Raw genomic sequence first — 144179 nt, 5'->3', positions numbered from 1 at the left:
TCTGGCCACTCAGTGTAGATTACTGTGCAATAAAAGCTTTAGAACTGGTGTGTACAGTCATTCTTGGGTTCTCAGTAAATTTCACTGGATGTAATATTGCCTGGAAAATATAAGTCAGTCTCTAAAGAAAATACATTCTAGCAATGCACAAAAGAAGAAAATGGTTGAAAAATCCTGTTTTTAGAACACATTATTTATAGATAAATTTTTTAAAAAAAAATTATAAAGGTTTCACAATGGATTCCTCTTCTATAATCATTCACCATTAATATTTGCCTTAATTATTTAAGTTTAGCTTATTGGGAGTCAATATTTAATTTAAAATCTAATTTTTATTAGGATTTTAATAAATAATAACATTTAATAACTACTATGACATCTCAGCATATAAAAACTTAGATCTTAACATAATTTTTAAATAAAACATAATGAGAACAATTAACACAACTTGACCAATTTTTAGTTCTAATTCTCATCCTGTTTTCCTGTATTGCACATATCTGTAGCTTTGCCTTTTTTCCTATCATTTCTTTATTGAGGTTTCAGTGAAAGAGGATGGATCACAATAAAGTGGGGGAAATTAATAGACTTAAGGAAAACAAACAACGTATACTTACTTTTAATGTACAGGAAGATATTAGAATGTTACAAGCATATTTGAGTTTGAACATTAAATTCCATTTTTCTGTAGCATGTGTTTAATTTTATTATGGTTTACCAAGTATTTAAAACATCTAGAATGCTGTCTATTCTGGCTTTCATGTTTCAGAAGAGGTTCTGGAATAAGCACATACACATGCACACACACATTTATATCTCCCTAAAACCACTGTGTTTGTTGGAATCTTCAGGAAACAGTCACTCAGCTAACCTCAAGTAATGTAAGTTTATTGTAAGGCCATGTTTCTCAAATGTAGGCCATACCTCAGAGAATCACATCAACCAGGAGTTATGGGAAGCAACTGGGAAAAAAAGTGATTATCTCCCTAAGTTGTTCACTTTAATGAAAGGATTAAACATTCATTTTTATACAAAAAAATTAGCACAGATCTCTTAACGAGGAAAATGCAAAATTTCTCATGCAATTTTAAAGATAAAAATAACATGAGACTGCAAAGAAATGCTGAACTTGTGATAAGCTGCTGAGCCAAGTCCCAGACTGCTAGTGGTACACATCCATTTCTTTACTTTGATTAAGAGGAAAAGTCAGAGAAGTATTGTATAGGACTCACGTAGAAATCAAGACAGTAAGTAGCAAGAGCCCCACAACAGTTATTGTTAGAGTGGAGTATTGTTCAGAGAACAGTTAGATAATGCGCCCAAGATGGCTCTGGCAAAGGAATGATCTTGCCATCACCTCAGCAGCTGATGTTTCATCCTCTGCCCTTAAGGTAACTCTGGCAAGGGTCCATGTGCTTCAACATGCTTACTCCCACCTGCCATCCACCCTACCTCTGCTCTGTATCTGTTGTTTTCTGCTGTGCTATAGCGTTTGCCTACTAATAATCTCAGGACACCCTGTGGTCTTTTGTAACCTCTACAGCCTACAGTACTTTCTTTCTGGGTATCTTTTGCTTCTGCTCCATCTTTCAAAAGCCCAAGCCAATTTTTGTATTAAATACAAAACTTTCCAAAGGAGGAAATATAATTCCTTCATTAGTCACCTTGATCCCTATTTTGACATAGATTTGTGCCAAGCTACCTTGTAGAGCGCCAGTCAGTCCATGTCTTGTTTGCCTTCCAGTTCAGTTCTCACTTCTGGTGAGGTTGGCTGTTGTGGTGTCAGTGGATTAAGATTTAAGGATTAAAATTGTGTCAGTTTAAGGATTCATCATGGTCGGGCATCCTCTGCAGAAAAAGTGTGCCATGGGCATTCTGACTTGCCTTCTCCTATAAAAGATGCCAGGAACGAATTCCTTTGGAAGGATATACAACAGATACAACCAGATAAATCTGAAATTTTTATTGAAACCGAAATTCTAGGGAAATTTATATAGAAATTATATCTAAAGAATTAATCTTTGTTTGAAGGGACCACCTATGTAATGCAAGTTTCCTCTCTTTTTTTAAAAAAAATATTTTTATTGATTTTTTACAGAGAGGAAGGGAGAGGGAGAGAGAGTCAGAAACATCAATGGGAGAGAAACATCGATCAGCTGTCTCCTACACATTCCCCACTGGGGATGTGCCTGCAACTAAGGTACATGCCGTTGACCGGAATCGAACCTGGGACCTTCCAGTCCACAGTCCGACGCTCTATCCACTGAGCCAAAACAGTTAGGGCTGCAGGTTTCCTCTCTTATTTGTTTTTCTTTTCCTTAAAAAAAAAAGTTGTGTGTTTCAGTTATAGAGGGTTGAGTTAAACACACTCCTTAGCTCCTAGCCCACCATTAGTATAGGTCTCAAGGCCTCCCTTGATTGACTTATTGCTTAATTTAAATCCTCTCCTCAATATCTCTGATGGATGTTTTAACCTACTTCGGAAGCTATCTCTAAAGAGAACAGCCTGTACCATATATAGAACCCTCTAATTCTTAGATAATTCTTTCTTACATTAAACCAAAAATAACTTTCCTATAACTTTGCCCCAATGTTCTCAGGTATTTCCTATGGAACCAGCTAGTTAGCCTTTCAATCCCACTTGAACCTTCACTTTTCTACGTAACACATAATGCTATTCCTGAATTAATTCTTCACATGATGTGGGCTTAAGACATTTTACTCCCTTGTCACCTTCCCTTGGACACACTCTAGTTTGACAATGAAGATTTTAAAAATTGTGACTTAAATATTTCAAACTAGATATGCTCTGCCAATGCAAAATATGATGGGTGTAACCTCGCCCCTTCCTTCCTTAATTTCAGTTTCTATTAATTCGTCATAAAATTTGTATTGGTTTCTTAAAAATAATACCACATTTTTGACTCTCAATGAACTTTAAATCTTTTTCAAGTGAACTGCTGTCAGTCCAGAGCTCTCCTACCTTGTATTTAAATAGTTGATTCTTTGAACTTTGATGCGGAACTTAACATTTAACCCTATTAAGTTATATATTATTAATTTACTTCTATCCTCCTTTGTCAAGGTCTTTTTCAAGTTTGATTATTTAATATGACTTACCAGCTTTTCCTCCAACTTTCAGTCATCTACAAATTTGATAGACAAAATTTATATTGGGTTTCACTGAATTCACTGATTCATATGTTTATGATTTCAGGATAGAGAACAGAGAACTTCAATGTGGTTCTCAAACTTGAATTAAAATAAAATTATCTGGGACATTTGTTAAACATGCAGATTTCTAGTTCTCATTTCAAAAAATTTTGATTCAGTAAGTGTGGGATGGTACTCCAGGGATGTGTTGTTGTTTTTTTTTAATATATTTTATTGATTTTTTTACAGAGAGGAAGGGAGAGGGATAGAGAGGTAGAAACATTGGTGAGAGAGAAACATTGATCAGCTGCCTCCTGCACACCCCCCACTGGGGATGTGCCCACAACTAAGGTACACGCCCTTGACCGGAATTGAACCCAGGACCTTTCAGTCCGCAGGCCGACGCTCTATCCACTGAGCCAAACCAGTTTCGGCAAGGGATGTGTATTTCTAACAAGCACATGTGATTCCGATGCTTTGGTCCTTGGTCACACTTTAGAAACAACTTTAGAAATGTCCTTTAAGTCTAAGTTGATAGTCATGTGTTCATTAATTCTAACACGATGATTGTCTAGCACAGTGGTGGACACATAATTAATACTGGATGAATGACTGAAAGGATAAAGAAATGAAGGGTGGGAAGGAAAGCTCAGCCAGTATCCTAGCTTATATTTCTCCATTTTAATCACATAGTCAATGTGATCAACTTTTTCAAATACTTTGTTGTAAGTGAATCATGCTATACCTTTAATGTTTCCTACTGGGAAAGGTGTAGTTTGCATGACCATCTTCATGAGCATCTGTGGTCTCCTGGTGATCATCACTTTTCTTTCTAAGTGCTATCTGATTAGTTACCCGATGCCAGGAAAGGACATGCCTAAATACCCCTGCAAGCGAGCGATGGATTTCAGATCCCAGCCCCTAGGACTACTGGAGGAGTCCTGAGAGGCAACAGGTTGCCTCACACCCTCTCCGATTGATTGCAGAGGTATGCACCCCTGATCCTCCACACGTAGCCCTTCTCTGTGACACAGAGATTCCTCTTAGCACACATAGTATCCTAGTGCTAGCATATCTATCGTATCTTCAAGATGCTTCCCTAAGCAAAGATGTAGAAAAACTTCCTGGAGATTGAGCATGGGAGGGGAATTGTTGTGATTATGTAAGCAAGACAGGTAAGAGCAACTGTAACTTGAATCCTTGTTCTTCCCTTGGGCTTTAGCCTTAACCAGGGAGTTCACTTCACCCTCTAAGCTGATTCCCAGGTTCAGTTTTCCTCTGGTGACACGATACACTTGCCACTCCCACTTTTGAGAAAGGAAAGAATAAGCAGGATACACACACACACACACACACACACACACACACACACACACACACACACCACTTACAAAAGGAGAGATAAAAGGGCTTCTCTTTCCTAAGAAAAGATCTAGTCCTTGTTCCTGACCTATTTGAGTACACATGCAGAGCTTGTACAATGTAGCTTAACCTCTTACTTACCATTTATGCAACCTACTCCCCTTTCAACAAGCTCTTCAAGATCTGACTTATTTAACCAGCTTCAGAAATCTGAAAGGTCAAAATAGCCACTTCTACAGGGAGACTGAAGGAACCTTCAAGACTACTGGTACAATTTACAGTTGGGAAATCATTCCATTCCTATGAGTTTTTTAGGCCAAATGAGTTTTTTAGGATGACTAACTGTCATGGTTTTCCTGGGGTTGAGAGGGTTCCAGACTGTGACACTCCTGTTGCTGAAACTGGGAGAGTTGATCACTCTATAATGACATTTATGATCCAGCATAGTTCTGTTACAGGAAACACCTGCCCCTCTGTTGTAGATCCCTTCTATTATCTCAAAAAAAAATATTTCTGTCATCATTACCCCAAAGTAGAAACAACGGAAGGAAATAAAGGAGAAACTAAAAACCACACAGGAATTCATAATGCAGAGATCTCTAATTAAGCCTTCTGATGCCTTCCGTGAGCATTTCTGTGTGCACACGTGTACATGTAGTTTACAACTAAAATGGTGCCGTACAGACAATTCTGTATCCTGATTTTCACGTAGCATGAGCATTCTCCCATTTCAATACATTCTTTTTTGAAAACAGCATTGCTAATGGTTGCATAATTTTCATTGAAGATACTTTACTTAACCGTTCCCATGTTGTTCTGCATTTAGGCTAATTTTCACTGTTAAGGATAATGTTGCTGTGAACATCCTTGGTTTCTAGTTATTTCCTTTGGAAAGCTTTCCAGGACTTTATTGGGAGAAAAGTTGTGGGCTTAGTTAGAGCTACTGTAACTTATCTCCAAAATGCCTCTGGAATAAGCTGTGCATCAGCAGTGTTTATGCCTGCCCCACTGAGCTCCTGTTGGCGCTGGGTATTTTTTCAACCTTCACCAATGGTATAGGTTTTTTTGTGTGTGTTTTTTAAGTGTAGTTTTTTAAAAAATCCTAAATAACCTGCAGTTCTTTGTTTACTTATGAAGTTTAAACCTCTTTCCTCACTTTCTCATTTGAACTCTCCTGTAAATTTTGTTCATATATTTTCCCAGCTTTCATATTTCATTTTAATATCTCCTCAATTTATATGCACTCTTTACAAACTATAATAATTTTTATGTCAAACTTTGTTTCAAAATAAGTTTTCTTATCTTCAAATACTTTTTGTGATCTATTGTTGTATACATGTTTTAAAAATACTGACTCTTAAAAAAATACTGACTTAAAAATCTTAGATATTTATCATCTTTATACAGTATGTTAAACTGTGCACACACACACAACTCCTGGTGGAGGCCTATACTTACCTTTAAAAGTCTTTTTTTTTTATCATAGCTTGTCAGACTTAAAATGATTCTGTACTATTTGAAAAGAATATGCATACCACTATGAAAAAAAAAAAGATAAAACAAAATCACCACCCAACCCAAGAACTGAAACATACCAAGTCCTCTGTGTTCCTCCCTGCAATGGCTAATTTTGTGTGCCACCCTGGGGGCCCAGAGTGAACAATATTTCTGAGTGTGTCTGTGAAGGTGTTTCTGGATGAGATTAGCATTTGAATTGGTGGACTCATTAAAGTAGACTGCCCTCCTCACTGTGGGTGGGCATCATCCAGTGTGTTGAAGGGCCGAATACAATACAAAGGCAGAAAGAAAAATTCACCCCTTTTGCTTCCTGCCTGCCTACTTGAGCTGGCACATTGGTCTTCTCCTGCCCTGGGACTGGGGTTTATGCCATCGGCTCCCTGGTTTTAGGACTGAATTACACAGTCCTCTGGGTCTTCTGGGTCTGCAGCTTGCAGATGGCAGGTCACAGGACTTCTCAGCCTCCACAATCGCATGAGCCAGTTCCTTACAATAAATCTCTTCCTACACATATGTCATTGGTTTTGTTTCTCTGCAGAACCCTGACTGATGCCTCCCCAGCCTCAGATCCCTGCCTTCTCAAGATATAGCTACCATCCTGCTTTTGCCATTATCGTTCCCTTGCTTTTTTAAAAAACAGTGTTATCATGTATATGTTTGTGCCTCTGAGCATATGTTTCATTTTTTTATATTTTTGAGCTTTACAAAAATAGATTCATCTTTTATCTCATCTTTTCAGCCTTGCTTTTTTTCATTAAGTACAATATATAAGATCTAGCCATATTTTATGTGAAGATATAACTCATTCATTTTCACCCCAGATAATATTTCATTTAATGAATGTGTGTGTGTGTATATATATATATATACACACTAGAGGCCTGGTGCATGGATTCATGCACCAGTGGGGTCCCTCAGCCTGGCCTGCACCCTCTTGCAATCTGGGACCCCTCAGGGGATGTCAGACTGCGAGTTTCCTGAGGGATGTAGTAGTGCACAAAGCATCAGGCAGCCAGGGAGGAGCCTGAGCCCAGGACAGCACAGTGTTATTCCCACTCCTCCCACTATACACACACACACACACACACACACACACACACACACACACACACACTAGGGGCCCAGTGCACAAATTCGTGCACCTTGAAAGGAACTGTGGGCTGCGAGGCTGCAGTGGGCACAGGAACGGGTCTTGGCCCATCCTCCGCACCCCTGCCCGGCTCTTCCTGCTGTGGCCCCTGGTCCCCTGTCTGCTGGCAGCCTCACTCCCACCACCACCGTTCCCATGTGCTGATGGCGCCGGCCCCACTCGCACCTGCTGATGGTGCGGAGCTATTGGGGCCAGCTCCAGCAGTGGGTGGGAGCAGGGCTGACGCTGGTTGTGGGTGCGAGTGGGACCGTCACCAGCAGCAGGTGCGAGAGGCGGCTGCCAGCCCCGATTGCCCCTCAGGAGCAGAGGGAGGTGGAGAAGCCCATTCGTCCATGGGGGTGGGGGGCAGCAGGCACCGCTCACACCTGCTGATGGTGCCAAATGATCAGGGCCAGCACTGGGCACCAGTGGCGGCTCTGGAACCAGCAGTGGGTGTGAGTGGGGCTGGCGCCAGCAGCAGGTGCAAGCGCCGCGCGGAACTGCGAAGCACAGGAACAAAGAATTTTTCAGTAACCACCAGAGGCTTGCCCCAATGACAGAGACTGGCACCCCCACTCACCAGCTCTACCATCCCACCGTGGCCAACACCTGCCATGTTCCACACTCTGCTGCCTGCTGCTGACACCTGCCATGTTTCACGCATACCCCCTGGTGGTCAGTGCACATCATAGTGATCGGTTGTTTGGTTATTCAATTGTTCCACTGTTCAGTCTATTTGCATATTAGGGTTTTATATATATAGACTAGAGGCCCAGTGCATGAAATTCGTCTACGGGGGTTGGGGGTGTATGTGCCCCTCAGCCCAGCCTGCACCCTCTACAATCTGGGACCCCTTGAGGGATGTCCGACTGCCCTCTCACAATCCAGGACAGCTGGCTCCCAACTGCTCACCTGCCTGCCTGCCTGCCTGATTGCCCTTAACTGCTTTTGCCTGCCAGCCTGATCATGCCCTAATCACTCCCCTGCTGGCCTGGTCACCCCTAACTGCCCTCCCTTGACAGCCTGGAAGCCCCTAATTGCCCTCCCCTGCCAGCCTGGTCACTCCTAACTGCCCTCCCTTGCACGCCTGGTCCCCGCCAACTGCCTTCCCCTGCAGGCCTGGTCCCCCAACTGCCCTCCCCTGCTGGCCTGGTCCCTCCCAACTGCCCTCCCCTGCTGGCCTGAGTCCCTCCCAACTGCCCTCCCCTGCTGGCCATCTTGTGTCCACATGGGGGCGGCCATCTTGTGTGTTGGAGTGATGGTCAATTTGCATATTACCCTTTTATTAGATAGGATGTGAATATTTACATACATAAAATATGTGGGAATAGAATTACTGGGTTGAACTACTTGTGCATGTTCAATTTTACAAGCTATTGCTAAATTGTTTTCCTGAGTGGTTGTACTAATTACATCCCCAATTGAAGAGTATAAGAGTTTTGTTGCTAGCCTTCCTTGCCAATACTTTGATATTCTCAAGTATTGAAATCTGGTAGTCATTTTTCACTTAGGAGATTCACACTAACTTTTGAGGCTTATTTGTCCAAGTTCTCAAAGACTGAAAAGCAATTCTCAAAAACAAATCGAACCTGTTTTGATTTGGGCTTGCAGTTTCTCCTTGAGGTCAGTCACCCTGGCATGGTGGCTTTCCAGTAAAGCACTTAACAAGCTATGCATAGTGTGTCCTGCTGAGCCTAACGCTCAGCTCTTCAAAGAAGAGGCCACATCAGCCTGGCCAAATGAGCAGCAGACTGCATTAGGAACTAGGAAGCTTGGGCAACACCCTGGTTCTGCAGCTTTGCAGGGCATGCATATAAGTCATGTCACCTCCCGGCATCCCATCTGCTCACTAGGCATAATAGAGCTGACCTTCCCCGCTGCCCTGCCGTGAGGATGGAATCCTGTTGTGGAGCACTTTGAAATCTTTGGATGAAAAGCACGGCAGAAGCGCCAAGTGTGATTGTTACCCATGCCAGCAACACTAGAAGACAGCATAAAATAGGAAGCAAAGAAAATTTCATTTTACAAAAGCTTCAGTGAGAAAATTGGCTGGTCAGAATGTCATTCCCTGTTTTTGGTTCACATAGATGTTGGCTTTTATAAAATTAAAAAAAAAAAAGTACACATTTTTGTCTTTGCCAGACAGAAAGCCTTTGATCATCACTATCCCTGTGACATTAGGGTGAGCCACTGATGCAGAAGGAAGATTAATACCTTAGGAGACTCTATGAAATCAGTTCTTTGCAGTTACCACCCACTCTTATTTATCATGACAAGGCACCAAAACCATAAAGTCTGGGGGCGGGGGATGTTATAGGTTGAGGGGTGGGCAGGGTCTAAGCCCCGACATTTTCACATCATAAAATCCAAGGCTCCTTCAGCTAAACTAGAGACCTGGCCTCACTCAGATGCCCTCTGATGCCCATCCTGCCTTTACTATGGGAACATGAGGAATGCAGATGTAAAATCTCATGGGGGCCCTTGCAACAACCGTTGATATATTAGGAACCTCGAAATAAAGTGAGTCATGTTGATTTATGTGAAGGTTCATCTAAAAATGACTTAGCCATAATTTGGGAAGCCTATGCCCATTTTGGTAGAATGCTGTAAGTGATTGTGATGAGCTGCAATCACCTTTACTTATGAACTGGATGTGCTGTGGAGACAGTTCCAAACCACAGAAAAGATGTTTGAAACCTGAATTTGACACCTGACACGACACTCAAAGAGTTCAGAATAGGAACTTTTGATTCTTTTGCCACGTCTTTACCACCTGAATTTTTTACACTGGAGTTTTAAAAAGTCAACCCTCTGCAGGGTGGTTTGGCTGTTGCGCCCCACTGAGGGGTTGAGAAAGTAAAAGGTAAGGAGGTGTAGCCATGGGAGTAAAGGGGGATGTGAGTGACAGGAGTCCACCCACAGCAACTGTTCCATGAAGTTATGAATCATATTATAATCGACTCCTAATTTCCACCCCAGGAAGGCAAAACTACTGAGCACTATTGAAATGTTTTGTTCTAAAGTTTGAGGGGGTTCTCACAGTGTTTTATGGAATAATTTGTATTCTAATTGGCATGATTAAAATATTGCTATAGAATGGGCACAGTGTGACTCCAGTAGGAATATTCTCCATCAGGAAATACTCTTTAGGAAAAAAATGTCCACTGTAGCACCCAGTCATGTGGCAATCTCTGTTTAATCTAGTCAGTGACCTCATGAGAAGGGTCATTCACCCTGGAATTTCTATTGCTTCACTGAAGAAATAAGTTGAAAAGTGAAAATACAACCTGCTGACAGTTTCTTTAGCTACCCATACCTAATGAATGGTTTGAATGATTTTGTCATTTAAATTGACTGATTATTTATGCTTCTGTGAATTGCAATGCTAAGGTCTCTGTTCCTTAAAAACAAAAATTGGAAGTTAGAATTTTCCATAGTCAGGCTAAAATTCTGTTCCCACCTTCAAAATTCTCATTTCTATAACACAAATTTTAATAATGCTGGGATAGTGGATTACTCTGTAGTCCTAAAATATCATGTTAAGACAACAAAGCACACTAGGGAAGTAATGGCATGTTAAGTGAAAAAGAATATCAAGTTATATCTATACCATGGTTTTAGTACATAAATTATGCATATACTAGTATGAGGACAGATCAGAAATGGAATATGGAAAATGGAAACATGGTTAAAATGGTGGGATTATGAGAATCCTCCCCATTTTTTTTCAGTTTTCCATGAACACTCTTACAATATTGCTGTGTAATAAGCATAGTTGTAAAGTATGTAATTAGGATCAGGAGAAGATACCCCATGGAAGTACTAATGGGTGAGCTGCAGGTCCTTCCCTTGCACCGGCCCTGTGCGTGCCTGATAGCTCAGAGTTGTAGCTCATTCCAGGTGGAGAGAGGAGCCCAGTTATAATGTGAAACATTCCTATGTCAGCATTTCTAGTAAATCACTTGAAGCAATCTCAGAGGAAAGGGACTAATTCTTCAGCACTCTTCTAACTTGTCATGATCTATTTTCTCATTCTAAGTAAATATTCATGGTCATGCCTAGTTTTATGTTTGTAAATCTGCATTCTTTTTATTAAAAAGGGTCTCCCATAATTGTGTAAGCTTCATACCTCATGAAGTCTAAAGATGCCGTTGATGCGGTGGGTCACAGAACACCAATTGAGTAATGTGAAGGGTGTAACCTACCACTGAATCCCATCCCTGATTTTTCCAGGAACTATTGCCTGTTACACAAACTGCTGTTGTTCTGGAGGTTTATTCACTCCTGGTTGCACCTCTGTCTCCTAATAAGCTGTTCTCAGTTCTTTTTTTAAAAAAATATATTTTATTGATCTTTTACAGGGAGGAAGGAAGAGGGAGAGAGAGTTAGAAACTTCGATGAGAGCGAAACATCAATCAGCTGCCTCCTGCACACCTCCTACTTGGGGATGTGCCCGCAACCAAGGTACATACCCTTGACCGGAATCAAACCTAGGACCCTTGAGTCCCCAGGCCTATGCTCCATCCACTGAGCCAAACCGGTTAGGGCTGTTCTCAGTTCTTAATCATGAGAAAAGCAGCTGGAAATACTAGTTCAGAAGCTCAGAGTTGTCAGGGACCTACCTAGGGTCATGGCCAGCCACTCCTCTTCTGCTTGGCTCTTCTCCTCAAGGCATCTGGGCCTGGGCTCCAGCTGTTGCCTGAGGCCACAAAGGACTTTCCTTGGGTGGAGTAAAAACCTGCCACTATCGGCTTGCTCTGTGCTAATGGCTCAGTACAAGCCTAACCTTTCATGTGATAGCTGCAGAGGCAAGTGAAAAAGAACCTGAGCTGTGCCTCCACTTGCTTCCTGGGGACGCTGAGGGACTTTAATCCAGCGTTTACTTTAATCTCACAGTAAAACCTCTGAGGTAGGTGCTGTTATCATTATCGAGCATCAACACATATAGCAAACAAACTAGAGAATGCCCTGTTAAATTTAAATTTCACACAAGACAAGTAATTTTAATATAAATGTGTCCCCCACCCCCAAATGCGAAGTGACCCTGTCTCTGGAGAAGAGCTGCTCCCTGGCAGCCCTGGATTATGCCCATCTGGGCGCTGAAGGAACCAGTGCTCAGAGCCTGGCAAGGAGCAGCGCTGGAATCCAAGCCCAGATCTGTAATTTAAAACTCTCCTACACCACATAATGCAATTTCATAATATCTCCCTCTAGACCAGTGGTTCTCAACCTTTCTAGTGCCTCGACCCTTTAATACAGTTCCTCATGTTATGGTGACCCCCAACCATAAAATTATTTTCATTGCTACTTCATAACTGTAATTTTGCTACTGCTATGAATCGTAATGTAAATATCTGTGTTTTCCGATGGTCTTAGGGTCTACAGCAGCGGTTCTCAACCTGTGGGTCGCCTAAGACCATTGGAAAACACAGATATTTACATTACGATTCATAACAGTAGCAAAATTATAGTTATGACGTAGCAACGAAAATAATTTTATGGTTGGGGGTCACCATAACATGAGGAACTGTATTAAAGGGTCGTGGCATTAGGAAGGTTGAGAACCACTGCTCTAGACCAAGCCAAACGTGGAGCTAATTTGTTCCTAGAGACAAACTACCGAAGTTATAAAACAAACAAAAACACAAATAAACAAAAATAACCCGAACATACGCTCAGCTAATAGAAAATGGTTAATTGGTAGACGCTCAACCAGGAAACTTCTGGTCCATTTGTTCCACATTGTAAGCAGAATTCCTGGTGAGAATGTCGCCTGGAGTGCACCCCGGAGGTGTGAGGTGACCCTGAGAAAAAAACTAGCACAGTGGGCTCAAAGCCCCTTCCCTTCAACAAGCTGTTCTCAAAGGCCGCCTTGGTCAGGGCAGTGATGGGAAAGGGGAGGCTGGGACCCTGATGCCGGCCTTGCCACCCGGGTGTCACTGGAACCTGATGTCCTAATCATATTTCCCTGTCACCTCTCAGCACTGATTTACTTTCTTCTCCCATTCCACATGCTGCAGACCTAATTGCCTGCCTAATTGCCAAAACTAATTGCTATGACATTCATTGTTCATTTGCTCTCTTCTCTGGCTGGAGCGAAGGCAGGTGGCTCCTGCGAAGGCAAGGATGGAATTGTTCCTGGGTTGCCGTGGGGACAGGGTGTTTCAGAGTGATGGCCAGCAATTGTTTCTCTTGTGGAGGTGGACCAAGGCACCAGCTTCTTCACTCCAGAGATGACAGTAACTCTTGGCAGATGTTCACCTTCTCCTGGCTGGAGGTGGGGTTTCTTGGACTGGTTTGGGGTCCTTTAAATTGTACTCCTCAGAAGTCGCTCTGTCCCATTCAGGGATGAGAATTAGACTGCTGACTAAACAACTGCGGCCCAGAGAGGTGCTCTGCTTCTCGCCGGCCGCAGAGCTCGTTAGTGGCAGAGCTGGATCGGGTGCTCTTTTTCCCAAATCACAGCAGGTGATTTCCACTGCGCTGCATGGCAGTGGCTGCAGTTGCACTAATTCCCCTTACATTTCTTTATAGATTTTTATTGTTGATAGTATTAGAGATATCTCTCATACCCACTTCTTTCCCCCCTCTTCCCAGGCCCCAGGTCTTCACTACCTTATTGCCCATATTCATGGGCTATACATATCGATACTAATAAAAGCCTAGGTCGCGTCTCACCCTCGCGTCATCACAAGATGGCCGCCCCATGTCATCACAAGATGGCCACCACAAGATGGCCACCACAAGATGGCCAGCAGGGGAGGACAATTAGGGGCAATCAGGCCTGCAGGGGAGGGCAGTTGGGGGCAAGCAGGACAGCAGGGGAGCAGTTAGGCATCAATCAGGCCAGCCAGGGAGCGGTAGGGGGGGGTGATCAGGCTGGCAGACAGGCAAGCGGTTAGGAGCCAGCAGTCCCAGATTATGAGAGGGATGTCCGACTGCCATTTTAGGCCCAATCTCACCTTGGTGACATGCTGCGACCTCTTGCCAGCTATCTGGAGACAGAGGTGATGGGGATGGAGGTGCGATGAGAATGTGAGGTGTCTGCTGAGCTCACTCTCACTCCCCTGCTACCCTCCGCTGGGACACCAGGGCTCATGTGCCGGGGTAGCCCCCATGCTCAGGTTCTGGGCACCCATGAGGAGCCCCCTCCGCACCCACATATCCTTTTCTGGGTGATCTGGGTCGTGGCCACCAGGACCACAGGGGCTGGTTGGGTTCCCCATGGGTTCCCACAGAAGCCAGTCTTTGAAGCTGGACGGGAGAGAGCATGCTGCCTGCCAGGCTTCCATGTGGAGCCACTGGGCAGCCCAGAGGCCCACACTGTACCCTGGCCCGCAGCATCTGGCCATGCTCACCACATCTCCCCATTGGGACTTGGGTGCCATGACTCAGGCAGAGGAAGATGCTCAGGGGCCTGAGGGACCAGGTGCTGCCCAGGGCCCAGAGGGCAGCTGTGACCTGCCCTTCCATGCCAGATGCTTGTGCTTTGATCGCCGGCCAGGCCTAGGGACCACACCCATGCACAAATTTTGTGCACTGGGCCTCTAGTCTTTAATATTTATTGAGTTATTACAACTGTCAAGCCCTTCCCATACCTCACCTCATTTAATCCTCAACAATGGCAGTGTGAGCAGGTGCTATCAGTATCCTTATTTTACATATGGGAAAACTGAGGCAGAGGGTGGGTAATAACTTGTCCAGGTTTGAAGCTAAAGCCCATCTTCTGGCCAATGCAAGGCCATGTACAGACAGCTTCTGAATTCTGATACATGAAAGAACTTCTGAAAATAGACTGGAAGTTGGAGTTGGAGCAACTTGAAACTAATCAACAAGGTTAGGAAATTATTATTATTTTAAAATATGTTTTCATTGATTTCAGAGAAAGAGGAAGGGAGAGGGATAGATAGAAACATCAATCGGCTGCCTCCTGCCCACCCCCTACTGGGGATCAAGCCTGCAACCAGGGCATGTGCCCTGTCCAGAATCGAACCAGTGACCTTTTGGTTCATTGGTAGATGCTCAATCACTAAGCCACACTGGTTGGACGAGGCAAATTATTATGCAAATTCATGTTGTTGAGCAAGGAGTCACTACATTCCCTTTCCTCCATACTGCTGTGATTAACACAGATGGACTGCAGTCCTCATGGAATTCAGGAGGAGTTCCTGGCACGTACCAGGCAGTGGAAAAGACAGCAAGTGCACTGGGAGCCGGAGGCCTGAGGCTGGGTTCTGGATCTGCCACTAACCAGCCCTGTGGCCGAGGCTGCCTCCGTTTCTTCTTCTGTGACGTGAAGGGATTAGACACTGTGCTCTTGAAGACAGCTGCCAGCCTCTGCATCTCAGATGATGTGTCCAAGATGAACATACACAGTGGCTGAGGCTTGTGGTGACCTTCAGGACTGCTCTGCAGTGACTGCAAATAAAAGTCTTATTGTCTAGTTCTTGATCTTTTCCCCCCTCTGTGACAGGAAGAATAATAAAAGCAATGGCACTATTGTGTGAAAGAAGAGTTTTTTCATCCAGAAGAAAACTATGACATACACAATAGGAAACCATTTGGAAGTGGAGAAAATAATTAATGGTAAAGTTATTAAACAGGATAAAAGTGAATTAAGGGAGAAGAACTAAGGGTTTATTTGTGGGGGGTTTTGTGTGTGTGTGTTTTAATCCTCACCGGAGGATGTATTTTTTTTTTCCCCATTGATTTACAGAATGGAAAGAAGGGAAAGAGAGAAAAAGAAACATTGATTGGTTGCCTCCCTCATATGCCCAGGGATGAAGCCTGCAACCGAGGTATGGGACCTTAACCGGAATTGAACCCTGGACCCTTCAGTCTGTGGGCCCATGCTCTCACCACTGAGCCAAACCAGCCAGGGCAGAACTAAAGGTCTTAAAATGGAGATTAAAAAAAGTTTTGGACTTTCATTTGCTAAAAAAGGGAGCACTGTATGGTAATTAATGTACAGAAAGAAAGAACTATTTCAAATTATTTTAAAAAGGAAGGCCCAGACATAATTCAAAGAACATGGGGGCTAGTGGGAGGAAATTTAATTTTATCTGAGGAATAAGTTATCTTCATGAAAAACAGAGATTGTGAAATACTGTCATTAAATACTTTTTTAATTCTTCTAGGTAATTTTATGATGCCTTTGTGAACTTTCAACTTCTAAATGCTTGTCTGGGGGAAGGGTGGTAAAGCATAAATAAATAAAAATTAATTTTCATGGTGTGGACTTTATAATGGAAACCTTCTTAGCAGGATGCACCACGGAAACCTCTGAGCTGGAGGATAAAATTTGGGCCCGATCTGCTCCTTCCTGCTGGGTGGCCTTGGGCAAGTCCCATCCCCTCTCAGGGTCCCAGGGTCCTCCTATCTGCATGAAATCAGTGGGATTGAATACTTGTGATGCCCTATTCTATATGTTTGCATTTCTAATTGTAGAGCATGGTAAAAAAAAATTATGGTCACTAGTCTATTGGCTACTAGATATTAGGGTAAAACCCAGAAAATCTATTTTTGAAATTATGAGTGTTGGGTTTAGTGAAGATGTTCATTAGGATAATTTTGACTTGTTCTCATGTCAGAAATTTGTCAGAACAAAGAAGTGAATGCAGGCTCTTCTTCCTCCTTCGTTTCCTATTTTGTTTTTGTTCATGGGCGTGTGCATGTTTCTATGAAAAACCGCAGTAGCAAGCCAGTGGAAAAAGCACCTGCATAATTCAGTGTGGCAATCACTATGTGTTTGTTTTTTTTTCCAGAGCCCCCTCCCTGCACTGCTCTGTGTTGGGGACACAGTGTGTTCGGGCACAGTCACCCTGAGCCAAGTTAGGGCTTCAGCTGCAGGCTGGGAGTGACACAGAGCAACTGGCTTGTGCTGAGATGCGAGCCTCTGCCTATCAAAAGGAGACACTTGTCAGGGAAGTTTTGCTGAAGCAGGAAAATAAAGGTTGAGGGCTCTGGGCTGTTTCACCACCAGCCTCCACCGTTATTCTAGGGCTTTTGGATGACAATGCCAGGAAGCAAAGCAAGAAAGCTTCAACTGTGAACACTGGCCTGCTGAGATAATGAGCCATTGAGATCGTTCTGAGGCAGAAGCCAGAGGGGCTAGGAGGCAGCGGTAGTCAGGGCACTGGGGGGATAGGAGAGGCTGGGCCCAATGGTCTGGTGCCCCCTCTCATTTCAAGTATCTGACCTAAGATCTGCATGTGTGTGGGAGGATGAGATGGGAGGGTGGAGTGCCTGGGCGTGTGTGACTGGAAGGGAAAGCACAGAGAAAGGGAGGGGAAAGAGAGCAATAAACCATGACAGGATAATAAGCATCTGAAATATTTAATTACTACAAAATATGCTGAGGCTTTGTCTATGGCCACATTTTTCAAACTGTAGGTTGTGGCTCAGCAGTTGGCTGTGAAATCAGTGTGGTCATGCAGGGTTCTTAACCTGGGGTCCATGTACACACCTCCCCTCCCCTCAGAGGCCTAGGAGTAGGACTGTATTTCAATATAATCTTATGCATTTTGTTTTATGCATTTAAAAACATAGAACTGTAATCCTGTGAATTTTGTGGTTTTTTTTTTAAATTTTGTTTTATTCATTTAAAAACATCACGCTAAGAGAGGATCCATAAGATTCACTGCATTGAATAGAAATGTCACATACATACACAAGGGTAATGCTGGTCATGACCTAGGATAACAAGCCCCAGGTCATCACCAGCATTTAAGAAAAGTTATTATAGATAAGATTAAAAAGAAATATTAAAAAATCGAGTGCCACATGTATTTTGTGAACCTTGTTTCAGACATACAACTATGTGTGTGCAGGTACATATATGTATATTTGTGTATGTATATACACTGAGTGGCCAGATTATTATGATTTCTGAACGCACAATAATCTGGCCACTCAGTGTATATCCTATATAATAAAAGGCTAACATGCAAATTGTCCCCTCTACCAGGAGTTCAACCAGCAGGCAGGCCGGCCAACCGCCCATGTCTCCACTCCCTGGCCAGGCTGGCCAGACCCCACCTATGCACGAATTCATGCACCAGGCCTCTAATCCTATCTAATAAAAGAGTAATATGCAAATTGACCATCACTCCAACACACAAGATGGCTGCCCCCATGTGGTCAAAGATGGCTGCTCCCATGTGGACACAAGATGGCTGCCACAAGATGGCTGGCAGGGGAGGGCAGTGGGGGAGACCAGGCCAGCAGGGGATGGCAGTTGGGAGAGACCAGGCTGGCAGGGGAGGGCAGTTGGGAGAGACCAGGCTGGCAGGGGAGGGCCATTGGGGGCAACCAGGCCTGCAGGGGAGGGCAGTTGGGGGGAGGGGGACCAAGCCTTCAGGGGAGGGCAGTTGTAGGGGACCAGGCCTGCAGGGGAGGGCAGTTGTGGGAGATCAGGCTGGCAGGGGAGGGCAGTTAGGGACAATCGGGCCAAAAGGGGAGCAGTTAGGCATCAATCAGGCTGGCAGGGGAGTGGTTAGGGGGTGATTAGGCTGGCAGGCAGAAGCGGTTAGGGGCAATCAGGCACCCAGGCAGGCTAGTGGTTGGGAGCCAGCAGTCCTGGATTGTGAGAGGGATGTCCGACTGGGATCGGGCCTAAGCGGGCAGTCGGACATCTCTCGAGGGGTCCCAGATTGGAGAGGGTGCAGGCTGGTCTGAGGGACACACACACACACACACACACACACACACACACACCTATGCACGAATTTCATGCACTGGGCCTCTAATATATATATATATATATATATATATATATATATATATATATCCCCCCCACACACACACACACACACATACACTGAGTGGCCAGATTATTATATGTTCATAGATCATAATAATCTGGCCACTCAGTGTATATTTATACATGCACATATTTATTTCTAACAGTAGATCTCTTGATAGTCTTCTAGACATTAGGGTAATAAATAAGAAAATCCATTAAAAATTATGGGTGTAGAATATGGTGAAATATTTCTCTTTTGAACTGGACCAGAGAGTTCTGCTTTTATGCCATTGGGCATTTCACAGAGCCAATTCCAGCCAGCCTCTCAAAGCATGCTGACCAGCTGGCCCTGACCACAGCAGTAATGATGGCTGCATCCCTCTCTGCCTGGTGGAGGCCTGAGTCAATTTAAAGTGAAGAAACCTTGAGAGACACATGCTGATGCCTATGGCCACAAGGCCCCAGAAAGTGTGAGAAGCAATGGTTTTGTTTCCTGAGAGGTGTGTCTTCCTGTTATCTCTGCCAGGAAGTGTGTTCTTTTCTGCCAGACAGCAAGGCTATGGGAAGAAACAGAGAGAGCCTCTCCCACTGAGGGTGACAGGGAAAGGGGAAACGCTAAATGACAAAAAGAGAAATGGAGCAGAGAGGTCGAGAGGTAGGAAATGTTTAGGAAAAGGGTAGATTCAGAAAGGAGAGAAAAAGGGTAGGTTCAGAAAGGAGAGAAAAATAGCAAGTGTATAAGGCAAGTGGCTGGGCCAGCTGAGCCGTGGCTGGAGGGAGAAGCTATCACTCTAGTTTGTTAGTCCCCTGCCGAATTCACAGCATCATGATGCTGAAACGAAAAGAAAGGCAGTTCGGCACGAAAGATCAACAAAAGGCAAAACCTGGGACAAGACCAAACTGCTATTAGAGTTGAAGGGAGCCAGAGAAATGGCCTCCCCTGTGAGCGAAGTGCTGCTAACTGAATGTTTTAAAAGTGAAGCTCATTCACTTAGTTAATTTAGAAACTGTAAGCTTCACTAGAGCAGGGACTTTGCCCACCTCATTTCCTAGGTCAGCACCTGTATCCTGGTAAGGGGGTGATGGAGATTTATAAAAGAATGTTAATTGATCAGCAGGTACTTGGTATTTAATATTACTTGGAATAATAATAGTGACACTTAAAAATTATGCAGTGCTTAATGGTTTAGAAATAAATTTCATGGCTATTATCTCATTTAATCCACACACTGTCCCATCAAGTATCATCATTAGCATCTTCTTTAAACATGAGGGCACTAGTTCAATGGCACGTGATGGTAAGTGCCTGGGATTTTAATCCAGGCTCTCTGATGCCCAAGTCAATATGGCACTTTGCCTCTTTCGAAATGTTGTACATATAGTGTGAATACTTTGTAAATATAGGCAGCCATATCTGAAACCGGAGGTCAACAAGTCCGGTGCTTGTGCTACCCAGATTAAAAGCAGAAACAGAGATAGGGTTATAAGTGTGGGTTTAACATCAGATGCTAGAAATCTGGGAAGGTGATGGTAAAAATCCTAACATCCACCTTCCCCTTAAGCTTGTTAGGACAAAGCTTATTTAGGAGAATCAGGGAAAAGGAATGTGGGTAGGGAGTACAAAAGGGGGATTCAGCTGATTTGCAGTCCTTCCTGGAATTTGAATCCCTGTGGGGTCTTGGGTCTTGATGAATGTCTTCATTACTGGTGCCAGGAACAGGATGGTCAGTGTTCTGAAACCTGTCAAGTGGTGATCTGCTGTGTGTCGTCCCAGTGTTTCTGAGAACGAATCGATCAGCCTCCACATTTCTGGTGGCCAGGCTGTAAGTTCAGGCTGGGTTAAAAGTCTCTTTGTCCTCATCTGGTCAATGGGGAACTGCTACAAAATCTTAGCCAGAATATAAGGTTAAACATATACAGTGACGAATCAATTACTTACACATTCTGTTAGTAAAAGAGAGGGGGGGGGAAGGAAGAGAAGAGGAAGGGAAATAAAAATAACATTTTTATTCTATCCTTGTACCGTATCATTATGGGTAGCAGTTTGGGTCCCACAGGAAGCGGACACTCTGATGGAGTGAGGAGTATGTGAAGAGGAGAACTACCACCTGTGAAACATTAAGGGAGAGGGAGCCGGTTGGGGCAGGGATGCTGATCTGGCATTTGTCAAAGGACAGGTGGAAAAGCAGAATCCAGCTGGGAGTGCCTCAGACCATGATGCAGATCTGATGAGGTTGTAACCAATACAGCCATGGGAGTCCCAGAGCAAAGATCACCTATGGTGGAGCCCTGCACTGGATGGAAGAGGCCAGGCTGTGACTCCCCACCATGCTCAGTCAGTGTCTGGGTCTGCCTAGCAAGCACCTGGCTTTGGCTTGAGAGTTGAGTTGAGTTCTGCAGGCACAGCAGCTGGACGCTGTCAGCTAACTGCTCTTCTTGCAGCTGAATGGCAAGCTCTTTCCTGAAGGGAGAAGCAAGTGGTGCACCCCATGGCTAGCACAGCATAGATTAAATTTTTCTCAGACATACTGTTTTCTCTACAATTCCAACCTAAGTACCCTAGCTGGATGTTGTTTTATTTAGCATACCCTGACTTTCTAGTTAGTATCCTCTAGCCAGTATAAAGAGTAAATACCCCAATCTGAAAATACAAAATTCCTACCAACGTGGTTGAGAGAAGAGAAGGGATGGCAGTCAGTTGAGTAATTAAAATCCGATACACTGGAAAAGGTCACAAAAACACAGGTGCCGCCACTCCCGTTTTTCACATTCAGGGCGAACGTGACCGATTGATCACAACACTCTTCCTCACCAGTTGTGTTGCCTGCCTCAAAATTATTCTCAGCATGGCGATCCAGACAGCCACTGCCAATCTGTCAATGTTGGCGCCTGAGATGAAACCAATTTATCATGCCAGCACTAGGTAATAGGGGTAAATATAGGTCTCTGAGCAGGTGTGTGTGCACAAATGAGAGTGTAGTGCTGGCAAAAGCATGGAGTTGAGAGAGATCTACCAAAAATGAACACTTGAACTTGTTTAGCACTTAGGGAGTTATGTTTCAAATTTTTTAAAATTCATAAGTCTGTTTGAGTCTGGAACACTCCCCACCCCCCCCCCCACAATATCCTATCTAATAAAAGGGTAATATGCAAATTAACCATCACTCCATCACAAAGATGGTGGCACCCATAGCCACAAGATGGGTCCCTACTCTCAGCCCCGCCTGAGTCCCCCAGTCCCAGGGGGACGGCCGTTGAGAGCGGGCAGAGTGAATGGCCTGGCAGAATGCTTGCTTCATCGCCAAGGTGACCAGGCAAGCGTTCTGTGCCCGGCCACCAATGAGCCTCTGGCCAGGCTGGGACACAGGCAAGGTCAAGTCCGGGCGGCCAGAGGGTGGAAGGTATGGAGGTCAGTGTGACAGGAGGAGCTGGTGGTGGAGGCACAGGGGTGAAAGCTGGCCAAGAAAGAGGAAGGAAGCCCTTTATCAGAGTTCCTGAGAGCAGGGACGAAGTTGTTTGCATTTCCCAGCTGCGGATGAGCCTCTGGCCAGGCCGGGGCCCGGAACACTTGGTCGTCACCCTGGTGATGAGGCAAGTGTTCCGTGCCTGGCCGTGGATGGGCCTCTGAGCCGCAGAGAGCCTCTGGGCAGCGGGTGCAGAGTGGCCAGGCCCCGCAGAGAGCTACTGGAGCACGGATTTGTGTGCAGGGCTACTAGTTATAAATAAGAACTACACATAAAAGTCAGTGCCTAAATCCTTACTTTCCCATACATTAGTATTAGTGAATATGCTTTCTTATTTCTTTATTTTTTTAATATTCTCTTTTATTGATTTTTAGAGAGAGAGAGAGGAAAGGAGAGGGAGAGAGAGAGAGAGAGAAACATTGATGTGAGAGTTAAACATTGATAGGTTGCCTCCTGTACACCACCTACTGGGGCTTGAGCCCACAACCTGGGCATGTGCCCTGACTGGGAATCCAACTGGCAACCTTTCAGTGCATGGCAACACCCAACCAACTGAACCATACTGGCCAGGGTGAAAACGCTTTTTTAAAAATTTATTTATTTATTTATTTATTTATTTATTTATTTATTGGTAAGTTTATTGCATTTATTGGGGTGACATTGGTTAATACAATTATATTAACCAGGTGTACAGTTCTATAATACATCATATTGTGTGTTCACCACCCCAAGTGAAAATGCTTTTGGATCTTAACAAAAAACTCAACCCTCAATGACCTCATCAAATAGGGTTTTATTTTTTCAGGCAACTGTCAGCAGAAGTTCAGGGTTTTATTATTTTTATTTTTTATTTATTTATTTTTTTAAATATATTTTATTGATTTTTTACAGAGAGGAAGAGAGAGGTATAGAGAGTTAGAAACATCGATCAGCTGCCTCTTGCACACCCCCCACTGGGGATGTGCCTGCAACCAAGGCACATGCCCTTGACCGGAATCGAACCTGGGACCCTTGAGTCCGCAGGCCGACGCTCTATCCACTGAGCCAAACCGGTTTCGGCAGAGGTTCGGGGTTTTAACAATGCATCCCGTGATCCTGTTGCTACTTTCCTCACAGTTATAGAATGGCTGTTGTTCCAGGCATGGCCTTCAATGTCAGAAGAATTTTGAAGTGGGAGTGTCCCTATTTATCCAAAAAGAACAAGCTCTTTAAGTCATCTCCCCCAGAAGACTTCCCTTTACTTCTCACAGTCCCGACAGGACCGCATTTTTCTAACTTCAAGAAAAATGGGGAAAACAGGTATTTTGCTTCCAGCCTCTACAGTGGGAGGCAGCAAGGCAGAAAGGACTGGGAGCAGCTCTTAGCTAACCATGCGTGAATGGCACTTACATGTAAAGGACAGTAATAATCATATTCTAGAGGTTAAAGCGACTCTCAGATGTTTTTGAGCAGAGGTGGAAAATACTCTGTTCACTCTTCTCTTACCACTTTTCAATTAAAAAGTTACTTGATAAAATTAAAATAATAAGTGTCTCGCCTTGGCCAGTTGGTTGGAGCATCATCTGATGCACCTAAAGATCACAGGTTCAATTTCCTGTCAGGGTGGGTATGGAGGCAACCAATTTAAGTTTTTCTCTCACATTGATGTTCTCTCTCTCTCTCTCTCTCTCTCTCTCTCTCTCTCTCTCTCTCTCTCTCTCTCTTCCTTCCTCCCTCTCTAAAATCAATTTTTTTTAAAGTGTCTCTGTGTAAGTACCTTTGCTGGGTGAAGGTGAATTCTGCATGTATGTGCTTTAGCAAAAAATAAATAAATAAATGCTTAATTTAAGCTTCAAAGGACCTATGTCTTAAAATATAATCATCAGATAATTTTGAGCCAAAATACTGTTGATACATTACTATTCACTATAGGATTAACCCAACAAACCACAGACTAAAGTGAGAATTAAAAAATTAATTTAAAAATTAGTTATAATTAAAAATAAGAGTGGCATAAGTTGAAATTTCCAGCCCACTCATGATAATGATCAAATTGTACAGTCTATTTACTAAAAATTACACAAGCTCCAAATTGCATGTCTTTAAGTAGGTCACATGCCAAAGTTGACCATCTTTTGGTGTTTTTCCATCTTCTTAGCAGAATATAGAATTAGATCCTTGATGAACTCTAATTAAGTGTTAATTTTAGATGGTAATACCATGTTTAGTAATACTTAGTAAGATACTGTGTAGGCTACTAGAAAATAACCCTCATCATGTGTAAAAAAGAAAATCTAAGACATCGAATGTCATTTGCTTCCAAGAACTGAAGGGAGAAAATGTGGGGGATCCGTTTTTGGTCAGTTTTTGGATAAGTTAGACCACATTTTAAGGAATTGTGATGTAGTAGAAGAGAGCACTGATTTGAAGTCAACAGCTGGATTCCACCTCTGACTACTTGGGGCATACCTCTTAACCTCTCCAAAGCTTACTTTCCTCATCAGTAGACTAAAAATAGTAATAAAGAAACTCTACTTACAATCAAGTTGTGAGTGAATCTATTTGTTGGAAAGTCCAAAGTGACTAAGCTTGCAGTCCCAAATGCTTTTCCAGGAATAGGAGCATGAATCAGCTTCTCAAACTTTTTACTAAGACTGGTGTTCTTGCTCATACATGTCCTACACCAGGCATGCCTAGCTGAGAGAATAATTTTGGGCACCTAGGAGGCATTGAATATACATATTTTTTTAATAAATGAGTGATCTCTTGTCCCCAAATCACCCTTGTTTGTGTCTACTGGAAGTCTGAGGAGGCAGATAATTGCCCTTCTTGGGGATGTCCAGGGCTGTTCCTTAGCAAATCGTCTCCATTTTCAGCACCCCACCTCTGTGTGGATGAAAGCCAAATTGGAAGAGGCTTTCTCTTTGTCAAAAGACTAGAGTTTCAGAAGCAGGGCCCCTCTGCTAATCCTTAAACATTTCCAATGCCTAGAATTAACATGAGGCTCCTACCTACCATGTGTCCAGCCGCACACTGAAAAATGTTTCTGTTGTGTGTCTCTTACATTCTGTTGCTGGTGCAGGCACAGCCTTTTGTATGTTACATGATTTGCTTTTTGTTTTTCAAAATTATTTCTACTCCTGAAAAATTAACTCTATATTCCATGAAACAGTCCTCTTTTTATCACCACTTTAAAGTTTTAAAAGTATCTTCTGTTTCCACAGTAATTGTATATGTTGACAAAGACTTTTAACACTCTCAGTGCTTTGGGATTTATTGGACCCAGTGTGGTTAATAATGCTTGAAAAAATCTTAAAATAAGCACAAAGCAAAATGCAGTGACAGGACAGTTTTAAAGTACAAAGGGCAGCAGCATATGTTCCATCATCATCCGCTGGACCATGTAGAGTGTTCTCATGGGGAAGCCTGTTTTCCTCTGTGAACACCCACAGGTTGAAAGTCAGTAAGCAGAAGAGTGACTGTAACTAACCCACCTTCTTCTGTGTTGTTGGGATAAAGTGAAAGTGAAACTGTAAAATGGTATTCAGATTTGTTATCATTTCCGTGAAACGTGCCCCATTTCCACACTTCTGTGTTGAAACACCAGGGACAGATCTTTGTGGGAGAAGGGTGGGAACTGTAAGCTTACTTCCTCCTTGTTCCAGGCATATGAGCACACGTGCACACATGCATGTGCGAGCGCGCGCGCGCGCGCACACACACACACACACACAGACAACTCAGCCAGGAGGAGGATGAGAGGTAGGGATCCTGGTTCTCAGAGTTCACAGCAGGGAGGGGCATCTAAATAAGACTCTCAGTTGCTGATTACTCCTGAACTCTCTTCATTTTCACAATGAAACAGTTCTTATTATTTGCTTAATAGAAGGAAGTAAATCACTTGATAAATCTGTAAAAAAGAACACAGATTGAGATTAGCGTTAGAGATTTTTATTACATCTGGAGCGCCTATATAAATCATGTTGTGGCCATGTTATGTTCAGTTGAGTTTTTCTAGCTAATAGACAGGAAACTCATTTACTGGCACTTCTGAAATGCTGTAAGAATGAGGAAGTACAGGTGCCAGCACATGTTTACATAATGTGATGAAATAATAAACGGCCAATGTTTATGTTGGATGTAGAAGCACAGTCATAAATAATTCACATAGAAGGAGGGTCATAGATATGACCTGTAAGGAAGACAATATAGATTTTTCCAGCCAAACTTATGTTGGCACACAACAACCTTAGACATGTCAGATTTTGTAAAGATAATTTTCCTGTCACACTTCCCTTTCGCTATCTAGAAACCAAGCTGAGGCATTTTCTTTGGTGAGTGGAACTTGTAAGGACTAGCTCCAGAGTAGTGTAGGCTTTAGGAAAAACTGTAATGTAGGGGTAAATTATTGCTGTAGCTGCATTTTGTTTCAATGTCTTGAGTCTAAACCCTAATCTCACCCCTGGGTACCCCAAATCTCTGCAGGTACAAAATCGTCCACAGAAGTGTCTCTCTGTTCTTTAAACAGTGCCAGAGCTTCATTTTCCTTTTGCAATCCATCTAAAATTTAGTAATTCTAATATTTATTTCCTAATGGCCCCAGTTTGCTGGGCGGGGGGGGGGGCAGGGGAGGGGGCATTTATCTGTGCTAATACCACAGTTCTTAAGATCTAAAAGTGTTATTCTTCTAAATAAGTGGTTTGCATAAATGCCTTAGTTCAAAAGAATGGCACCATGGGGTTGTTAAATTCCCACTTCCTCCAGCCTCACTCTGCCCCACAACTTAGAAGTTCCAGTAAGGCTCCCAGGAAAGTTTTCCTGTTATGGCATGCAGCATCCATTATTGTGATCACCTGTTTAACTGTACCTTGCTGGAGGAGGCCAACGACAGGATGTGACCCTTGATTGACCGCTAGCTGGACCTGGACAATCACGCTCACTCCTCACCCCTCATTTTTGGAATGTACATTCCATCCATTTTTCCTGCACAAGGAGCCTTATAAAGGACACAGCCCTGAGAGGGCAATGTGTTGTTGGGACCATGTAGATGAAATGCTGAAATATGTGACTGAATACCTTTAGGATCGCTATATAAAATCCTAAGATTCTGGTAGGTGGTTGCAATCTACTTGTCTGTAGCCACCCAGAACAAGTTTCATATGTAAGTTCTCTTGCTTCTTAAAACTGCCACCCAACAATCTGAAGTGGTCTGCCTCTTTCTTAGGTCTCTACTTGCCCTCCATGCATGGAGCCAATTTCAAATTATACCCGCTTCCAGTTGGACTGTGAGCTCTTCATGTGTATAGCATATATATATATATATATATATATATATATATATATATATATATACATACACACACATACACACACACACACACACACACACACACACACACATATATATATATATATATACATATATATATATATATCCTATCTAATAAAAGGGTAATATGCAAATTAACCATCACTCTGTCACAAAGATGGTGGTGGTGCCCAGTCCTCTCAGCCTCACTGGAGTCCCCCAGTCCTTGGGGGGCGGCCGCTGAGAGCGGGCAGCGTGAGTGGCCTGGTGGAATGCTTGCTTCGTTGCCGCGGCAACAAGGCAAGTGTTCCACCCCGGCCACAGAGGGCCTCTGGGCAGCGGGCACGGAGCAGCCAGGGGGGTGGGCATTCCACGCCCGGCTGCAGATGGACCTCTGGCCAGGCCGGGCAACAAGGCAAGCATTCTGAGCCCAGCCGCAGATGGGCCTCTGGGCTGCGGAGAGCCTCTGGGCAGCGGGCACGGAGCAGCCAGGCCCCGAAGAGAGCTACTGGCACACAGATTCGTGCACAGGGCTACTAGTATATGTACATATATATATACCATTGTGCTAATTCCCCCTACCCAGCTCTGTGATTGAATACTTGGAGGACCTCAATAAATACTTGTGGATTGAAGAATAAATAAGCAATTCTGATAATTTCAGGAGCTATAGAAAAGTGATGGGGTGAGGGAGAAGAAAGCAGTATTTGGAGGTCAGATGGCTTTCATTACTGCCTCCTATTTAGTTATTTTATAAGGCTAGAAAGCCCTTATAAATTTGATAATGCCACTTGAAGTTAAGATACAGATTGAAACATCACTTTAAATGCTTTAGAAACGTACTCAACATGGATACAAATAGTTAAGGAGTATGGCCATGACATACTACAGCCACATGAACCTTTACAGAAATTATACAGAAAATGCCATGGTATTCATGTTTCATTCAGTGAGGGAATCCATTGTTCAAGTTAAAACCAATATAGAAATTACTTCTTCCACCAACAGGAGCAGAGAATGAAAAGATTAACTAAAGTAAAATCTCCTCAGCTCTACAGTAGGACATAGAATGTTCAGATAAAAAAGAGAAAGGTGGCTTCAGGGAAACAAAAATAAAAAAAGAAGTATTTCAATAGTCTTCCAAATAAATAGTGGTTAGCATTTCGACTCAGTTACTAGAGTAAAAGACCCTCCTTAGCAATGCAGTGATAAGAGCTCTACTCGGAGGAAAGTGAAGTTGGAGCAAGTGAGTGAGAAAACACTAAGAACAGAGGTCAACCAGAGAACACAGCTTCTGGATGTGTGCAGGCACGGCTCGGCTTAGTTCATACAAGGAGGAAAGGAGAGTTTATCCCAGACCGAGACTGCTCTACTCATCTTTCCTGTGGGTCTCTTAAGTTCTTTTTTTTAAAAAATATATTTTATTGATTTTTTACAGAGAGGAAGAGAGAGGGATAGAGAGTTAGAAACATCGATGAGAGAGAAACATCGATTGGCTGCCTCCTGCACACCCCCCACTGGGGATGTGTCCGTAACCAAGGTACATGCCCTTGACCAGAATCGAACCTGGGACCCTTGAGTCTGCAGGCTGACGCTCTATCCACTGAGCCAAACCGGTCTCGGCAGTCTCTTAAGTTCTTAGTGAGGCAGAATGTAAGTTACATCAGAACTGCACTGATAACATGCAGTTTATCAATGCAACTGTGGCTGAATCAACTGTATGTAGTTCTTAGTAATAAGGCCTTCCACCATTTTCAATTCTCTTTCTTTTTTTATTTTTATTTTCTCTCTCTCTCTCTCTCTCTCTCTCTCTCTCTCTCTCTCTCTCTCTCAATCTTCCTTTGTTTTTATGATATTTCAAGTTAAAGAACCTCTTTTAATGTTGTTACAACAAAATATATGTGGACCAGAAGGACCAATAAATAAGTCAGCAAGTAAAAAATGACCAAATCCAGTAAAAGTATGTAACTTCTACAGGTCTATTTCAATTTGAATGTGTTACATGTTTACACACACACACACCACACACACACACATACATACACACACACACACAGTCTCATTTAATTCCCTCAACAGCTCTACACTATGATAATTATATGCCCATTTTTTGGCTGAGTAAACAAATTTAGGTAAGTTAAATAAGTTGGCCAATAACAAATAGAATGTGGATCATGAATTTAAAGCTAAATGGTCTGGCTCCAAAGCTTATACTTTTTTCCTTGCCTATCTTGGGAGATAATAGGTACAAAGTGGGATAAAAATCAATGTTGTAATTATGGTTTAGCTTAGATAAAGATGTCATATCCTCATTCATAATGGAGCACATTTCCCTGCTCTAGAAGAGGAGTTTCAAAGCTACCAGTTACAACTAAAGACTCAGAAGCTCTCCATGCACAAGTTTTAAAACCCAGCAGCTTCATGGTTTTCTCTCTCCCTTTGTCCTGGGCTGGTGGACACAGTGGCCATATTCCTAGCCTGGAGAGCACCTGAGGCTTCAAGGCTTTGGTGGCTTCCTCCAGGATCCTGTACCCCTATGCCCTTCCACCAGGTACCTACCCAGGTGAGTGGCAGGCCCATGGCACTAGTTTAGACTCTGTTGTTCCTACTTTCCCACATTTGACTTATAATATAAACGGGTACAGGATATTGGTATATTTAATTTGCTCATATGCCAAATCGCAGTGTTTATTTGCAATTCTGAGAACTGATAAGGAGAATAAATAGAGTTGGAATTCATATGTACAAGCACCTTGAAGTACTCTGAGATTCATTAAAAGGGGAGCTACAAAAACATTACATTAGAAATTGGTTAAGAGAAGCAAATGGAGAGAAGCCACATTTTGCTTTAAACACACACACATCACAAGCCCAAGCCCTTCATTATGAGCAGCACACAATTTAACAGGTGTGTGATTTATTCATTTATTCAGACTCATGGACTAACTATTCTATCACGGCACTATTGTCTATGGAGCAAAACACTTTTACAACAAACTATATCCACTTCTTAGTTGAAAAAGAAGGTTAATAATCACCAAAATGATGAACATGAATAAACTTTTCCCCAATAAAGTCCTTTCCATTCTTGGATTTCTGGGTCATCTATAACTAATACTTGATACAAAAAGGAAAAAATTAGTGTATTATTTCTATTGGAGAAATAATGAAATGTAATAGTTTCCTCATATGTACCTAGAATGGTCAGTGGCCCCTGGGAAAAGTGCTATAGCCCTGCCCTTTCTCACTTAACCTTGAGAGGAAGATGATTTTCCTGACAGGTGAGACTGGGGAAAGCATGCCACTACTTGGCCACAGTCCTTTACTGGGCAAAGTTAACTATTGATACGCCATTGCTCTTTTGCTCTTTTGTTCATAGATGCAGTGCACCTAAGAGCTGCATATATATGCCCATCTCAACTCTCCAAGTGGTTACTTGTCACCGGTGGGCCCAGCAAGGTCTCTTGCTCTTGCTTCTGCACTTGGAGCTGAGTAATCTGTCAGGGTTCAGTGGGTGTCCAGATGCAGACATGGAGCACAGAAGTAGTAGGTCAGCTTCTCCAGCACAATTAAACACAGCGCCCTGTGCTCTCTGGCCCATGACATCAAGCTGATACTGTGCTTGGATCGCACAGGGTTATCCAATCCAGCTTGACTGATGGTAAAGCCGATGCTGTGCTTTGATTCTCTCTCTGCTTGCTCCTTTTGCCAAGTTCTTAACGGTGTGGAATTGGAAAGTGATGATTGGATGAGTGATTGTTACCCTGCCCCCAAATTCCAATAGAAAGCAAGGGCAACAAAAGGAAGACTGGGGGTGGAGGCCTGGAATGAGAGTTGATTGTTGAAGTGTGCCTATGGGTGTGTGTGGAGAGACAGGTAGACAGGTACTTTTCACTTTCTGCCTGCCTTTAATACATTGCAATGCCCTAATTAAAAAAACACACCGAAACTAAAAGGCGAGGTTCAAAAATGATCCCAGGGACTATACTGCAGTTGGCACTGTTGGCACATGCAATCAATAAGTAAACAGAGCATGTCAGCCTGAAGACCTTTCAGAACAACATTTCTACTCAGGGGGAAAAAATTAAAGGTAGATTTAGTCTATTTAAATATTTCCCAAGATCTTTGTTAAATTTCAGGAAGTAATGTTCCTTTCTTTGAACAAGCAGTGTATGTTTGCCTTTGACTGAGAATAGTCTGGGCTAAAGATCATTTAATATTCAACCTGTGACTATTTTAGTACTGGGGCTGGACCCAAAGAAATTCATGCTCAATTGAATGATTTTCACTTACTGAGACAAATTCACTTTTTGCTTCCTTCAGCAATTCATCAATCTAATGGGAGAAATAGAAGCCATAGTAATAATGAGAACAGGGTTCTAGGAATATGAGCCAATATCAATACTTTAATAATGCAAAATCTATTGCTATTTATTTGGTCTCAGTCCAAATTTACTTTTAATTAAGTTTTCTTGCCTTTGCATGCTGTTCTCTCTCTCTTCACACATGTGATGCCTGTGCTTTTTTCATAACACACATATCACATTTGACCAGATCCTATTGTCACTGGAAACATTGATAATGATATTGATGGCACCACAATTACCATCATCATTATCATCATATCAGTGAACATTTTGCTATCAACTGTGTTTTGGATAAAGTAAATATTTCTTGTCTGACATGTTACATCTGCAAACAATACACTAAGAATACTGGAGAAGATATATATTTTAAAGTAATATATTAACATAATGTGTAAGTATGAAAATTTTATTCTGTGTCATGACTAAACGTTTATAACATAAGATACCATTAAACTCTTTAACTACAAGGACTATCAAATTCTGTTCTTTCATTGTTTATTTATAGAACAATTTTAAATATTTCTAGGGTAGTTGATTCTGGGCAGCAGGCATCATTCAAGAATATTATGAAATTCTGTGGCTTCTTCCATCCTGTTCCCCTACCTTTATTAAAATGCTCTGGGAAATCTGCAGTTAACAACTATGTCCCAGCCCCTAGCTTCCTGGTTTCTCCCCTGTTTTAGCCTATTTCCAGCTTGTTCCTGACTCTGCTTTATTGTCCCCTACTCTCTATCTCCCTTTTTTCCTTGGACCAGCTTTTGACTTTGGGCTCCCTTCAAGGACTCTGGGCTTGCTTTGCAGCTGGAGCCCACCTTAGCAGGCTTCAGATATAAATGCTGACCTGGTTTCTCTGGTGGGTAGATTTGGACAGAACAGTTTCAGACCATAGCTTGCTTGTTCCTTCATCCTTCTTTATCCAGTTACTAAGTGTTGGATTTCCTCAAGGCTTAGCCCTGGGTCCTAATGCAGCATGCCATTTCCTATTCCCAGCAGTATTATAAGGTGGGGAATATAATTGCCTCTATAGGTAGTAAAATTTTGTTTAGAGTATTTGAGTAATTTCCTCATGATTGCACAGCTAGGAAGTAACAAAGCTGGGCTGAAATTTAGGTAGTTTTACTCCAGGACCACTGCTCTATATGGCCATTGGTTTACATGGAATCTCTAGGTGATCATATTCACACTTGTGAGTTCAATTGCTATCAAAGCATTGATGACTCCCAAACTTCAGTTGCCTACTCAAGGTCTTTATTTGAATGTCTCAAAATATACACAACTTCAATCTAAACACATTCAAAGATTAATTCAATTATGTCCCCCTCCAAACCCAGTCCTCTGAAGTGTTCCCCCCATCACTTCCCCACAATCCTCTGTTTATCAATACAACCCAAACACATGGGCATCATCCTTGATAATCCCTCTCCGCTCCTTTAATCCTGGATACAATCCATTGTTAAATACTGCCACTGTGGTCTCTGAAATGTTTCAAAGCAATCCTCTTACCTCTACCTCCACAGCTCCACCTTCACCCAAGCCCCTGCTGTAATTCATCTGATCTAGTGCCTTAGACCCCTCACATCTAGCCTTGGCCCTTTTCATCTGCTCTCAACAATGCTGTCTTTTCAAAATGCAAATATGACCATATCATCCCCTGCCTAAGATCTTTCATGGTTCTCATTGTTGTCAGACAAAGAGTTATCTACTTAGCATGGCCAGCAAGGGCCTGCAAAGGCTGGCCTCTGCCTGAAGCTCCAGCCCAATATGGATCTTGTCTCCTTGCTCTCTGTACTCAGGACACGTGCCTTCTTTCATTTGGGCAACTTCAGCCTAATGCAGAGCCTTTGCACATGCTATTCCCTCAGTCTGAAATTCTCTCTCTTCCCTGACCACCCCCTCACCCTCTGCCCAAGTCTAGATAAATTTTACTCATTCTTTAGTTCTCAGATCACATGTCAAGTCTTCAGAGACACTTTCCTACCACTCACCCCAAGACTGTGGCAGGTTCTCCTGTAATATACTAACCTTATGACACAGTGAACTTCACTGTCATATGCTCAGTTTGTAATTATGCTTTTGTTTATGTGATTACTTATTCAATGACTCTCTTGCCCAGTGGAACAAAATATTCTCAACAAGGGCAGGGACCGAGTCAGTTTTTGCTGAATGTTGTATCTCCTGGGGGCATTGATAAATATTCATTGAATGATTAAGATGAATGACTCTAAAAACACAACAGAATTAATTTTATATGTAACAGATTAAATGGTAGAACTAAGTGTCTGTTGAGTGATAGGTCACATATTAAATTTGAAGATAGTTACATTTTTTGACTCAAAACTTCCCTCTTCTATTATAAGCTTCTTAACACATTCTGAATATCTCAATATATAATCATTTTAATTTTTTCAGTGGCATATAACCAAAGAATATAATCTGGTCTTAAAACCCATTCCTGGGTCTTGAAACTTGACCCCATTGTGGTGTGTGGTAGCCAGAACATGCTGCTGTGGGATATTCGCCTGGCTGTCCCCCTTCCCACCACACTCACCACACTCCATGCATCTCCAACCTTCTGGACTTCCCAGCTACCTTGCCTTCAAGTTGGAGCCTCCTGCTGGTTCTTGGTTGAGGTGACCCTTTAGGCTCTATTTTTTGTTTCACCGTTGGGTTTTGTGTCCTGACAGCTGTACTAGGAGTCGGTGCTGGGCATGGTAGTAGATGGAGGTGAGGGGGTAGTGGTTGTGATGCGGATGGCTGATCTAATTTATGGTCACTGCCAGGAGGGGAATTTGCAAATATCTGATCTGGAGTCTGAACTGCCTAGAAGAAAGAGCTGGGAGTTGCTTGATGAGATGCCAGTAGGATTCATTATTTTCCTTCATTTTGGGGAAATGATTAAGTCCCAGGACTATTAATTCTGAAACTCCAAAATGGGTGCAGAAATATGCTTTTTAATATGGAGCCTAAGTCATTTTGAAGCATGTACTAGTAGTTCTTGTATTACACTTTGAAAAAAAACACTGGCATAGAGACACCTTTTATTCAGAGGAATGTTAACACTTATTCTAAACACACACACCTATATTCTCGGCTCTATTGACTTGCTTTGAACAAGATACACAAATGTCACCACATGGGCTGACCCTCTGGTTCCTTTCATTAAAGTATACTAATGGGTATCATTGTGTTTTTATGCTAAGAACCCTAGAAGAGTAGTTACCTGTTTTTCTTTGTGAATCTCAGGAACAGCTGTTGCCTACCACCTGGAGTTCTCTATAACAGGTGCATGCTGGAGATAGCAATGGTGAAAAATCAGATGGCATTAGCCCAGATCCCTCTTGCCAAATGGGTCAGTTGAGATGGTAGCCAGAATTTGAGCAGATGTGTATTAATAATTTAGTGAAGTGTCACAATTTAAAAGAAAGAGTACACAGATATGGAATGCATCTTGTGGGGCAGGAGAGGCAGTTTTCAACTATCCAGGAATCTCAGTCTCTTTCTTCCCCCCTGTAAGATCTCATCCCCAAAGCATTCACTATTTCTAAAGACATTATGAAGGAGATGAAAGTTGTTCAAATAAAGGAAAGCAGTTGTGTAAATGGTGGAGACCTCAGTCGGAAGACCCTGAGATCGTCTGATTCACATCTATTATGTAGATGAGGAAATGGCGGCCCAGGGACATTATGCGATTAAGCCAGGAGATAGGATATATTATGGTCTGTCTATTCTGTCTAGAACCCAAAGCTCAGTTGGAGTCCAGGTGTCAGATGGAGTTCAATATTCTTCCCACACTACCACAGTGTGTTAACTCAGAGTTCTAAGCAAGAGAAATGGTCAATGATATTCTCTCTACTGTAGTGGAAGTTGTATGTCACAGGTACCTGTCTTGTTCTCTGCTATAACCTTGGTATTTAAAACAGTGCTAGACTTATTGTGAGTACTTGGTAAGTCTTAAGAAGGCCTGGAAGCTTCTATTTTTGTGTTTCTGGGAACTTTGAGCTGCCTGCAAGAAGTCCTACTACTCTGATGGAGGGATCCTGTGTCCAACAGGAACCTGCAAATGAGATCTTATTTGGAAACAGGGTCTTTGCAGATGTAATCAAGTTAAACTGATGTTATGCTAGATTAGTGGAGCCTAAAGCCAATGATTGGTGTCCTTAGAGAAGACCATGTGAACAAACAGCAGCACACAGAACGCCCTGTGGTGACAGGGGCAGACAGAGAGTTCAGTGATGCAGCTGCAAGCTAAGGAAGGTCCAGCATTCACAGTCCAGCAAAGCCCCCAGGTTACCACAGCCCTAGTTGTCATCACAAGGAATAGAAGAACCACCCACCTAACTGAGCCCACCAGATTGTGAGAAATAATAAAATGGTTGTTTTAACTACTATGTCTGGGGTTTGTTTTCTACATCGCAATGGATAACTAGAGCAATTTATGATCCCCACAAGCAGACTTGGAGGTTAGAAAGTGACTTATCAGATTATGTTCCCAGTAAAAACAAGTGGCATGGGGAATTGGGACAGCAAAGGCAAGACAACCAAGTAAGGATGTGGCAGCAAGCTAAGTCCCATGGAGGGTAAGTGTGACCTAATCCTGAAAGGAGATCTGGATACAGTGCAAGTCATAACTCACCATTGTCCCCATCAGGGTCATAGACATGGCGGAACCTATACTCCCTTAACCTCCAGTCATTGGTTAAGACTTCCAAGGGAGACGTCATCTCCCAGTCACCTCTGGCTCTCTGGGGAAGCAGGTGCAGCGGATATTAGCAGCAGCCCTCCAACAGGAGACACAAGTGCTGAAATTTGCGAGTGAGGGTGCACAGAGAAGCAGTACGGGTGAAATAGTAAAGTTAGGGTAACTAATTAATTCCAATTTGCCAGGGACTATTCATGTTTAAAATGGAAAATTCTCCATCCTGCGAAGCCCTTCAGTCTTAGGACAAACTGAACAGCTGGTCACCCTAGAAAGGGATCCCAGGGGACATGGGCAGAGCATGACAACATCTACTGCAGGGGATGCAGTACTATCCCCAAGCTGGAGAGAGTGGGGTCCATGGGACCCCGCAGAGGTGTCTCTGTAAGAGGCCAAGGATGCTGGAGTTCAACAAGCACACAATGACACTTTTAATATAAGAGCCTATGACCTGGGACAGTTATGAATGTTTTAAAACTGTTTCAAACACTGCAGAAGGGCTGAGGATGATGAAAGAGAAGAAGCATCTTTTAGTTCAGCAGTTAGAGGCACGGGTGAGAGAAAAGGGATAGAAAGCACATTGATTGGTAGGACTAGGAGCTGGGATGGAACACAGAACTCAACAATGAGTGCACAGCACAGAGTCATCCATGGAAGACTGGGAATTAGAGGGAGGAGAGGGACAAGAAGAGATGAATTTACTGTTAGGCAGAAATTTTGGAAAAAGGAAGTGTTCCAAAATGATCATTTTTTGATGTTTCTTGAGGGGAAAGGAGTTCATGGATAAAAATAAAGGTGAAAACTAGTCATGGGAGTGGAGAGGCTGGTGGCTGGTGATTCTAGTAGGGAAAGAACTGGAGTCTTAATTACCTTAATTACAAGCAAAGAAGCTGGTTTATGCCAGTAACAGAATGAAAAAAGAAATTTATTAGCAAAAATGAGAACTTCAGTGAGAAAAGGCAAAGATAATGGGGAGACTTCATTAATGCTTATAGATTAATGAATGGTTTGAGGACAATAAACATAAATATATTCATTTAATATCAGAATATTAGATGAAAGTGGAGTTTTGCAACCATGAGTGAAATGCCTATAGGATAAACAAAAAGGATGTTATTTCATTTACATTCCACAAGTATGTAAGTATATGAAGAGGTTGTGTTATAGAGTATAATCCTTTGGCTAAGTAGGTAAAGAGGTTGAAGACAGGTTTGGATAAATTAGTAAGCAAAAATCTATCAGACTAATAAGGAAAGGCATTTAAGATTTTCCTGTTCTTTTAAAATTTATATTTTATTTGATATAAATATTTAGAAAATATGAAAGGCCACACAGTGAAAACTTGCTGTCTTGCATCTGTCCCATGTCTGCCCAGTCCTTACCTCTCCAAACAGGTAATCGCTGTTGTGGATTTCCTGTGTATCTTTCTCCCATATTTTTACAAGTGCCTATTCAAGCAAGTAGGAATGCAGGGAGTTTAGTTAGCTACCATATCCTTGTGGAAAAGTGCCTCAGGCATAGAAAGTGTTCAATAAATATATATATACACACATTGAATGATTATAAAGTTAGTGTTTATTAACATACAGATCATTTTCAAAATTTTAAAGAATCTACAGAAATTAATCATTGTTTTGTCAATGCCTCTTTCAAACTGATGACTGTTCTGGTCCAGGCCTTGTTGATAATTTGAAGCAATGGAATCACAAACATCAAGAATCATTTTGTTCTATATTTATGTGCCCTAGTTCATTAACTGTTGCCGATTTTAAACTGTGAACTTTATCTTTTATGTATCACATAAAAAAATCTGCTGGATAGATTTTTGTTGTTGTTGTTCAAAGCTTAGTCTAGCTTCACCCATTATTTCAAATCAGTTAAACCTGAAAAGGAGTGAAAATTGAGTTATCAGCTGTTAAACGATGTATACATTTTGGGGGGACAAAAAATGTATGCACACTTTGAATAATTATAAAGGCAGTGTTTGTACTTCAACTGCATTTTCAAACTTCCCATATAATTTTAGGATAAATTTCCTTCGTTCAAAGCTTAGTGTTGCTGAAAATAAAAATATCAATTGAGCTATTAGCTGTTAAAGTGTGTATACATGTTTTTGGGACACCCTGTATATTAAGTAATTGAATATATTCAACCCCACAACTGTAAAACAAATAGTAGCATTCCATACACACTCATTTAAATGCATCTCACTTTATGTATTTCACAGTTCCCTTGAAACTTTCTTTATTGATACCTAAAGCCCTTCACCTTTTTTTTTTTCCAATTTGAGTTCTATTCCATTGTATGGATGTACCATAATTTATTCAACCAATCTCTTACTAATAGCCACTTAGCTTGTTCCCATATGTTTGCTATTACAAACATTACTGCAGTGAATAACCTTGTGGGTTTTTTGTATCTATAGGGTAAATTCTCAGAAGTGTAACACCAGTTTTTAAGAAGCCATGTCTTCTCCCACATGTCTCAGATTATGACAGAATTCTTGATTAGATGACAGAATTCTTGATTAGATTTCCCAGCATGACATTTCTTTTTTTAAATTTATCTTCATTGTTGAAAGTATTACAGATGTCTCCCCTTATTTCCCATTGACCCCTCCACTCAGCACCTGCCCCTCCCAGGCCTTCACCACACTATTGTCTGTGTCCATGATGACGTTTCTCGTGTTCTTTTTTTATTATTATTATCCTCACCAAAGGATATGTTTTCATTGAGAGAGAGAGAGAGAGAGAGAGAGAGAGAGAGAGAGAGAGAGAGAGATTGGTTGTTTCCCATGTTCGCCCAGACTAGGGATCCAACCTGCAACCTAGGTCTGTGTCCTGACTGGGAATCAAACTCGCAACTCTTTTGTGTAAGGGACAACCCTCCAACAAACCAACCAACGTTCCAACTTGGCCAGGACTCATGTTCATTTTAGTGGTCACTAGGGTTACTAATGACAGTTCTTTGGCCTGCTTTAAAAAAAGTGCAGAGAGATTTGCAGAATGAGAAACATTAGGCCGTGTTGGAAGCCATGAAATTGACACATAGATGCCCAAGGTCATGCCAAAAGATCACACTGGAATCAAATTTAAAATTCCAGCTCTTGTGTGACCACTGCTTGGATCTAAGCTGGTTTTAATCATTACTGTTTAATATTCACATCTGTGTTTTTTCATATTTTTCTAAGGACATTTGAGTGCTCAGGCCAATTCATAATGGCTTCTTTGCCTATCATCATAGCTTTTCATTTTCATTATAGCCTTAGGGCTTTGATCTTATTATTTTGGTCAGACGGTGACACGGGGGACATCAGGCTGAAATGACAGCATCCCAGTTGGTTTATCTCAGTGTTGTTTCTTACAGGCGAGGGCAAAGCCGAATCAGACATGGATGATGGTGCTAAAAGGAAACAGGCTCTGAATCCTTAACCCAGACATACATGGCCAGGCTTCCTCCCACTGCCATATTTCCATCTGAAACCTGCAGATAATGATACATGCCCTACACCCTTTGAGGTTGTGGTGGTGCATTTTAATGAGATAAGCTTCAAAATGCAGTTTGAGCTCTTCAGGTCTGAGGTTCTTGATAAAAAAAGAAGTTATAGAATTAGTGAGATAAAGGAGCACATTCCAACCATGACCATTTTTCATTATAGAGTACCTTGACAACTGCTCTAAGCCTCTTACTCCAATACAATGCCTGGGAACTTCCAGTACAGTGCTTGTCTGTTTAATATTCTGCTTTATCTTTCTATGCACTAAATGCCTAGAACCGTGGATAGTTTATCCAGTCACAGATATGTTTTAAATGTTAACTGGATTCTGATGGAGGTGTCAGCCTCAGAAAGAGCCCTGGGCTGCCGGCCAGGAGGTGGGCTTTTCTGACTCGACCCCACCTACCTGATGCCCTCCAGCAGCTCACTTCCCCTGAGCCCCAGCTTCTCTTTCACTGTACAGAGTAATGATTTCTACCCCGTCACCTCTGTGGATGAATGGGAAAGTGCAGTGAGAATGTATGTACAAACGTGTTCAGTAGAATAAGGCCGATTAAAGATTAATATGATCATTAATGTCGATACAGGGTACTTTCTCAAATTGTAAAGAAAATGGAGATATCAGGAAACAGGTCCACATACCCTAGGCCAGGACTTCCCTGTCTCAGCTGAACTATCCTATCTAATAAAAGAGTAATATGCAAATCGACCATCATTCCAACACACAAGATGGCCGTCTGCATGTGGTCAAAGATGGCCACCCCCATGTGGACACAAGATGGCTGCCACAAGATGGTCAGCAGGGGAGGGCAGTTGTGAGCGATCAGGCCAGCAGGGGAGGGTTGTTGGTGATGACCAGACCAGCAGGGGAGGGCAGTTAGGGGTGACCAGGCTGGCAGAGGAGGGCAGTTGGAGGCAATTGGGCTGGCAGGGGAGCAGTTCAGCGTTGATCAGGCTAGCAGGGGAGTGGTTAGGGGGTGATCAGGCTGGCAGGCAGAAGCGGTTAGGGGCAATCAGGCAGGCAAGCAGGCAAGTGGTTGGGAGCCAGCAGTCCTGGATTGTGAGAGGAATGTCTGACTGCCCGTTTAGGCCCGATCTCACCAGGATCGAGGCAGTCGAACATCCTTCGAGGGTCCCAGATTGGAGAAGGTGCAGGCTGGGCTGAGGGACACACACACACACCCAAATTTCGTGCACTGGGCCTCTAGTCTATATATATAAAGAGCCAGGGTCATAATATCCACAACGACTGGATGCTTGACCAATCACCAGGCTGCGCATGCAGCAGGCGAGCAGGCTGAACTGCTGACCTCTCAGAGAGAGAGAGAGGCAGGGCTGATCAGCAGTGCAGAAGCTGCTGGCGAGGCCAGAGTGATCCTGCTTCTCTCTCCCAGCCTCACCAGCAGCCAAGCCTCTCTCTCTCCCAGAGGTCAGCAGTTCAGCAGCTCACCAGCAGCCTGGGGTAGCTGCTGATCAGCCCTGCCTCTATGATCAGCCTGTAGATAGGCCCAGAGATGCTGACTGGCATAGAAACTGATCAATCAGAACCAAATCTGGGTGAACTGCGAAGTCAGAACCTAAGGTGGGGGCTGAGGAGGGGTTTTAAGGGCAACAGCTCTTTGGTGTAAGGTGTAAGAAGGTGATTCAATTTTTTAATGACTGGTTTGGCAGTATAGTGCATATGGCTGGCTATCAGTCTAGATATGGGGATTATGTGTTTTTGGCTGCCAAGAGCAATTCCTCCTGCTGAAAAAGGCTTTTCTCCCCCATTTAAGCAATCCTATCCTATATAATATATCTATACTAATAAAAGGGTAATTTGCTAATTAGACTGGGTCAACCAGCCATCTTTCAGATGTCCGACTTCCTTCCAGACAAAGCCATGGTGGTTGGGGCTGAGGCAGAGGCAGTTAGGGGTGATCAGGCCAGCATGGGGGCAAGGTAAGGGCGATCAGGCCAGCAGGGGGGAAAGGTAGGGGCAATCAAGCTGGCAGGCAGAGGGGTTAGGGGTGATGAGGCAGGCAGGTAGAGGGGTTAGGGGCAGTCAGGCAGGCAAGAAGGTGAGTGGTTAGGAGCCAGTCATTCTGAATTGCGAGAGGGATGTCCAACTGCCGGTTTAGGCCAGATCCCAAACCGGCAGTCGGACATCTCCCAAGGGGTCCCAGATTGGAGAGAGTGCAGTCCAGGCTGAGGAACCCCCTTCTTGCATGAATTTAGTGCACTGGGCCTCTAGTCTATATAATAAAAACCCAGTGGTTGTAATGTCATAATGACCAAAGACCGGTCACCAGGAGGTGACTTGACGCTATATCCCGCATTGCCGGTGGGACTTGATGCTGGGTCCCGCAGTGCTGGCGGGACTTGACCCTGGGTCCCGTGGCACACTGGGTCTCCTGTGATTTCACACGCTGGGCCCCTAGTAGATCAATAACAGATCTAAATTTCTCACTGTGATATTTCAAAGTCATATAGGCATATACATGTGTCAAATATGCTTATGGATATATTATAATATGCATACATGGGTATAAGATATAGACATAAACCTATATATATAAAAGCCTAAGTGACCGTTATGACCGGTTGACCAGTTGCTATGATGACACACTGACCAACAGGGGGCAGATGCTCAATGCAGGAGCTGCCCTCTGGTGGTCGGTACACTCCCACAGCCAACCTCCCATGGCCGGCCAACCTCTCACAGTCCCTCCCCTGGCTGGCCAGCCCAAATCGGCCTTGATTGGCCCTGATAGGCCCAGATTGACCCAATTGCCAGCCAGGCTGAGGGACCCCACCCGTGCACAAATTCCTGCACCAGGCCTTTAGTATTTCAATAAAAACAACAACAAAAATCTTCTTTTCAGGAGGCTCACATTGAACTGTCCTACAGGGGAGTTGGAAGACCTAGTATGTGTCAAAGGGGCCCAATGCCAAACTCACCATCCTGCCAGCTTGCGTTTCAGCCCTGGGAACTGCCCCGTGGCCTTTAGGTGGCATTAGGAGTCTGGAACAGATTCTATTCAAGAGCTCTGGACACTCATGGAGAGGAAATAAACCTGTTGATTTCTTTTTCCCCCTGAAAGTGGACAGCCAGTGGTTCCTGGAGGTGCTGGTACTTGTAGTGGTGATTAGAGTCTGGCAGGCAGCAAGAATTCACCAGTCTCTTCTTAAATATCTACTGGGCCAAGCAGGTAATGCAAAAGAGTGAAGCAGCCAAGATAAGTATTCTTATACTCCAGTGTCATCATAGTTAGCACTTAGAACAGCTACTGATGGCCTCATTTCAGGAATACAACCAGGAGTGTGGGGACTGAAGCACAAGGGAGAGCATACTCCACTGGATCTGACTGTCAAGATGGGAGATTAGGCTTTGTGTGGTGGCATTTTCTGATTCTAAGTTGAGGTTTAAATTTTCATTTTATGTAAAACTAGAGGCCTGGTGCATGAAATTTGTGCATGGGAGGGGGGTAGTCCCTCAACCTGGCCTGCACCCTCTCCAATCTGGGACCCCTTAGGGTATGTCCGACTGCTGGTTTAGGCCCGATCAACCAGCAGTGGGACATCCCTCTCACAATCCGGGACCACTGGCTCCTAACTGCTCGCCTGCGTGCCTGCCTGCCTGATTGCCCCTAACCACTTCTGCCTGCCAGCCTGATCGTCCCCTAACCACTCCCCTGCCAGCCTGATTGACACTTAACTACTCCCTGGCTGGCCTGATTGCCCCCAACTGCCCTCCCATGCTGGCTTGATCACCCACAACTGCCCTCCCCTGCCACGACTCACCTCCTCTGCCAGAACCCGCCTCCTCTGAGCCACATGGAGCCACTGGACCCCCAGGCCTCACCACATGGAGCAGCTGCCAGGCCCCTACTCCACTGTGCATGCGGCCATCTTATGGTGGCCATCTTGTGGTGGCCATCTTGTGGCAGCCATCTTGTGATGATGTTGCATGAGGGTGTGACGCCACCTAGGCTTTTATTATATAGGATTCCTCTCATTTTTGAGTGTTGGTGTGTCTATACACACACTCACACATACATGTACATATCATTATGTGCGACAAATTCTCCCTGGGGGTCCTTGGACCTCAGTTTGAGAGGAAAGGTTGGCACCAGGCAGGAGCAGGAGAAAATTATAACATAGCAAAGTGGCAACACTATCATGATATATCCTTCTGGAGCTCAGTCTGACCTCCAAAGTGGGGGCAGAGAGGCTTCTGGGCCATGACTTAAACATCTATCAATTTCCTAGGGACGGGCAGTTTAGGAAGACTACTTTGGAACTGTTTGTTTTAGATTCCCCATTTTGTTTGTTAAAGATCATGCTCCCCTCCATAAAGGAGTTAACATATAGACAATGGAACTAGACTTTGAAATCTGTGTGAGTTTCTAAGATAAACTGTATGAGTTATAATCATAAATATGGGCTTCTCTCTCCCTTCCTTCCTTCCTTCCTTCCTTCCTTCCTTCCTTCCTTCCTTCCTTCCTTCCTTCTTTCCTTCCTTTCTTTTCTTTTTAGCTTATAAACAAGAGAATTGTATTTCTCACAGTTCTGGAATCTGCAATTCCAAGATGAGAGTGCCAACATGGTCAGATGAGGGCTCTCTTTCAAGTAGCAGGTTTCTTATTATATCCTTAGTGGAAAGGATAAGGCAGCTTTTTGGGGTCTCTTTCTCTTTTTTCCTTTTTATAGAATTTATTGGGGTAACACTGGATTATAAGAAATTTATAAGAAAATTATATAGGAAATATTATAAGAAATTTATAAGAAAATTATATAAACCTATAAGAAATTTATATAGGTTTCAGGTGCACAATTCTACAACATATCTGTACACTGTTTTGTGTGTTTACCACCCCAAGTTAAGTCTTCATCCAACACTATTTATCATCCCTCTAGCCTCCTCCACCTCCTCTCATCCCTGCCTCCTCCCAGCAACCACCACACTGTTGTCCCTGTCCATGATTTCTTTCTCTTTTTTGCTCAATTTCCCCACTCACACACACACACAAAACCTCTCCCTGACAGCTGTCAGCCTACTCTCTATCTATGAGTCTGTCTCTAGTTTGCCTGTTAGTTCATTTTGTTCATTAGATTCCACATATGAGTGAAATCATATGGTATTTGTTCTTTGACTGGTTTACAGAATCTTACTTAGCATAATGCTCTCTAGGTCCATCCATGCTGTAGCAAAGGGTGAGATTTCCTTCTTTTTTATGGCTAATTACTATTTCATTGTATAAATATATCACTGCCTTTTTCTCTACTCATCTACTGATGGGCACTTGGACTGCTTCCAGATCTTGGTTATTATAAGTAACACTGCAATGAACATAGGGGTGCATATATTCTTTTGAATTAGTGTTTTGGGTTTCTATGAATATATTTCCAAAGTGTAATCGCTGGGTCATAAGGCAGTTCCATTTTTAATTTTTTGAGGAAACTTCATACTGTTTTCCATAGTGGCTGCACCAATCTGCATTCCCATCAACAAGAGTGCCCTTTTCTCCACATCCTCACCAATATTTGTTTGTTGATTTATTGATGATAGCTATTCTGACAAGTTTGATGTGATATCTCATTGTGTTTTTAATCTGCATTTCTCTGATGATTAGTGATGCTGAGCATCTTTGGAAAAGTGTTTATTCAGGTCCTTTGCCCATTTTTTAATTGGATTGTATGTTTTCTTGGTGTTGAGTTTTATAAGGTTTTTATAAATATTGGATTTAATTCCTTATCAGATGTATCATTGGCAAATATGTTCTCCCATTAAGTGGGCTGTCTTTTGATTCTCTTGGTTGTTTCCTTCACTGTGAAAAAACTTTAGTTTGATGCAATCCTATTTGTTTATTTTTCTTTTGTTTCCCTTGGGAGTATATCAGAAAAAAAAATTGCTACAAGAAATGTCCAAGATTTTACTGTCTATGTTTTCTTCCAGGATTTTTATGGTTTTAAGTCTAACATTTAAGTCTTTAATCCATTTTGAGCATAATCTTATGTAAAGAAGGTATAAGAAGGTGGTCTACTTTCATTGTTTTTGTATGTACCTGCCCAATATTTCCAACACCATTTATTGAACAGCCGGTCTTTAATCCATTGTATGTTCTTATTTCCTTTGTCAAATATTAATTGACTATAAATTTGTGGGTTTATTTCTGGGTTCTGTATTCTATTTCATTGATCTATGTGTCTGCTTTTACGCCAGGACCATTCTGTTTGATTACTATGGTCTCATATGTAGCATGATTCTTCCAACCTTGTTCTTCTTCCTCAAGAGCACTGTTGCTATTTGGGTCTTTTGTGATGTCATATACATTTTTGGAATATTTGTTCTATTTCTGTGAAAAATATGATTGGTATCTTGATAGGAATTATGTTGAATCTATGGATTGCGTTGGGTAGAATGCACATTTTAATTATATTAATTCTTCCTATATATGAACACGGTGTGTGCTTCCACTTACTTGTATCTTCTTCAATGTCATTCTTCAGTGTCTTATACTTTTCTGGGTTATAGGTCTTTTATATGCTTGGTCAAATGTATTCCTAGGTATTTAATTTTTTTAAGCACTTGTGAATGTGATTTTTTTAAAGCTTCCCTTTTTGATAGTTCATTATTGGTATATAGAAATGTAACTGATTTCTGTATATTTATTTTGCATCCTGCTACTTTACTGAATTCATTTATCAGTTTTAGTAGTTTTTTTATGGACTCTCTATGTTTCTTTATATATAATATTGTCATCTGCAAATGACAGTTTTACATCTTCCTTTCCAATTTGGATACATTTTATTTCTTCTTCTTGTCTGATTGCTGTGGCTAGGACTTCCTGTAGTATGTTGAATAAGAGTGATGAAAGCAAACATCTCTGTCTTGTTCCCAATCTTAAGGAAACACTTTTGGTTTCTGCTCATTGAGTATGATATTGGCTGCTGGTTTGTCATATATGGCCTTTATTACATTGAGGTATGTGCCCTCTATTCACACTGTGTTGAGAGTTTTATAACAAATGGGTCCTTGGTTGTATCAGATGCTTTTTCTACATCTAATTATATAATAATATGGTTTTTATCATTCATTTTGTTTATGTGGTGTATCATATTTATTGATTTGTGGATATTGTACCTGGAGTAAATCTCACTTGATCACATTGTACCCATCTATTTCTTTCTTTTTTTCTTTTCTTTTTTTAAAAATATATTTTATTGATTTTTTACAGAGAGGAAGGGAGAGGGATAGAGAGCTAGAAACATCGATGGGAGAGAAACATCGATCAGTTGCCTCCTGCACACCTCCCACTGGGGCTGTTCCCGCAACCAAGGTACATGCCCTTGACCAGAATCGAACCTGGGACCTTTCAGTCCATAGGCCGACGCTCTATCCACTGAGCCAAACCGGTCAGGGCAATCTATTTCTTTCTAATAAGGGAAAAGGTAACAGCCCACCATTCATCATTTTTGCACATGTATAATGGCAGTGCTGAAATATAATAGCTAAGCAATAGACCACCAATAAGGTGATTCTGGGGAACTGGTTTGCTCCAGCATTGGAAGGATAAGCACTACCACATGATTCAGTGTCTTGCTTCTTTCAAATCCCTGAAATTGTCCAAATGCTAAGCATCTGACAAGAAACAGTCTGCCAGGGTACAGACTACAACTACGACTTTGGAGTAGGTACTTTTCTTCAGTTGATTATTTCAATTTTCTCATCCATGACAAGGGGTAGCCAAAGAACACCTTTTCAATACACGTTGAAAACCAAAAGCTTGGTTCTTTCTTTTTCTTTCACTGTGAAGCTTGTCTGTAAAAATTGGCCATACCTAATTTAATCACAGCAGTTTCTATTTTGTTGTTGAACTCAAAGGACTTAGGAGCCAGGGGAGGGGGAGGGTGGCCAGCAGCCAGTGGTGCTGAGAATCAACATATGTGGAGCACCCAGCGGATGCAGTCATACATTATCCCATTTGACACACAACATCATCAGAGGGAGGAACCATTATCACCCTGTTACAACGCAGTGAGTTTTCTTTTTGAAGATGTTTTCCAATTACAGATCAAAGTAGAAAATAAAAGTTTTACATGGGAAATGAAGGAAAAAATGAAAAGAAAGGAAGATTGGAAGCTACATTCTTCTCACTTGCCTTTAACTTGTCTGATTAATCCTTCTTTCTTTCCTTTCTCTTCCTGGTCTTTAAGGGTAAGCATTTCCAATCCTTGGTCCTTTCCCAGTCTCTGTTTCTGAATGATCTTACCAACTGCAGGCTTGAGGTACAACCTCCTCGTAGATGGCTCCTATGTCTAGTCCAATTCTGTCCTACATTCCAGAACCATGCCAGCCTGGCCGGCTCCCAGCTTGCCACCTGTACACATAAATGAGTGGAGCTGCACTGCTTATGACCAATGGCTATGTGTTGGGCCAGAGTCACTTCAGTCCATTTCAGAATTCCAATGAAATTGGGACTAAGTAAAATTTGCCTAAACCAAGAGATCAGAAATCTGACAAAAAAACGGGGAGGGGCGCTTTTTGTCAGGGCCATGTAGTTTTCTTGTGCCCTGGATTTTGGATCCCTTTTAAGGTATGGTCCCTGCAGGTGGGATCCCATTCAGTATCTCTACCTACATCCTATTTCCTGGGAAGACCAGATGTTACTGCCATTCTGCACGACTTGGCATCATTACCTAGCCTAGCACGTGGTATCATATCAACTCTGCTCTGATCTCTGGCCGGCAGCCCCTGGACTGAAACTCCAGGATTGCTACGTCCTGATTCCAAGTTGGACTAAATCATGACATCCCTGAGCAGACTGTGTTTTGTCATTTTTGCTTCATCCAATAAGGAAATAGAAGCTAGGTCCATTTTCTTATATTCTATTTCAGTTTCTAGTCAGGTTCCTCCACTATCTTCATTACAAAATATCCCATATCAAATCTTGACTGCCAGTATTTGTGGCTATTTGAGTGTATCCACATGGATGTTTTGAACATGTTTCCAATTCAGCAGTTTAAATTAAATATGGTCTTTCTCTAGACCTTGAATCTCATTCCTTTTCTATGTGAATTAAGTAAGAAGGGTGAATGGCAGCAGGCTTAAAATCATGTAGATGTCATTCATAGTTACCAAAACTTCCTTGCCTTCTCTCCACTGATACCTCTCTGGAAAGTCATGACTGTCGTTCTCTCTTCCTCCCTTCCCCAGCTCCCTCTGTCCTTTCTGTGTGACAAGAATTTCTAGCTTTGCCACTAACTGATGACCTTGGTCAATTTTTTTCTTCAAGCTGTTGTGATGATTTAATACATATATTAACTTTCTTGCAAAATAGTAACTACTCAATAAAGGTATTTTACAATTTTTTAAATGATTATGTATACATTACATTATAACTTGATTTATTGTTGTGTTATTACATCATATATCTTTACTTTTCTCATATTGAAGGTTTTTGGTACAATGAGCTTAAATCCTGAGTCTACTGTTATATGGCCTTGGGCATGTTACTTAGCTCTTCTGGATCTCAGTTTCATATTTGTAAAATGGAAATGATATCTTTCCACTCAATGCAAAATAAAGTGTGATAATATAGAAAGAATGCTTAGCACAGTGCCTGGCACACACAGTGATAATGATCATTACCATTGTCTTTATGCCTTTGCTCATGTTAGTCCCGCTTCTTAGAATGTTGTTTGTCCTCTTTCCCATTTTTGCAAAGTTCTAGAAGACCTAGTTGAAATACCCTTTCCTCTCAGTAAATTCATGTTTCCTTAACTGTGTTCTACTGCATTCAGGCCTATTGTTATATTTTATTGTTTTGTGCATATTTGAATTACCACTCTTCCTGCTTGACTCTATTCTTGCATTCAAAATACTTCATGTTTTACCTGAGAAAGATGACATCTGCAGTATGGGAAAGTGACTCAGCACAGGGATCCTGGCAGCTGTCCCTTCAGCTCTCTCCTCAGAGCCACCAACCCCAGATTCTCCTCATGTGACTCTAGTTCACTCTGCCCTACCTCCATGGGAGCTAAGGGAAATGCTCCCAGGCTGCATACTTTTATTTAGAGGACAGTAGTTCCCTTTGAGTAATATCCACACCTCCACACTTACCTTTCCAATTTCAGATAATATTGGAGCAATTCCAATAAAGCACTTTCCAAAGCATGTTGTAGACTTACATGCAAGTAGTGACTTACAGGAAGAATTTGTGACACTGAAAGAGTTTTACCAGATGATCATGGTAAGGTTAAGCTTGCACAACTTGCTGAAAATGATAGCAAACTGCTTGATTACAGCAATGAAATCATGTTGAGCCCTAGCCAGTTTGGCCCAGTGGATAGAGCGTCGGCCTGCAGACTGAAGGGTTCCGGGTTCAATTCTGGCCAAGGGCACGTGCCTGGGTTGCGGGCTCAATCCCCAGTGGGGAGCATGCAGGAGACAGCCAATCAATGATTCTCTCTCATCATTGATGTTTCTATCTCTCTCTCCCTCTTCCTTCCTCTCTGAAATCGATAAAGAAATATTTTTTTTTTTAAAAAAGAAAGAAAGAATGTTGATAGTTACAACAGGCTTAAAGCTTATATTACTGCCAAGGCCCACTGAAATCCACAGCTGAAGTTTTGGAGAATAGTATGGGAGCACAATGTGGAAGTCATTGCCATGATCACAAATCTTGTGAGAAAGGAGAAAGGAAGGAGAATGTGACCATTTCTGGCCTGCCAATGGTAGTGAAGAGTATGGGAGCTTCCTGTCACTCAGTAGAGTGTTCAAATGCTTGCCTATTATACTGCGAGGAATTTTGCTCTAAGAAACACAAAGATAAAAAAGGGCTCCCAGAAAGGAAGACCCATTTGGTGCATGGTTACACGGTACCACTACACGCATGGCCTACATGAGAGTGCCAGAGTACTCTCGGCCAGTGCTGACCTCCGTGAGAAAGGCGTCCCATGCCACGCACCATGCTCCACGCGGCGGGGCCTGCTGTTGTCCACTGCAGTGCTGGAGTGGGAAGAACAGGCACACACACAGTGCTAGACGGTATGTTGCAGCAAATTCAACACAAAGGCACTGTCAACATATTTGCCTTTTAAAAACACATTTATTTGCAAATAAACTATTTGGTGCAAACTGAAAAACAGTATGTCTTCATTCATGAATCACTGGTTGAGGCCATACTTGGTAAAGAGACTGAGGTGCCAGACGGTCACATTCACGCCTATGTTAATGCTTCCTCATTCCTAGACCCACAGGCTAAACAAAGCTAGAGAAACAACTTGAGCTCCTGGGTCAAACACACAGCAGAGTGACTGTCCTACAGGTTCAAAGCAGTGACAGAACCTCTTCCATCATCCCTGTGGAAAGAGCAAGGGTGGGCATTTCATTCCTGGCTGGGCCTGACCACATCAATGCCTCCTATATCGTGGATAATTATGTACTTGAAGTGAGGCATTTTCAGTGTCCAAACCCAGAGAGCCCCATGAGGTAAAACTTTTGAACTTCTAAGTATTATCAAAGAAGAAGCTGCGGCAGGGACGGGCCCACGATCATTCACGATGACCATGGAGGAGTGACAGCAGGAAGTTTCTTTGCTCTGACAACCCATATGCACCAACTAGTAAAAGAAATTCCATGGATGTTTACCAGGTAGCAAGATGATGAACTGGATGAGGCCAGGAGTCTTTGCTGACATCGAGCAGCATCAGCTTCTCTGTGGCCTTGAGAGCACCAGGCAGGAAGAGATCCCATCCACCTTCTGGACAGCAATGGCGCAGCATGGCCAGATGGAAGCACAGCAGAGAGCTTCGAGTCTTTAGCTTAACACACAGAGAGAGGAAAGTCCATACCTGAGCCTTGCTTCCTCTTTCCAAGATTAGACTGGAAAATCAGTTCTGTGTTTATGTGTTGTTTTTCCCCCCACCGCCTGACAGTAACTTTCACGACATGGGATTCTGCTGCCAAACTTATATCATTAACAATGTGTGCCTTTTTGCAAAACTTATTGTAATTTACTTATTGTAATTCACTTATTGTTTTTAAACCAAAATGATTGAATTTACAGTATTTCTAAGAATGGAATTATGAGGGGTATTTTTTGTACTGATTTTAACAGAAATTTTCAATTTATAGGGATTAGGAATTCCCAAGAACAGAAAACAAGTTTGTTTTTAGTGTCAAATTTTCAGCTGTGTTTGTAGCAATCACCAGGTTTGCTGGAAACATAACTTTTAATACAGGAGACTGTAAAGAAAATACTGTCCCCCGTGATATCCAGCATTTTACAACTGCAGCATTCACCCAAAGTAGGACATAACCTGATATTTACTGTAAATACTGCTCTAGTGTCTCCATGGACCAAATTTAATTTAATAATTGTAGATTTTTATATTTTACTAATGAGTCAGTTTCTAGTTCTGTGTAATTGTTTAGTTTAATGATATAGCTCATTGTCTGGTCTTGCTCTATAAGTCTCCTGATAGTGTTTCATGTTGTCTCAGTGGTTAACTCTGTTTTAGCATGTAATTTAAACTCTTATGGGAAACAGAAATACTTTTTTTTTGAAAGAGGATGCTTTTATGGAAATAACACTTTACCCAACATTGTCTGGTTTATCCAAGGCATTGCAAAAGTAAATATAAATGTTGCCATAAAAACAACTACACTCCATAACACTTTCTCTTGACCACTGGACACCTGCACACCCTTCCCCATGACTGGGTTTGTGTCCTGTTTCCTTTTCCTCTGTCTGGAATGGCCTTTCCCATTTATTTTTCTTTTTATTTTTGCTACTGGAATCTTACTCATCCATGTATAAATTCTTCTGTTTAATCCAAGTCAGAATTATTTCTTCACCAAGCTTCAAAAACACTGCTTGTTCTCCATTATGAAGATACCATTATAACCTTTTATTTACACCACGTATCTTTCCCATCAGACTGTGAGCTCCTGGAGGGAAGGGTGATTATATCTTATTCATATTTGTTCCCCTCAGCACTTAATACTGTGCTCAAAATATAGTCGTTATCGATCAAATTTTTGTATTTGTCCTACAAAGATGTACTGATTTATAGCACCTTCTAAACCCAGAGGTCAGAAAAATTACTGAAGGTACCACTTCTGATTCAGCGGCACCTTTTGTAAAGCTCACGGGTTGCTGAGTGGTTTCCAAAAACCAAATGAATAGATGGTTTAAAGTTTATCACAATCTCTACGTGAAATAAAACATCCAGGCATGAACATAAGTATAGGCTAACATTTACCGACAAAGTCCAGGAAGCGTAAGAGAAATTGGGTCACATGCAGGGGAAATAGGTCAGTGAAATTTTTAAAAAATCAAATAAACTCTGGCTGTGATTTTTAGTCCCTGCATATTATGTAGAATTCTTATTGAAATTTATGGCTGTGGAAAACTGGCCAGTTTCTGTTTCAGCATGGCTGGCTCAGGGACATTTCCTATTATCAATAGGAAGCTGCTATACAATTAAATGGATCAATGATGCAGTGAACTGAATTAGTTGTTTTTTTATAGTCAAGTAATTGAACTAGCTGTGCATTCCACATTTTTTCAATCGTACAAGCATGACCTTTGAATCTACCGTGTAGGAAGATGCTTGGGCTGCTTTAGTCTATTGATTTGAGAAGCACTAAAAGGAACTGGGTTTAGTTAGGAAGACAGTCGAGTAACATCAATAAAATGGTGCAGGGGACACACATGAGACGCACTGAGTAGCTTAATGGAGACTTAACGATTTTGAGAACAATTTGGAAATCTGATGTAATTCAGTTAGTACCATAATAATCTACCATAAACTATGGTGGAACATTCCATTATATATTTAGTACATTTAGTTCTGGTCTCTGTTACATTATAATACATATGCAGGTAAACCAGCTCTCTGTTTTGTATTTGCTTTTTTTTTTTTAAACCCTAATTCTTAGTGGTTTCCTATTTTTATGGTGTAAATATTCCCATTATGGGCTGGTTTTAAGCTACCAACAGTTTAACTGCTCTCAAAGTTTCTAAATCTCTGACAATCAGCAATTAGGAACTGGTACTCCATTGAAGTTATTACAAACAGTGGAGAGCCTTCTAAAAATTTAAATCACACAGTTTTAGGACTGGAAGCATTCAAAATATTCTAGTCTTTTCCTAACTTTGCAGGAGAAAAATCTTGACACTGAGGATAAGTGCTGTCCTAAAAGTCATGCAGAAAGTTCCTAGCAGAGTTGGGAGGAATCAAGGTGTCTGGACTCCCCATGCACTATTCTATGCAAAAGCCTTTATACAGGGGTGGGGGGAAAATAGACATTGGACCTGACTGGAAACATGACTGTGTCATACTGCTTTGGGATGCAGATGGGACAAAGTGGATGACAGGTGTTGTGGACATGAAATTCCCACAGAACTGCTATAAACTTCACTGAGAACTACAGAGAACCGTGCGGTTTGTAACTTTGGTTTGTAAGTAAGCAGCCCAGCTAACCTTTTGGGGCAATTTCTATTGATTTTGTGTGTATCAGTTGTTAATATTAGCATGTCTCAAACTCTAGCATGTATTAAATAATCTAGGGCATTTATTAAAAATCGCCCCAGGTGGGGCTGTTTAGACAGTCTATGGGCCACACTTTAAGTAACACTAGTTTAGATCCTCTTTAAAGAACGTTTCAGATCTAAGATGCTATGTCTGTGTACTTATAACCAGAGAAAATTTCTAAAGGGGTAGGTCCTCAAAGGAATTCTTAGATTAGCTGGAGCAATCACCAGAGGAGCTTTTAAAAATTTCTGTCCCACTCAGAATCTCTTCAATAAAAATTGCGGGGGAAGAGTGCTGGGAAATTGGGTGTTGTTAAAAAATTTTTACTACTTGATTTTGATGCCCAACCAGAGTTAGGAACTTCCGAAGTTGCTAGCCTAGAGAATGCTTTCCACTAACTAGTTAACTACACTGACCCATAGAGAAAGGGCTATGTATGTATCTTTAAGCCTGTGGGACCATTTCTCAAGTTGAGGATGCGAAGGAGCAGGTGGTGGGCTGTAGGGTATGATCTGATTGTCAACTGGAGGTGTCCTTGTAGTATACTTAGTAGTGTAAGAGCAAGACATGGAGGGGACTAAGGGGACCCTGAAATAAGGCCCTGATGGTGCGTCGGCGAATCACAGATTTGAACTCTCCAAAGCTGTATTAAAAGCACACATTATGGAAAGCTGATGCTTGAGATATGTAACTTAGGAGACATTAAGATGAGCATGGTTCTTGCTCTTCTCTCTCCTGTAAAAAAAAAAAAATCTTGTAAAAAACCACCAATAATCTAGTGAATCCAAGTTTGTTTTTTACCCTTTAAAATGCCATTCCTCCTTTTTAAATATAAAAATTAAGGATTTATGACTTGGTTGTTGGTCACATTAGCTTTTCAAAAATATATAGCTATGACAATGCTAGCTGACCTCAAAATAGGGCAGTGCATTCTAACTACATTTAACTGCATTGTCATAATAAAGACTGCCTTCGAGAAAAAAAAAACACACACAATTTTTTGAGCTGGCATAGAAGTGTTTTAAGAAGAAAAACATTTGGCCATGAAATCCTAGGTTCTGTACAAAGTTTCCCAACCATTCAAGGATTACCGCCTGTTTGTTAACCAAGGCGGGTTATGAATGTGTGTCATGTGTCTCTTATCTTCCTAAGTAGGTCCGCTGGTTCTAATAAAAGGTTGGAAAATAATCTCAGATTTGTATACTGATTTTACACACTTATCTAAATCTGCATTCTCCATTGTTAAGAGTCTGTGGTTACCTATTTGTAAAAAAATAATGGAACTACATTTGCTGCTTGCAGATTCACAATGTAGGCGGGAAGACATGAAGAAAATGAAACTTGTACAGCATTTTTCAAATTTGCTGGTTACGGAAACTTTTGCTTTTGTGTAAAAGTCATGGTAAATGCTGACATAGATAAATTAAAGGGCAGTAGGGAAAAAAACTTCCTTAGAATTGTCAAAAAATTGTTTCTACTTGGTTTTATAATCAATGAATCAATGATTATAAAATTGTATGTTTAAGATGTATTAAATGGGCTATATAATTTTATTCAAAAAGTCATATTACTTCAAAAAGTTGATTATTTGAATCAGAGGGAGACTAACTTCTGTATATACTTTCTAAGAACCATTATTTTTTAAGATTTACATTTTGAAATAATTTCAGACTTACAAAATATTATTTTAAAATGTGCAATGGAGCCTGGCCAGTGTTGCTCAATGGTTGAGCATCAACCCATGAACTAGGAGGTCATGGTCCAATTCTCGGGCAGGGCATATGTCCAGGTTGCAGGCTAGCTCCCTGGTAGGGGGGAATGCAGGAGGCAGCTGATCAATTATTCTCTCTCATCAATTATTCTCTCTCCCTTTGATGTTTCTCTCTTGCCCTATCCCTTCCTCTCTCTGAAATCAACAAATAACATATTTTAAAAAATTATTTACATGTGCATGGATTTCTATATATTCTTCCTCCAGATTCCCAAAACATTAACAATTCACCACATTTTCTTTATCATTCTCCATTTCTCTATATACATGTGTTAAACACATACACACACACACACACACACACACACAAACACACACACACACACACACACACACACACACACACACACACATTTTTCCCTGAACCTTTTGGGAGTAAACTGCTGACACAATTCTACTTTGTTTCCAAATATTTTCTTACATGACTACAGTACAAATACAAAAAATTAACACTGATTTCACACTATTAAATCTATTAATCTATAGACCTTATTCAAATTTTACCTGTTGTCCCAAAAATGTCCTTTATAACAGCAAAAATATTTTTTTTTCCTCACACAGGACATCTAATGTCTCTTTAGTCTCCTCTAATTTGAGAGAGTTTCTGTATTTTTTTATGACCTTATTATCATTTTCTAAGAATACAGGCCATTTCCTACAGTGTCCCTCCACTGGATTCATCTGATGCTTCCCCATGATGAGATTCAAGTTATGCACTTTCAGCAGTAACTACACAAGTGTGTACCCTTTTCACGAGACACGTGATGCCTATTTGTTCACTACTAGTGATATTAACTTTTGATCACTAAGTTAAAGTGGTGTCTGCCAGGATTTTCTACTTTAAAGTGTACAATTTACTCTGAGACAATGTAGATATTTAGCTTTCCATTAAACTTTTATCTACTAGTTTTAGTATCCATTGATGATTCTTGCTCAAAACAATTACTACTATAGTAGTTGCCAGATGATGATTTCTAACTATAGCATTCCTCTTACATTAGCTGTCTTTTTATTTTAAGACTCTTCTCTTCTCCCTTTGATTCATTTATTTCTATCTGTATAGACACAGTTTCTTGTTTTATTCTATGGGTTGGAATTCATTACTGTAATCCTTTACTTTCATGCTTAATTATCCCAGATTGGATGGTGGAATATACCTCAATCTTAATTTTTTTAAGTCATTTTCCCATCATTCCTTGAGCATTACCTTACTTTTTAACAGAGCAAGATATCTGAGGCTCATTTTATCCTTTCTCTGCCCCAGGCTAGGGATCGGTAATTTTTCTAAGAAGCACCCTCCTTTTCTTTTTTTTTTATTGATTTTTTACAGAGAGGAAGGGAGAGGGACAGAGAGCTAGAAACATCGATGAGAGAGAAACATCGACCAGCTGCCTCCTGCACACCCCCCACCAGGGATGTGCCCGCAACCAATGTACATGCCCTTGACCAGAATCGAACCTGGGACCTTTCAGTCTGCAGACTGACGCTCTATCCACTGAGCCAAACCGGTTTCGGCCACCCTCCTTTTTTTAAGTAGAAAATTTAGAAAACAAGATCTGAACGCTAGGTATTCTCATTGTTACTGGGCTGTCACTGCTTCTAGGCCCTCAGAGGACAAAAGTAAATATATTTATATATGTGTACATGAATTTCTAGTTATTTCTATTAACCTATATGTATAAAAAAAACATGAGTTCATATTAATGTTTCCAATTCCAACCCACCACCACAGGGAAAATCCTATCATTTATAATTACTCTTTTGAAACTGTTTCAAGCTCATAGTCATTACACTTGCCAGGCTGTAGAATAGGAGCTATGAGATACTCTGCAACAGCATAACCCATCCACTTACCAACACACACTCTACTGCTAGGTACTTGGCTACAAATATGGGAGTGAAAAAGACTTTCTCCCTATACTCAAGCATATTAATCTAGAAGAGAATGCAGAAGAAAAAAATAATTCTAATGCAGTACAGTAAGTTCTACATTAGAGGTATTCACAGTGTTCTCTGGGAACAGAGATAGGGCCCCCAGAGCAAACCAAGTAAACTGGATTATTTCAGAGAAGGAAGTAAAAATGGGCTGCTCACACTACTCACTGGAAGAGTGCCTAGATTACTGCATGTTTGCATTAAATGAACAACGCAATTTGCTTCTGAGCAAACATACATTTTATGGAGAGCTCTGATTTACCTAGAAGGGTCCTCTACATTGATTGAATTCATAAAAAAACTGCTTAGCTATGACAATACCTATGCAAATAAACTCTAGGGGAATCAATGTTTGCTTGTGAGACCAAAGTTAAGTTCCATTTTACTACGCCCCTCCCAATAACCACAAAGAAAGGGGAAAAGTTTGGACTCTCTCAAACTGCCTATTATCACATGATGGATTCCCCTTCTTCTTTATACAGTAAATAAACCAGATTATTTGCCATTGTATTGAATGCCACCCTCTTGACTAACAGAACTTATACATAAATTTTCTTTTATCAAATTTAAACTAGAGTTTGAAGGAAAGAAAAAGTGTTAAGAGTATATGTCTAGAAAGTAAAGGCTAAAAAAATTTTGAGGTAGAAAACACTAGGATAAAGGATGAGAAAGGGATTTTATTATTTTTGTTGTTCTATACATAGTATTCTTATTAAAATTTACAACCAGAGCTTTCTAAATAAATAAATGTGGGCTATCTCCTGGTTGTGCTCCTCTACGTTTCCCTTCGTTGTAAATCTGCTCACTCTAATGTTGCTTATTTTGCCATTTAGAAGTCCTGGTCTACAGAGCTGCTCAGTAGGGTGTGTAACCATCACCAGGACTAGGATGCTGATCTTCATGTGACTTGCTGTCTCTCCTTCAACTACAAAATTATTCCAATACCACAGAACAAAGTGAGATGTATATACCTTTTTGTCACTATAAAAAAGAGTCAACATGACTGAAATAGTTACTTATTAGGTGGCCTTAAGTCATAGAAAATATAAAATCCTTTAGTCATGAAACACTCATGATAAGTAATAAACTTCAAATGTTAATAAGGACATTGAAGTTTTTTCTTAAGTAATTTCAAGTAACCATAAAGCTGATGCAACAGAAGTCTGGGCTGTTAGCTGCCTCTAGGTGCAGACGCACTTGTGATCTCCGCAGAGGTGACCAACCTAAAGTTGGTCAGGCTGTGTCGAAGGTCCATGTAGTAAGAGCAGCAACAGAGCTACAGAAAGCATGGGTCACATACACCGGCTTACACAGGAACAAGAAAAAAAACGAAGCAACGAGTGGGGATTTTAACATATTTAATGATAAATTAAAGCTGCTTTGAAAGTGATAATTTTTCATTACTTTATTAAATACTATATTCATTTTAAGGCTTTAACCATCCATAATCACCATAATACAATATGTGTGTGTATATAAAAATACTCATCGAACATGCTTTAAGAGTTATAATTGTGTTTTGAAATATGCAACATGTAATATGATTTGATATAAAAAAACAACTAATCAGAAGCACACAAAAAACACCATACTAATATGTTTTAATAAGAACCCATTGCAGATTCTGGAATGATTGTTGCATGCATGTCCCTAGTCATGTTCGATTTCTCCTTCAGCTGTGATTGGAGTAATGTGTGTTCCACAACACCGATTCTAATGTCCATCTGAACAGTTTCCTGCTTCAGCTTTGTTAAGCTCTGTTTAATCTTTACCAAAGGAGCTGCAGAATGAAAATAACATGGAATAAAAATATTTATTTGGAGTAGCATCATACTACAGAGTTGTATAACACTTCCCCCATTTTGTCTTAAGCCAAAAATAGGGTTAAAAACTGCCAACAACTTACTGACATTCACACCATTTTGCTGTGGCATTTTAACCACCTGAGATTTATAGGATGGGAAATGATACAGGATTTGAAGTACTAAGGCTGAACTTCCTGTCTTTTCTATGGAAAGAGTTCCTAAACAGGTGGTTTAGGGATGTCTTCAATATTTTTATGGATTGGTACATATGTCTGAAAGGAAATGGTTACAGTGGAAGAAAAAGAAAAGAAAGAATTATCTTTGAGATAAAATGGGTTCATTCAACCATACTGCAAAACCCCTATGTATCCCTTTTTGAAAGATGGCTCAGTATATCCTATATAATAAAGAGCTAATATGTTAATTAGATCGAACAGCAGAACGACCATCCAGACCACCTTCCGGACGAAGCCGGGGCTGCGAGGGCCGAGCCTCTTGCATGAATTTCATGCATCGGGCCTCTAGTATCACTAGAAAATCTTTCTAGAGCATAGAAGGGCCTTAGGCAATCACTACTGGGCCAGGTCAAAATAACTAGCTCATGATGGAGGATGATTACTGAAGGATTATTAATTCTTCTCTATTTGACCTCTGTCCAGTCAGGTCTATAGGGGAAGAGGAAAAAAACCCAGAGGTCATCAGATCACTGCCTGTGTGTCATTTGGGCATACACTTAGTGCTCTTTTGTACATAAAATGGGATAATGAAGCTCATTTGATGAAAACAGACCAAAATATTTTTTTTTAAATTGACACAACAAAGTGCATAAATATTTCCCACTTCATTTGAATGGAAAAAACCCTACATATAGTTAAAATGGCTCTTCTCAGCTGATTTATAAGGAAAACAGTATACTATCAGACATCATTTTGGCACCATATCCCTCTCCCTAACACATTCATTTTAAAAAGCAGATGCCCTACTTATTACTACCGTCTTCTCTTGCTCATTTTCTTCTTAAAATGAGTGTGTACTTACCACCATCAGTCATACTGCTACCTTTTTCTTCCATTTCTTGCTTTACCTTTTCTAGTTCTTCGGTAACCTTTCATTGAAAAAAAAAATTTTTATAAGCAATGAATTTTAGTAAACTTTCAAAATTTTTAAAGGCTGCATTAAAAAACTTAGAAATAATATACACATAATGACTATAGAGATATTAGGAGTATTCTGGATATAATTTGAATAAGATAAAGTATGCAGCCATACAAAGCTTTTTATCTTCTGAGAGTGCTCCTAACGTTAAGTACACGAAATTACTTCCTCAGTAACTTCCGCAGGTGGTAACATGATCCTATCTAATAAAGAGGGAATATGCTAATTAACTCTCATGCCATCGCAAAAGATGGTGGCGTCCACAGCCAATAGGAGGGAATATGCTAATTGACTTCACGCCCTCAAAGATGTCGGTGCCCACAGCCACAAGATGGTGGCGCCCAGTCCCCTCAGCCCCACCGGGGTGGCAGGTGCGCAGCAAGGCCGGGCCTGTCCCCAGGTGGGCCCAGCTGCTCCGCACTCCTGCCTCCAGAGTCCCCCAGTCCCCTCAGCCCCTCAGCCACCCAGGGCCGGCCCGAGGCACAGGCAAGCCTTGGATGGCAGCTGCCCTGCCACCCAGGGCCACCCGAGACTCAGGTAACCAGGGCTGGCCGAGGCTTGTGCTGCCGGGCAGTGTCAACAGCAGTGGTGTGATGGGGGCATCACCTTCCCCTGATTGCCGTGTCACCTCCTGCCCCTGAGGGGTCCCAGACTGTGAGAGGGGCAGGCTGGGCTGAGGCACCCCCCCTTCCAGTGCATGCATTTTCATGCACCGGACCTCTAGAAGAATAATAAAAACTAAACTGTTGTCTCAAACCTTATACACTGAGTGGCCAGATTATTATGATCTCTGAATGCATAATAATCTGGCCACTCAGTGTATATCCTATATAATAAAAGGCTAATATGCAAATTGTCCCATCGACCAGGAGTTCGATCAGCAGGCAGGCCGGCTAACCTCCCATGTCTCCTCCCCCTGGCCAGGCTGGCCGGACCCCACCCATGCATGAATTCATGCATCAGGCCTCCAATATCTATATATATATATATATATATATACACTGAGTAGCCAGATTATTATGCATTCAGAGATTATAATAATCTGGCCATTCAGTGTAGTTATCTCATAGCATCTACCCTGCCAGTCTCTAATAATCAGTTATTAATTAAAATAGCATAAATAGTTTTAAAAAATTTTGGGTTTCTAAAGGTTTATGAGATATCTTTCTTAACATTACAGTTTTATAAGAGAATATGCCACCTTTATCTCTATAGCACACTAAAAATAATGTGTATACCATATGGCTATGTATAAAAATATTCTATCTGCTCTGTCCAAACCATGAACTCCAAGAGACATACTCTGCTATCATATTGGTTCTTATCTGTACTTCACATAATACTCAAAACTCAAAACTATACAACTACATCCTCAAAATTATACAGCTATTATTAACAAACATCCAAAATAGCATTGATATAGGTAGGAAATACCATCTTGAAAAAAATGAAAAAATTTTATATAATCTAGAACTAAGCATAATTATTGTAACTTAGTGGGATTTATTTTTTATCATACCAGTGAGTAAAAACTTCCTTGGGAAGAAGGTAATCATCCAAGTAAAGCAAATTAATTTTTTCCAGCACCTGAAATGTTACAACTGAGGATAACTATCCACTCTGAAAGAACTGAATGACTCCCTGGACTCCCTTCAAGTGTTAATTTACTCAACCTCAGTGAACACTTCATTTCTATATAATATTTAATTTGCCTAGAAGCTCCACAGGATTAAAGTATAAATATTTTCAAAGTGATATTTTCTATATTTTAAAATCACCATTTACTTCTCAAATAATGTCTATACAAGAAGCTTAATTGTATTATATAGAAAATTTTGTGATAATTATACTGGATTGTAATAAAAGATAATCCTGGATTTTAGTCCCACATTGGCTATTGACCTTATTAAAGGTATTTTTTTCTCTCTCTCAGCTGTTCAGTGAAAAAATGGGAATAGATATTAGGTTTTAGTTCTCTTTCAAGATGATGAAAATAAATATACTATTTTTTTCCCCAAGAGTTCTCAGAAGGCAAGGGTTCCATGCCACTCCCAATTTGTAGAGAGAGAAATACTCAGTATCACATACACATTATCAATGATCACTGAAAACAAATCTTGGATCTCGCAGACTAACATGAAAAGCTGTTATAGATATTTAAGCCAATGCTCCACCTACTCTTCTATATATCTAGTATAGTCATTATGTTTAAGAAAGTTAAGGAAGGTTATAAATTTGCTAATATTATCATCAGGTTTTATGTTCAATTTAATAGAACTTCAGGCAGTTTATGGAAACAAGTAGAATATATATACATAATTGATTCATTGATTTAAAAAAATTAGAAATTTTCTCCTAAAGAAAAATTCAAAGCCAAAGAAATAATTATTGAAACAACGCAAGGTGTAGCAGTATTAAAGCATCAGGGCTCTGAACAGCTGGCTCGGGTGATAGGTGAGGAGTCTGCAAGAGCACACAGCATGTACCTCAGACAGCAGTCTGGTCCTCTCAGTCACTCCGCCATTTCCTTGCTGGTATCGCTCCCTTGCCTGAGAGAGAAAACATTTTGTTTAATGACAAATTCACCACAGAAACAGATTACTTAAATATGACCTCCTGGTGTTTGCTATTTCTGCATATCATTTTGTGACAACCCTCCCCTCATTTGTGAACACATTTGTGGAAGTGACATTTAACTGTAGTTATTTTATGTCCTTAATAGGCACCATGTATTTAAATAAAGCACTATAAAATGATAAACTACTTTAACCTTCACATATTGTCTGTGTAACTGGTACGGGCATGGTTCACAATAAAAACTGTCCTCAGCCATTATTTTACAGTTTAGGAGAGAAGCTCTTGGTCGATCTAATTTGTGTGCTATGTAGAGAAAACCAGTTTTAAAAAATCAATCATAATAGAGCATCAGGATCAGCAATTAATAAGGATTAACAAACAGTATGACAGTATGCAATATGTTTGGGGGAGCTAATTTAACAATCAATTATTTAATAGCAAAGTTTGAGAGATACATGGTGGCTTTAGTCAGACTTTTACAGCATTTTAAAAGTAAAAGTATCCATGAATAGATGTGTATATGAAGAAATAAACCAATAACAATAAAAAGGTAAAGATTACTTTCTGCTTGGTCTTTGAGAACTTCTGAAAGTACAGAAGTATGTTAAGTTTATTTCCATATTTTTCTCCCTTAACCTTGTCTGCTGAAAGAAAAAAAATATATGCCTTCAACTGACATTTGCAAGTGGTTCTTACTATTATTCTTCAACATCAGGAAGGAGGGGGCATAACTCTCAAAGGAAAGCCTTTAGATCCCCACTTCTGGGACAATAACTGCTGCTTTCAAAGGCTGAAGGCTTTATTTTTTGGTTGAAATTCTAAAACTTTGAAAGGATTAAAAAATTTGCTCATTTCATTAATTAAACTGCTTGTCTTTGAACGTGTCTTGCTTTCATAATGCTTATTACATGGTTGTAAGTCATTATGGCAAGAATGTCTTTCCCCTCTGACATATGTAAATGTATACTATTCTTCATCCTCCCACTCATATGGTAAATTAACAGCAGATAGAATCAAAACTAGGTGTCCTGATAGCCTGTTCCTGTTCTAAGTCATATTCTCCAAAATATATGCCTTCATTTATTTAAATCAAATGAAGAAATTCTTTAAAGACTTCTAGGAGATCATTTCTATCACATGTAATATGGAAATGACAAGTTTTATTGCCTCACTTGCTTCCTAAAGTGGGCAGAGAATCAGTATACAGTAAGTCCTCACTTAATGTTGTCCATCGATAGGTTCTTGGAAACTGTGGTCTTAACCAATTTTACCCTAAGCTAATTGATAGAAATAAGAGTTAAGTTCTACGGCACGGTTCTAAAAAATTGGGTTTTTTTTACACATCATTTTGCTTAAAATTGCAGTTTCCAAGAAGCTGTCAACAATGTTAAGCATGGACATACTGCATTGATGTTTGTGAAATACATTTCACAATTTTCCAACGAAAAGTGCTGTGTCAAGCTTAAGGATTAGGGTTATTAATTGGAATAAATCCCTGGATATCATTCTTAAGTTACCTCACTCAGCTGAGCTTGAGCTGCACGATATTCTTGAACCAAGTGCTCAAGCTGACTATTGATGTACTTTTCTCGGCTGCCGATCTTCTCCAGAGTCCTTCCAATTTCATTATGAAGTTTGTCCAAAAATCCCTAGAAATTCCATGTGACTTTAGTAGATAAAAAATTTCACATATTTTTCAAAAATAAAAAAGTTTAAAATGGATTAAATTTCCCTCAATCCATCCCACAAATCCTCAACCACTTGTGATAAAGAAGACAGTTTGAAATTTTTAATAACAAAAGAAGTCTGCAGTGAGAAATATAGTCAATTTTCAGAATATTAAAATAAAATGGCACCTGGCAGTGTTAGTCAATTTATTCATTTCAATGCATATCTAGAATAGATGTGAGTGAAATTTGCTTTATGTGAAGTTCATAATACAAGTAGGTAAGGGAATAACATGACTTTCTTCTAGCACAATTCAAACAAGGCTGGAATAGTCCAGTTGGAAGTAGATCATTAAACATAGCTCTATTCTGAGACCCACAAATTCTCATTCAAATTTTGCTTCTTTGTGGTATACTCTAAAAGTCCTTATTTCTGGAAGGGCAGCAAGCCTGGGGAAGCTGTGGATTCTAGGCTTGACTGGCCTGGCACTCTGTTATTTCTTGGGATTCAGAGAGGAAAGAATGATGAAATGTTTCTCTCTGATTACATATATATATATAATAGAGGCCTGATGCACAAAGATTCGTGCAAGAATGGGCCTTCCTTCCCCTGGCTGCCAGTACTGCCTTCACTCCGGCCCAGAGCCACCTTTCTGCCTTCCTACACTGCCCAGAGGCCTGTCGGTGCAGAACAGGCTGGGTCGGTGCGGAACGCCTGCCCCTGGACACTCAGTGACTGTGTATGCAAATTAACCCGCCATTTTTGTTGGGTTAATTTGCATACCCACTCCTGATTGGCTGGTGGGTGTCACAAGGGTATGGTCAATTTGCATCTTTCCTTTTATTAGTGTGTGTACACAACACACACACACACACACACACACACACACACACACACATACTCTAGAGGCCCAGTGCATGAAATACGTGCACTCGGCTGGGGGTCCTTCAGCCTGGCCTGTGCCCTCTCACAGTCTGGGAGCCCTCGGTGGATGTCCGACTGACGGCTTAGGCCTCAGCCCACATCTTCCACCTGCTGCCGTGGCCAGGGACCTCTGCAGCCTCTGCCTCAGCCGTCTGCCGCGGATTTGTCCAGAAGGAAGGACGTCCAATCTAATTAGCATATTACACTTTCATTATTATGCTAGAGGACCAGTGCACGAAATTCGTGCACAGGCAGATCCCTAGACCTGGCCGGCAATCAGGGCCGATTAGGGCCTTCCGGCTGCTGGCTGGGGCCTTCCTTCTGGCTGCCAGCCAGGGCCTCCCTTCCCCATCTGTCAGGTGCCAGGCAGGGCCTCCATTCCTTAGGTGCAGGCTACTGGCTGGGGCCTCCCTTCCCTGGCTGCTGGCTGGGGCCTTCCTTCATTCAGCTCTGCCCCCTGGTGGTCAGCGCACATCATAGTGAGCGATAGAATTCCTGGTCTCCCATTGGAACTCCTACAGGGACACTTTGCATATTAGCCTTTTATATATACAGATTATATATACAGATATATACTAGAGGCCGGGTGCACGAAATTTGTGCACTGGGGGGTGTCCCTCAGTGCAGCCTGCACCCTCTCCAATCTGGGACCCCTTGGGGGATGTCCGACTGCCGGTTTAGGCCCAATCCCAGAGGGATCGGAAACTGGCAGTCGGACATCTCTCTCACAATCCAGCACTGCTGGCTCCTAACCACTTGCCTGCCTGATTGCCCCTAACTGCTTTTGCTTAGCAGTCTGATCACCCCCTAACCACTCCATGCCAGCCTGATCAACGCCAAACTGCTCCCCTGCAGGCCCGGTCACCCCCAAATGCCCTCCCCTGCTGGCCCAATTGCCTCCAACTACCCTCCCCTGCCAGCCCGGTCACCCCCAACTGCCCTCCCCTGCTGGCCCGGTCACCCCCAATTGCCCTTCCCTGCCAGCCAGGTCACCCCCAACTACCCTCCCCTGCCGGCCCCGTCACCCCCGACTGCCTCCCCTGCTGACTGGGTTGCCCCCAACTGCCCTCCCCTGCTGGCCCAATCGCCCCCAACTTCCCTCCCCTGCAGGCCCTGTCGCCCCCAACTGCCCTCCCCTGCTGGCCTGGCCGCCCCCAATTGCCCTTCCCTGCTGGCCTGGTCACCCCTAAATGCCCTCCCCTGCTGGCCTGATAGCCCACAACTGCCCTCCCCTTCCAGCCATCTTGTGACCACATGGGGACAGCCATATTAACTCTTTATTATATTGGATTACTAATATATATACTATATATATTAATTATATATACATATATACGTATATACATATATACGTATATATGTATATATAATTAATATACTAGTGGCCCAGTGCATGAAATTTGTGCACAAGGGGGGAGAGGAATGGTGTCCCTCAGCTCGGCCTGCACCCTCTTCAATCTGGGACCCCTCGGGGGATGTCCGACCCTAAACTGGCAGTTGGACATCCCTCTTGCAATCCAGGACCACTGGCTCCTATTACTCACCTACCTGCCTGCCTGCCTGATCACTCCTAACCACTCTGCCTGCCTGCCTGATCACCCCCAACTGCCACCCCCTTCTGGCCTGATCACCCTTAACTGCTCCCCCTGCCAGCCTGATCACCCCCGCACTGTCCCTCCCTGCCAGACTGATTGTTCCCAAATGCCCTCTGTCAGCCAGCTTGCCCCTAACTGACCCCCCACCAGCCTGATCACCCCCAACTGTTCCCCCAGCTGGCCTGCTTGCCCCCAACTACCCCCCCCACTGGCCTGCTCACCCACAACTGCCCCCCTGCTGGCCTGATCACCCCACACTGTCCCCCCCTGCTGGCCTGCTCCCCTCAACTGTCCCCCCCGCCAGCCCGCTCACTCCCAACTTCCCCCCCCTGCCGGCCTGATTGCTCCCAACTGCCCCCTGCCAGCCAGCTTGCCCCCAACTGCCCCCCCAGCTGGCCCACTCACCCCCAACTTCTCGCCCCCCAGCCGGCCTGCTCACCCACAACTTACCCCTCTGCCAGCCTTCTTGCCCATAACTGCCCCCCCACCAGCTTGATCATGCCCAACTGCCCCCCCCACTGGCCTGATTGCCCCCAACTGGCCCCCTGCCAGCCTAATAGCCTCCAACTGCTCCCCCCTGCCGGCCTGCTTGCCCCCAACTGACCCCTCTCGCCAGCCTACTCACCCCCAACTGCCCCCTGCCATCCTGCTTGCCCTCAACAGTGCCCCCCTGCCAGCCTGATTGCCCCCAACTACACCCCTGCCAGCCTGCTCACTCCCAACTGCCCCCCCCCCTGCTGGCCTGCTCAACCCCAACTGCCACCCCCCTGCCAGCCTGATCACCCCTAACCGCCTCTGCCTCAGCCCTACCACCATGGCTTTGTCTGGAAGGACGTCCGGAAGGTCTCCCGGTCTAATTAGCATATTACTCTTTTATTAGTATAGATATATATTAACTACATATCTAATATATGTAATAATATATATATTATACCACTTTTATATAAAGTTACCTTTCTTCAGTTGGTTTAAGTGTTTAGGGCTGTGGAAATATAATATGATACATTCAAATAAGTAAGCTCCTCAAGGGCAAGATTTGTGTCTTTTTTCTTTCATGTTCTCCCTTAATAGGTGTTCCACAGAAGAGTCAATGTATATTCACATACCTTGGTCTCCTTTAGAGCAGATTCAATTCCACTTTTGTGCTGGTGCATTTGGTCAACATGGATTCTCCAATCCTATAGGCATAAGAGCATATAGGAACAAATGAAAAACATTTCTTTCTTTTGTCTACGTATTTTTTGAAGTTGCATACTTTATTTTAATTACTTTGGTTGCTGCCTTATTTCAGGTGGGAGTCCTATATATAGATTGCAATCAGATTATAAAGAAATACGTGTAGAGCACTTTAAGATAAAAGGTTCTAAGTAAATGTAAATTATTTTATGTGTTCACAGAGTGATATCTGACAATTTGAATATAAATTATTCCTGCACTGTTGGTGGTTAATATTTATGACTATCCATCAAAATGAAAAAGAAATCTAATTACTAGAAAATAAATACTTGTTTAAGCAGTAACAATTATGTTTGCTAGAATTAATGCTGGAATCAAGTCTCATATATCAAATATTAGCTTGTCCCTTGGAAATAAAATGGGACCCTCTTCTTCAGTAAGACTTTGTAGTCTGTCTTAAGAAAGGAAGTTTATAATGATTTTTAGAATTCATATATTTTGAGATATTTTGTACTATTACTAGACTGATCTGAATTAGTGTGCATATTTGAAACCTACTCCAAAATCTTAATTTCCTACAAGGTATCTTCAAAATTTTTGGTTTACCTTACCACTGGTAATAATTTTAAGACTTGAGAAATACCCACTATAAGAGAACAAATATTATGGTAAGTAGAAGTGATGGAACCAAGATACTCCTCTATCACCCATACCCACTCCGCTTTGCTATCTACAGTATTTTGTGAAGAGAAAAATATTTTGTGACTAGTTCCATTCTACTGATATCTTAACTTTGAAATATGGGGAAGTAATTATAGGGTAAAAAATCCTTGGGCACATTAGACATACCAATTATAAAATTATAGGAAAGGTGCAAGGAACCTCACAGAGCATCTAGTCTCACCTTTATCACTTCTCAGATAAGCAAATAGAGGCACGATGACAGAAAGCGGCACGCCCAGGCCACAAAGATAGTGGTACACTTGGGTCCAGAGCCAAATGTACTAAATCCCCACACAGTACATTTTGGCAGTTCAGAGTTAATAAAAGGAACAACTGGCTACTTGACATCACTGAAGGTGCTAGAACAGAGAACAAATCAGTACTTTTCTTTGTCCTTAAGCATTTTTCTGTCTCATGATCAAAAGGTATCTCAGAATATGAGAGCTGGAAAGGACCTTAAAGATCATCTACCATCCATTTAACAGTCATCTAGTGCAGTATTTTCCTTTTACAGTTCAAGGGACTGTCCACCGCCTGTCACTCTGACTAGATAGATCTGGCAAGGAACAGGCCCCTCCAACTCAGCAGTCAACACTGGAACAGGGAAGAGGCGCAGCTGGACCAAATGGGGGTTAAGTCTCAAAATGGACATCTGTTCAAGTCCAAGCAATCATCTTCACAGAAAAAATAAACCTGATGAGTTTAATTATATAATTAATTTTTAAAGTACTCATCCTGCCTGATTCCAAAAAGAATTGTAGCTCAAGTATTCCTATCAGTCTCTGTATCTGTCCACATGTACATATAAACACACACACACACACACACACACACACACTTTAGTTCTTTTATTTATTGTAAGTGATGTGTTTAAAATAGTTGGTGCTCTGCTTTTTCTACCCAGCATTTTCTATCCAGCAAATAAAATATTGTTTTCACAATTTGACATTCAAAGTACTTCAAGAGACACAAGCATGCCTGACTCATCTAAGTATAACTAGGATAAGTTACATTGACGTTAAACTCCATGGAGAAGCTGGCATTTCAGTGGAACCTTGAAGCATGAGTAGCATTTCAACAGGGAGGATAGAAGAGGAGGAGTATTGTAGGTTGAGGAAGAAATAAGTACAAGGAGAAAATAGGAAAATATATAGGGAGCAAGTAGGCCAGGATGGCTAGAATATAAGACACAAAGTTCTTGGGATGGGGTCGGGTGGGGAGGGTGAATCTCAAGGACACAAAGCTGGAGAGAGGTTAAATTAGATCAAGGGCTTTAACTAAGGAGTATGGATTTTATCATGTGGATAATGAAGAGCTATCAGAGATTTTGGGTATCAGTTTTAAAGACAAGGCAGAAAGTAACAGCATAAAGGACATATTAGAGAGGCATGAGACTAAAGACAGGTTGGAGGCCAGTTAAGAAGTTGCATAACGGTCCACATGATAGATTAGCAGGGTTTGAATCAGAGCAATGTTGTAAGAATGGAAGGGAAGGGATGGATTTGAGGAACAGTGTAGAGACAGAACTAGCAGGACTTGAAAACTGACTGAGGGGAAGTGTGGGGTGGCTGAAGTAGAGGTGGGAAGTAGAGAGAAGGTGTCTTTAAGGTTTCTAGCCTTAGGAACTAAGAGGATAGTAATATCGCACTGTGACAGAACAGAAAATATTTCAGGGAGTCAGACATACTGAGGAAGTTTGTTTTGGATATTTAACTTGATAAGCCACTGGGACATTTGTGTTTCTTGTTGCCATTTAAAATGGAAAGCTATTTAGGATGTACTGTTAAAATTATCTGCCAGGTAAGTTTGAATTGTTTTATTAAAATCTTCAACATGGATATATTTTCTGATGTACGGTTATAAAAAATCCTTAAAAGTGTTGACACTTTAACCCAGCAATTTCATTTCTAGAAATTATTCCCAAGAAAATAATTGGGTATACACACACAGATTAATGAACAACTTCTTTGTAAAGATAAAAAAGCAGAAAAATCTCTAAATACCTAACAGTAGAGGACAGTTTAAACTATTTTGTAATACTCATTTCACTGCTAAGTATAATGCAGTATAATATCATTTGTATAAAGCTCTAAACCAAGCTATAGTAATATACTGTTTGGAGATATATATGTGAACACACACACACGCACACACACAAAAGCGATTGATAATATACAACCTTGAGGCCAGGGTTCCTCATGGGTGGGAAGGGGCAGCAGCAGAGAAGCACTCAGGTGACTTCCAGGTGTTGCAATTGCCTCATTCTCAGGTTGGGTAGTGTAGTGCATGTATGAATGCTTGCTTTAGTGTTGGACTTCATAATTATGTATGTATTGTATATTAAAATGTAAAATTCATGTTTTCAAAAAATACATTTAATAATCTACAAAAACACATGCTACCAGCATATAGTAAAGTGGAAAGACATTCCCAAAAGAATATATTTATTAGGTGGCCAATTTGGTAAAAATTAGTATTTGTATGTCTATACAAATGTGTGTATTAAGATAGATAGTTGAATATTGTTGTTTTAAATTTCTTCTTTATTTTTCCAAAATTTTCCACATTTCCTACACGAGAACTTTATCACTTTAATTAGAAGGGGGGAAAAATCAGTAACCTTCTGGATATCCAAGAAGTTCTTGAAAGAGGTTTAATATAGTTATAGTGGAAAATATAAATAATTATACTTGTAACATTTTATTTTTAAAATATATTTTTATTGATTTCAGAGAGGAAAGGAGAGGAAGAGAGAGATAGAAACATCAATGATGAGAGAGAATCATTGATAGGCTGCTTCCTGCACACCCCTACTGGGGATGGAGCCCTATGTGCCCTTGACCAGAAGTGAACCTGGGACCCTTCAGTCTGCAAGCCGATGCTCTATCCACAGAGCCAAACCAGATAGGGCTATATTTGTAACATTTTAAAAACATGAATGTAAAAAGGCAAAATACACAGCTTTAAAAAAAACTACCATTGAAATGGTTAAAAACTTTATAAAGGTTTGTGGTGAGAATGAAGAAGTGATGGGTTTTAATGATATGTAAGGAATTGATCCCCCAAATAAGTAATAGTAAAAAGAAACTGTTCAACAATGATAATCTCACATTAGTAGAGAATCCACTAGGTTACAACATACTTTCATAAATCTTCCTTTATTTGATAACCACAAAGGTTTGAATCATTAAGTAGGTATATGCATCCCTTCTTCTTTTTTTCTTTTTTTTTTTTTTTTTTGCTTTTCTTTCTAAAATTTATTTTAAATTTATTGGGATGACAATGGTTAATAAAATTATATAAGTTTCAAATGTACAATTCTATGATAGATCATCTGTATATTGCATTGTGTGTTTACCACCCAAAGTCAAGTCTCCTGTCACCATATATTTGACTCTCTTTAATCTTTTCAACCACCCCCTCACTCCCCTTTCCCACCGGTAACCACCATAATGCTGTACTTATGAGTTTTTGTTAGTATTGTTTGTTACTTTCAGTTTTATATACCACACTAGAGGCCCAGTGCATGAAATTCATGCACTGGGGGTGTTGTCCCTCAGCCCAGCCTGCACCCTCTCCAATCTGGGACTGCTCAGGGGACTGCCAGGTTAGGCCCAATCTTACAGGGATCTGGCCTAAACTGGCAGTCAGACATCCCTCTCACAATCTGGGACTGCTGGCTCTTAACCGCTCACCTGCCTGCCTGCCTGATTGCCCCTAACCACTTCTGGCTGCCAGCCTGATCACCCCTTAACCACTCCCCTGCCGGCCTGATTAACACCTAACTGCTCCCCTGCCTGCCCGATCACCCCCAACTGCCCTCCCCTGATGGCCTGGTCGCCCCCAACTGACCTCCCTTGCCGGCCTGATCTCACCCCCAATTGCCCTCCCCTGCTGGCCTGATCTCTCCCCCAACTGCACTCCTCTGCTGGCCTGATGGCTCCCAACTGCCCTCCCCTGCTGGCCTGGTCGTCTCCAACTGCCCTCCCCTGCCAGACTGATGGCCCTCAACTGCCCTCCCCTGCAGGCATAGTCCCCCCCAACTGCTCTCTCCTGCCAACCTGAATCTTGCCCCCAACAGCCCTTCCCTGCTGGCCTGATATCACCCCCAACTGCTCTCCCCTGCTGGCCTGATTGTCCCTAACTGCATCTGCCTGCCTGATCACCACCAACTGCCCTTCCCTGCAAGCCTGATCTTACCCACAACTGCCCTCCTCTGCCAGCCAATTTGGTTCTGATTGGTCGGTTTCTATGCAAGTCAGCATCTCTGGGCCTATCAACGGGGCCTGATCAGAAAGGTGGGGCTGAGCAGCAGCCCCATGGAGGCCTGGAAAGAAATGGAGGTGCGGCTGCTGACCAGGGGAGCTAAAGAGAGAGGCAAGTGCTGATCAACAGCTGCCATAGAGGCTACGGATCAGACCCTGCTTCTCTCTTTAGGCCTCTCTCCAGGCCTGATTTGCAGCCCTCTCAGCAGTCAGTGCTGGGACACCGTGCCTGCAGCCGTAGCAGTCAGCGCTGGGTCGCCACGGCAACCCTGCGCTGACTGCAGGACTGACTTTCGGTTGGTAGAGCCTCCTGGTCATTGTGGATGTGACGGACCCAGGGTTTTTATATATTAGGACTAGAGGCCCGATGCACGAAATTCGTGCACGGAGGGGGGTTGTCCCTCAGCCCAGCCTGTACCCTCTCCAATCTGGGACCCCTCGAGGGATGTCCGACTGCCCGTTTAGGCCCGATCCCAATCTTTTGCATGTGGCTTTCCAATTTTCCCACCGGGATTGGGCCTAAACGGGCAGTCGGACATCCCTCTCATAATCCAGGACTACTGGCTCCCAACTGCTTGCCTGCCTGCCTTCCTGATTGCCCCTAACCGCTTCTGCCTGCCAGCCTGATCACCCCTAACCACTCCGCTGCCACCCTGTTTGCCCCCAACTTCCCTCCTCTGCCGGCCTGGTCACCCCTAACTGCCCTCTCCTACAGGGTTGATCACCTCCAACTGCCCTCCCTTGCAGGCCTGGTCCCTCTCAACTGCCCTCCCTTGCAGGCCGGGTGCCTCCCAACTACCCTCTCCTGCTGGCCATCTTGTGGTGGCCATCTTGTGTCCACATGGGGGCAGGATCTTTGACCTCATGGGGGCAGCTATAGTGTGTGTTGCAGTGATGATAAATCTGCATATTACTCTTTTATTAGATAGGATAGAGGCCTGGTACAGGGGTGGGGGCCAGCTGGTTTGCCCTGAAGGGTGTCCCTGATCAGGGTGGGGTTCCCTTTGGGCATGGGGCGGCCTGAGCGAGGGGCCTGTGGTGGTTTGCAGGCTGGCCACGCCCCCTGGCAACCCAAGCGAAGGCCCTGGTATCTGGAATTTATTTTCCTTCTACAATTGAAACTTTGTAGCCTGGAGCGGAGCCAAGCCTGGGGCTCCCTCCGTGGCCGGCAGCCATTTCTGTTGGGGTTATAATTGAAACTTTGTAGCCTTAAGCCGGTGGGCCTGGCCAAAGTGTGCGGAAAGCTTTGCTTCCCCTATTGCCACCAGCAACCCTGGCCTGCTCTCTCAAGCTCCGTTCTGCCGCCATTTCTGTTTGAATTTGTTTACCTTCTATAATTGAAACTTTGTAGCTTGAGTGGAGGCTTTGGCCTGGCAAGGGCAGTCGGAAAGCTTGGCTTCCTCTGTTACCCTGCTCTCTGTGGCTGTAGCCATCTTGGTTGGGTTAATTTGCATACTCGCTCTGATTGGATGGTGGGCGTGGCCTGTGGGTGTGTCGGAGGTATGGTCAATTTGCATATTTGTCTATTATTAGGTAGGATGAGTGAAATCACATGGTTCTGAACTTTTTCTGACTTATTTCATTTAGCATAATATTTTCAAATTCCATCCATGTTGTTGCAAATGGCAGTATTATTCCATTATATATATATATATCTGTAGTACAGGTCCTCTGTCCATTTTAATTAGATTGTGTTTGCTCTTGAATTGTATGACACTTCATATATTTTGGACACTTCATATTTTGGACATTTCAAAGGTGTTGTTTGCAAATATCTTCTCCCATTCTATTGGTTGCCTTTTTGTTTTGATGATAGTCTCTTTTGCAGTGCAGAAGCTTTTTAGTTTGATATAGTCCTATTCATAATTTTTGCTTTTATTCCCTTTGCCTTTGAGGTCAAATTCATGAAATTCTCTCTAATACTAGGGTCCAAATTTGGTAACCATTATTTCTTCTATGTATTTTATTGTTTCAGGTCTTACCTTTAGGCCTTTGATCCATTTTGAGTTAATTTTTGTGTATGGTACAAATAGCAATCTAGTTTCATTCTTTTGCATGTGGCTTTCCAATTTTCCCAGCACCATTTATTGAAGAGGCTTTCTTTTCTCCATTGTATGTTTTTTGGCACTTGTCAAAAATTATTTGCCTTATTATATGTGGGTTTATTTCTGGGTTCTCCCTCCTGTTCCATTGGTCTGTGTGTCTGTCCTGTCAATACTATGTTTCTTTTTCACCTCTACCCTCCTCTCTAAGAGGATTATGTGATTTTCTGATTGGTTGTGGGAGGAGTGTTTTTCCCTGCTCCACTAATGCTGTCCTTAGCCATGTGATTCTCTTTGGTCATGGAATGATGGTGGCATAGGACATGGCCTATGCCAGGACTATGCAAAAGCTATAAGAGGCATCCACCAGCTCTCCTGCCATGATACCTGGCATGTCCCATATAAGGGTTATCCTTTCAGTCTGGGTCTGGGAATAAGAAATAGGGAACACAGCTGGAGTAGAACTGCAGCTGAGCCACACATCAGCAGACATGTATCTTAAGTAAAAATAAAGGCCCAGCCAGCATGGGTCAGTGGTTGAGCACTGACCTATGAACTAGGAGGTCATAGTTTGATTCCCAGTCAGGGCATATTTCCAGGTTGTGGGCTCAAGCCCCAGTGTGGGGCGTGCAGCCGGATCAATGATTCTCTCTCATCACTGATGTTTCTCTCTCTCTCTATCCCCCCCTCTCTTGTGCTCTGAAATCAATAAAAATATATTTTTAAAAATAAAAATAAATAAACCACTACAATTTTGAGTTTGTTTGTGATACAAAAAACTGAACATGTACACAAACTTTATAGTAGGAAAGCCAAGAATCAAATAGGTTAATGACCTTTCCAAAGTTTCGTGTCTGGGAAATGGAAAGCACTCCCAAACCAGTGCATTTTCCACATATTACATGCTGTTGTTCTTTGTACGAAAATGAATTATCAAACAGTATCTAAGGTAAACCAAAAATTCCTTTTTGTTATATATCAAGTGAGACCCCACTGGTCACTGGAGCTTACTGGTCACCTATTCCAAAGTGCTCTAAGTGTGTTCATTAAGCATCATTTTTCCTTTCTATTGAAATTGAGTTTTTCACCTCTCTATGGAAATGAGAAGACTAATAATAACACAGAATATCCTTTCTTCAGACTTTTTATTTTCCAAAATCCTTTCATGCAAAATCTCATGTATAATTCTGTCACTTGGGAGGTAGGTAGCAAAGGCAACATCACCACAAGCCCTTCCCCACTCCTAATTCTTTAGCACCAAATTATAAATCTCTCTTTCCCAGAAACAGGAGAATTGTGATGATATATCTGCAGATGGTGATTCACAGCATACCATAAAATCAATATGTATGAAATCTACTTGCAGCTGTTAAGGTAACTGGCAGGACTATATGGTCTCTGGGTTTTACTTTAACAGAATAACACCTGAGTAATTTCCTTTGCATATGCAGACATTTTGCTTCTTTGTTTAAAGCACCAACTCAAGACTGCAGGGAAAGAGAGACTGAAACATGAGCTAGGGATGGCAAATGGAACTTATTCTCTGTAGAAGTTTCACTAATTTACAACTTTTAAAATGTCAAGCTGTCAGTATTTTTCACCCCAGTTTGAGCCTCTTTATGGGTGGAGAGGCAGAGTGCGAAAGGACTCTTGGTAGAAAAATAGTTCCTTCGTGTGTACTGGGATGCTTCTCCCTAGCTTAGGAGCAGTCCAAGCCATAGCAAACTGGCCCCTTCTGCTCCAGCTCCCAAGAGCAGGGCCCTAGGGCTCTGATTGCTTACATCACAGAAATGTTACTTCCGCCATCTACTCTACCTTTCTCCTCTATTCTTACTGCTTCTTTCTCAATTCTGTTATGAATAATTACTGATGAAATCTTAATTCAATGTTCCATTTTTATAGTCTTATTTTAGTGAATATAAAATATATACAAAGGCTTTTATGGGATTTCTCCATTTAAAATACTTAACCCCGTTTTTGTCATTAGGCCTTTGTTTCAACTCTGAATTCACTTTCTCCAGGGATTCTCAAGATCACTCTGGGGAGAAAACCCTGCACCTCCATTTCACAGATTGGGTAGCAAACTGAGATTGTGTGATTTTTACAGTGTCAATCACAAAATAAATAGGAAACCAAACATCCTTTCTCTCACTTACAGATTTTTCCATTACACAACTGCCACTTTTCTTTCCTTCCTTTGTCACCCAATTTCAGTGAGAGACACAAGAAACTCTGACAACTCCCAATTCAAGTTTGCACATTAAATAAATGTTTCTTAGCTTGGCTGTTTTGCTAAAGCCTAGATGCTATAGAGATTTGTTGCTTCTAATCTTCTGTGGACGAAGAATCCGGGGAGCTACATTGTTAGAGTAATCTCTAAAACAAGTACATGTAAGCTCCAGAGAAGGATTTACAGGGGGAATGCTCTCCTATAAATAAAATGCATGCACTTTACTACATTGTTTTTTGTAATATCTATTTTGGCTACCAGAAACTTTTTTTAGTTCCTAGTGATAGTGGGGAAGGGCAGGGCATGTAATGAGAATAGAGTCACAGTTGTCTAATAATTATTCACCTTACTAACTATAGATAAGAAGTTTTCTTACAGATCCTGGGAAACTGGAGGATGAAGCAAGGCTGTAAAAAGATAAGATGCCTTGATGGGCCCATCACTCAGAAAAGAAATACATTTTGCGAACAGACCAAGGACAAGACACGCTTTGATTTGACTGCTGTGCCAAAACCCTGACCCTCTCCGGGAGTTTTTCTCAAGAAACTTACCATTCTCCAGTCCCAGGAATGGGCTCAGCAGTTTGTAACATCATAGAAGATTAGCCACCTTGTTATCGGACTTGGAGCTCCTGAAGGCCAGACTGCAGATTCTACCTTCCCTTTCCATGTTACACTTGCAGCTCCCAGCTGCATGTAGCTATCTTCTCCAACTGGTGAGGGGGGTGAGTGCAGATTTTTGTGGGTGACTAACTGCTCTCCTCATACTGCTGCATTATTGGGATAAACACTCATGTATGATTCAACCCTGCCACTGCTTAATTGGCTAAAATAGTGACAGGCAGCCCAGAACCCTTGGTTGTCTATTTCCATTGGCTTAGGTACAGAGTAGTCCCCCAATAGACACATCTACTCTGAGATCTTTTAAAGCCTAATAATAACAACTTCAATGTTAATATTCAAAGAATGCTTAGTGTGTGTCAGGCACTATGCTAAGAAGCACTATCCATACACCATCACATATAAATCTCTTAAAAACACTACTAAGATGAAAATTGAGGCATGGCTACTTTTCAGTAGATTGCCCAGGCTCAAATAGGCAAATGTGTGGTAGAGCCCAAGTCTGCTATATCATAACGTATCATTTCCCTGATGAATGTTGTAAAGTATAACTAAAAATTTGGAAGAGGTAATGGTTAAAGGAGACTTTAGTTTTACCTGTAATGTATGAATTTTTACAATAATATATTTAAGTATAAACTGTATAATGAAACAATGAATTTAAAGCACTTTTAGGATAAATGTGTAGTTTAAAATTTTCTCACAAAGAAATATCTAGACTCAGATGACTTCATCAGTGCATTTTCCCAAATATTTAAGAAAGAAATAACAAACTATACAAACTCTATCAGAAAACAAAAAAAGGGGGAGGAGAAGCAATTGCCAACTTGTTTAATGAGGCTTGCATAGCATTACACTGAAACCTGACAAAGACACCTTAAAAAAAAACAACGAGAAAAATTACAGATCAACATCTTTTATAAGCATAAGTATAAAAATCCTCAACAAAATACCAGCAAATCAAATCCAGTAATATATCAAAATGATACTGTATCATGACTAAGGTGCATTTATTCAAAATGCAAGGTTAGTTACTCAAAAATCAATCAACATAATTCACCATAACAAGAGAGAGAAAAAAGGAGATAAATCATATGATCATCTCAATAGGTTAAGAAAAAGTCATTTGAAAAACTTAATATCCATTCATAATAACTCTTAGCAAACTAGAAACAAAACGGAAGTTCTGTAGTCTATTAAAGGATATTTATAAAAGTCACAAACCTAACATCATTATAATGATAATATTGTAATATTGAAAGCTATCCCCCTACTAATACCACTATTTCCAATATAGAATTCTTAGCCAATCAATCAGGTAAGATAAAATAAATAAGAAAGGGAGAAAAGCTTGTAAATAAATAAATAAAATTAACATGATTTATCTGCAGATGATCCTATATAATAAAAGGCTAAAATGCAAATAGACCAAATGGTGGAACCGGTCGCTATGACGTACACTGACCACCAGGGGGTGAGCACGGAACATGGCTGGCGTTGGCAGCAGAGCGCGGAACATGGCGGGCATAGGCCGAGGCGGGATGGTGAAGCAGGTGAGTGGGGATGCCAGACTAAGGAGGGTCACCGGTCACTGTCATAGGGGCAAGCCTCTGGTGGTTATTGAAAATTCTTTGCTCCACGTGCCGTAGTCCCACCTGGCACTCGCACCCGCTGCTGGCACCCAACACTGGCCCCAATCGCTCGGCGCTGTCAGCGGGTATGAGTGGCAGCTGCCAGCCCCAATCGCCCCTCAGGGCTTCCCCACCTCCCCCTGCTCCTGAGGGGCGACTGGGGCCAGCAGCAGCCTCTTGCACCCGCTGCCGGCGACGGTCCTACTCGCACTTGTAGCGGGCGCCAAAGCTGCCGCTCGCTCCCGCTGTTAGTACCTGCCCCAATCACTCCGCTCCATCAGCAGGCCTGCCCCTGTGCCCACTGCAGCCTCCCGGCCCACAGTTCCTTTCAAGGTGCATGAATTCATGCACTGGGCCCCTAGTATAATTATACATACATAAATGCAAAATAATCTATAAGCCTATTGTAGAATGAATAAATGAATTTAGCAAGTTTGCTGGAGATGTATATGTATACCATACACACACATATGCACAGAGAATTGCATTTTTATCTACCAGCCACAAATAAACAGAAATAAAATCTAAAAAGATACCATATTTAATAGCATCAAGTAGACCAAAATAATAAACAACAAATAGACCAAAGTAATAAAACAGTGTCCAGATATAGATCCCCACATACATGCTTCTTTTTTATGACAAAGTAGTACACTTCACTTTTCTGTAAACTGGGTAAATTGGACATACATATGAAAATCAAATAAATCTTAAGTTCTACCTCACACCATACACAAGAATCAGTGCTAGATGCAGAAATCAATGCAAAAGGTAAAACAATAAAGATTCAAGAAGAAAATACAGGCCCAGCCAGCATGGCTCAGTAGTTGTGTGTCAACCTATAAACCAGGAGGTCACGGTTTGTGGGCTCCTTCCCCAGTGTGGAGCATGCAGGAGGCAGCCGATCAATGGTTCTCTATCATCATTGATGTTTCTATCTCTCTCCCCATCTCCCTTCCTCTCTGAAATAAAAATACTTTTTTTAAAAAAAATAAGAAAATATAGGAGGATATCTTCCTAGCACTGGAATAAAGGTTCTTAAATAAATCATAAATATAAGCTATAATATCCTCCCCCAAATAATCATTTTGAGTATAGTATTAAAGTTTAGCCACTGTTTATCAAAATACACCAATAAAAGTGAAAAGGGAACCTAAGAGTAGATATTTGCAATACATATATCAGACAAAGGACTCATACCCAGAATATATAAAGAACTTCTATAAGTCAAAAGAAAAAGCAGACAATCCAATAACAAAAGACCACAGAGGATATCCAAATACCAAATAAGCATATGGGATATGAATATCAGGAAATGTAAATTAAAATGACAAGGAGACATCACAACATATCTACTGTGATGACAAAATAAAAAAGACCAAAACAATGCTGAATGTTGATAAAGATGTGGAATAAATGGAACTTTCATACAATGCTGGGAGAATAAATTTGTATATCCACTTGCAAAAACTATTTGGCAGAGTCTGCTGAAGCTGAATATACACATACACTATGACTTAGAAATTCAACTTCCGGTAGAAATTTTAGTAGAAATGTAGTGTACATGTTTACCAAGAGATATGTCCAAGAATATTCAAAGCAGTATCTGTATATATAAAAGCCTAAGTGACCATTATGACTGAATGACCAGAATGACCAGTCGACTGGTCACTATGACACGCACTGACCACCAGGGGGCAGATGCTCAATGGAGGAGCTGGCCCCTGGTAGTCAGTGTGCTCCCACAGCCAAATTCCCGCAGTCCCTCCCTGTGGCCAGTAAACCTCCTGCAGCCCCTCCCCCCCGCTGCCAGCCAACCTCCATGGCCCCTACCCCCCCACACTAGCCAGCCCCAATCGCCCCCATCAGAACCTCCTGCGGCCCCTCCCCCATTCCTGGTGGCCAGCCCCAATCACCAGCCATGCACAATTTCGTGCACCGGGCCTCTAGTTATTCTATATAATAAAAGCCTAATATGCTAAGTGTCCAGTCATCCAGTTAGCCGGTCAACCAATCAAAGCATAATATGCTAATGATATGCTAAGACCGCTCAACCACTTTCTAGACGTGCACTGAGCACCAGGGATAAGATGCTCTGACTGGTAGGTGAGCTTGCTGCTGGGGTCCGGCTGATCAGGACTGAGCGAGACAGGCCGGACATGCCCTCCCACACTCCCTCCCTGGCTGGCCAACTTCCTGCATCCCTCCCCGGCCCTGATAGTGCACCGGTGGGGTCCCTCGGCCTGGCCTGTGCCCTCTCGCAATCCAGAACCCCACAGGCAATGTTGGAAAGCTGGTTTCCCACCATTGATCGGCTGCCTCCTGCATGCTCCAATCCCACAGACCAGGCCGAGGGACCCCACTGGTGCACAGAATTGTGCACCGGGCCTCTAGTTTATAATAAGTCCCAAACTTTAGTTCATGCAAGTCCAGATGCAGGGTACTCTGAAAGGGCATGACCTTGGGTTAGGCAACTCTCTGCCACTGTAGGCACAGACAGCTGAAGATTGTCTACTAACTATACTCTCTACAGCTGGGCAGCAATTACTTGCTTATAAGGGTATCTGGACAGCTCATATGTTTCAACCAGTGATTAAAATTATGACTGTAGTTGCAATGATAGAGAGGTAAGGCCAAGTGTACGCTGCAGTCCAGAAGTGATCACTCTTAAGATTTCAATGTGGAATATTGTTGTTCCTGTGACATGTTTAATACCCCAGACATGGTCAATGATAAAATTCTTCAGAAATCTGATGGCAGGAAATCAGGTTAAGTGAAAGAGGCAGAGAAGATAGCTTGATAGAGGAAGTACTGTATGTCTAAGTTTATCACAGCAAATATTTCTGAGACAGGTCCTGCTTTCTGCAAAGATATAAGTAGTGCATATATTTCCCTCCTCCATGGAGAACACTCCCTTTCCTAGTAACAGAACATTATTTGTATTCCCTTTTTGCCACTTTGTACAGTTTTGCAATCTCTTCTTGTTCTATTAATTTTCAGCTTCATCACTGCTCACATTTCTACATTTGTATGTATGTGTGTGAGAGAGAAAGAGAAAAAGAGATTGTCCATTAAATTAAATAAGTTTTTCATGAGATTGAATTACTTTCTTAATGAAAAATGCCCATCAGGTTGTGAGATAATTACAGATTGTGGCTTTCTGAATTTTTAAATGAGACATTTTTCTTTCATTGCCAGAAGCTTAAATACTTCTGTGGCATACACTTGTGATGTGAAAGCATGATTTTTCTTTATAATGTTCAAAGAGCTAAACATAGGACTTAAGAAGAGTTGAGTATGTTTGTGTGGTGTATGTTGTATGTGTGTATTTGTTGTGGCGGGGGGGAAGGGTAGGAATCATAATTGCTGCAAATACATGTTTCCTCAGGAAAGTTCCTGCTTTCCAGATATTCCTCTGGTTGTAGAGGAAAATAAGACAGTGTGCACAGAGTTACAAGCAAAGGCTATCATAACAATCACTGGTATTCTCACACCTGCCTGTAATTGACCTGAAACCGGAGATTCATAATCTCTAAGTAAAGTACCCTGTTAGTTAAATCCATTTCTAATTTACCATCTGTTACTGAAGTGTTTTTGTATGTAGACTCAGACTTATTATTCATGCTTATTCCATACACACCCTTTTTATATGACCACAAATCTTCTGAGTGAGGCTTTCCAGACTTTAGGAGTCACATGCCCAGAGAACAGATCTGGCAAGGCAGACAGAGAGTGAATGGGACCTTCCTTCTGAGAATGCAGGCACAAGTCAGAATGTAACTATTTCACAGGATGGTGAGTAACCATGGCGGACAGTTGGAAGTGACAGTGGGGAAGGGCAGGGCATGTAATGAGAATAGAGTCACAGTTGTCTAATAATTATTCACCTTACTAACTATAAATAATAAGTTTTCTTACAGACCCTGGAAAACAGGAAGATGAAACAGGATGTAAAATGATAAGATGCCTTGATGGATCCATTATGTAGAAAAGAAATACATTTTGAGAATAGACCAAGGACAGGATATGCTTTGATTTGGTTTCTGTGCCAAGACCCTGACCCCCTCTGGGAGTTTTTTTTTCTTCTTCAAAAATACTGACCATTTTTCGATCCCAGGAATGGGCTGAGCTGTTTGTAACATCATAGAAGATTAGCCACCTTGTTATCAGACTTTGAGCTCCTGAAGGCCAGACTGCAGACTCTACCCTCCCTTTCCATGTTACACTTGCAGTTTGCAGCTGCATGTAAGTATCTTCTCCTTTGTATATAACCAGCCAACTGATAAGGGGGGTCAGAGCAGATTTTTGTGCATGATCTACTGCTCTCCCATACTGCCTGCTCATATATGATTCAATTCTGTCTCCGCTTAATGGCTCAAGTAGTGACAGGCAGCCGGGACCCCTTGGTTGTCCAGTTACAGAAGGAACAACCTTGACAGTTCCTCTCAATTTCAAGAATCTACTAATCAAAACTTTGATTTTATACTGATACTCAAAAAACAAACAAAAGACTTAAAATATAAAAGTCATCTGCATATATGAAGAACCAAGAAACCTAAGTTTTACCTTGGCATAAGTTAACAAATATAATGGGATAAAAACTATGGGAGCAAAATTTGTCCAAATATAGGGTGTCCAAATATATATGTATACACATACATTTTTGATAGCTCAGTTGGATGTTTCTTTCTTTTCAGATTTAACCCACTGGAATTCATAATTATTCAAAGTGTGTATAATTATTTTGGGACACCGTATAAGAAATTTGTAATAAAACACAGTGATAGTGAGAACTACTCTAGTATCGTTGATTAAGAAAATGAATCAAGCCAATTAAAAAGTACATTTTATAGGGCGGCCCAATGATAAATGGTTTCTGCTTCAATTCATATTTTATATTAAGTAATTTAAAGGAAACATTAAATTATACTTTGCAATAATGAAATATTTAGGCAGTGTAGAAATTTTAATTATAATCAATATGTATTAATTCACTGCTCTTAATCACAAATGTCTATTTGAGGTATATCTATGAGGCATTAGTAACTCCCCTCTGCAGTATTTATGTAGCATGCAGTCTTTATTGGTTATTTTCTTAAAATCTGCTACCACTGATGTTCTTTCAGTTAGAGCTAATAGTAATCTCTGAAGCACAAACACTTGTTCTATTTCCACTGTGATAAATGAAACCTTTCCCTGATCCAGTTGCAACATTTATCACAGGAGGGTAAATAACAAGGAAGGCATCATCAACTACCTTTAAATACAGAATATCCTGAATGTTCAACAAGACTGTGACAGCAGCAGCTAAAAATCCTTTCCAATTACATAAGGATGGCTGGGTTTTTCTGCACCCATTTGCAGTATTTTTATGTGTATAATTTTTAAGCACAGTATTTTTCCCTACAACTCTGATATTTGTCCTTGACCCACATGCTACAAAGGAAAGAGAAAAACAACAGCTGAACTTGTGAATACAACTTGAAGTCAACAAAATGACACCATATTTTAAAAATCCAAAACAGTATTTTGTTTTGTAGTCTCCTTTAAAGAAAGCTTGCTTGCATAAGTCCATAGTGACTATTCCCCCTCATTCTCTGAGACGATGTAGCAGTTGAGTAATCATGCAGGCTGCTCTAAAAATGTATGTGTGTCTAGTTAATTTAGGCAGTTTATTTTGATAGCATTCACCTCTTTTTGATTATAGCAGGTGTTTCAAGGATAAATTTGCTGAAAATTGTATTTTGTTTAAACAACAGCAGCAGGTACATTTATGGCCTTACTATATTAAAAAGCATTTATTGCCAGGCAGCAATAGATATAATTACAAACATTTATGACAGTAATTGGAGCTATTACTCTTGTATGGAGCCTCATGGAGACCAACGTATTGCCACCTGTATTTACATTTGTTACTGGTAATTGTAAAAGCTGTTGTGTTTTTTTAAATGTGGTGCCTTACTTTAAAAAGTATGTCATATTTTTCAATGAACGGTCTATTAGAAAATCTATAAGAATGATAAATGTAGTTTCTCCATTATCTATATAACAGAATCTCATTGTAATGAGATATATATATATATATATATATATATATATATATATATATATATGTAATGTATTCCTGTATCCTAGCCCACATAATATATCTTTTGCTCATGGATACAAGAATCCTATCAATAGAGCCTACTCAAAAACCAGAGCACAAATCTAAAGAAATACTCTTTATGCTCAAACTGTAACAATTTATAAATCATTTCAGGTCAGAAATATTAAGAAAGCTAAATTTTATTATCACTCTTCTTACACTGCATCCAAATGCAGTGATGGGAGAAGGTCAAAGCAAGTTACTCTCTTCAGTGTTTTGGAATAAGAAAAATATCTTCTATTTCTTCCAGATACAGATTTGTCTACAATAGTAAAAAGAGAAAGCCTACCATTGTACATTTCTGCAGGATTTGGCTTCTAATTTGAAGAGACTTAGATCTAATACAGCAATTCTGTGGTCCCTCCAGGTTCATTCAAATGGAATTCCATCTGCTGATTAAAGAAGGCCTCGCTCCTCCCTCCTAGGTTTTAGCTCTCAAAGTGACTAGAGAGCCCAAAGGCTCAAGACTATTGCAATGATTTTTTCCTTAGCACAATGACTCTTCCCAAAAGGTTTCTTGCTGTGAATCACCCAAGGCACTACCTGTACAGTTTATTTATGTTAAAACAAAATCCAATTGCTTAGAGTTGAAATTTAAAGTTTAAGGTTCTTTTTACAACTGTACCCTAAAAAAGTCAGACACTGAAGAACAGGTAAGGATGTATAAAAAAAAGGCTGTTTGGTGAATCAAAGGTTTGAAATAATTAGAAACACATGCTTTGGTACTGCCAAAGCCTTAAAAAATATATCTCAATTTAAATCCCCTGTAATGTAGCTAAAGATTTACATAATGACTAGAGACTTTTTGGTGAAATGAAGGAGGTACCTAGCCAACTGTCTTTTAAAACAACAAAGCAGGAAACATTTGATTATAATTTGAAAAAAATCTAAGCCTCATAAATCAAAATTTTAATTACAATATCCATAGGGCATTAAAGCATGATAGAACATTTGTTCATTGCATTAAATACCTAATATTAAATCATTATACAATCTTTAAGACTAAATACTGTATAATTGAAGAAAGAGACCTATGTAAGGTTTAGTTGAAAACTGATTTCACACTTTCTGCTCTTATTTCTGGGGAAGAGAAATATACTGTATATTAATGTTTACTTGGTTTATATTATGGTAAAAATCCTGGATGAAAAAATTCATTCTCCCTATAAAGACTAATAAGATTGATTATTTTAAGCAGCCACTTTCCCTTGGTTTAATGCATGAAGTTGAGAGACTAAATATATAGTCTTGACGTGCTTAATGCCAGAGATCCATTCTGAGAAATGTGTTGTTAGGGGATTTCATCATTGTGTGAACATCATAGAGTACACTTACACAAGCCTAGATGGTATAGCCTACTACATGCCTAGGCTATCTAGTACAGTCCTATTGCTCCTAGGCTATAAGCCTACACAGCATATTACTGTACTGAATATTGTAGGCAACTGTAACACAATGGTATTTGTGTATCTAAACATTGAAAAGGTACAGTAAAAATATGGTAAAAAAGATAAAAAATTATATATCTCTACAGGGCACTTATAAATGGAGCTTGCAGGGCTGGAGCGGTGAGCAAGAAGGCCTAGGACAGTGGTCGGCAAACTCATTAGTCAACAGAGCCAAATATCAACAGTACAACGATTGAAATTTCTTTTGAGAGCCAAATTTTTTAAACTTAAACTTCTTCTAACGCCACTTCTTCAAAATAGACTTGCCCAGGCCGTGGTATTTTATGGAAGAGCCACACTCCAGGGACCAAAGAGCCGCATGTGGCTCGCGAGCCGCAGTTTGCCCACCACGGGCCTAGGACATTACTATACACTACTGTAGACTTTATGAATACTGTAAGCTTAGGTTACACTAAATTTACAAGACAACATGAGATTAAATCAAGAGCAACATGTATGAGGCTGCTGCTGATGTAGCATAACATACTGTTTTACAGCAAATTTTATAAATACTGTACAATTAGGCTACACTACAGACAATAATGTGGTGAAGGCAGGGGAGGGGCAGGTGTGGGCTGGAGGGGGGCAATGGGGAAAAACACAAAGGAGACATCTGTAATATTTTGAACAATAAAGATAAAAAACAATATTTTTCTTTATAATAAATTAACCTTAGCTTACTATAACTTTTTACTTTATAAACTTTTAAAATTTTTAACTTTCCAACTCTTGAAATAATACAGCTTAAAACAGAAACACACAGTATAGCTATACAAAATTTTTAAATAAAAATTCTTATTCTATAAGTTTTTTCTTTTCTTTTTTTTTCTTTTTAAACTTTTTTGTTAAAAACTAAAACACAAACACACACATTAGCCTAGGCCTCCACACAAGGTCAGGACCATCAGTATCATTGTCTCCCACCTTCCCATCTTATCCCACTGTAAGGTCTTCAGGGGCAGTAACACACATGGAGCTATCATCTCTTACAACAGTGCTTTTCTGGAAAACCTCCTGAAGGACATACCTGAGGCTCTTCTTCAAGGAGGTGTCACTCTTTTCAGAAATATGTCCATGGTGATTTGCTTTGTTTTTTCTTTTCATCATATATTTGCTTGTAAACAAGTAATGCATCGTGAACATTACTCTCTATTAATGTCAGCTACAAGGTCACCGGGCAATAGAAATTTTTTAGCTCCATTGTAATTTTATGGGACCACCATCTTATATGAAGTTCGTCATTTACTAAAACATCTTTATGAGGCACATGACTGTATACAAATGGACAACACACAACAGCCAGACCATTATTCAAAACAGAATTCTGACCCACAATCTGCAGCAACTAATCCTGGAAGCCAAAGTCGGTAGCAATCAGCCCAAAATGGTCAAGACAGCTTTCCCCTACCCCCACTTCCAGTGTAAAACCAATCAGACAAAGCCAAATATCCTCCCCTAACCAACCACATTGGAGGTCCTGCCTCTAGATAGCCTGCTTCCAAATTTCCAGCCATCTGAACATATCTAAAGCTTCCTCTTCCCTCCTCCCCACCCCCTCCCCTGCCCTCTAAGTTTTTCTGTCTGCCTTTGAGTCTCTGCCAAATGCAAGTGAATGTGGCTGGCTCCCTTGCTATAGCAAGCTCTGAATAAACAGCTTTTGCTTGCTCTCATTTAGGTGGTCTCTATTTATTTCCACAGTCATATAAAGGCTTTTCTCATAGTAAAAAGAAAACTCAAAGAGATAGAATAATTTTCCTCAAGAAACAGCATTAAATATTTAGTGATTCAAAATTAATCAAATACAAAAAGTGAATATATATATATATCCACATTTTCTATTGCCCCAGAAATAGAAGACATGTAGAATTCTTTGGCAGCTCAGTTTCAACTAGTATTATAATTCAACTTTGCAACTGTCAATGATTCACTTAAGAGTTAAAAAAAATAATACTATTATAGAGTTAAGAATATTTCAATCATGTAGGAAAATATTACCCTTCAATAACTGTCATAAAATACCCTGGAGAAGAGTATTTCACATGGTTGAAAAGGTAACAGCAGCTACAACCTACAGGCAGATCTGACCGTAAATTCTTGCAGCAATGAGTAATTACACGAGATTTCTAAATCTAATTTTATTTTAATTTTCATTTCTGCTTCCTGCTCTCATGTTTTGCCTTTCAAATGGACTTCTACCTCCAACAACCACTTGTTTCTCTAAAAAGACACATTGGCAGATTCCATTTCTTGCCTTTGGTATGTGTTCTCAGATCTTATGGTCCTTATGCTTGCCCATATTCTAACCATGACTCTACCCTGTCATTCCTGTACCCAGACCCTGGACTTCCTGTTCTGACACCAACCTGCTGAGGTTGACCAAGCCATCTCTGCCACTTGGTACTCAGCTGGAGATTAATAGTAACCTTTCAGCACTACAGACAGCATCTAAAACTATGGTTTATAATTTTTAAGGATGTGTGGAAATGCCCATGATGTTACATCATGTCACAAAAACGAGGTATAATTTCAACTATATAGATAAAAGCACACAGAAATAGTGGTTAAAATATTTTAAGTCTTCTGGCATCATTCTAAGTCCTTTAGATATGTTAATTCCTTTCATCCTTTTAATAACTCTTTGAGGTAAGTTTTATAATGAACTCCACTTTATAGATTAGGAAACTGAGGCACAGAGTGGTTGAGTCCAACAGTTATTAAGAATTAGAGCCAGAATTTGTACTCAAGCAAACTGAACTCAGAATTTGTGCTTTTAACCAGTATGCTATATTGTTACTAACCAAATAGGGAAGAGCCTGGGTTGTAGGTTCAAGTACCAAAAGGAAATTACTTCTCTGTGTTTCAGTTTCTTTATCTGTAGTAGAAGGTATCTGCATCTCAAAGGGCAGTGGAAAGGATCAAATGAGTTAATGTATGTGAAGTGCTAAGAAGAGCCCTTGGCACACAGTGACCACTCAGCAAATGTCAGTTATTACTATTATTATCATCGTATTATATGTATTTTTAGTCCTAGAAAGAACTAGGAAGATTGACCAAAGTGATATTAACATGAATTTGATTATATCTACATGTAAGAATATAAGGCTGATATTTATAAATATTCCCTTAAGGGATGGAAGCAAAATTTCAGGAAGAAATTTTGTGAATTCTTCCTGAATACTGATATAGGCACTGAATATAAGAGAGCAATGATAGAAAGCAATATTATTGTAACAATATTGTAACATAACAATAATTAACATTTATTAGGTATTAACTATTGTCAGACATTGTTCTTGGTAATTCACAACAATTCTGTGAGGTAAGTAATATAATTAGTCCCATTTTATAAATGGGAAAAGGAGAACAGAGAGGTATCATAGCTTGCCCTGGGTCACACAACTAGTATGTGTGTAAATATAAATTCTGGGTGCTAAGGGAAAGTGTGTGAGATATACTACATCTTTTCTGGGTCTTTATGGCTACCACATTTCCACTAAGATTCTAAAACTTTGGCTGAATAAATTAGAAATTGTTAGTTGGACTAAATGTGTGATTGCTACCTTCTAATTCACAGCATACTGACTGGCTCCTCTTCCTTTAAAATAATGCTTTCATATCCTATATAATAAAGAGGTAATATGCAAATTGACCATCACTCCAACACACAAAATGGCTGCCCTCATGTGGTCAAAGATGGCTGCCCCCATGTGGACACAAGATGGCCACCACAAGATGGCTGGCAGGGGAGGGCAGTTGGGGGGGACCAGGCCTGCAGGGGAGGGCAGTTGGGGGCAACCAGGCTTGCAAGGGAGGGCAGTTGGGGGCGACCAGGCCTGCATGGGAGGGCAGTTGGGGGCAACCAGGCTTGCAAGGGAGGGCAGTTGGGGGCGACCAGGCCTGCATGGGAGGGCAGTTGGGGGGGATCAGGCCTGCAGGGGAGGGCAGTTGGGGGTGACCAGGCCAGCCGGGGAGGGCAGTTAGGGGCAATTGGGCTGGCAGGGGAGCAGTTAGGCATAGATCAGGTTGGCAGGGGAGAGCAGTTAGGGGCGACCAGGATGGCAGGGAGGGCAGTTGGGAGGGACAAGGCCTGCAGGGGAGGGCAGTTGGGGGGTGACCAGGCCTGCAGGGGAGGGCAGTTGGGGGCAACCAGGCTTGCAAGGGAGGGCAGTTGGGGGCGACCAGGCCTGCATGGGAGGGCAGTTGGGGGGGATCAGGCCTGCAGGGGAGGGCAGTTGGGGGTGACCAGGCCAGCCGGGGAGGGCAGTTAGGGGCAATTGGGCTGGCAGGGGAGCAGTTAGGCATAGATCAGGTTGGCAGGGGAGAGCAGTTAGGGGCGACCAGGATGGCAGGGAGGGCAGTTGGGAGGGACAAGGCCTGCAGGGGAGGGCAGTTGGGGGGTGACCAGGCCTGCAGGGGAGGGCAGTTGGGAGGGACAAGGCCTGCAGGGGAGGGCAGTTGGGGGGGACCAGGCCTGCAGGGGAGGGAAGTTGGGGGGCACCAGGGCTGCAGGGGAGGGTAGTTGGGGGGACCAGGCCTGCAGGGGAGGGCAGTTGGGGGTGACCAGGCTGGCAGGAGAGGGCAGTTCAGGGCAATCGGGCTAGCAGGGGAGCAGTTAGGTGTTGAGCAGGCTGGCAGGGGAGTGGCTAGGGGGTGATCAGGCTCACAGGCAGAAGCAGTTAGGGGCAATCAGGCAGGCAGGCAGGTGAGTGGTTGGGAGCCAGCAGTCCTGGATTGTGAGAGGGATGTCATACTGCCCGTTTAGGCCCGATCTCAGTGGGATCGGGCCTAAACAGGCAGTTGGACATCCCTTGAGGGGTCCCAGATTGGAGAGGGTGCAGGCTGGACTGAGGGACACACCCCTGTCGTGCACAAATTTTGTGCACCAGGCCTCTAGTTATTTCTATAATTAAAAACAAAAAGTATATTTTAAAATAATTTTAATATGTTTTTATTAATTTCAGAGAGAGGAAGGGGGAAGGAGAGACTAATAGAAACATCAACGATGAGATAGAATCATTGATTAGCTGCTTCCTGCACACCCCCTCCTGGGAATTGAGTCTGCAACTCAGGCATGTGCCCTGACTAGGAACCTAACCACGATATCTGGGCACAAAAATGTATTTTAAAAAGACTCAGAGATTAAAATAATTCTTGACTAGTTACAGATTTAAATCTGATAATAATCACAGATGTTTGCTCTTAGTTTCAAATTTCACCAGAGTAGTTATGTAACACTTGTGAGCACTATTTGGTTTAGCAAAGAACAATACAAAAGATAAAAAACACAGTAGAAAAGGGTAAGAGAAATAAACAGTAAAAAATAAGGAAGGAAAGAACAAAAGTACACGATACAGGATCAGAGTGTAGCAACAATTCTTATAGATGATTTTTATTAGGTGGTACCAACATCTACTCTAGTTGTCCTCAGACTGCCCTTCTAAGGCATTAATTCTTGAGCCTTACTCACTTGGTGATAACTGAGGCACTAACTAGAGTGGAATGAGTAGGATTTGGCTAAATTTATTGACTCTCACGAAAACTTCTTACTGTAGCTTTAGCCACATTGTTCCTAGTTGGGGCAGATCTGAGTTGGTCCCTGAGTGTATAATTACTCTAGAAGTAATCACCAGGAGTATTCCCTATAAGCAACTCTAAAAAAAGAACTACTAATATAGTCCATTCAAGCTAGCATATGACAAAAATCTTTTATCTCCATTTCGGAACATACTATTTGTATTTTTGGCAGGATATTTATTTTCCTAATTGCAATTTGTTTAAGCTAATATTAAAATTTGTTTATATTCTTTGAGAACTGGAAACAGTAACAAGTGGTGCCAGAAACAGGGACAATCTGGCCCACAATAAAAACCTTACTGCAACCTCATAGAGAATATACAAAATAAAATATTGGTATATCATAGGATCTCATCAAATCATACATAGTATAATATGCAACACACACACACACACACAAAACCCACAGAAAAGGAGATTTGCTTTTCTGCAATTCTCTGCTAGGAAACATATAAGGAATAAACTGAACTTGAGAGAAAAAAAAGCAAAACAAACATTTGATTTAGTGACAAATAAATATGGGACTTATTTACTACTAACAAGAGGTCATTTAAAAGAAATTTATAATGGATTTAAATAATGAAGGTCCTTTATTACTTATCTCTGACATATCTATATGCTCCTTCAAAATTAATCTAACAGTGATTAGTAAAACATATTGATCTGAAAATTATTTCTTTTTTCCCTCAAACACAAAATTGAAATCTCTGTATGTCCCAAAACAACCTGTTTTGAGTGAAAGGTTATTGTTTTGGCCAAAATAAAGGAGAGAGTTTGGTTTTGGTAGAGTGAAGAGTTGAGGAAGAATGGGATATACCATGATGCTGGGGTCAACCTCTGAAGAATGAGTGTAATGACTCCGTGAGAAACCTTATATGTAAGCAGATTATTTTTATTTCTGAGACATAAAAAAATATTTCTCTCTTCAGTAGTACCTTATTTTCTCAATTCAATGTATAATTTTATTTTTCTTAAAGAAGCTGAATAAAGAATTGACCCTAAAACTGTATTTCCCATTTGCTACATCTGAAATACTTAGCAAAAATAAGTTTGTGAAATACTGGACACAAAGATCAAATGATCTAGAGAATTCTGAAAAAGCAATACTATACGACTTTAGATCAGTATGTTTTACCACAAAAATTCAAAGTGATATTAACATATTCTAAAAAATACTAAAAAATACCCAAAACTTTATCTGACATTTTGGAATGTTGCCTATAAAGTCTGATTGTATAATTAATTTGGCACCATATGTCCTCATAAGATTAAGGCTGATAACGTGTGGCATGAGACTAAGAGTCCAACTTTCAACTGGTTAATTCTTCCCCAAAGCAGAACATTGATTCTCTAATAATCCATGATTTTGATGACTATAGTATATATTGGTTTGTAAACAGAATCTGACCTACACTTAGTTTTGTAAAAATGTGCGTGCTGGCAATTACACTTACACTCTTTCTTTATTCAGTTACTTCTATTATGTAGAAATCAATAACAGTGTTACTTAAAAAACCTATTAGGTTCTAAATGAGATGTTTGATTTCAAGAGTTTACTTAGCTTGAAAGTAAACAAATTAAACTTGTTCCTTGTGGGATTAAGGTGTACTTGAGAGTTCCCAACCACACAATTATTTTAACATGTCATTCTAACTAGATTCACAATAACAGTGGTTTTTAATTTTATGGAGAGACTTTGTCCTGACAAAATGAGAGAATCAGAAATTGGATTTTTAGGTAAAAAATACATTTTTTTGCAAATTATAACTTTCAGCAGAGATATAATCAGTGAAGAAATTCTTATTAATGTGTACTTATAGGTAAGAGATATGTAAAAAATTAATTCACCCCCGATGCAGTTAAATAATAGCTGTCCTTCATAATGACTGAATAAATATATGGCAAACAGGCTATGAGACTTGTCCACCTCTTTTAAAATAAAATTTGTTCCACAGCTGTTCACAGTCTAGTTATACCTCTGCTATCCATCCTTATCCTGTTCTATGACTGCCCTAGTAATCCAGTCTACTTCTTATTTTCTCTAGGATACAGTTCTACAAGCCCAAACCCAGTCAGTCTAAGAATGAATTAGCTTCCAGGGCACCCTGAAAACTGCAATCTTTGTAGGTTTCTACTTTGGGGATAGACACAGGACCTCATTTTCAGAGTGACACCCTTCCCTAGAGTCTTACTGCATAATGCTGGGACTCATCTCCAGCCTCCAAGGATGAACATTCTTTCATTTCTTTACCTAGATGTCTCTCTAGGCCCTTTTGTAAAGATTACTGTACTAGAGTACAACTGAGAATAGTATTGTCTAGTCAGCTATTAGCTTGTTCTGAAGTTCTTACTTGAAACTGTAAAAAGTAAGCAGAAACTTCATTAAATGAGCCAGTTCATGTGGCTTAATTCCCACATCTTACTAGTATTGCATATGATTTTTGATTATTTTAATACTTAACTTATAATTACATGTAGTTAACAGAAAATGTAAGGCAGCTTCTAGGATGCCTTCTATTTTGTCTTTCAACAGAGTTCTTAATCATCTTCTAACTCTATTCAGTTGGTATATAGTCATGGAATTTCAATTTCATTCACTATTCACATAAATAAAATAGGATTGCAAAAAAACATATATCAAAATATATTGAGAAAATAACTTTCAATACCAGGGAAACATGATGTTTTCCAAATCATTTTAAAGACTTATTACATTATTTTTTATTCATTCAACGGCAATTTATTAAATCTTTAGTAAGACAAAACACTGGAAACTGAACCCTAACACCCTTCTTAAATCTCTGTTATCATGGGAGCACACCTGATCCTGAAATTGCCTTATAAAATTCTATTTGAACAAAATGTGTTCTCTCTTCTATACCTTATTGTCAGTCCTAATCGTGACTTTCAGTTGTGGTAGTACACGTTCCACTTCTAGACTCCATTCTGCAGCATCTGTTGTAGATTCTAAAATATCTTCTTGTTTGGCAGACTCGTTCAAATCCTAAGAAAAGAAAGATATCACAAGATTTGAGAGTTTATAAAAAGAAGTGGTAAAATTTTGAGGCATTTTAGCAGGACTACACAATTTATATCAAGCATGGTAGTGTTAAAATTACAGTGACAGAAGAAATTCTTTTCTGTCCTAATCCATGTTCAAAGAAAATAATGCAACAACTTGGTAGAATAGCAAAATAAATATTTTTTAAAAGATGCAAATATATGATTCAATTATTTTTACAAAGGACAATGTTTTTGAGATATCAGAGTGAACTCAATGGGAAATAATTTCAAATGGACAAGCCATGCAGGTATGTTAATTGGTAACAGTAGAGGAGATACAAACACATGTTTGATAAGAAAACATTGTCTTACTGACAATACACCAAATCTGAAAGACAAAAAAGATCAGATCCCAGAGGCAAAGGGCTTATTATTTATAGATTTTGGATTCAGAATTAAAGTAATATTCTGGTTAGGTCAAACTATAATATAGCTTACAAATGTGATTTAATACAGATCTATTTGACTCTAATAGGGTGGGGCCATATTTTCTGCACTTGGTTTCTGCTGCTGAGTAAGAAAATCAATTCATGCCTGTTTTTGAATAAAAAAGAAAATATTTCTCCCCCTGCTCCCCATTTTCTCAGCCCTTCAAATTTCAGCACCTAGTGTGTAGAAATCTGAAAAAGTAAAAATGTATAAATTAATGATTTCAAGATAAAGCCTAATGCATTAGTTTTAGTAGCAAGTTTTCCATTTAAGCTCCCTCAATAAATTACAAAAAAATGTAAGGAAAAATATGAAAACTTACTAATATAAAAGAAAAGAAACCCAAGAGACATAAGCAGCCAAATACAGTGTATAAAACTTACATAGATTCTAATTTGAACAAGCAATCTGTAAAAAGACGTTGTTGAGACAATCAGGGAAATCTGAATGTGGAAGAGTATTAGACAATATTAAGGAACTATTACTTTTATAGATATGATAATGTCATGGTGGTTGTTTTTAAAAAGGCCTTATAAACTAGAGATAAAAGTTGAAATATTCCAGGTAAATTGACAAGATGTCTGAAATTTAACTTTAAAATTATAGGGCAAATAAAGGAGGGGATGCTTTAAAGGAAGCACAATTGACAAAATGTTAGCCATTGAAACTGGGTAATGTTGCACAGGAGTTCATTATCATATTCTCTCTAATTTGGTATATGTTAGAAATCCTATCTAATAATAGACAAATATGCAAATTGACCATACCTCCGACACAACCACAAGCCACGCCCACCATCCAATCAGAGCGAGTATGCAAATTAACCCAAACCAAGATGGCTACAGCCACAGAGAGCAAGGTTTCCTAGGTAACAGAGGAAGCCAAGCTTTCTGCCTGCCCTTGCCAGGCCTAAGCCTCCACTCAAGCTACAAAGTTTCAATTATAGAAGGTAAACAAATTCAAACAAATGGCGGCAGAATGGAGCTTGAGAGAGCAGGCCAGGGTTGCCGCCGGCAACAGGGGAAGCAAAGCTTTCCGCACACCCTGGCCAGGCCCACCGGCTTAAGGCTACAAAGTTTCAATTATAACCCCAACAGAAATGGCTGCCGGCCACGGAGGGAGCCCCAGGCTTGGCTCCGCTCCAGGCTACAAAGTTTCAATTGTAGAAGGAAAATAAATTCCAGATACCAGGGCCTTCGCTTGGGTTGCCAGGGGGCGTGGCCAGCCTGCAAACCACCACAGGCCCCTCGCTCAGGCAGCCCCACGCCCCAAGGGAACCCCACCCTGATCAGGGACACCCTTCAGGGCAAACCAGCTGGCCTCCACCCCTGTACCAGGCCTCTATCCTATCTAATAAAAGAGTAATATGCAGATTGATCATCACTGCAACACACAATATAGCTGCCCCCATGTGGTCAAAGATCTTGCCCCCATGTGGACACAAGATGGCCACCACAAGATGGCCAGCAGGAGAGGGTAGTTGGGAGGCACCTGGCCTGCAAGGGAGGGCAGTTGAGAGGGACCAGGCCTGCAAGGGAGGGCAGTTGGAGGTGATCAACCCTGCAGGAGAGGGCAGTTAGGGGTGACCAGGCCGGCAGAGGAGGGAAGTTGGGGGCAAACAGGGTGGCAGCGGAGTGGTTAGGGGGTGATCAGGCTGGCAGGTAGAAGCGGTTAGGGGCAATCAGGAAGGCAGGAAGGCAAGCAGTTGGGAGCCAGCAGTCCTGGATTGTGAGAGGGATGTCCGACTGCCCGTTTAGGCCCGATCCCTGCGTTTAGGCCCGATCTCAGGGATCGGGCCTAAACAGGCAGTCGGACATCCCTTGAGGGGTCCCAGATTGGAGGCTGGGCTGAGGGACAACCCCCCTCCGTGCACGAATTTCATGCACCGGGCCTCTAGTATACCATTATACAAAATTTAAAAATAAAAGACTATATATACTATATCAACAACCTCATGGTGAAATTACATTCCCGATGTTAATTTGTCACTAACACACTTCTCAAATGAAAGCTCATTAGACTAATCTATCTAATCTAGTCTAAAAATAAGTACAAGAATAACCTTATATTGGAATTTATATTTTAGTGGGAGCCTGAGGTCTTCAGGGGCTTTGAACTCATTCCCAATTAAGTCTCCAGGGCACTGCTGACACAAGAAAGTCTCTCTCTTCTACCTCCTAGCGCAGATTAGCAGGTTCTAAATAGACTCAGAGCCTTCAAAGGGACATATATTACTTTTAGTTCAGAAATTCAGGGAGCTATATAGTCTAACCACACAATTAAAAGATGGATAACTGATATATGCTTTTACATTTTACAATATGTGGTCTGAATTTATTGTTATTCTATTTAAACAACCAGAAGAATAAAAAATAGAAGATTGATTTAAGAAAAGTAGAATGTGGAAACTCTAAATAAAAAATGTTCAATATTCTACTGTAAACATTTCAGTGCTCCTTTAAATACAGAAACGTTGTATTATTTTGATTACTTAATAGAATGCTATGTGCACCTATATATAAATTGAATCCAGGGTAGCATAAGAGCACCACAGCTGGGAAGGGGCGACAGTGTTCATTAAGTAGACATGTGTGAAGTTATTTGAGAATATATGTGATGGCAGAAGAAGAGATGCTGGGTCTCCCAGTTGAAACATAGAGCCATAGCGAAAGGTCTTAGTCATGTAACTCCACATTGACAACCTTGAGCATGAATATACTTTGAAGAGCCAGGTAATTGCAACTTAATGGCACATCCCATTACTTGTTCCCAGCTCTAGGAAGCTGAATTTTCACTGGCTCATTTTCTATAGCAAACAGGGTAGATTTATGGGGGTGGGGGTGGGGTGGGAGGATGTATGCACTGCTAGTGGTATGGAGCCTGACATTTGGTGCAGGTGTGTGGTATATACACAGGTTTGCTCCTTCCAGGATTATGGACCCCCATGTCTCAATCCAACAGAGCCAGGCTAAGCCAAAGGGGCATATCCTCTGAGCAGCAGTTTTGTATGATTCTTAACAGGATGTAGATATTCTAGGCACTGATTTAAAAATAAGTTTTATTTGTCCTGGCTGGTGTGGCTCAGTTGGTTGGGCAAAAGGCTGTTGGTTCAATTCCCAGTCTGGGCACATGCCCAAGTTTTAGGCTTGATCCCCAGTAAGGGATGTGCAGGAGGCAGCCCATCTATGGTATGTTCTGCTCTCACATTGATGTTTCTCTCTCTCCCTCTCCCTTCTTCTCTAAAAATTGATTGCAGGTCTTAAAAAAAGAAAAGAAAAGAATAGGTTTGATTTATGGAGCCACTCTTCAGGTGAATTGAAGTTGGCTATTACTGATGAAATCCCTGAGCCAATGCTTCCAACCCCATGCCCTCATTCACACCTCTCCTTCTTTCATTCCTTACAGGAAAGTGGAGTCCAGAATCCCCAAACTAGGCCAGAGAGGGTACCCATCCACAATCTCACTTTCTTCAGGCTTGAACATAGAATTGTTCAAGTTGGCATAACATACTCAAAAATTTTACTCAAGGAAGGGCACATTTCCCTAATTTTCACAAATGCAAATGGGTTAGCAGTGACCCTGAATGAATCTGACTCATAATCTAAGAGTAGGGTACATGGAGATCAAACTCTCCATTAAGATATCCCTGTGTATAAGTTCTTTGTTTTTATATGGGGCCCTTTAGTAAGTTGCATTTACCCTTTTTAGCTTATTATCTGGTCCCTTAAGCAATGATTTGCTATCTCCTATTCCCAATGTTCTAACATGTTTTGATGTAGCAGTTTTCTTCACTCCTAGGCCACAGTTAACACACTGGGGGAAATAGCCCAGTTACTAAGTGAAGAAAAGTCAAAAAAGAGAACATTAAGCTTGATGGAGCAGCATTAACTGATTCAAACTATATAGCCTCTTTCTACTTCCATGTTACACATCTATTTCATAACCTCATTCCTCACTCAAAATTTCCTAGTGCCTGATAAGTGGATACATTAACTGAGCAAGCCCTACACACAAAGTATAAATCATTTTAAAGCTATATACTATGCCTTGGTTATAATATGTACTTTGGGAAAACCTTTCCTTTCCAATTGTTTCTCCATTTAACAAATGGTATTTTATGTGAAGCTATTAGTAAAAGAGAAATAAACTGCTGTTTCCATTTAATCAAAATTTTATATCATCATGACCCAGTCCCTCTCTGAAATAACATTAACTAAGATAAAGAATAGCTCTGGGGAAATTGCGTTTTCCAGTTAATGCTGCTGAAGAAACAATTAGAAGCTCAATAATACACAGGCTATCCAGAAGTCTCATTTATAATTAATTAATTTACCAATAAGCCATTTGTTAAGCTCCCATAACATGCAAGGTGAGAATCCAGGCACTGTGCTCAGTGTGGAAAGATAAAAGGATTTAATCCAGGCCTGCATAGAGTTTACAGCCTATTAGGAAGAGTCTGAGGCTAGTTAATGGGGGTAAAAATTGGTCCTAAGAAAAAGAAACTGATGAGAACTGACTCTAATACTGCCAAAGGAAGAATTAAAGACAAGAGTGTAAACCATCCCATAACAACCTTGGACTGCAATAGTGGGGCATGTTCCAGAATCAAGCATGCAGTATTACTGGCCTGCTCAGAATCCTTTCCAGTAAAGTAATCTCCTCTTTTCCCAGGTAATATTAATGGGATGATTAAGCATCTAAAGAAATACTATGTTCTCTGTGTGTGTATGCATATATAAATGAAAGTATTTCCAAAACTTGTCTAATTATGAATACCCTACAACACTTTCCTTGATCACTGATTGAGAAACAACCTGTTAGTAAAGGGAATATACACTAAGTGGCCAGATTATTATGATCTCTGAACACATAATAATCTGGCCACTCAGCAAAAAAAATAAAATAAATAAAAATTATATATATATTACAGGCCCAGTGTATGAATTCGTGCATGAGTGGGGTCCGGCCAGCCTGGCCAGGGGGAGGGGACATGGGCGGTTGACCGGCCTGCCTGCTGGTCGAACTCCTGGTCAAGGGGACAATTTGCATATTAGCCTTTTATTATATAGGATATACACTGAGTGGCCAGATTATTATGTGTTCAGAGATCATAATAATCTGGCCACTCAGTGTATATGGCTGCATGGGTGAACCCAAGAGTGAAGCTCAAGGCTCCTGCATCCTTAAGAAGACATTTCCTTGGAAATGAAGATCCCAAGTCGGAAATTACAGAGAAATCACAAGTTCAGGTGGGGCCAGCAGAACCTAGATCACAAGGGTCAGGACAGAAACAGAATTCACAGACTTCCAGGTGAAAATGGGAGATGAAGGGAGGACCAGAAGATCCCAGCACTAAACTAGTAATGAAGCAAGAGCAAATGGAGATGCTTGAGTCTTCAATTACCAAGCCCATCCCTATCTCTTAGGATGAGGCACCATTGTCAGACTGGATACTGGATATGACTGATCCTAGGCTAAATGATAACAGATAGCCACAACTTTTTGCATTCTTGTCTATTTTTAAAGCATTCCAATAGCTTCTCTTGTTATCAAGATGCCAAGGGATCACCTTTGGATATTTCCTTGATTGCCTGGAGTAGCTCTTCCTTCTCCTAAACAGCTGTGGGTTTGGAAACCTAATATCCAGGATTGTTAGAATTTAGGTAAAGAAAGAATACAGGGGGAGAGGGCGGAAAGTGAGAGCTCGAGCAAGTAGGGACTCTTCATAAAAATTTTAAAAAATGGAAGTGGTTATATATACTTATTTTGGTTACTCAGAGGCTTTTTTTTTTTTCATTCTTCCTAATTTCATGCTTTGTTAAAGATAGGATAGGTGGCCAAGAAGCTAGAAGTAAATATAGTATATATGATATTACCATAAATTAAACAGGATTTCTCCTAAGGGTATCTAGTGTCCCTCTTTCTTTAGCATCTATCGATAAAAGACAATCTAGAAAAGCTAGATAGAGGGATAAACCACAGTTCTTTCAATCAAGAACAGTGTTCCCTCAAAATCCCATGATTTTAGCAAATCATAGTTAAGGCAGAGAGTGAACTCCTTTCACGTCCCTACAAGTTAATTATTCTTCATGATTAAAGCAGCATAACTCATGAGTGTGATTCACTATTATCTTTCCAAAGTAGGTTTTATATGATTTAATAACATTACTATGAAGAAAAATGTTTAATACCATACAAAAAGTATTTTCACATTTGTTCTGAATAACTAAGTTAAACCCTGGCTATTATCTATCAAAAGTAATAGATGATAGCTTCTGTCTGTGAATATATTAAGTTCATAAAGGTCTTTTAAGTTCAATTTTAAGGCTATAAAAAAAACTTACCCTGACTTATAATGTGAACTAAGATTTGAATAAATTATGCTCCTATAAATAAAATAAAAAGAAAGCTCCCCAAGTTCAAACAAAATCAATTTAATTTTCCAATAAGAAATCTGAAATTACTTTTGAATGAGAATTTAACTTCCAATATTATTTCTCTTTAACTTATCAAACACCTAACTTTGTTACTACTTTAGCTACTTTAATGTACACTCAGTGGTAAGGTGAAATCATGTCTGAATTTTTACTTTCCTCAAAATAAAACCAAAATAAACTACCCTAAGAATTATGTATGAAGAAACTCCTATAGACATTATCTTAGTGTTGTAGATTATGCAAAATAAGATTATTTATGGCCTTAATTCTATAAAATTTGTTTTCTTTAAAATGGCAACTTCATGGATATGCCAATGCCCAAATACCTTTGAAAAACTCAATTAATATACCTTCTGAAAGGGACATGAAAGTCCAACTAACTGTCAAGATTAAATATGTAGTCCCAAGACTCAAGGAAGAGGGGATTAAGTTGAACTGAGAATCACCACAGGATGGTGTAAATGGTAGAAAGATGGGTTCCATCTCTGCTCAAATCCCACCTCCATCACTTATTTGCTATTGGTCAAGTTACTTAACCTTTCTAAATCTCAGGGTTCTTGTCTGTAAAATGGGGATGATACTAGTATCGTCCTCATTGGAAGGATTGATGTGTGGGTTAAGGTAGATGAAGCATGTAAAAGGCTTGCACAGTACCTAATACATAGCACACCCCCAATATATTAAAGCAGTTATTCTTTTTATATGCCAAGCATGGTACTTTCTTTCACGTATGGGTTAGGTGCCCAATAATAACACCATGAATCAAGGGAGTCTTATTCCCATTTTTGCAAATGAGTAAAGCGAACCTACTGTCAGGGCATAGGCTATGTTACTCTAGAGCACAGATGCTGAAAAATCTTCTATATGCCTATCAATCCTTTGCCATGTAGGTTACAACTATATTCCCCTAGTTTATCTCTTGTCATTTACTTTATGGTGTTCCCCACTCCAACACACCCCTCTATATATAAGGTTTTAATTTTTATGTAATTCAGATTTAACAGTAGTTTTCTTTCATGGTTTTTGGTTTTCTTGACATGCATAATCATGCCCATTTCAACTCATGAATATAACACTTGTCACCCATGTTTTTGTTTTTGTTCATCATTTTTTAATTTGTTGATCTATGGGGGTTTATTTGTGTGTAAGATAGATATAAGATATCTATCCTACATAGATAGCTTGTTATCCTATAACCATTTAATGGAATAGTTCAGTTTTCCACAATGATTTGCATTGTTTCATGTATTAATATCACTGTACATTTGGATTATTTTATGAACTCTGCATTATTTCATTAATCTATTTCTGTGTATAATGTTTTTTCAGACTTAGAAAAAAATTATACTAACAGAACAAAAAATTCCCATATATCCTTCATCAGATTCACCAAATAATAGCATCTTACATAATCTCAGAGCAATTATGCATAAAGGAATATAATGTTCATATCTGGATGCTAAGATTTGTGGAAATTTTCAAATTTTTCTTTGTGCTTTTTTTTCAATAAGAGCAGGTAAAATTATAAGTTTGATTAACTTCCAAAAATTAGAGGGCACAGGTGGTAAATGCTATAGGTATCTGAGTAAGAGACAGAAGTGTATTGTAATGGCAACATGAGGTTTCAGTGTAACCTCACAAAGATGTATGGAACGATAGGTAGAAAAGAGACAAGCCAAGTGTTTATAATCAAGAAAGCATCAGCTGAAACCGGTTTGGCTCAGTAGACAGAGCGTCGATCTGCGGACTGAAAGGTCCCAGGTACGATTCCGGTCAAGGGCATGTACATTGGTTGTGGGCACATCCCCGGTAGGGGGTGTGCAGGAGGCAGCTGGTCGATGTTTCTCTCTCATCGATGTTTCTAGCTCTCTATCCCTCTCCCTTCCTCTCTGTAGAAAATCAATAAAATATATTTTTTTTAAAAAAGCGTCATAAGCCAAAATAGATATAAACATGGCTTGTGAAGATCACAATGAGGAGAGAGACTAGGGGCTTAGCAAGGTAAATATTGCAGAGCAAAAAAAGTTGAATACCATATGAAAAACCTTAGAAGCAAGGCTCAGGAATGTGAACATTGTCCTCTAAGCCAGAGGGGAGGCAAAGACTCATAAGGAAGGTGCAATGCCTTTTTTTATGCAAGAGATCTTTGTTTAGTCCCTACTATAACCCAAGTACTGTTCTATTCTAAGGACAGGAAATAAAATGATAAAAATTCTCATAAAAAACATTCTAGTGATGTCTTATGAAGATTTATGGGTCATAGAATTAAATGGAATTGGGGTGATAAAGTAAGATGTTATGTAAGAGGCAGAATTTGAGCTAAACCTGAACATTTACTAGTATGAGTCGGGTACAGAGATAATGTCAAGACATCCTATATAATAAAGATGTAATATGCAAATTGACCACCATGCCCTCGCACAAGATGGCTGCCCCCATGTGGTCACAAGGTGGCCACCCCCATGTGGTCACAAGATGGCCACCTCAAGATGGCCGGCAGGGGAGGGCAGTTGTGGGCGATCAGGCCAGCAGAGGAGGGCAGTTGGAGGGGACCAGGCCAGCAGGGGAGGGCAGTTGGGGGGGACCAGGCCTGCAGGGGAGGGCAGTTGGGGGAGACCAGGCCTGCAAGGGAGGGCAGTTGGGGATAACTAGGCCAGCAGAGGAGGGCAGTTAGGGGTGACCAGGCCAGAAGAGGAGGGCAGTTAGGGGGACCAGGTCGGCAGGGGAGGGCAGTTGGGGGCGATCGGGCCTGCAGGGGAGCAGTTAGGCATCGATCAGGCTGGCAGGGGAGTGTTTGGGGGTGATCAGGCTAGCAGGCAGAAGAGGTTAGGGGCAATCAGGCAGGCAGGCAAGTGGTTGGGAGCCAGCAGTCCCAGATTGTGAGAGGGATGTCCTACTGCCGGTTTAGGCCCAATCCCAGGGATCGGGCCTAAACCGGCAGTTGGACATCCCCCGAGGGGTCCCAGATTGCAGAGGATGCAGGCTGGGCTGAGGGACATCACCCCTCCCACTGCACGAATTTTGTGCACCGGGCCTCTAGTTTTATGTAAGAGACAAAAGAGGAAGGATAGGATGGGATGGATGGGAACAGATGTGTTCATGAGGTGTTTGGAAACCTATGAGAGGATCTGTTTACCTGTAATACAATTATTCCAGTGGAAAAAAATAAGGTTGGCTATGTGGACAGTTATTCAATTGCAAAGAATCTTGAAAGCCAGACCCCAAATTTATTGGTTTATAATCTATATAAATGAACCTGTAGACATTAAAAACAATCAGAAGTTACTGAAGTCAGAATGCCCTGGTAAAAGTCAAGTTTTGGTAAGACAGAGGAGTATGGTAAAATATATTTTCAATAAAGGGGGTGGGGTGGGAGCGTAGGATTAAAGGATAACGACTAAAGACCATTTAGGACACTACTGTTACATAATTCAGAGAGGAAGAGTACCTGACTTTGAAAGATAGCTGAAGGGATGGATATGAGAGATATTTCAAAGGCAGCATCCATAGGTCTTAGTGGCTACAACTCCGGGATGAAAATGAATCATGAGTCACACATTCAAAGCACTAACACAGGTAGGGGTGAGTGGTGATGGGTGTGTGTGGGTTTAAAGATTATAGGTTTATAGAGGACTGAAAAAAAAACAACACATACTCTAGGTGCCCATATAAAATGTGAGTTACATAATAAATATCTGCATCAATGTTGATTTGGAAAATATAACCTATCTACACTAATAAAAGAGAGGTATGCAAATTGACCGTACCTCCGCTACACCCACAAGCCACGCCAACCAGCCATCAGGAGTGAGTATGCAAATTAACCCAACCAAGATGGCTGCGGCCACGGAGCGAGCAGGTAGCTTGGGTATCCCTGGCAATGGACAAAGCCAAGCATCCTGCCCGCTCTGGCCGGCCCTGGCCTCCGCTCAAGGCTACAAAGTTTGAATTATAGAAGATAAATAAATCCCAACAAAAATGGCGGCAGCCACGGAGCTGGAGAGAGCAGGAGGCTTGGGTTGCCCCTGGCAATGGAGGAAGCCAAGCTTCCTGGCCGGCCCTGGCCTCCGCTCAAGGCTACAAAGTTTTAATTATAGAAGATAAATAAATCCCAGATACCAGGGCCTCCACTTGGGTCACTGGGGGGCGTGGCCAGCCTGCAAACCACCACAGGCTCCTCACCCAGGCTGCCCCACACCACAAGGGAACCCCCACCCTGATCCAGGACACCCTTCAGGGCAAACCAGCCGGCTCCCACCCATACACCAGACCTCTATCCTATTTAATAAAAGAGTGATATGCAAATTGACTGTCACTCCAACACACAAGATGGCTGCCCCCATGTGGTCAAAGATGGCTGCCCCCATGTGGGCACAAGATGGCCGCCACAAGATGGCCAGCAGGGGAGGGCAGTAGGGAGGGACCAGGCCTGCAAGGGAGGGCAGTTGGGGGCAATCAAGCCTGCAGGGGAGGGCAGTTAGGGGTGACCAGGCTGGCAAAGGAGGGGAGTTGGGAGCGACCGGGCCTGCAGGGAAGGGCAGTTGCGGGGGGACCCAGGCCTGCAGGGGAGGGCAATTAGGGGAAGTCAGGCTGGAAGGGGAGCAGTTAGGCATCAGGCTGGCAGGGGAGTGGACAGGGGGTGATCAGGCTGGCAGGCAGAAGCAGTTAGGGGCAATCAGGAAGGCAGGCAAGCGAGCAATTGAGAGCCAGCAATCCTGGATTGTGAGTTTAGGCCTAAACGGGCAGTCGGACATCCTTCGAGGGGTCCCTGATTGGAGAGGGTGCAGGCTTGGCTGAGGGACACACATCCCCGTGCACGAATTTCATGCACTGGGCCTCTAGTCTATTTATAAAATGACAACACTCATATAATTGCTGGGGAAAATCATTATATCACTTTTCTTCAAATTCCCCTTATTTATTTCTATAGGGGAGACCTTATGTGACAGCAAATTTAGTCTAGTGGGCCTTCAATAATAATCCATGTCACAGATTATGAAAATAAAATCATGATATCACCAGGGCTTCCTAATTTACATCAAAATCAACCTTCTTGGTAAATTTACATCTTATGTAAGCTTCTAACACAAAAATACTCATGGCAATCTAGAAACTGGCTAGTATTGAGAGAATGGGGCTCTTTTTATTCTTCTATAGCAATAAGAATGTCAGTAACTAATCCCAATCTCCAGGAAAGGAGAAAGTTACACAAAATAAGAAATGCATCAAGGGCAAAATCTATGCCAGCCCCATCGTAGGTGCTGTCCACAAGTTATTATGGTAATCTCTAAACAACCCTGGGAATAATCCTGTCCCATTTTACAGATAAGAAAGCAGAATCATAGAGAGGTTAATTTACTCCAGTCATGTGGCTAAAGTTATGCAGTCAGGATTTCATCTGTGACTACTATTTCAGCCATAGAATCTACAAACCTTGAAGTTATGGACATTTATTTGGAAGGAACCTTGAAAAGTCCTTGTCCTACTTCTGGATAGACTCGCAATAAAACCAGGATGAAAATAAGGATCTTTCTTATTTCAAGTGTAGGTTTAAAAATTACACTAAAGATCAAGCAAAACTCTCTTTTACACCCAGCAAGAGCTGCTGTTTGAGCCTCCTGAGCAGTGAGTACAGGTTTTTCCCTCTAACCTACATTTCCTATTCACCTCCAGATGTACAACTGATGGGTTGGTGCAGGTTAGTTACCAGAGAAACAAAAGCACCTACTCAGTCATACTGTGTTCCATCACACTTAAACATGTCATGTTTTCATTGTTTCCCCTGGGAAATAATAGATTTCTCACAGTAGGACTAACATTCAACTGCTTTAGGAAAGAAGAAGAAAAAAACATTTTCCTCAAACAGGAGCCCGAATCAGTGCTAACTTATGGGGCAAGTTATATTGTAGGCCAGTATTTTCCCCCTATATTACTCAGAAAGGACATTTTGTCGAGAATTATAAATAATATGCAAAATGAAGAAAATTTAAAGTATTTAAGATATTAAGCAAAGTAGATCCATTTTCTTCCTCTTTTTGATTACAATGTTGCAGACTTGCTACGATGACATTTTTTATTCTAAGCCTAGATTTTCACTTCCTTACAGCTTTGCTTTTTAAGCTAAATATTCTCTCATTCTCGGTACAATGCATTTTTTGCTAAGTAATTAAAAACCAATTGTGCTTAAACCTTTTCAGATAGTTGGTTTTATGCTGTCTAACTCAGGAGTTGGTTTCTAAAACCTCAAATTTAACATCTCAAGGAAGAATGGTATCTATGGCATGTTTAAAAAAATGTTTTGAAATGAAGTGATGGGCATTTAAAAATAGAATTCAGAGAGCATGCAGCTTTCCTCCCATCCTTCACTGGGGGAGGAGAATGACACATCTGTGTGAAGCTGCCAGAACACTGTTGCTGTGATTCTATTGAGCTTCAGAATGGAAGGGAGCTACAAAGACCACTCATAATTACATCATCGTTGCCAAACATGCAGGCAGTTTCCAGTACACATACTCAAGTTAGAAACAGAAATGACCAGGACACCCCCTAACACCAGAGCCTCCCTTCCTTGCCCCCACCCTTCACGTCTATGAACATTCTACCGCACCCCTAACCATCACAGGCCCTGCCCAACTGTCAGAGCTTCAATACCGAGCCAGTGTCCTCCCCATGATCACTGAGGGAGGCTTTGGCTAAATACAGATTTCAAAAACATCCAGGAATCAGAGGGAAAGAGCGAATATAAAACTTTCTGGGCTAGTCTTAAAGCCTAATATCCATCCATAATATTTTTTTCCTTCTAAGAAAAGCTATATCAAAATTAAAATAACTAACCTGCAAATGAAATTTTGGAAGATAAAACAATCCCTCACTAATTGTAGGAGTTATCTTCTTTATAATTATATTTGGCAAAACCATAATTGGGATAAGAGAATTAGAGGGGAAAACCACCCAATAAGAATGGTTTTAAATACATAGGATAGGGCAAAAGTAGGTTTACAATTGTGAGAACACAAAACACAGTTTATTCTTGTATTATTGTTTATTGATTATTGTATTATTTTTCCATAAGGACAACTGTAAACTTACTTTTGCCCCACACTGTATTTTTTTTTAACTTTTAAAACAAATAAATGTTCTGAAAACCACCTGCTTCCAAAACAAACCAATTTAATCACTGTAAGCATTCAGTTCCATAGGAGGAACTATTTTCTTAGCACAGTTTCAATGTTCATGAAACACTACTGCTGTGTCCAGATCCAATTAGGAAGACATTTCAAAGTTTAGTCAATGGCCACACACTGTCTCTTTACAAATTCCTCACATTAGCAGTTACAGGCTTCAAATATGTTTCAGAAGTCAGGAAGATGGATCACCAGGTCACCTTTCAAGGAAGAACTTGCTGCTCAGCTGCAGGGAAGGTGGCCAGCAAAGAGCTTCCTGCTGTCAGCTCCTCAGGCTCTGCCTTACCTGCAGAGAGCCACCTTACCTGGAGCTATGTCCTCCCCTGGGCAGCCTGCCTCCAGCCACCGAGCCAAGCAGGCAACACTTTCTCCAGTGCTCCTCACTACACTGGCCAAGGCTATGTCAGGCCTGAATCAATTACACTTCTCCCTTGGCCCAACCCTGCTTTCTTCCCACTTCCTTTTACAGTAAACGTCATGCACCCCAAACTCCGTCTCAGTGTCCAATTCCAGAGGCCACAATGTGCAACATATGTCTTTTTCATTACATTCTCTCTTGCTCCATTTACCACAAATCTCAGGAAAATGCTTGTGTATACCCATTTTCTGGAATTATCATGATACTTAAGGACATACTTTTCGGGTTCTAAATTTTAATGAAAGAAAGGGGAAAAAAAAAAGAAAGAAATATAACTAGATTTCCCCTGCATTATCCGACATGGTGCATAGGAGAAGCAATTAGTGTTGAGAAGTTCTTTTCTCCATGAAGATCAAAATATATCTTGCCTGTAAAATTCTAAATATAAAATAGCATTTGTGCATATATGTATTCATTCAACATTTTTCAATACTGAGCACTTTCTACACACCAGGCACAGGTGAAAAAAGGCTGCCACTCTAGAGGAGTTTGCATTCTAGTGGTTGAAATAGACAATAAACAAATCAGAAAGTAATACAATGCCAGGGTCTGTGTAGAAAAATAAAGCCGGGTGAGGGGATAGAGAACGACTGCAGAAGCATCTATTGTTTCATAGCCACAGGTGGAGAGGGATTGCAGTAATCCACACATCGCTGGGCTGGCACAGTCACATATATACTTAGTACATCAGTTTCCTAGAGAGTATACATCATTCCTGTTCTAGTGAAGAATTCATCACATTCAGCTTTACTAAAATAACATTTCTGCATTGTAAGTCCACCTGCTGCATGAAACATAAAATCTTAGCTCTATATTACTAATCTGTCCAGCAGATCTGTCTCAGAGAAAGAACAGCCTGAGACATCATAAGCTGTGGTCAGACACAGCTGTCTCAGGCAGATGGCATTATGGGCAACATCATAAGCTTGCCAGATTTTTTAAAATATGAAGGGTTTTCTGCCTCATTAGTACTTCATGGCTGACCATTCACAAACACCTGGTCAAACTTCTTCCTCTTGTGAAAATGCAACCATACACAGTCTTAATTCAAAAGGTTATACATTAGGCTGGCAGGTGTTGCACAGTGGTTGAGTTTCGATCCATGAACCAAGAGTCACAAGTTCGATTTCAGGTCAGAGCACATGCCCGGGGTTGTTGGTTCTATCCATAGTAGAGGGCGTGCAGGAGGCAGCCAATTAATGTTTCTATCTCTTTCCCTCTCTCTCTAAAAAAAAAAAAAAAAAAAAATCAATAAATCTTTATTACAAAATCTTTATCCAAAGGACCTAATACTTTGATAATTTGTAAAGATATAGGTAGGGGGAAACCCCTTCCTTATACAGTTTAATTGATGTGAAAATTCGAAATCAGGACCACTAGTGACTTTGAGTAGTGGTAGAAGCAAATTAAATTACTGTTCTCCCAATACTCAAAACCCCTTGGTCCAGAGGGAATCCCAGGATAGCCTTTACAGGCCTCCAATTACATCATCAATATAAATGAATAGCACAAATGACAGTTCCTTTTTGAGAATAACTGTGTTTGCATCTCTACTTTTGTTTTCTTCCCCATACTTTAAGAGAACTTTGTCATCATCATCTTCAACACACACAGGAATACCAAGCACCATTGTGTCCTTGCGTAAGGCAGAAATCAAACCATACCTACCCTGTTGAACACTTGCTAAGAGGCAAAGGGAAAAAAAACTAGATTTGAGAGTTTGAAGAAAATTAGTTCAAACTTAGCTTTTGTAATTTATTAGCTTTTTAAAAGATGAATTGTCTTAAGGTTATAAATTTCAGTTTTTGTATCTGTAAAATGGAGATAACAACACCCAATTACCTCACAAGGTCAGTAAAAGTTATGTGTTTTGAAGTAATTTGAAAACTATAAAGTGATCTGCAAATGTATTGTTACATATTATTTGTTTAGATTTCAATGTTAACATATTATTTTGAATCGAGTAATAAAAATATATTCATTCATTTAGGAATTATTTATTCAGTATCTTTTGTGTTATACTATCCTATCTAATAAAAGAGTAATATGCAAATTGACCGTACTTCTGCCACACCCGTAAGACACGCCCACCAGCCAATCAGGAGCAAGTATGCAAATTAACCCAACCAAGATGACTGTGGCCACAGAGTGAGCAGGAGGCTTGGGTTTCCTCGGCAATGGAGGAAGCCAAGCTTCCCGCACACCCTGGCCAGCTGTGGACTCCACTCAAGGCTACAAAGTTTCAATTATAGAAGATAAATAAATCCCCCCCAAAATGGCAGCAGATTGGAAAGGGTGCAGGCTGGGCTGAGGGACACACACACCCCCGTGTACAAATTTCGTGCACCAGGCCTCTAGTAGAGAACATAAAAATGATAGCTATCCTTGTTTTCAGAGAGGGGGAGGGGAAGATGTGATTTTGGTTTTTGCCAACACTTATTCAGCATTTTTTATGTGCCAGACATCATAATAAATACTTTACACGAAGTAATTCTTTTAATCTTTAAAACCCCTATAAAAAAGGTAATATTTTAATCCTCATTTTATAGATGAGAAAGATAGGCACAGTCAATTTGGAAATCTGCGCAAGGTCAGACACCTAGTAAGTATTAAAAATATTAGAGTAAACTCACAGGCTCATGCAAGTTAGTTATATCCTTATGCTATGTTATATCTCAAGCTGGGCAGAACACACACACACACCATCTACACTAATAAAAGAGAAACATGCAAATTGACCGTCCCTCCGCTACACCCACCAGCCAATCAGGAGTGAGTATGCAAATTAACCCAACAAAGGTGGCACCGGCCATGGAGCTGGAGCGAGCAGGAGGCTTGGGTTGTCCCCGGCAATGGAGGAAGCCAAGCTTCCTGCGTGCCCTGGTCTCTGCTCAAGGAAGGGCTGGGGGCCTGGGTTGCCGGGGGTGACCCAGGCTCCAGCCCACCCTGCCCTCTGCTCAAGGAGGCCCTCAGCCCCTACCCAGGCTGGCCACACCCCCATGGGGTGAGGGTCCCCACTGGGGGGTGTAGCCAGCTTGATAACAGCCCTCAGTGGGGACCCTCACCCCATGGGGGCATGGCGAACCTGCAAACCACCACAGGCCCCTCGCCCAGGCTGCCCCACACCCCAAGAGAACCCCCACCCTGATCCGGGACATCCTTCAGGGCAAACCAGCCAGCCCCCACCCGTGCACCAAGCCTCTATCTATACTAATAAAAGGGTAATATGCTAATTAGACTGGGAGACCTTCCAGGAGACCTTCTGGACATTCTTCTGGACAAAGCCATGGTGGTGGGGCTGAGGTAGAGGAGGTTAAAGGCCAAGAGGAGAGGGCAGTTGTGGGTGATCAGGCCAGGATGGGACAGCAGTTGTGGGTGATCAGGCCAGTGGGGGGGGGGCATTGGGGGTGAGCAGACCAGGAGGGGTCCAGTTGGAGGCAAGCACGCTGGCACAGGAGGCAGTTAGGGGTGATCAGGCTGGCGGGGGGGGGGGGCAGTTGGGGGCAAGCAGGCCCGCAGGCAGAGTGGTTAGGGTCAATCAGGCAGGCAAGTAGGTGAGCGGTTAGGAGCCAGCAGTCCCGGATTGCGAGAGGGATGTCCGACTGCCGGTTTAGGCCCAATCCTTGTAAACCAGCAGTAGGACATCCTTCGAGGGGTCCCAGATTGGAGAGGGTGCAGGACAGGCTGAGGGTCACCCCCCCATGCATGAATTTCATGCACCGGGCCACTAGTCTATATATATCAAAGGCTTTGCGACTGTCCAACCAGTAGCTATGACATGCAATGACCACTAGGGGGCAGACGCTCAACGCAGGAGCTGCTGAGCTGCAGTGACTTAGCAGCTGCAGTTCTCGGGTGATGCACCCCAGAACCAGAGAGGAAGAAGCTCAATTCCGGGGGGTGCATCACCCGAGAACCACCCTCTCGCAATCCGGGACACCTTGGGGGATGTCAGAGAGCCAGTTTCAGCCTGAACCCCACAGGCCAGGCCAAGGGACCCCCACTCACTCCACAGACGCCCTTCCAGCCGCGGCGCTGCCCCAGGTGCAGCTGGCCAGGGAAGGATAGCAGGAGGTTGGCTCCAGGGCATGTCCAGCCTGTCTCACTCAGTCCCACCCCACCAGCCACCTTCTAATTACTAGTAATATCCTTTCAATGTGCACAAATCCATGCACCAGGGCACTAGTTTAAATATAATATACATATAGGAAAATACAAAAATCCCATATTAAGTTGTGAAATATCTCATTCAGTAGGTTCTCTTTTATAGACTGGATTTACTTCCTAATTGAAATAGAGCAAAAACTGACTTACAGCAATGTCTATGTATCTATATACCAATCTTGATATAATCCATTTCATTTCAAAGAATTACCATTTAATTGTCATTTTCCTATTATCAAGCTAATTCAACACTTCAACACAGGTCCATTACTAAGAAAAAGAACTTGAAATCAAATAATATATGTTTCCATAATAAAAAATGACAGAAGGCAAATAAATTATTTTCAGTGTACAGAGAAGCACTGTGTTGCTTTTCCATAGTATAGACAGCAGGCTTCTGGCCCTACTTGCACTGCTGGATTTTTATATTTGCTATTGCATTTTATATATAGAATAACAATTTTCAGATCTACTTTTCAAATGACACACTAAAGAAGGGGTGAGGAAAGCCGGCCCGAGGGTTATATAAGGCCTGAGAAATCATTTGGTCTGGCGCTGCCAAGTCATGAGTGGTGAACTAATTAAATGTTTGATCAAATATAGCAGGCTAATTTTTAAGTTGATAATTTTGTATGCCCCTCAAATGATGTTATAAATATCCAAATGGCCCTTAGCAGAAAAAAGGTTCCAGACTCCTGCACTAAACAATGGCCAACAATGGTTTCTACTTGTTTCAATCCCCAGCAGAAAAAGAATACATATTGCTTGTTGGTCCTGTGTATATACCATGCAACTTACCAAGCGATAGGTCTGAGCTTTTAAAACATTGAGATCAATAAAGTTTTCTTCATTATCTGTCTCTTCTTCCTTAGGAAAAAAAAAGAGTTTTAAAAGTTAATAATAATAAAGTTACCATTTAAAAAAGTATTTCCAACTTTCACATACATATTAAACCCTATATATAGACTAATTCAGGAAAGGGTATTTAAAAGCCTAGTAATGTGTGTAAAGGTATTAGCAGCTCATCTGTTTTTTGAGGTTTTGACGATGCCATTTAAAATGGGCAGAAAATAGTGCAGTAAAGGCCTGGGGAGGGATTGGAGTTGGGTAGAGAGGAGTTAATGGCGGGGGGGGGGGGGGGGGGAGGAAGGGAACACATCTGTAATAATTTCAATAAAGATAAATTTTTTAAAAATAAATAAAATGGGTCTTTTTTTAAAGTCATTGAATGAAGAACAAAAAAAGGAAGGGTGCCATTACCATAGAACTAGAGATAAATATGCATTAGAACAGAACAAGAAAAAGTCCCAAATAGCATATCTGAAACAGATAGTGGAAAAAGTTAATGGAAATTTTGAGTAACATGACTAAAATAGACAAAAATGACAGGTTGACAGACAAAATATTCTTATCTACTCCAGGGACCAATCACATTAATGAATGTTTTTGATATCTCTTACATACTCAGGTTTAATCAGTTAATTAGTTAAGTCACCAGTATTGTACTGCCTGGCCCATGGCCCCTAAATCTATTTAAAGATATTAAATATTAAATCTATTTAATGATAATGAAATATATATTTATTTAAGATACTAACTTTATGTCTTAGATATTAACTATCTAAAACAGGGACGGGGAATGTCTCTTCCCAGGGCCATATAAGGCCAGAGAAGTCATTTGATCTGGCTCTGCCAAAGTATTAAGGGTGAGTTAATTAAATGTTTGACCAAATATAGAAGGCTAATTTTTAAGTCGATAATTTGTATGGCCCGTGAATGATGTTATAAATATCCAAATGGCCCTTGAAAGAAAAAGGTTCCCCACCCTGATCTAAAAGAATAGTTCAGGTAGATTCCAAGCTGGTCCTAATCCCTGGGCCAACTGCTATGGAAGGTGGGGTCAGAAGTGACCCTTTGAGAGGTAATCCTTTCCCCAATATACAGTAAATACAGAATCTGAGCAGGTTCTATAAGCATGTATAAGGACAAAACATTAACTTCCTTTTCTCTTCAAATGTCTTTGTGGTGACAAGTGACATACTGGATGAAAGAAATTTAACAAGAATATCCCAAACTTAAGGATCTTACCTAATAATAGACAAACATGTAAATTGACCATACCTCCGCTATGCCCACCAGCCAATCAGGGGGGAATATGCAAATTAGAAGGACAAAGATGGCAGCTGCCCAGCTGCCCCAGGCGCCGAGTGGCCAGGCAGGGCAGGATGCCTGCTATGAGAGGGAGGGCGGGGGGCGAAGGGATCTACAGGAGCGGCATTCTGGCCACAGCTAAGACGAAGACTGCAGACTCCGAAGTCTGCAGCAAAGACGAAGATGGCAGACTCCAGCCATAGTCTGCAGCGAAGACAGCAGACTCCAGCTGGAGTCTGCAGTGAAGATGAAGTCGGCAGACTCCGGCCGGAGCGAAGGCCTGGGTCCCAGGTGCCGTTGCTGGAAGCCAAGGGAAGAAAGGCCTACTGCTCGAATCTCTTCATGCAACAGGCCTCTAGCATGGTAATAAAGCCAATGAAGCTTGGTCCTCAAGTCTTATAAAGAAAAAAAAATAGTGGGTGTTGTTCAGTGAGCACTTCCACATGCAGTTATACAAAAGCAGCAGTGGAAGATTTCAAAGATAATCCTTATCTGCAAGAATTTAAAAGTTTGTAAGACAGTGGTTCTCAAAAGGTGGTTCTGAGACCAGCAGCATCAGTATGACATGGGAGCTTGTAAGAATGCAAATTCTAAGGCTCCATCCTCCATCTGCTCAGAATCTCTGGGGGCGGGACCACTAAAGTTAGATTTGAGAACTCTGCTAATCTTTGGGGAACTGGAAAGCTTTTAGTAAAATATAAAACAATGTAAATAAAGTTTCCATACACTAAAGTGACATTTACTTTTTTAGGGAGGGGGCAGTGGGGCATGGAGGTGTAGATAAAATGGATCTGTTTACATCTTAAATCCTCAGCATATATGCAGATGCACACTTTTGAAAAGCAGCTCAGTCTGTTCTGTGTTTGCACTAATGATGGTCTTTTTAACAAGGAGAGTAAATGATTGAAATGCCAATGACTCAATGCCCATGGGAGATGAGACAAGTTTATGTTTCTGCAATAACCTAATCAGTACAGTTTACATAGGCAATCAATAAATACTTGTTGAATTTTACGGAATTGAGCACTAATAGGTAAAAATCTTTAATAGTAGGTACTAGGGAAAGGACTCAAGTTAGTAAACATTATTAAGGGAGCATTCAAAAGGAATCTATACTAATAAAAGGGTAATATGCTAATTAGACCAGATGTCCTTCCAGACAAAGCCATGGTGGCAGGGCCAAGGCAGAGGCAGTTAGGGGTGATCAGGCCAGCAGAGGAGAGCAGTTAGGGGGATCAGGTCGGCAGGGGAGAGCAGTTAGGGGGATCAGCTCAACGGGGGAGAGCAATTAGGGGGATCAGGCCGGCAGGCAGGTGATCGGTTAGGAGCCAGCAGTCCTGGATTGCAAGAGGGATGTCCGACTGCCAGTTTAGGCCCAATCCCACAGGAATTGATTCTCCTCTAACCTGGCAGTCGGACATCCCCCAAGGGGTCCCAGATTAGAGAGGGTGCAGGCCAGGCTGAGGGACACCCCCTTCCCATGCACAAATTTCGTGCACCAGGTCTCTAGTTCGAATATAAATAGAAAACATAGCTTTAAAATAAACTGAGGATTCTAATCTCCGTAATTTAGAAGGCACTCACCATTTCTTTGCCTAATATGCACCCTCCTAATTCTCTTACTGCCAGTTACTAAGGATATGATTATACATAGCAGGTGAGAATATTCTGTTGTGACCAATACTTACTTTTTTCTTAACAGTTATCAATGTGTCCTATCATGATTTGGACAGGCTAAAACTAAAGGTTTCTAGTTTCTACTAGTAGATGATTATAGCAGGACTTTATTCTGTCACAAATTATCTTTATCATCCATCCTTGAGCCACCCCACAAACTCTGGAAACAAAATGAATTAACATCTAACCACCCAAATGCCTTCTTTTGCCTTCATTTTTTTTTTTGTAATTCTCACCTAAGAATATATTTTTCATTAATTTTAGAGAGAGAGGAAGGGAGAAAGAGAAGCATTGATTGGTTGCCTCCCATACACACCCTGACCTGGGATTGAATTCACAACCTGGGTATGTGCCCTGACCGGGAATCAAACCCGAGACCCTTGGGTGCACGGGACAACTGAACCATATCAGCCAGGGCCTACAGGCTTTTTAGTGATGATGTAGTTATCCTTAGCCAGAGGAATGGGAGAGGTAAGAGGGCCCCTTAAAATAATATAATGACAGTACAGAAGAAAGGAAAGAAAAATAACTTCAAGAGACATGACTAAGAGAACTAATAGCTTCAGAGGCAACCCTTTGAGGAAAGCCTTGAGTTTGGACTTTCGACTATAGAAGTTCTTTACCTCACAGTTGGGAAGAAATACATGATGGGCTGCTTTCTAGTTTGTTTCTCTAATTTACATGCCTAATAATGCTGCTTTGACCTTTCAAGGGTTCTCAGAAAAAAATTACCTATCATTTTTTAAAGTTACACAGCAATGTGCTGACAGATGATTTTGTGGTCAAATATTTAATGAACACCTACTATGCATCAGATACTGCACAATAAATTAGAGATGAAAACAAAACCACAAAATTATTTCTGTCCCTGGGGGTTTATCTTTTGGATGAGTACATTTTGTTAGTTTGTTTTAATCCTCACCCAAAAATATTTTTTTATCATTATTACTGATTTTAGAGAGAGGAACGGGGAGAATGAAAGAGAGAAACATCAATGTGAGAGAGAAACACCCACATTGATTGATTGCCTCCTGCATGCATCCCAACCAGGGATCCAACAGAAACCAAAGTATGTACCTTGACCAGCAATCAAACCTGCAACCTCCTGGTATATGGATCATGGTCCAACTAAGTAAGCCCCCTGGCCAGGACTGATGAGTATGTTTTTGTACTTTTTTTCTGAACATTTATAGCAGTTTCAAGTTATATGTCTTTAAAGCTAAATGTTGATGCACTAGGACCAGGTATCTGTCAATAAGCTAGTAACTAATAAACAGTTATTAAGAAGACAAGATAACGGGGGTCAGGATGAGCTAGAAGAGCTCAATGGGGAAAAAGGAGGACATATGTAATACTTTCAACAATAAAGATTAAAAAGAAAAGAAACAAGATGAGAAATATACCTGAGTAAAATAAGTGAACAACTGGGAATATGTGAAGTCTTAAAACTTTTCTAAATCTGAATAAAAAGATCTTTTACAGAAAGAATAAAGTCTAAACTCGTAAAAATGCCTCAAATGATAAGGACTTGGCCTATCTCCCCAGTTCATCTTAAGCCACCCTTCTCACACCCCTCATTCAGGAGATCTGGCCACAAGTTTTCTTAGAGCCTTGATCAGGCAAAATTCCTTCCTGCCTCAGAGCTTTTGTACATGCAGTACAACTAGGGTCTCGCCCAGTGCCTGCCACACAACAGGTGCTCAATAAACACATGTAGAATTAATGAATATATTTTTACCTTAACTTTTAAAATATAAGAATTCTTGTGAAAAAATAATCTTTTAAATTGGTTAGTTTTACAATGGTCTTTTTCCTTCTATAAAACATGTTAAATATTCTGAAAATACAAAACATAGAAAATAAAATTACTCGTAATACTGCTACTCATATGTAACTAATGTTAACCTATTGATATTATTTTTCTTTATTTGCACATTTTTCATAGCTGAGTTTATGTAAATTGTAATATCATGCACATGTAAGTAACAATTCTTTGTAAACAAATTTTTTTCAGTTCAATAGTATTTATTTATTTTAAAATGTGTATTCAGCTTGTGAAATAGTCACACAGTGAAGAAGTATTTCATTTCACATGACTTTTAAACCCAGCAATTTGACTATATGTACCTAGTGGTTTTACAGTTGACACTAGAGACCCAGTGCATGAATTCGTGCATGGGTGAGATCCCGCCGGCCTGCCCCAATGGGGGCCCATCAGGCCAGGCCGGCAGGGGGAAGGGCAGTGGGTGGTTGGCCAGCCAGCCCCGCCCCCAATCGGGGTGTTGGGAGCTGATCGGGGGCAGGACTGGCCGGGGGGAGGGACCTCAGGCTGTTGGGGGCCAACCGGGGACCAGGCCAACCGGGGGTGGAGACGATCGGGCCCAGATCAGGCTGGTTGGCTGCCACAGTGCGCTTCATAGCCACCGGTCATTCTGGTCATTCTGGTCGTTCCACTGTTCCATTCACTGGGCTTTTATATATATAGATACAATATTATACTAGTTTCAGGTGTACAACATAGTGATTTAACATTTACATACCTTAGGAGGAGATCACCATAGTAAGTCTAGGAATCATCTGTCACTATACATACTTATGATACTATTAACTATACTAGAGGCCCAGTACACAAAAATTTGTGCACTCAGGGGGGTCCCTCAGCCCGGCCTGCACCCTCTCGCAGTCCAGGACCCCTCAGGGGATGTCCACCTGCCAGCTTAGGCCCGCTCCACGGGGGATTGGGCCTAAGCTGGCAGGCAGACATCCCTCTGGCAGCCGAGGAGCCCTTGGGGGTTGTCCAATGGCTAAAATTTTAGCCATTAGTCAGACATCTTTAGCACTGTCACGGAGGCTGGAGAGGCTCCTGCCACCGCTGCTGCGCGGGCCAGCCAAGAGCCAGCTTCTGGCTGAGCAGTGCTCCCCCTGTGGAAGTGCACTGACCACCAGGGGGCAGCTCCTGCGTTGAACATCTGCCCCCTGGTGGTCGGTGCATGTCATAGCAACTGGTCGTTCCCAGTTGTTCCACCATTAGTGTCAATTTGCATATTACTCTTTTATTATACAGGACTAGAGGCCCAGTGCAAGAAATTCATGCACGGGGGGGGGGGGGGGGGAGCGGTTTGTCCCTCAGCCCAGCCTGCACCCTCTCCAATCTGGGACACCTAGAAGGATGTCCCGGTGGGATCGGGCCTAAACAGGCAGTTGGACATCTCTCACAATCCAGGACTGCTGGCTCCCAAACGCTCACCTGCCTGCCTGGCTGATTGCCCCTAACTTCTTCTGCCTGACAGCCTGATCACCCCCTAACCACTCCCCTGCCAGCCTGATCAACACGTAATTGCTCCCCTGCCGGCCCGATTGCCCCTAACTTCCCTCCCCTGCCAGCCTTGTCACCCCTAACTGCCCTCCTCTGCAGGCCTGGTTGCCCCCAACTGCCCTCCCCTGCTGGCCCGGTCACCACAAACTTCCCTTCCTTGCCAGCCTGGTCGCTGCTAACTGCCCTCCCCTACCAACCTGGTCACCCCCAACTACCCTGCAGGCCTGGTCACCCCTAACTGTCCTTGCCTGCAGGCCTGGTTGCCCCTAACTGCCCTCCCCTGCAGGCCTGGTCGCCCCTAACTGTCCTCCCCTGCTGGCCTGGTTGCCCCTAACTGCCCTCCCCTGCAGGCCTGGTTGCCCCCAACTGCCCTCCCCTGCTGGCCCGGTCACCCCAAACTTCCCTTCCTTGCCAGCCTGGTCGCTGCTAACTGCCCTCCCCTACCAACCTGGTCACCCCCAACTACCCTGCAGGCCTGGTCACCCCTAACTGTCCTTGCCTGCAGGCCTGGTTGCCCCTAACTGTCCTCCCCTGCAAGCCTGGTTGCCCCCAACTGCCCTCCGCTGCAGGCCTGCTCACCCCCAACTGCCCTCCCCTGCAAGTCTGGTGACCCCCAACTGCCCTCTTCTGCAGGCCTGGTCCCCAACTGCTCTCCCCTGCAGGCCTGGGTCCCCCCCAACTGCCCTCCCCTGCAGGCCTGGTCCCCACCAACTGCACTCCCCTGCAGGCCTGGTCCCCCCCAACTGCTCTCCCTGCAGGCCTGGGTCCCCCCCAACTTCCCTCCCCTGCTGGCCCAGTCACCCCTAACTTTCCTCCCCTGCAGGGCTGGTTGCCCCCAACTGCCTTCCCTGCAGGCCTGGGTCCCCCCCAACTGCCCTCCCCTGCTGGCCTGATCACCCACAACTGCCCTCTCCTGCTGGCCATCTTGTGGCGGCCATCTTGTGTCCACATGGGGATGGCCATCTTTGACCACATGGGGGCAGTCATCTTGTATGTTGGAGTGATGGTCAATTTGCATATTACCCTTTTATTAGATAGGATTCCCTATACTGTCCAATATATCCTTATAACTTATTTTGTAACTAGAAGTTTGCACTTCTTATAAACAAGTGTTAAAATTTTAGCCCAACCAGTGTGGCTCAGTGGTTGAGCTTCAACCTATGAACCAGGAGGTCACTGTTCGACTCCCAGTGGGGCGTGCAGGAGGCAGTTGACCAATGATTCTCTCTCATCATTGATGTTTTTATCTCTCTCTCCCTCTCACTCTCTAAAATCCATAAAAACATATTTTTAAAAATTTTTTCATGGAGACATTATATTCTACTATTTAGATATAACCTAAGTTCTTTTATAGTAATTTCCAGCACTTGTTATAAAACAATGCAGTAACTAATATCTTTGTATCATATACTAGCTAAATAAATTACTTTAAGCTTAAATATAAAATATACTTATTATATATTAACTAGAGGCCCGATGCATGAATTTGTGCATGAGTGGAGTCCTTCAGCCTCACCGGCAATTGAGGCCGATTGGGGCCATGGGAGGTTGGTCAGGGGAGGGGGCGCAGGAGGTTGGCTGGTAGCCCCCATCAGGTTCATCAGGCCGGGTCACCAAGGGGAGGAATCACGGGAAGTTGGCCAGCTGGGGGGAGGGACCGCAGGAGGTTGGCTGTGGGAACGCACTGACCACCAGGGGGCAGCTTCGGTGTTGAGCATCTGCCCCCTGGTGGTCAGTGCGCATCATAGCAACCAGTTGACCAGTCGTTCAGTTGCTTAGACTTTTATATATATAGATTTTTACAATCACCCGGAAACTTCAACTGGTTTATGAGAGTAAAATACATGGGCATTTTAATTTTATATCATATCTATACTTCCTAAAAATCAGAGTTAATCCAACTCTGATTCTAAGAGCCCTTTGCTTCCATCATTTTACTAGTCTAGTCTGTTGTAAAGACTTGATCATTTAGCTTCACACTATGGATAGGATGTTGACTGGAAAAAAGCCCAGATGCTGCCAACAATTTAAATAATGTTGATATTTATGAGTATTTTTTAAAGTTCCTGCATATAAAATTTTAAAGTTCTAATATTAGTATTTATCCTTATTTTAGAAGCATAATGGAGTTTCTGAGAAATAAATGGTGTTCTTATTAAGAAGAATGTATTAATCTTAAATTCTATTGTTCTGTTTTAAATTGTTTATTATTTATGACCTATTAGAGATCATGAACACTTGTTAATAAAGTGTTTGCTCATATAACTAGGGGTCTACTATTTCCTGTCTATAATTTAAGAACCTCTGTTAAAATCCAGATCTCAGTCACTAGAGAACATGAGCATTAACTTAAGCAAACATCTAAACAACTGAACATGGTACTGTATAAGCTTCTCGTCTTTAGAAAAAATGAAATAAAATATGTCAGAAAATGGAAACTTGGGAGAATTAAAAGGAGAAAAAAGAATTCAAAGGTGAAAATGAACAATAAGTTCAGTAACACTCATACCACAAATTCTTCATCCATTTTATTTAATGTTAATTCTGCATCATCTTCTGGAACAGTTTCTTCTTCTAATTCTTCCACTGGGTATGTTGGTCTAAAATAATAAAGCTAATATGAGTTGAGAATTGAAAACAAACACTCCAGAAAGACAAAAAGGTATATACAATGTAAATATTAAGAATCTCCTCTACAACAGATTTTGTCCTTTTCCACCCCACTTACATAATCACTGTTAAATGATTCATGTATTCTTCCTGAAACTTTCTATGTAAAGAAGCAAAATACTTATCTCCAAATTTAAAAAATAAATTTACACAAATAGGCTAATACCATGCATACTGTTACCCAATGTACTTTCTTCATTTACTAATATACCACATGTAAGTACCTATACATATATCTCTCCCTCTCTCTGCATGTATTCCACTTAACAGCAGTACCATAATATTAATTTAACTAACAACCTATGGCTGAACATTGATTTTGTTTCCAGTTTCCTAACTAAATAATATTGCAAAGGTCATCATTGTATATTTTTCATTGTATATTTCATTAGAATAAATTGTACAAGTAGAATGGCTGGATCAACAACTTTGTACATTTTATTGTTTTGTTAAATATTGCCAAAATCTATTGCTACAATGTTGCACTTCCAACAACAGTGACTCCATTTCCATATGTTCACCAATATGGTAAACAAACTTTAACATTTGCCAATCATTTAAGTGAAATATCTCATTCTTACTTTAATTGTATTTTTTTACATTAAAGTGGTTGAATACCTTTTAATGTTTTAATTGATTATATGTGTTTCTTTTTCAGGGAAAGGCCTATTTATGTCCTTTGACCTTTTATATATGAAGAAAATTAATGCATAGCCTAACCTGTATTAATAATGTTTTCCTAGTTTATTATATACTAGAGGCCCGGTGCACGAAAATTTGTGCACTTGGGGGGGGGGGGGGTTCCCTCAGCCTGGCCTGTGCCCTTTCGCAGTCTGGGACCCCTTGGGGGATGTCCACCTTCCGGCTTAGGCCCACTCCCTGGGAGATTGGGCCTAAGCTGGCAGTCAGACATCCCTCTGGCAGCCTGGGAGCCCTCAGGGGATGTCAGACTGCAGTTTTGGCCTGAGGGGAGTAGGCCACAGTCAGACATCCTTAGCACTGCAGAGGAGGCAGGAGAGGCTCCCGCCACCACCTCTGTGCTTGCAGCCGTCAGCCCAGCTTATGGCTGAGCGGTGCTCCCCGTGTGGGAGCGCACTGACCATCAGGGGGCAGCTCCTGCGTTGAGCATCTGCCCCCTGGTGTTCAGTGCACGTCATAGTGACGGGCTGTTCTGGATCATTCTTCCATTAGGGTCAATTTGCATATTACCTTTTAGTATCCTATCTAATAAAGAGGGACTATGCAAATTGACCGTCACACCACCACAAAGATGGTGGCGCCCATAGCCACAAGATGGCGGTGCCCAGTGGCCTCAGCCCTGCCGGAGTCCCCCAGTCCTTTCAGCCCCACTGAAGGGGGGTGGCAGGCGCACAGTGCGGCCAGACCCGCCCTCAGTCCCCCAGCCGCCCAGGGCAGGTCTGAGGCACAGGCAAGCCTTGGATGTCAGCTGCCCAGCCACCTATGGCCAGCCCAAGGCACAGGCAAGCCTCAGATGTCGGCTGCCCAGCCGCCCAGGGCCGCCTGAGGCTCAGGTAACCAGGGCCAGCCAAGGCTTGCGCTGCCAGCAATGGCAACAGAAGAGGTATGATGGGGGTGTTGCCTTCCCCTGATCACTGGGTCACCTCCTACCCCTGAGGGCTCCCAGACTGTGAGAGGGAGCAGGCCAAGTTGAGGGAACGCCCCCACCATCCCGTGCATGAATTTTCATGCACCAGGCCTCCAGTATAGGATAATCTTGGCTATTTACAACTGTTACAATTCTTATTACATTGACTTTGCAACCTTTTTGTGCATGGATCCTAGCTTTAAAATCACACAACACATGCCACAACCCTTTGGTCTTTTAATACTACCATTTATAGTTTCATTTTTTATATTTACATCTTTAATCAATCTGAAATTTATTTCTGTAGAATAAGAAGAGCTCCACCTTTATTCTTTTTTTAAAATATATTTTTTTATTGATTTCAGAGAGGAAGGGAGAGGGAGAGAGAGTTAGAAACATCAATGATGAGAGAGAATCATTGATCAGCTGCCTCCTGCTCGCCCCCTACTGGGGATTGAGCCCACAACCTGGGATGTGCCCTTGACTGGAATTGAACCCAGGACCCTTCAGTCCATAGGCCAACACTCTATCCACTGAGCCAAACCAGCTAGGGCTCCAGCTTTATTCTTATTTCCAAAATCTAATCAGTGCTCCTAACACTAAGTATTGGACAATTATTTCTCCATCAAGATTAACAACATGTATTTACCACATTAAAAATACTGGAAACTTATTTTAAAATAAATTCATACCTGAACAGGTTAACAAAATATAAAAATCAACATTTAATATTAAGAAAGGAAACTACTGAAAACCAAATCAATCTTCTAAAAAATAAATTTCCTATTTTTTATAGAAATCTCATAAGCAATATTCTTGTAGGATTCATTTTGGTATATTTAGATACATAAAATAATCATCTATAAATATGTAAATTCTATGTAATTTACATATTACATAGCTAATATATTCTCTACTTCCTATCTTCAATATTTCCCCTTTTTCTTTCATATATATATATATTCCAAATCACAATACATGGCCATGAATAAGATAAGCCCAAAAGCAAAGGAAGTACAAAATTGAATGGTGGATGAGAAATCAATAGCTTCTGTTGAATTTAGAATACATTGGGCAATAGATTTAATAATTTTTTAAATGTTAAATGGAGCAAGACAACTTACAACTTCTTGGATTCTAATAAAGAAGTAATGTGGCCCTGGCTAGGTGCTCAATTGGTTGGAGCATCGTCCTGTACACCAAAAGGTTGCAGGTTTGATATCCAGTCAAGGAATATACCTAGGTTGTAAGTTCGATCCCTAGTTGAGGCACATAAAAGAAGTAACCAATTGATGTTTCTCTTTCATATCAATGTTTCTCTCTCTCTTTCGCTCCCTCCCTTCCTCTCTCTCTAAAAATCAATGGAAACATATCCTTGGGTGAGAATGCAAAAAAAGTAATGTGGATCATGTAGTCATTCTTTATGTTGTACTATGTGGAAATGTTTGGGTTGAGAATTGAAACAGCCATTTTTTAGTTCAAAATAAATGAGTATCAGTAATTTCATATGCTTCAACCAGATGATAACCCAAGTTGAGTAAGTTTTTAAAAGTATCTATTAATGGGATAGATTATCTACCCGAAAGAATGTAATTGAAAACACATTAAACTATTAACAGGAAACAAAATATACACCTTTATGCAGAAGTTAATTCTAATCAAAATCACTGCTTGCTCATGTTTTACCTGAGTAATGCCTTCCATAATCTCTACCTATCAATAATCTCAATCTTCATCAGAATAAATTTATATTTACTAGTTACAACTATATAAATTGACAGTTTCAGAATATTTTATTTTTTCATCCATTTATTGAGCATCTATAATATACCAAGTGCTATGCTACCAGCCATAGAGTACACATGAATATATAATAATTTCTAGCAATAAAGCCAAACCTATAAACAATTGACTTTAATACTATTTGATAACTACAATAACCCTATCTAATAAAAGAGTAATATGCAAATTAACAGTCACTTCAACACACAAGATGGCCGCTCCCATGTGGTCAAAGATGGCCACCCCCATGTGGACACAAGATGGCTGCCACAAGATGGCCAGCAGGGGAGGGCAGTTATGGGCGATCAGGCCAGCAGGGGAGGGATCAGGCCTGCAAGGGAGGGCAATTAGGGGCGATCAGGCCTGCAGGGGAGGGCAGTTAGGAGTGACCGGGCCTGCAAGGGAGGACAGTTTGGGGGGACCCAGGCCTGCAAGGGAGGGCAGTTAGGGGGGACCCAGGCCTGCAGGGCAGGGCAGATGGGGGAGGACCATGCCTGCAGAGGAGGGCAGTTAGGGGTTACTGGGCCAGCAGGGGAGGGCAGTTAGGGGCAACCAGGCCAGCAGGGGAGGGCACTTAGGGGCAATCGGGCCAGCAGGGGAGCAGTTAGGCATCAATCAGGCTGGCAGAGGAGTGGTTAGGGGGTGATCAGGCTGGCAGAGGAGTGGTTAGGGGGTGATCAGGCTGGCAGGCAGAAGCGGTTAGGGGTAATCAGGCAGGCAAGCAAGCGGTTGTGAGCCAGCAGTCCTGGATTGTGAGAGGGATGTCCCAGATTGGAGAGGGTGCAGGCTGGGCTGAAGGACAACCCCCCCCCATGCATGAGTTTCATGCACCGGGCCTCTAATAGATATATAAACAAAATATTGTCAGGTCAGAGAAATAAGCAATGAACAATGTCTAAGAAGAGTATCAGTTGGCTTCTTCAGTATTACTCTTGCCTAGTCACTTTAAGCAAAGGTAAAAAAAAATCCCATTTAAAGTACTATATTGATTTCCATTTTTTTTTCTTAAATCTGCAGCTATCAGTTATCTGCATGCATATACCATGTTTAGTTATAGAAATAAATATATGCAAATGACTTCTAAAAAATTTCCTAAATTGTCCTAAGTGGGTGGTTCAGCTGGTTCGAGTATCATCCCATACACCAGAAGGTTGCAGGTTCGATTCCTGGTCAAGACACATACCTAGGTTGGGGGTTCGATCCCCAGTCAGGGCTAGTATGGGAGGCAACCTATTAATGTTCCCCTCTCACATTGATATTTTTCCCTCTCTCTCTCAAATCAATAAAAAAATATATCCTTAGGTGAGGATTAAAAAAACTCCTAAATTGACAAAGATAAATAGTTAACAGTTAAACCTTTAATAAATATACTGTATATTTGAACAGGGGAGGGATGCCATAATATCAGAATTGGCTTTGAAGACACCAGATATTCCAATTTTTGTCTATACTGATTTTTCTAATCACCCGTAGCATTTTCAGTTTAGAAATATTAAGAGTAAATACTCTTATCTGTTCTATAAAATAACTATGTACCCTTATAGGAAAAAACTATACACATAAAACTACGATTGCCAAGTTGGTTAATTTTTACCTTTTCCAGGTGAAACCAATATATTTTAATGCTTCTTCAGCTAAACAGTCAAGAACATAGCATACATGCTCTCCATAACCAGACTTTAATTTTGAAGGAGGAAAATCTGCAGATCTCCCCTGAAATACAAAAGATAAACAGGATATTACTTGTTATTTATATTCCAAATGTCAAAATATTTTAAGCAAAGTACTGCTGAATAAATTAATCATTTCTCTATTTTACAAATATGATTAAAATAACTGTAATTATATTGTTTCTTAAAAATCCATCTCTATAGCCATTGATGCATAAAACACTAAAGAAAAATGAAGACTTTTTATTGTCAAAAGTATCAAGTTAAAAGGCAATAAGACCTCATGACGGCAGAACAAATCATTGATATTGTTAGGGTAAAAACTAGTAAAACTACTAGCGTGATATCCTATCATCAAACAGCCATATGAAGGGCAGAGTGATTCACTTGTCAAAAACACATAACATGCTTGACAAAAATTCTTATTGCCCATCCCCAGAAAAATTAGAAATGAAGAGTACCCAGGAAAAGTCAGAAATGGAAGTACAACTGATATCATGGTCTATTAAATCAAAGTTCTCTTTCAAAATAGTGTTTCAGCTTCCTAGTTGTAGTTTTTTAAATCATTTTTAAGGAGAATTAAGTATCCACAAATTTATCTCTGAGACTTATCAAGATTAAGAAAAATATTATTACTTTGGGCTATAAAGGGTATACGCTGAGCATTTTTAGAAGCGGCATTAATGTGATAATATCAACTATTCTTAGGTTTTACCAGAAAATAAATCCAGATATAATGTTATATGTATGGATTTATGTATGCATATAAATGTGTGTGTATAGATAGACAGTTTTTCAGAGAGTTCATCTAAAAGGCTAGCATTTATGTTGTTGAATTATCAACATTAAAATTCATAACTTGAGAGCATGCAGAAAGAAGAGAGTTGTTTACACTTACAAATGATCGAAGCTCAGATAATATGTTAGATATTGTTGCATTAGGGTCATCATATTCCTGAGGCTGCTCAAAGTGGCGTCCTGCTTTGTTAATCAACCAAGCAGCAAGAGTGCAAAACATGTAGAACTGTTCACCAGGGTTGGTAGGCAGTGCAAAATAGTGTCTGTTCAAAACAAGAGGGGTGGGTGGAATATGAAATGTTGCAAAATCTATAATAACTAAAAGAATGGAGTCCAAAATTGCCAAAAGACTTTTTTTTTTTTTTTCAAATGGCTTTAAAATCAAAAGACACTGAAGTTTCTGGGAATCCACAGTACTCACATTGAAGTTTTTAATCAAAAGGATTAGGGCAATAACTACTGTACAAAAAAATATTAGATCAAATACCTTACACCAGAAAATGCAGGGCATGTTATAAAACATAGCATATAGAACGTTTGCCAAAATAATTTATGTCAGGAATAATTAATGAGTACTTACTGAAAATGGTAATTTGAAATTAAGAGAATCTCAGAATTTTAAAACAAGACCTTAATGATTATTCACTATGCATTTTTACATTTTTTACAATGTCACTGGTAACTTTACTTACTGTTTCTACTCTATCAGGTCCATTCAACAGTTGTTCTCATCTTGGTTACATATTTGAATCATCCAAGAAACTCCTCAAACTATTGCTACCTGACCAAACAGTTATTTTCTCATGAATTAAATCAAGACTTCTGGGAGTGAAGCCCCAATATTTGTATACTTCAAAACCTTCCTAGATAGATCTAAGATATAGCCAGGATGAAGAACCACTGAATATCACATCCCCAATCTAAGAACATTTGTTGACTTTTGCCACATCATCTAGCCAACTAAAAACAGTATTATGAGGATCAAAATGATTTATACCTAAACATGTTAGGAATAAAATTTGCTAGCAACAATATTCAATTCAGTTTAATTAAAGACCTTATTTTGCTTTTGTATGTGTAGCTATTACTATTATGTTTCTAATTGTATTTACAGCTATTTTTCATAAGAATCAGAAGTCTACTTCATGTTTCCCAATTTTTTTCCCTGCAGGATAAGTATAAATGTCCTGGAAGATAACAGAAAGTTGTGAAGAAATAAAGATCATAAAATCTGTGCAGGTAACCCCAGGAAGCCTTGGCAGGTATAAGTTTACAATCCTTTTGAAGCAACTACTGGTAACAACTCATCTTTTCCTTATTGACTGATAATTCCAGAAAAGAGAAATGGATTCTGACACATTCTGTAGACCTATGGCTGTGGTTCTTAAACTTTAGCACGCTCAGAATCACTTGGAAGATTTGTCAAAACACAGACTTATAGGTGCCACCCCTAGAATTTCTGATACAGGAGACCCCGGAAGGGGCCTGTGGGATTGCATTTCTAATAAATTCCCAGGTGATGCTGCTGCTGCTGCTGCCCTGAAGACCACATGTTGAGAATCATTAAACTAAGATATCTCCATGCAAATCCATGATTCAAAGTATCACAGGGCACTCCTGAGGAAATAGCACAGAGGTTACATCAATAGAACCTTAGTTTAAAAAATATACTCGAGAAAATACGCATACTTAACATAAAATGTTGATTGTTTATATTATCCAGATCAATTCATTTAAGTAATAACTCCCCAATTCTACAATTTCTATCATGGATCAAACAATACTACCTCTCCCTCTAACTTTTCTTCTATTATGGACAGTCTCAGCAATATGGACAGTTTAACCTAAAGCCTGCACATCTTATAATTCAAGTTATTGAAAGAGAGCAGGGAATGAGATCAAAACTGTTAAGGGAAACTATTGGACCCTCCCTATGGCCTTTAAGAGAAAGTACTGCCGATTTTAACCTAAAGTGTCTATTATACAAACAAATGTAAGCATGTATTAAGGTGAAGGAAAAACTGATTTATCTGTCAATCGCTAAGCTACATTGATGGGAGGAGAAAGTGCTAGCTGCCCATTATCCTCAGCAACCAAGGGCACCAGAACGACAGAACTTTAGGTTCTATGATAAAGGGACAATTCCAGCCGTTGCCATTTCATTTGTCTTTCCACTCCTCCGTTTCTGAGGGTACTGTTCCTGCCAAGGCAGCAGTCCTTTAGACCACAACAGTTCGTCAACAAGTTCACTACGCTGCACAGAAAGTGCTCAGCAAGGTCCTGGGTACCCACGGTTACCAGCTGTAGGGGCAGGCTCTTCCAGAGGAAAATAAAAACTAGAGAGAGATCTAAAACGGTAACGGCAGTCATCTTTGGGAATGAGATTATGGGTGATTTTGGTATTTTTCTACAAATTTTCTTGTGTGTTTTTTTCTGCGTTCTCTACAATGTATTTTACTACTTTGATAACCAGAAGAAAACAAACGTTTGTTATTCTGTGGAGGTGCGTTTGTGCTTTAAAGACCAGGCAAGCTGTCTCCCAATCCTTTCTGCTGTTTTAAAACTTTATTCTTTCTACTAAAAAGCAAGTCACAACTCCTTGAGCTCCGCGGCGGCCCTCCGTCACCAAGTTTGGGGTGAAGTGCTCCTTCCAGGACAGGGAGATGGAGGCAAGTGCTTGCTAAACCCGCGCTAGGCGCTCCCCAAAAGGCCGGAGGGAGGCACCGTCCCAGGCGGCACCCCGGTGCCAGGTTACGAGGGCACCCACCTGGACGGGGGCTTCAGGTTGTTCTTCCGGAGGAGTTCCTCCTCGTAGCGGAGCAACTTCAGCTTCTCCACCAGGTCCTCCATCACCACGAACATGTGGTAGGCCGCGCCGGGTCCCCGCTCCACGACCGCCTCCCCAGCCCCTTCGCCATGGGACCGAGACACCGCATCCTCTAAACCCGACGGCGTGACCACGGCCGCGGCGGCCGCCATCGCCCCACAGACAGAGAGAGCCCAGCGTGGGCTCCGGCACACAGACTTCCGCGGCCTGCGCTGCAGCAGCCAGGACTGCCGCGACCGGTTACTAGGCGACCGCCAAGCAACCCGCCCCCAGGGCAACTGGACTCCGCCTCCTTCCCGCCCAGATCGCTTCTAAATTTTCTCCAACCAGAGCGGGCTTTCTGGGTGACGCCACGTAAGGCCCGCCCCTTCCCCTGCCTCTGCGGAGGAAGTGGCTCGGAGGCAGCCCCGCCCCTCGTGGGGGCGTGGCGTCCAGCAACCCACCTTGTACCTCACCGCCTCCTGCTGCTGCTGGAAAGTGGAGGAGGGTCCGCTGGCCCTTAGTTGGCTTGAGGCTGGTTAGATCTAGTGGTGACCAAGGGCAGCTGAGCGGGCAGCTGAGTCAACTAGTAGCAGCTTAAAAGTTTAAAGAACAAGGAAGACCAGCAGTATTGAAGGCTGTTCCAGCGCACTGTTTTCTTTTTTCTTTTTCTTCTCAAAGTTGAAAGTTTTCACAGTTGTAAATAAAGATAGTGGTTATTCTGATGCTTCCCTTTACCACACAGCAACTTTCCAGAGGAGGGTCTTCCCCACCCCCCCACACTTAAACTTAGTCTTTCACTAGGGAATGCTGTGTTTGATTTAACAGTGTATTACAGGACTGGAAGTATTATCATCCCCTGCTAGTATTACTCCAGGGCTAGGAAAGGGGTTGTTGGTTGGGAGGCGGTGGGGGGAAAGAATGGCAGAGGGTGAGCAAAAAAAGGAGCGATTGGGAAGGATTTGTTCTACCTCAGAAACAAGAATTCTAAACTCACATCCTTCTGCTCCTAATGTGTCTCAAGCCCATTACAATGCAGTATAACGTTTTGGAGTTCCTTGTTAAAATAGAGGAGATAATCTTGAATGTATTTCCCTGCGCTATAGCTCTAAATGTGGCTAAAGACAGTATTATTACTGTACTTTGCAGCTATTTACCTAGAAAATACAAGATAGGGGACAAATCTAACCACAGCTTTATAGTTCTCAAATAAATCCTGTGTATGAAGAAGTTTTCCTAACAGCTACATAAAAAGTGAGGTAAGTAGTAGATACTTGTAGGTTTCCTGGGAGAAGAAATCTTATGGCAAGAAGTTGAGCATGTGTTTGTGTTTATAATGTGGGTTTTGAGGGATCTCTGATCTCTTATATCTGCTACTAGGGAATATAGAAGAGTCATAGTTTTGGACGTAGCCTAAGTTTGAAATTTATCTGTAATATCTCTTGGGTTTTGTTAGAAAAATGGGCAGATGAGCACTTTTCATTTTTAATATCAGTCTAGACCTACCTTGTTTCTGATACTAATAAAGGTATCAAAGTGAAAAATCAGAAAGGCAAATACCTTTCTATTTATGAAAGAAAGGAAATACGTAAAATAACTAATTTGTGTAGAAAACAACCAAAAGGGGAAGGCCATTGAGAATTACTTTTTAAATAAATGACATTGTTTGTTTGCCTACTACAAGTCATTAACCAGCTGCTTTTAATAAAGATGAGTGGGGAAATTGCATTTGACTTTACCCTGTCGCCGAATTGGTCTTTTTCTTTGCCTCCTTAGAACAGTGTTTCTTCCCCGTACATCCCCACTCCAACCCCCACATTGTGGCATGCCTGTATAACTTTCAGGGTACAAGATGATGTATAACTTTTTAGGATTGAAAAAGATTGAAGTTTTAAATCATGCTTTAAAATGACTCTCAAAAAGGTGTTGGACTTGACAGGTTAATTGGTTACACACAGAGAGATGCTGCCTACATAAGACGTTCTGACATTTCAGAAATTATATAAAGCACTCAGGATGAAATAGTCAAGCATTGTCTTTTGGCTGAGAGAAACCCTCCAACAACATATGTACTTTGTCTTGGGCGGTGGGGGGAAGGGACAACTCTCCCACAACCTAGCCATTTCTTTCCCAGGTACACTAGTGATGTAACGTGTCTTGAAAGCAGTATGAAGAACTATTTCCCCCCTTAATTGCTGTAAAGAAGAAGAAAAAGACTAAAATATAAAGTGCCCCCCCCCCCCCCCAGTCGCTGTGGCACAGAAATAATGAAGGAAAAGCCAGCTGTTCAGCACTGTGTTTCCCACAGAAAGAGCACTGAAATGTCATTTCATTTTTATAAGGCCCCAGGGATTACTTTTTCTTAATCTTTGTTCATAAGTCCCCAATAGTTAACACTTTAAGAGGCCTTTTCCCTGATGGAAATAGTTTTCTTCACAAGTGTAAGAATGCACACTCAAATTCTCTTCAGTCTGTCTCAGCCACTTGGAAGCTTTAGGGTACATTTTGTTCGTATTTTTGCAGGATGAGCTCATTTGTTGACTAAGGAGATAGATAAGAGCTTGAAGAGAATGGAATGTTCACACTTCTTTTTAAGACTCTTGAGAGAGCTTTATCCCTTGCTCTGTGTGTTGACCACAATTATAGCCTGGCTTCTGATTTTGATTTTTATCTCTTGTAAACTGTCTGTGAAATAATTGGAGGTAATTTTTAAGGCCCTTAAGATCTTTCTGTGATTGGGCTAATCTCTGAAAACTGAACAGCATCCCAATCAAAGGTGATTTGAGATAAAGGGCTTTCCCTGAGAGATGCTGAGCAAGGCTGAGGAGGAAAAGGAAGCAGGTTCAAGGATGGAGGAAGGCTTTCCAGTTGTGTCTCCAAACATAAGAACAAGTCCTCCTAGGAGACTGGGCAGGCTAACAAACAAAGCTGCTTTTTGTTACAAATGACTTAGTATACCATTCAGTTGGTATGTTAAAAACTTAGAAAACCACGAATTGAATAAAACTTCCTTAACCTAATAAAAAGTATTTGCCAAAAATATAGAAAGAAAAAAGCCATATTTAAATGTGAAGCATAGAAGCAGTGCCTTGTAAAGCCACAAACAAGGCAAAGGCATGCACTCTTTGAAACGGAGCTAGACATCAGAGCCAGTACACTGAGACAAAAATTAGTAGTAAGTATTGCAGAAGCAACTATCATAGGTGATAAGATTAAGTAAAAATCCAAGAGAATCTATAGACAAGCTCTTAAGATACCTCAGCAAGTGTGCCATATATGAGATCCAAATTAAAGAAAAGCCACTAGAACAGCCAACATCATACTCAATGGGCAAAAACTAAAACCATTTCCCCTAAGAACAGGAACAAGACAGGGAAGCCCACTCTCACCACTCCTGTTTGACATAGTACTGGAAGTATTAGCTATTGCAATTAGACAAGAAGAGGAACTAAAAGGCATCCAAATTGGAAAAGAAGAAGTAAAGCTGTCCTTATTTGCAGATGACATGATATTGTACATAAAAAACCCGAAAGACTCCATCAAAAAACTAATAGACTTAATAAATGAATTCGGCAATGTAGAAGGATACAAAATTAATGCAAAGAAGTCTATGGCATTTTTATACACCAATAGTGAACTTACAGAAAGAGAGACTAAAAAAGCAATCCCATTTACCATCACACCAAAAAAATTAAGATACCTAGGAATAAACTTAACTAAGGAGGTAAAAGACCTATATGCGGAAAACTAGAGTACACTGAAAAAAGAGATAGAGGAAGACATAAACAGATGGAAGAACATACCATGTTCATGGATTGGTAGAATCAACATCATGAAAATGTCCATACTACCCAAAGCAATCTACAGATTCAGTGCACTCCCCATTAAAATACCAACAGCATATTTCACAGACCTAGAAAGAACTCTCCAAAAATTCATCTGGAATAAAAAAAAGACCCCGAATAGCCACAGCAATCCTGAGAAAGAAGAATAAAGTAGGAGGGATCTCAATACCAGACTTCAAGCTGTATTACAAAGCCACTGTTCTCAAAACAGCATGGTACTGGCACAAGAACAGACATATAGATCAATGGAACAGAATAGAGAATCCAGATATCAACCCAAACCAATATGCTCAATTAATATTTGAGAAACGAGGCATGAACATACAATGGAGTCAAGACAATCTCTTCAATAAATGGTGTTGGGAAAATTGGACAGATACGTGCAAAAAAATGAAACTAGATCACCAACTTACACCATACACACAAAAAAAACTCAAAATGGATACAAGACTTAAACATAAGACGGGAAACCATAAAAATACTAGAGGAATCCATAGGCAACAAAATCTCAGACATATGCCAAAAGAACTTCTTCACTGACACTGCCCCTAGGGCAATGGAAGCTAAAGAGAAAATTAACAAATGGGACTACATCAAAATAAAAAGCTTTTTTACAGCAAAAGAAACCATCAACAAAACAACAAGAAAGCCCACTCTGTGGGAGAACATATTTGCAAATGATATCACTGATAAAGGTTTAATCTCCAACATCTACAGGCAGCTTATGCAACTTAATAAAAGGAAGATAAATGATCTAATAAAAAAATGGGCAACGGACCTAAATAGAATCTTTTCAAAAGAAGACAGAAGGAAGGCCAAGAGACACATGAAAACATGCTCAAAGTCACTAATTATCTGAGAGATGCAAATCTAAACAACAACGCGGTACCATCTCACACCTGTCAGAATGGCTATCATCAACAAATCAACAAACAACAAGTGTTGGCAAGGATGCGGAGAAAAAGGAACCCTCGTGCACTGCTGGTGGGAATGCAGACTTGTGCAGCCACTGTGGAGAACAGTATGGAGTTTCCTCAAAAAACTGAAAATGGAACTCCCATTTGACCCAGTAATCCCACTCCTGGGAATATATCCGAAGAAACTAGAAACACCAATCAAAAATGATATATGCACCCCTATGTTCATAGCAGCACAATTTACAATAGCTAAGATTTGGAAACAGCCTAGGTGCCCGTCAGCAGATGACTGGATCAGAAAACTGTGGTACATTTACACAATGGAATACTATGCTGCCATAAAAAAGAAGGAATGCTCATCATTTGCAGCAACCTGGATGGAATTGGAGAACATTATGCTAAGTGAAATAAGCCAGTCAATGAAAGAAAAATACCACATGATCTCACTCATTTATGGATAATAAAGAACATTATAAACTGATGAACAAAAAGATAGATACAGAGACAGTAAAGCATCAAACAGACTGTCAAATACAGGGGGAAGGTTAGGGAGAGGTTGGGGAGATAAGAGATCAACCGAAGGACTTGTATGCATGCATATAAGCATAACCAATGGACGCAAAACTCTGGGGGGTAAGGGCATGTATGGGAGTCGGGGGGGGGGGGGGACAATGGTAAGATATGTACACATATAATACCTTAATAAAAAATTTTAAAAAATAAAATAAAAGCCACTAGAAAAACAAAAACAAACCAAATATAGCACCCAGGAATAAGTCTATGATCATTAGGGAAAAATTGTTAAACTTTCCTGAAAGTCATGGAAAAATCCAAATAAGGATACAATGTTCATGAGTGAGAAAAATCAGTTATATTTATCCAATCTATAAACTCAGTACAATTTCAACTAAAATTCCAAGAGGGCTGATACTGAAATTTGTACATAAAAGTAAATTTAAAGAAGCATGAGGAAGGAATTATGATACTAATAAGTTTTCTAATAAAAGTGTAATTTAAAATGACATCACAGGAATAAGTAGAAAATAGCCTGGAAATAGGTGAAAGTTTATTTTAAAATTCAGTATACAGCAAAGTTAGTGTTATCAATTAGTAGAGAAAGATGAACTACTCAATAAATGCTATTGAAGCTATGGACTATTCATGTGGAAACCAAATTATACCTCTAAATGCCAGCACACAAATTCCAGATGGAATAAAGACATAAATGTGAAATACTGGTAGGATGTGTAGATGGAAACAAAGTAGAGTACCTTAAACCTCAATGTAGGGAAGGATTTCTTGAAGGAAAGAAGGAACAAATTTTAAAGAAAAGAGAAACTCATCAAAATTTAAGAACTTAGATACAAAAGAGGACTCTATCAATGTTGCGGAAATTACCAGGCGACTGGAAAACACACAAAGGGTACTCGGAAGACTCAGGTAAAACTCTTTATTTGCAGATGCACTAGTGCGGTGACTCAGGGGAGTCATTCTCCAAAGCCTGAATGATGAATATGGAGGAAGCTTTCCTTTCATCCCCTTAGTTTCTTTGTCCCCCAAATATGGACCAGGCTTCCAAACTTTTTGTAGGCTTTGCAGCCCCCCATGGGTTGGGATGGGGGAAGTGAGATTACACCCAAAGGCCTGGCCTGACTGACACAAGCACTGCCAACGCACTCCGGGGGTTGTATATGGTTCGTGGTTTATGGCCTCTGTAAATGGGAGTATTCTGGGAAACAGGTTCTGCAAGGCTGGACAAGCTTTACATACAAGAATGGGGCTTAATTATACTAGCAAGAATGTGTGTCAGAATACTGGTTACTGGCACAGATTCAGATTCCTAGCCTCCCCCCGCCCCCAAATTGTCTTATATTCCCCCTCATAAAAAGTGAAGAAAAAAGTCCATTTGTGACCCATATAATGTCAGTGGATTAGTCTCCAGGATACACAGGATTTTAGAAGTTTTTCTAGGTGAGCATTGCTCAGCCTTAGCACTATTGACATTTTAGACTGGATAATTTTCTATTGTTAGAGCCTGTTTTGTGCATTGTGGGATGTTTAACAGCATTCCTGGCCTTTACCCACTAGATGCCAGCAGCACCCATCCATAGTTGTAACAACCCAAAATATCTTCAGACATTGCCAACTGGCCCCTGGAGGACATATCACCCCTGGTAGAGAAACACTGCTTTAGATGCCTGAGTTGAAATGCAAATGCCTTTATAAAGACCAAGAATGTAAAGATAAATGGGTGACTGAGGGACAAAGTGGTAGCGGGGAAGGAAGGAATGACTATGGTGAAATAGCAAATTAATGCACCATTTCAAGGAGGCAACATTTCTGCCATGCAAGAATTAGACCAATGTTGTGATATGTTATGATTTTATAAGGATCTGAACCTAGATTTGCATGTCAGTATAAGATGCTAATATTCTTGAGAGTGACCTTTCTACACAGAAAATATTATTTCAGAGGCTACTTTAGTTGTTAAAGATATTTGATTTATTAATACACTGAAGTTCAAAATTGAGAAGCCTTGTTCTTCACTTTTCTTTTTATATTAAAATCGTATTCAATTTGTAAATGTTGTAAGTTTGTTAGAGTCAAGTTTAAGGGAACATGGGAATTTACAAGTTAAATTCCTGTAGAGGTTTAAAACTGTTCATAAACTTACTATATTTGTTTTAATATTGTTGACAAACCATTCCGGATGATTAAATCTCCTGAAGCTAAAAGTTTGTGTTTTTTTAAAAATAGGAAGAGAAAGAAATAAGATCTATTAAGTATTCAAATACTGTTTGTAAACATAGATATCAATGTAAAACCAAATCTGTCTAAATTAGTTATTCAGTTACATATTATAAATTAGAATCATAAGTTAGTCTAATAAGCCAAGTTTTCAAATATTAGATACTTAAGTATTAAATATGCACAAATTATTATTTAACATAATTATTACTACCATGGGTTTGACTTTATCATTACTGTACTTAGTGTTGCAATTTTCCAGGATTAAAATGTAGTCACCCGCCTGGAACTATTCATCATTCCAACCTGAGCCTGTGAAGTTTGCCATCCAGTATACCAAGAGATTCCTGGGCCAGAGGTAGAAGAGATTTTTGCTGGAAATATCAAAGGGACACACTAAGCCCTAATTTGCTGTAACAAACCCCCTAAATTAGAAAGGGACGTGGTTTTGTAACCCATTCTCCTGGGTTTACTTTGTTTTGTAGCTCTTCTCTACTAATCAAAGTCTTCTAACTCCACTAAAATTGCAGTTAACTGCTTCAGCTAACTGGCTCTCATGGGAGATGAATGCCATCTAATTATACTGTATATATTTCAAAGCTTTGCTTTGCTTCATGGCCTCATTTTTGAGGGGAGAGTAGAGAAGCAAAGTGCATGTGTGAACTGAGTTTAGCTTACTGCCTCTAGCAAGTGATTCAGGATGGGTATTGAAAGGTTTCAAGTGTGTGTGTGTGTGTGTGTGTGTGTGTGTGTGTGTGTGTGTGTCTGTAGGGTTTGGGGGTGGAAGATTATTAAATTCTCATCTTAGCGTGTTCTGGCAGTGTTGTAGAGAAAGGACTAGATAGTAAGGTGAAAAATTGATTCAGAAGGCAATTTGAAGTTAGGTGATAGCTCCTTAACTAGGAGGTAGCAATTAGAATGGTGAAAAAATGGTAGATATTAGGAAGGGAATTCAACAGATCTTAGTAATGGGCACCATGAGATGGTCTCTGGGGCATTGATGTCCCATCCCACTCAGTCATTGGCTGTGGGCTGCATCAGGCACCTCTGGGTGAGGTTGCTTCTGTTGGCCCCAGGTAATTTTTTGGAGATGGATACAGCTGTGAATACTCAGCAGCCAGTACTTATAGCAACTGGGGAACTGGTACATCAGCCTGGTAAAAGGGGATCTAGGTAGACACCAGCAGTTTTGCTACAATAGTTGACATTAAACTGCCACACTTCTGAGTTTCATTATGTGGGATGTGTACTGGAGTAATGAAGATGGCCATAAACTAAGCTAAAAAAAAAAAAGAAGAAGAAGTAAGCTTGGTAAAAGTATAAACCATTGATCAGTTACAGTATAGTATAATATGGGGAAATAGCAGATGAGTAACTGCAAACATTGAAACATTCGGTCTAGTTTCTTAATAAGAGTTCTATTCCATCATATATGTTAGTAACACTTTGGTTTGATACATATTTGGTACTAACAAAAAAGAATTGATCTTATTTGTCAGAGTTTTGAAGATTAAATAAAAATGGGTTTATTCTTTAAGGGCTAGATTACAAAAATTCAATTTATTTTACAGTCTGAGATGGCATTTTTCCCCCAAGGAAAAGTTAGATTCAAGATGGAAACTAAACAATAAATGTTATAAGAAAAAGATTTCTTAATGGGGCTTGAGCCTAATAAAAGCCAAATCTGCTAGATGCTCCACTTTTATGATATAACTCTGCATCTCAGTGCGCAGTACACCAGGCTTTCTGATGGCCTGTTTCCCAAATGTTTATTGGAACCTTGTCGTGAGGCTTTGGAACTTGTTGCCCAGACTATTACATGGTAATAAAACATCAAATCCAAATGCCTTATTTTTATTCCCACTATTTAGTAGAGATGCTTTCATACTCCATACCTCCATATTTTGCTTCATGAATAGAACAAGGAACCCATTCTGCCTTTGTTTGCATCTAGTGAGATTTTTGACAATGAGAAAACTTTTTTCTTTCTGAAAGTGTCAATGTGAAAGCCCAAGCTATTAGATCCAGAGATTGGTGTTTTGCTTTTGACAACCACAGAGAATATTTTCTAGTTTTTTGCACAGCAAATATTTGAGTCCATATAATGTGTTAGGCACTATTCTCGGGCCTGGTACTACAAAGACTTGTGAGCCTGGTGTCTGTGCTTAAATATCTCAGACTCTAATGCAGGATATACATGTGTTTTGGAGGAAGGCTCTCCATACTTTTCTTCCTACCCTCCCCCAGTTGGTTGGGCCTCTTCTGTATCCCCATAGTCTATTATACCTTCTCTTTCTCGAGTCCCATGTTTCTCCTGGGCTCTGAAGGGGTAGGAAGAATTAGTGAGGGGCACCAACATTATTAAGGTAGATCTCTTACCTGGAGAGCCAAGCTTCAGAGTGAAGATGATGACTTCTCTCCTTTGTATCTAATGTGGGGGCTGATGCCCTTTAGCTTTTTTAGTGTGCAG

At 41.2% G+C, this 144179-nt stretch overlaps 1 protein-coding gene across 1 annotated transcript; it reads right to left on the bottom strand.

Moving 5' to 3' along the window:
• Positions 1–59788: 59788 nt before the first annotated feature.
• IFT57 (intraflagellar transport 57) lies at positions 59789–134454 on the bottom strand. Its single transcript, XM_079763644.1, has 11 exons — positions 134161–134454; positions 131494–131656; positions 130520–130638; positions 125377–125467; positions 116522–116590; positions 96910–97032; positions 69278–69349; positions 65502–65633; positions 63894–63956; positions 61291–61357; positions 59789–60227 (listed from the first exon to the last, which is right to left on the bottom strand). The coding sequence occupies exons 1-11, from the start codon at positions 134370–134372 to the stop codon at positions 60049–60051; spliced, it is 1290 nt and encodes a 429-aa protein (XP_079619770.1). The 5' UTR covers positions 134373–134454; the 3' UTR covers positions 59789–60048.
• Between the last annotated feature and the right edge of the window lie 9725 nt (positions 134455–144179).

The sequence above is a fragment of the Cnephaeus nilssonii genome, assembly GCF_951640355.1.
Source record: "Cnephaeus nilssonii genome assembly, chromosome: 3".
Lineage (NCBI taxonomy): Eukaryota > Metazoa > Chordata > Mammalia > Chiroptera > Vespertilionidae > Cnephaeus > Cnephaeus nilssonii.
Note: the sequence above shows the minus strand (reverse complement) of the source record. Positions and strands in the feature narration are given on the sequence as shown.

What these genes read in the sequence shown, in the direction of transcription:
- IFT57 (XM_079763644.1), bottom strand. Translation starts at nt 134,372, where the DNA reads ATGGCGGCCGCCGCGGCCGTGGTCACGCCGTCGGGTTTAGAGGATGCG. An exon ending in AACCTGAAGCCCCCGTCCAG is followed by an intron (nt 131,657 to 134,160) that starts GTGGGTGCCCTC and finishes TGTTTTGAACAG; the next exon opens with ACACTATTTTGCACTGCCTA. An exon ending in AAATGGATGAAGAATTTGTG is followed by an intron (nt 116,591 to 125,376) that starts GTATGAGTGTTA and finishes TTTTTTCCTAAG; the next exon opens with GAAGAAGAGACAGATAATGA.